Genomic DNA, 143,096 nt, shown 5'->3' with positions numbered 1-143,096 from the left:
TTTGGGAGGCAAAGGTGGGCAAATCACCTAAGGTCGGGAGTTCAAGACCAGCCTGGCCAACATGGTGAAACCCTGTCTCTACCAAAAATACAAAAATTAGTCGGGCATGATGGTTGGTGCCTGTAATCCCAGCTACTTCGGAGGCTGAGGCAGGAGAATCATTTTAACCCAAGAGGCAGACGCTGCAGTGAGCTAAGATTGGGCTACTGCACTAAAAAAAAAAAAAAAAAAAAAAGGATATGGCACCTCCCCCTTCTCTCTTCCTCCTGCCCTGGCCATGTAAGCCATGCCTCCTTCCCCTTCACCTTCTGCCATGATTGTAAGTTTCCTGAGGCCTCCCCAGCCATTCTTTCTGTACAGCCTGAAGAACTGTGAGCCAATTAAACCTCTTTTCTTATAAATGATCCAGTTTCAGGTGTTCCTTTATAGTCTGTGTGACAACAGACTAATACACCAATCATATAATAGGAATATGATCTCCTGTTATAATCTATATATTTCCTTCCTTCCTTCTTTTATTTCTTTTTTTTTTTTTTTTGGTTTGTTTGTTTGTTTGATACAGAGGCTCACTCTGTCACCTAGGCTGGAGTGCAGTGGTGCGACCTTGGCTCACTGCAACCTCCGCCTCCCAGATTCAAGCGATCCTCCTGCCTCAGCCTCCTGAGTAGCTGCGACTACAGGCATGCACCACCATGCCCGGCTAACTTTTGTATGTTTTGTAGAGATGGGGTTTCACCATGTTGGCCAGGCTGGTCTTGAACTCCTGGGCTCAAACGATCCTCCCACTTCAGCCTCCCAAAGTGCTGAGATTACATGAGCACCGTGTAATCTCAGCTGAGCTGAGATTATTTGAGCCACCAATCTACATGAGCTGAGATTATTTGAGCCACCATGCCTGGCCTACAATCTGTATTTTTAAAATGATGTTTGATCTTTTTTTATAATTAAACAAATCTATACACTTATAAATAGACATTTAAATAAATTACATTCAGAAGAGGAAGACTGCAATGAGATGTTTCCTGTACACCTACAATGGGACAGACTCGCCCAGGAGCAGAGCTTCCGGTGGAAATTCAATACATTCCACGAGCGGAGGTTCTCAACCCTGGCAGCACATTCCATTTACTTGGGTTTCAGAAAACCAATGTCCAGGCTGGGCGCGGTGGCTCACGCCTGTATTCCTAGCACTTTAGGAGGCCAAGGCAGGTGGATTGCCTGAGCTCAGGAGTTCAAGAACAGCTTGGGCAACACGGTGAAACCCCATCTCTACTAAAATACAAAAAATTAGCTGGGCATGGTGGCAGGCACCTGTAGTCTCAGCAACTTGGGAGGCTGAGGAAGGAGAATTGCTTCAACCCGGGAGGCGGAAGTTGCAGTGAGCTGAGATCACGCCACTGCACTCCAGCCTGGGTGACAGAGCGAGACTCCGTCAAAAAAAAAGAAAGAAAGGGAAGGAAGGAAGGAAGGAAGGAGGGAGGGAGGGACCGAAGGAAGGAAGGAAGGAAGGAAGGAAGGAAGGAAGGAAGGAAGGAAGGAAGGAAAGAAAGAAAGGAGGGAGGGAGGGAGGGAAGGTCCCTCCTCCACCCAGATTTGGGAAGAGAAGATCCCAGAGGATTTTGAGATCACACTTGAGAGATCCCAGAGGCTCCCTTTCGCCACCAGAGGGCACTTGTCTAGTCTCTTAAGCCCAAGATTAGCTTGGGAGACCAAAGACAAGGCTTCTGCAAGAAGGGAAACCAAAGGAATTTCAGGTCCTAGGGCCCAAGAGTCCATAAAATCAAAAGCAAGTTAGTTACCTCATAGATACAATGGGGGTACAGACACTGGATAAATACATCATTCCAAATGGGAGAAATTGGCTGAAATAAAGGGGCTACAGGCCCCACGCAAGTCTGAAATCCAACGGGGCCGTCAAATCTTAAAGCTCCAAAATAATCTCCTTTGATTCCATGACTCACATCCAGGTCACACTGATGCAAGAAGTGGGTTCCCATGGTCTTGGGCAGCTCTGCCCCTGTGGCTTTGCGGGTACAGCCTCCCTCCCAGCTGCTTTCACGGGCTGGCGTTGAGAGCCTGCAGCTTTTCCAGGTGCGTGGTGCATGGTGGATCCACCATTCTGGAGTCTGGAGGACGATGGCTCTCTTCTCATAGCTCCACTAGACAGTGCCCCAGTGGGAGCTCTGTGTGGGGGCTTCAACCCCACATTTCCCTTCTGCACTGCCCTAGTGAAGTCATCCCTGAGACCTGAGAATTCTGGACCCTGTGGCCACCACAGGAGCCCATGCATTGGCTTCCTTTTTTGTTTTTTGTTTTTTTGGTTTTTTTGACAGAGTTTTGCTCTGTCACCCGGGCTGGAGTGCAGTGGGGCAGTCTCGGCTCACTGCAACCTCCGCCTCTAGGGTTCAAGTGATTCTTGTGTCTCAGCCTCCCAAGTAACTGGGACTACAGGTAACCACCACCACCACCACCACCATGCCCAGCTTGTTTTTCGTTTTTGTTTTTTATTGTTTTTTTTTTTTTTGAGATGGAGTTTCACTCTGTTGCCCAGGCTGGAGTGCAATGGCGCAATCTCGGCTCACCGCAACCTGCACCTCCCAGGTTCAAGCGATTCTCCTGCCTCAGCCTCCCAGGTAGATGGGATTACAGGCAGGCACCACCACGCCTGGCTAATTTTGTATTTTTAGTAGACATGGGGTTTCTTCATGTTGGTCAGGCGGGTCACAAGCTCTTAACCTCAGGTGATCCGCCTGCCTCAGGCTCCCAAAGTGCTGGGATTACAGGCGTGAGCCAGCACACCTGGCCATTAATCCTTTTTTAATTAAGTTTTGCATACGATGTGAAGTAGGGATCCAACATCATTTCTTCGAATGTGGATATTCAGTTTCCCTAATACTGGCCTGTTGGTTTAACTGGTGGTTCCCCTCCTTATGTTGTAGTGTCTATGTGAACTCATTAGGTGGAAGTGCCTTTCTTAGAATTGGGATGGGAGGTGGAGATTGCAGTGAGCCGAGATCGTGCCATTGCACTCCAACCTAGGCAACAAGAGCAAAACTCTGTCTCAAAAAAAAAAAGGATTGATGACCCAGACATAAGAACTAAAAACATAAAGCTCTTTTTTTGTTCTTGGGTTTTTTTGTTTTGTTTTGTTTTTTCTTGAGACAGAGTTTCGCTCCGTCGCCCAGGCTGGAGTGCAATGGCGCCATCTTGGCTCACTGCAACCTCTGCCTCCCAGGTTCATGCGATTCTCATGCCTCGACCTCCCGAGCAGCTGGGATTACAGGTGCGCACAACCACATCCAGCTGTTTTTTTGTTTTTTTAGTAGAGATGGTGTTTCACCACGTTGCCCAGGCTGGTTTTGAACTCCTGACCACAGGTGATCCACCTGACTCGGCCTCCCACAGTACTGGGATTACAGGCGTGAGCCTCCACGCCCAGCCAAAAACATAAAGCTCTTAAAAGAAAGTATAGACATCGGCCAGGTGCAGTGGCTCACGCCTGTAATCCCAACACTTTGGGAGGCCGAGGCGTGTGGATCATTTGAAGTCAGGAGTTTGAGGCCAGCCTGACCAACATGATGAAACCCTATCTCTACTAAAAATACAAAAACTAGTTGCGTGTGGTGGTGTGCACCTGTAATCCCAGCTGCTCAGGAGGCTGAGGCAGGAGAATCGCTTCAACCCGGGAGGTGGAGGCTGCAGTGAGCCAAGATAGCGCCACTGCGCTCCAGCCTGGGCGACAGAGCGAGACGATGTCTGAAAAAAAAAAAAAAAAGAAAAGAAAAGAAAAAAGAATTCTTACAAGTCAACAACAAAAAGACAAACTATCTGATTTTAAAATGGTCAACAGTTGAAGAGACATTTCTCCAAGGAAAGTATACACATCTTCAACAAAGCACATGAAAATATGCTCAACATCAGTAGCCATTAGGGAAATGCAAATCTAAACCACAATGAGATACTGCTTCACACCCACTAGAATGGTAATAATTTTAAAAATGGAAAATAGCAAGTGTGGGTGAGGATATGGACACATTTAGAACCCTCGTGCATTGCTAGTGAGAATGTAAATGGTGCAGCTGCCGTGGAAAAGTTTGGCAGGTCCTCCAAAAGTTAAACATAGAGTTACCATATGACCTGGCAATTCCACTCCTAGGTACATACCCAAAAGATTGAAAATAGGTCTTCAAACAAAAACTTGTATATGAATGTTCATAGTAGCAGTATTAATGATAGTGGATAAAAGTGGAAACAATCTTTATGTCCATCAATGAATGAATGAATAAACAAACTGTGATATACCTGTACAATGGATCATTATTCTGACATAGAAATGAGCTACTGCCAGGCACGGTGGCTCACACCTGTAATCCCAGCACTTTGGGAGGCCGAGGCGGGCAGATCATCTGAGCTCAGGAGTTCAAGACCAGCCTGGCCAACATGGCGAAACCCTGTCTCTACTAAAAAATACAAAAATTAGCCGGGCATGGTGGCGTAAGCCTGTAGTCGCAGGAAGTAGCCAGACATGAAAGGTCACATATTGTGTGATTCCATTTGACACTTTCAAAATAGGCAAATCCATAGAGATAGAAAACACAGCCAGGCGCAGTGGCTCACGCCTGTAATCCCAGCACTTTGGGAGGCCGAGGCAGGTGGATCATGAGGTCAGGAGTTCAAGACCAGCCTGGCCAAGATGGTGGAGACCCCTCTCTACTAAAAATACAAAATATTAGCCAAGCACGGTGGCAGGTGCCTGTAATCCCAGCTACTCGGGAAGCTGAGGCTGGAGAATCACTTGAACCCGGAATGGGGGGCGGGGGGGGTGTTGCAGAGGTTGCAGCAAGCCTAGATGGTGCCACTTCACTCCAGCCTGGGTGACAGAGTGAGACTCTTTCTCAAAAACAACAACAACAAAAGAAAAACAGATTGGTGGTTGTCAGGGGCTTGGAAGAGGAGGGAATGGGGAGAATTCGCTTAATAAGAGTTTTCTTCTGAGATGAAGAAAATGTTTTGGAGAGATATTAGAAATATTAGGTATCTCTAGATAAAGAGATACCTCAGCCAGGTAAAATGACTCACATTTGTAACCCCGGTACATTGGAAGGCCGGGCAGACAAATCCCTTGAGCCCAGGAGATAGAGAGCAGCCTGGGTAACATAGTGAGACCCCATTCCTACAAGAAAGTTTATTTTATTTTATTTTATTTATTTATTTTATTTTTTGAGAGGGAGTTTTGCTTTTGTTGCACAAGCCTAGAGTGCAGCGGTGCAAACATGGCTCACTGCAACCTCTGCCTCCCGGGTTCAAGCAATTCTCCTGCCTCAGCCTCCCGAATAGCTGGGATTACAGGCGTGTGCCACCACACCTGGCTAATTTTTTTTGTATTTTTAGTGGAGATGGGGTTTCACCATGTTGGTCAGATTGGTCTCCAACTCCTGACCTCAGATGACCCACCTGCCTCGGCCTTCCAAAGTGCTGGGATTACAGGTGTGAGACACCAAACCGGTCCCTACAAGAAATTTTAAAACTTAGGCATAGAGGCAGGCACCTGTGAGCCCAGTCACCTGGGAGGCTGAGGCAGGAGGATTGCTTGAGCCCAGGAAGTGAATGTGGCAGTGAGCTAGGATGGCACCGCTGCACTCAAGCCTGGGCAACAGAGCCAGATCCTGTCTTGAAAAAAAGAGAGAGACAGAGATCTGTAGATAGAGGTGGTGGTTGCACAACATGATGACATGCTAAATGCCACTGAATTGAGACGGTTAATTTTATGTGATGTAAATTTAATTTTCACAAAAAAAGAAGGAAAAACATTTTACTATATAAAGAAAAAGAAAAAGATAGGGAGGCCCCAGGTAGGTAAGTACTTAGAAAGCTAGGTAGACAAGGCCAGGCGCAGTTCACCTGATGTCGGGAGATTGAAACCAGCCTGATCACATGGAGAAACCCCATCTCTACTAAAAATACAAAATTAGCCAGGTGTGGTGGCGCATGCCTGTCATCTCAATTACTGGGGAGGCTGAGGCAGGAGAATCACTTGAACTCAGGAGGCAGAGGTTGCAGTGAGCCGAGATCATGCCATTGCACTCCAGCCTGGGCAAGAAGAGCGAAACTCCGTCTCAAAAAAAAAAAAAAAAATCGAAAAAAAAAATAAAGCTAGGTAGACAAACGATGTGACCAATTGATTAGGCACAAATGTTACCCTCTTCCTATTATCCCCTTTCCAGAACTTCAACCCAACATAGAACCTGACACCTAAATTCAAAAAGTCTATGGCCAGGCAAGGTGGCTCACGCCTGTAATCCCAGCACTTTGGGAGGCGGAGGCAGGCAGATCACTTGAGGTCCAGAGTTCAAGACGAGCCTGGCCAAGATGGTGAAACCTCGTCTCTACTAAAAATACAAAAATTGACCGGGCATGGTGGCTCATGCCTGTAATCTCAGCACTTTCGGAGGCCGAGGCAGGCGTATCGCCTGAGGTCAGGAGTTCTCCACCAGCCTGGCCAACATGGTGAAACCTCGTCTCAACTAAAAATACAAAAAAATTAGCTGGGCGTGGTGGCAGGCACCTATAATCCCAGCTCCTCGGGGGGCCGAGACAGGAAAATCTCTTGAACTCAGGCGGAGGTTGCAGTGAGCCGAGATGGCGCCATCGCATTCCAGCCTGGGGGACAAGAGTGAGACGGATCTCAAAAAAAAAGAAAAATACAAAAATTAACCGGGCGTGGTGGCAGGTGCCTGTCACAGCTACTCAGGAGGCTGAGGCAGGAGGATCGCTTGAACCCGTGAGGCGGAGGTTGCAGTGAGCCGAGACTGCAGCATTGCACTCCAACCTGGGCAACAGAGTGAGACTCTGTCTCAAAAATAAATAAATAAATAAATAAATAAATAAACAAATAAAAATAATAATAAAGGAAAGAGAATTACAAACTAAAGGTCTGAAAATCAGAATTTAGCCCAGAAATGTATTTTTGTTTGGCTGGCAAAATGCTTTATTTTAAAAATTGAGTCACCATTTAAAACTCAACAAACATCAACTGCAGATTTCCAATATCTCTCGAAAATTGCTAAAATGGGTGGGGCTGGTGGCTCATGCCTGTAATCCCAGCACTTTGGGAGGCAGAGGCAGGAGGATCACTTGAGCTCAGGAGTTTGAGATCAGCCTGGGCAACATAGAAAGACCCCGTCAATTTTTTAAAAATTAATAAAAAGACAAATGAAAATTTCTGGCCAGGCACAGTGGCTCATGCCTCTAATCCCAGCACTTTGGGAGGTCGAGGAGGGTGGATCAGTTGAGGTCAGGAGTTCGAGACCAGCTTGGCCAACATGGTGAAACCCCGTCTCTACAAAAAAATTAGCTGGGCATGGGAGGCGGAGCTTGCAGTGAGCCGAGATCGCGCCACTGCACTCCAGCTTGGGCAACAGAGCAAGACTCCGTCTCAAAAAAAAAAAAGATTAGCCGGGCATGGTGGCAGGCCCCTATAATCTTAGCTACTCAGGAGGCTGAGGCAGGAGAATCGGTCGAAGCCTGGAGGAGGAGGATCTCGGCTCACTAGGCGGGATCGCACCACTGCACTGTCCAGCCTGGGGTGACAAAGCAAGACTCCACCTCAAAACAAAAAAAAAAAAAAAATTCTAAGATGTGGCAACACTGTGCCCACACCTCCCCTGGCAACAAGCAGCCAGAATTCAACAGGAGCCGCCTCTTTAGAAAGGGCATGCAACCCTAGTTCGCCGCAGTCTCCACCCCTCTCTACTGTTGCCCAGCGATGAGGCTGAAATTAGAATTTCAAATGGATTACCTTTACATTTGAACTGCTGTTTTTCTTTCGGCAAAGCAGTATTTCTCAGTATCCACTATTTCTCAGTATCAGAATTGAGAAAGAAAGGTGGAAGGCATTTTGGCATTTGAAGAGTAACCCTAAGTACTGTATTATGCAAAGAAAGATTACTCGAGGCTCCCGGGCATTTAGTTCCGGGAACATAACTTTTTGAACTTTAGATTCTTGCTGAAACCTGTCAGAAGCTGACAAGACAAGGAGGGAGGGGGCTGAGTGTAGGGGAAGGTGGAGAGAACAGGAGTTTCTGGAATTCAGTTTGCGGAGTCCTCGCTACAATCTCAGCTGTTAAGGAAAGAAAGTGAATTCCTTGAGGCTCTGGGAAATTGGAGATGGACAAACTGCCGTTTTCTTATGATTCCTGAATGGGGCTATGGTTTTTGACATACCCTAATTATAGGAGACAAGAGAAGGAATTTTTCAGCACTATGTGTTAAAAGGTAACTACAGTCATGTGCCACATAAGGACGTTTCAGTCAACGATAGACTGCAAATACAACGGTGGTCCTGTAAGGTTACAATATCAGGGCGGGTGCGGTGGCTCACGCCTGTAATCCCAGCACTTACGGAGGCCTAGTGGGGCAGATCACGAGTTCAGGAGATGGAGACCATCCTGGCTAACACAGTGAAACCCTGTCTCTACTAAAAATACAAAAAAATCAGCCGGGCGTGGTGGCGGGCGCCTGTAGTCCCAGCTACTCGGGAGGCTGAGGCAGGAGAATGGCATGAACCTGGGAGGCGGAGCTTGCAGTGAGCCGAGATAGCGCCACTGCACTCTAGCCTGTGCGACAGAGCAAGACTCTGTCTCAAAAAAAAAAAAAAAAAAAAAAAAAAAGAGATGCTAATACCAGGTTTTGGCCGGGCTCGGTGGCTCATGCCTGTAATTCCAGCACTTTTGGAGACTGAGGTGGGCAGATCACTTGAGGTCAGGAGTTTGAGACAAGCCTGGCCAACATGGTGAAATGCCGTGTCTATCAAAAATACAACAAATTAGCCAAGCACGGTGGTAGATGCCTGTAATCCCATCTACTTGGGAGGCTAAGGCAGAGGAATCGGTTGAACCCGGGAGGCGGAGGCTGCAGTCAGCCAAGAGTGCACCATTGTACTGCAGCCTGGGTGACAGAGTGAGACTCCATCTCAAAATAATAATAATAATAACAATAAATAAATAATAATAGCAGGTTTTTACTGTACCTTTTCTATGTTTCGATAATCAACTATTTCCCACTGCATTACAAATGCCTTTCAGCACAGTAACATGCAGTATAGGTTTGTAGCATTGGAGTAATAGGCTAGACCTATATCCTAGCTGTGTAGTAGGCTAGACCATCTAGGTTTGTGCAAGTGCACTCTGTGATGCTCCCCCGATGACAAAATTGCCTAAGGACTCCTTTCTCAGCACATGCCCCGTCGTTAAGCGACGCGTGACTGTATTTGACTAAATGCATTTTTTGCTCTTCCATAAGTAGTGTGTTACCACTCTTAAGAATGACTAGGCCAGTCGCAGTGGCTCATGCCTGTAATCCCAGCAATTTGGGAGGCTGAGGCAGGCGGATCATTTGAGGTCAGGAGTTCAAGACCAGCCTGGCCAACATAGAGAGACCCCCATCTCTACTAAAAAAAAATACAAAAATTAGCCACGTGTGGTGGTGTGTGCCTGTAATCCCAGCTATTCAGGAGGCTGAGGCAGGAGAATCGCTTGAACCTGGGAGACGGAGGCTGCAGTGAGCGGAGATTGTGCCACTGCACTACAGCCTGGGCGACGGAGCGAGACTCCACCTCAAAAAAAAAAAAGGAATTACTGGACTGTGGCTCACTCATGTAATCACAACACTTTGGGAGGCCAAGGCAGGCAGATCATTTGAGTCTAGGAGTTTGAGACCAGCCTGGGTGACATGGCGAAACCCCATCTCTACAAAAAATACAAAAAATTATCTGGGAATGGTGAGACATGCCTATATTCCCGCTACTCAGGAGGCTGAGGTGGGAAGATAGCTTGAGCCTGGGAGGTCGAGGCTTGCAGTGAGTTGTGATCACACCACCGCGCTCCAGCCTGGGCAACAGAGAGAGACCCCGTCTCAACAACAAAAAAAGAATTATTGGCCGGGCGCGGTGGCTCACGTCTGTAATCCCAGCACTTTGGGAGGCCAAGGTGGGTGGATCACGAGGTCAGGAGATCGAGACCATCCTGGTTAACATGGTGAAACCCCATCTCTACTAAAAATACAAAAAAAAAAAAAATTAGCCGGGCTTGGTGGTGGGCGCCTGTAGTCCCAGCTACTCTGGAGGCTGAGGCAGGAGAATGGCGTGAACCTGGGAGGTGGAGCTTGCAGTGAGCGGAGATCGTGCCACTGCACTCCAGCCTGGGTGACAGAGCGAGACTCCATCTCAAAAAAAAAAAAGAATTATTAAATGGAAAGGCATTTTTTTAAAGATATGACCAAAGAGTGAATAAGGAAGATGGGATTATTGTTGATGTACTTCTCTAGGTAATGCGTTCAGGGATTTTCCATCTGCTGAGTATTCTCTCTGTATCTCCTCTTCCTGTCTCTGAATTCAAACATTCATTGCCTCTGGGGAGACGTGTAGCAAGGGATCCTGTATCACACAGAAATAATCTTTTGAGCTTTTGTTTTCAAAAGTCTAAAGCACATTATATGCAATCATATCCAGGCTGTATCATTAAGTAAAGTATGATGCAGAACAGCTTGTTTCATTTGCTAAAGTTCATGTGGAGGATAAAAAGAAAACTGTGGAGCCCCTGGACCCAAAGGGCTTTTTGGAGAAATGTTTTTGTTGTTGCTGTTGCTGTTGTTGTTTTGGTTTGGTTTTGTTGAGACAGGGTCTCATTCTGTTGCCCAGGCTGGAGTGCAGTGGTGCCATCTCTGCTCACTGCAGCCTCCACCTCCCAGGTTCAAGCGATTCTCCTGCCTCAGCCTCCCAAGTAGCTGGGACTACAGATGCACACCACTACGCCCGGCTAATTTTGTATTTTTAGTAGAGATGGGGTTTCTCCATGTTGGTCAGGCTGGTCTCGAACTCCCAACCTCAGGTGATCCACCCGCCTTGGCCTCCCAAAGTGCTGGACCTACAGGTGTGAGCCACTGCACCTGGCCAACTGAGGTTTTTTTGCAAGTGTAATTATGAGGTCGGGTGTGGTGGCTCACGCCTGTAATCCCAGCTACTATATACTATAGACAGTATCTATATAATCCTTAATACACTTAGCATATAGTTGGCATATAGTAGTACACATTAAGGCTATGATTAATTATATGAGGTCAGTATTATAGACACTATTTTACAGTAAAGGAAAATACATCGTTCAGAAAACACAGTGAACTTTTTAAGGTCACCCTGCAAATAAGTGGCAAAGCAAAGATTTTAATTTAGGATTATTGGCCTACAAAGGCCACACAACCTGTGGTGTGCTAGTAAATGTTTAAAACCAGCCTTCCAGGTACAGTTTGGATAAATTTGGCTGATATTTAAATTTATATTAACAAGTGAGACGAAAGTGAAATGAAACAATGATAGTGTATATTGGAACTTTGCTTTTTCTTTTTTCTTTTTTTATTTTTTGAGACAGGGTCTTGATCTGTCACCAGGCTGGAGTGTAGTGGCATAATCTCAGCTCACTGCAGCCTCAACCTCCTGGGCTCAAGTGATTCTCCCACCTCAGTCTAAAGAGTAACTGGGACTACAGGCACACACCACCATGTCCAGCTAATTTTTGTATTCTTTTTTAGAGACAGGGTTTTGCCACGTTGTCTAGACTGGTCTTGAACTCCTGGGCTCAAGGGGTTCACCTGCCTTGGCCTCCCAAAGTGCTGGGATTACAGGTGTGAGCCACTGCATTCAGCGAACTTTGCTCATTTGTCAATGTGAGCAATATGTTTCTTGAATTGGATCTTGAATATTGCAAGATTTTTCTCCATTTGTTGTACTATTCACAATGGAATGGTTACAGATATGATACGCTTTGAGTTTGACCTGCCTTATTAACATTCTCTCAGGCCGGGTGCGGTGGCTCACTCCTGTTATCCCAGCACTTTGGGAGGCCGAGGCGTGTGGATCACCTGAGGTCAGGAGTTCAAGACCAGCCCGGTCAACATGGTGAAACCCCGTCTCTACTAAAAATTAGCCGGTATGGCAGCACATGCCTGTAATCCCAGCTATGTGGGAGGCTGAGGCAGGAGAATTGCTTGAACCCAGGAGGTGGTAGTTGCAGTGAGCTGAGATACTGGCATTGCACTCCAGCCTGGGCAGTAGAGTGAGGCTCCGTCTAAAAAAAAAAAAAAAAAAAACTATCACTTTCTCAAACCCGGACAATCAACTCAACAAATAAAGCCAGGGTTTGTAGTATCTGCTGATGGCTCTTTTGTAAATACTCCCACTATGGTTGATTTTTTTTTTTTTTTTTCATAAACAGGGTCTTACTCTGTCACTCAGGCTGGAATACAGTGGTCACTATATTGCCCAGACCTGCCTTGAACTCCTGGCCTCAAGCGATGGTCCAGCCTCGGCCCCCAAAGCACTGAGATTACAGATGTGAGTCGCCGTGCCTTATAGGCAGCCCTAGGTTAGTTATATCGACCTGGCAGTCTGATTCCTGTGCCCAGTTACTACTATATATAGACCACAAACTCAACTGTGCAAGCACATCACTTTCTTAGATTTCTAGAGTTCAAGTTCATTTCTTTCTTTCTTTCTCTTTCTTTTTTTTTTTTTTTTTGTGAGACAAAGTCTTGCTCTGTTGCCCAGGCTAGAGTGCAGTGGCACAACCTTGGCTTACTGCAACCTCCACCTCCTGGGTTCGAGCAATTCTCCTGCCTCAGCCTCCTGAGTAGCTGGGACTACAGGCGTGTGCCACCACGCCCAGCTAGTTTTTGTATTTTTAGTAGAGACGGGGTTTTGCCATGTTGGCCAGGATGGTCTTGAACTCCTAACCTCAGGTGATCCCCCTGCCTCAGCCTCCCAAATTGCTGGGATTAAAGGCGTAAGCCACTGCACCAGACTCAAGTTCATTTCTATTTGAGCCACCGTTGAGCTAGGCCAAACTCAAGCCCAAGCCCAAGTCCTTCCTGGTACTCCCACCCCTCTCCACACCTGAGCTACGGTCCTGGAGGGTGGCATGGTACCAAAGTGCCCCTCTGTCATTTATCAACACAGGTTGCCATGGAGACATCCACCATCTTGGTGCATGTGGTCTTTTAGGTTCTAGAATTCTCTGCTGATTCTATGTCCTACTCAGGGCTCCAGGAACCCTGGGTTCAGTCTTAGCTCTGCCATTTACAAGTCTCTTCACCTCTCTCTCTGAGTCTTTGCCTCCTCACCTGTAAAAGGGGGATGAAAGAAGCTGTGGTCAAATTAGCCAGGCATGGTGGTGCTTGCCTGTAATCCCAGCTACTTGGGAGGCTGAGGCAGGAGAATCACTTGTACCTGGGAGGCAGAGGTTGCAGGGGAGCCGAGATCACGCCACTGCACTCCAGCCTGGGTGACAGAGCAAAACTCTGTAAAAAAAAAAATAAAAACAACAACAAGTAATATTTGAGTAGTGTAGAGAGTGAGAAGTCTCCCTCCTTCACCTGTCTCTCTTCCCCAGTTTCTCAGCCCAGGTGCCAACATTGTTACTGGTTCCTTTTGTCCTTCCAGAAAGCATCTACATATATCCTAGCAACTAGTTCTATATATTCTCTCCCTTCCCACATGCACACTGTTTTTTAATTTTCTTAAGAAAAATTCCAAACATACGCCAAAATAGAGAGAATGGCACAATGATCCCACTTGTGGCCCCATCAGCCAGCTTCAACCACTGGCCACTCATCACCAGTCTTGTGTCACCTCTACCTCCACCCAATTCCTACTCCCACTAGATCAATTTGAAGCAAATTTCAGACATTCTTATTATTTCAAACATAAATATTTCAGAATAGACCCCGAACAGGGCACAGTGGCTCATGCCTGTAATCCCAGCATTTTGGGAGGCCGAGGTTGGCAGATCATGAGATTAAGAGATGGAGACCATCCTGGCCAACATGGTGAAACCCCGTCTCTACTAAAAATACAAAAATTTGCTGGGCTTGGTAGTGCCCGCCTGTAATCCCAGCTACTCGGAAGGCTGAGACAAGAGAAACGCTTGAACCCGGGAGGCGGAAGTTGCAGTGAGCGGAGATCACGCAACTGTATTCGAACCTGGAGACAGAGTGAGGCTCCATCTCAAAAAAAAAAACCAAAACAAACAAACAAAGAGGCAATGTTACCAGGGTGAGGTGGGAGGATCACTTAAGATCAGCCTGGTCAACATAGAGAGACCCTGTCCCTACAGAAACTAAACAAAACCATAGTTACAACATCATCATCACAGCTAGCAATTTTAACAGTATGTCTTGGTCTGTTTGTTCTGCTATAACAAAATACAACAGACTGGGTAATTTATAAATAAGAGAAATTTATTTTCTCATAGTTCTAGGGGCTGGGAAGTTCAAGATCAAGGTGCCAGCAAGTTTGGTGTCTGGTGATGACCCATTCCTTGTAGATGTCACTGACTAGGTGTCCTCACGTAGTGGAAGGGATGACAGGCTAAAAGAGCCCAACCTTGTTTCCTCCAGCCCTTTTATAAGGCACTAGTCCATTCACGAGGGCAGAGAAGGCCCCATCAGTTAATATTGCCACAGTAGGGATTAAGTTTAAGCACGAATTTTGGAGGGAACACACTAAAACCATAGTTCAGTAATTCCTCAATGTAATAAAATATCCAGACCAGGCGCAGTGGCTCACACCTGTAATCCCAACACTCGGGGAGGCCAAGACAGGTGGATCAACTGAGGTCAGGAGTTCAAGACCAGCCTGACCAACATGGCAAAACCCCATCTCTACTAAAAATACAAAAATTAGCCAGGCATGGTGGCACACACTTGTAATCCCAGCTACTCAGGAGGCCGAGGCAGGAGAATGCCTTGAACCCAGGAGGCGCAGGTTGCAGTGAGCTGAGATGGCACCACTGCACTCCAGCCTGGGCAACTGAGTGAGAATCTGTCTGAAATTAAATAAATAAATAAATAAATAAATAAATAAAGGCCAGGTGCAGTGGCTCATGCCTGTAATCCCAGCACTTTGGGAGGCCAAGGTAGGCAGATCACCAGATCAGGAGTTCCAGACCAGCCTGACCAATATGGTGAAATCTCGTCTCTACTAAAAATACAAAAATTAGCTGGGTGTGGTGGCAGATGCCTGTAGTCCCAGCTACTTAGGAGGCTGAGGCAGGAGAATTGCTTGAATCTGGGAGGTGGAGGTTGCAGGGAGCCGAGATCATGACACTGCACTCCAGCCTGGGCGAGAGAGTGCGACTCCATCTCACATAAATAAATAAATAAGTAAATAATCCAGTTTAGTGATCAAATCTCTGAGAATGTTTTACTGTTTATTTGGATTAAAATTCAAATAAGGGGCCAGGCACGGTGGCTCACGCCTGTAATCCCAGCCCTTTGGGAGACCGAGGTGGGCAGATCATGAGGTCAGGAGATGGAGACCATCCTAGCCAACACAGTGAAACCCCGTCTCTACTAAAAATACAAAAATTAGCTGGGTGTGGTGATGCACGCCTGTAATCCCAGCTACTCAGCAGGCTGAGGCAACAAGAATCGCTTGAACCTAGGAGGTGGAGGTTGCAGTGAGCTGAGATCATGCCACTGCACTGCAGCCTGGTGTCAGAGTGAGACTCCGTCTCAAAAAAAAAAAAAAAATCCAAGTAAGGTTCAAACATTACAATTGATCGATATTGCTAATCTCTTATTTATTTATTTATTTATTTTTTATTTATTTGAGATGGTGTCTTGCTCTGTCGCCAGGCTGGAGTGCAATGGCACAATCTTGGTTCACTGCAACCTCCGCCTCCTGGATTCAAGCGATTCTCCTGTCTCAGCCTCCCGAGTAGCTGGGACTACAGGCGGGCGCCACCATGCCTTGCTAATTTTTGTATTTTTAGTAGACATGGGGTTTCACCATGTTGGCCAGGATGGTCTTGATCTCCTGACCTTGTAATCCATCTGCCTCGGCCTCCCAAAGCTCTGGGATTACAGGCATGAGCCACCATGCCTGGCCCCTCTTTTTTATTTTTTAGAGACAGATTCTTACTGTGTCACCCCCGCTGGAGTGCAGTGGTGCAGTAATAGCTCACTGCAGCCTCAAACTCAAGAGCTCATGCAATCCTCCTGCCTCGGCCTCCTGAGTAGCTGGGGCCACAGGTGTGCATCATCATGCCTGGCTAATTTTTAAAAAAACGTTTTGTAGAGACGGGGTCTTACTGTGTTGCCCAGGCTGGTCTCAAACCCCTAGCTTCAAGCCATCCTCCCACTTCAGCCTCCCAAAGTGCTGGGATTATAGGTGTGACCCAATGTGCCCGGCCACCATGGCTGGTTTTAAGTTACCAACATGGGATGATGTAAGGTTGATGATGGGAAGAGATGTACAGTGGCACACCATGATACAGTGTCCCCATCATACAGATGAAACAGATATAAATAACTCAAACACACAGATAATGCTAAAATGTAATAGAATTAGAAAGTGATGAGTTTTGAGTACTTATTATCTTCACTTTTTTTTTTTTTTTTTCTTGAGATGGAGTCTCACTCTGTCATCCAGGCTGGAGTGCAGTGGCATGATCTCGGCTCACTGCAACCTCCACCTCCCAGGTTCAAGAGATTCTCCTGCCTCAGCCTCCCGAGTAGCTGAGATTACAGGTGCCTACCACCACACCCAGCTAATTTTTGCATTTTTAGTAGAGACGGGGTTTCACCATGTTGGCCAGGCTGGTCTCAAACTCCCAACCTCAGGTGATCCACCTGCCTTGGCCTCCTAAAGTGCTGGGATTACAAGCTTGAGCCACTACATCCAGCCTGGATATGCTGTATTTACCAACTAATAGGCATTTCTTTTATTTCCATTTTTTGGCTGTTGTAAACAATACAACGAAATTTTTGAAGACTTAACAATCAGTTCTCACAAGCTGGTATGGGCTGGCTCCAGCACACCACTGCACACGGCGGCTGTTTCTGAACCAAGAAAAAACAGGCAGATTCATGCTCAGAAGAAAATACCAAGAACAATTCCCTTTTTTTTTTCTTTTCTTCTGAGATGGAGTCTTGCTGTGTCCCCCAGACTGGAGTTCAGTGGCGCAATCTTGGATCACTGCAAACTCCACCTCCCGGGTTGTAGTGATTCTCCTGCCTCAGCCTCCCCAGTAGCTGGGACTACAAGCCTGCACCACCACGCCTAGCTAATTTTTGTATTTTTAGTAGAGACAGGGTTTTGCCATGTTGGCCAGGCTAATCTACAAACTCCTAACCTCAGGTGATCCACCCGCCTCAGCCTCCCTAGTAGCTGGGATTATAGGCATGAGTCACTGCACCCGGCCGCCAAGAATAATTCTCATAGGGCTAGAGAATCTCCCTAGCATTGAGTACCAAGCTGTTAAAACCTGGAGATTTGTCTTCCAGAGCCTCATTGTGAATGGGCGAAAAGAGGGATCTTGAAAGGCATCCACTAAAGGCACAGAAGGGCACACACAGCAGGGCAGGCACCGGCTAGGGAACCAGAGAGACCCAGCTCTGCCACGTTCTGGCTATGGGACTATGAGCAAGTCACTTCACCTTTCTGAGCCTCCACTTTCTCTTCTATAAAATGAGGCTGACTGGCCAGGTGTGGTGGCTCACACCTACAATCCCGGCATTTTGGGAGGCCAAAGCGGATGGATCACCTAAGGTCAAGAGTTCGAGACCGCCTAGCCACATGGCGAAGCCCCGTCTCTACTAAAAATACAGAAATTAGCTGGGCATGGTGGCGCATGCCTGTAATCCCAGCTACTCGGGAGGCTGAGGCAGGAGAATCACTTGAACCCAGGGGGTGGAGGTTGCAGTGAGCCCAGATCACACCACTTCACTCTAGCCTGGGTGAAAGAATGAGACTCTGTCTCAAAAAACAAAAAACCAGAAATGAGGCTGATTATACTGCCTACCTTAAAGGGTTGCTCTGAGCATTAAGTGGAATAACCATGCAGAAAGTGCTAGGCACTTGTCTGAATTAGAGGAAGCATTTGATAACTACTAACTCCTAATATGGTCCTATCCTGTCCCTCCACTGATCCAGGACAGAATGATGGGGAACAACAGTATCTCCCTTGATTGGTCCCTTTCTGTGTCATGGCGCATTGTGGTGCCATCCTGACCCCACAGTGTGGCCAAAATTGGGCAATGAGTAAACAAATGCCCCAGAGGTGGCTGTTGTGCTCACTGAAGTCTCATGTCCAGGATGCCTCCAGGCTGCCAACTATGGGGAAGGAAGTGGTGAGAACACAGGCCATTCAGCAGCTCATTCACTTTGCAGACTTGCCTGCCCCATGGATAAACATGGTTAATACAGACACACAATGGCGATTGTTATTTGAAACATCCAAGGCAGAGAGAGCAAAACAATAATGTCTCTGAAAACTTTGAGGGTTTCTGGAAAGAGCTCTGGATTTGCAGCCAAGATTCCCTGTGACAGAGCCTGGGTGACTTTGCTTTTTTTTTTTTTTTTTGAGACGGAGTTTCGCTCTGGTTGCCCAGGCAGGAATGCAATGGCATGATCTTGGCTCACCGCAACCACCACCTCCCAGGTTCAAGTGATTCTCCTGCCTCAACCTCCTGAGTAGCTGGGATTACAGGCATGCGCCACCATGCCTGGCTAATTTTGTATTTTTAGTAGTGACGGGGTTTCTCCATGTTGGTCAGGCTAGTCTCGAATTCCCGACCTCAGGTGATCCACCCACCTTGGCCTCCCAAAGTGCTGGGATTACAGGCGTGAGCCACTGCGCCCGGTATGAGATTTACTTCTAGCCAATACACTATGATATTGTTGTTGGATGCAATGGTTCACGCCTGTAATCCCAGCGCTTTGGGAAGCCAAGGCAAGAGGATCATTTGAGGCCAGGAGTTAGAGGTTACAGTGAGCTACTATTGCATCACTGCACTCTAGCCTGGGTGACAGAGTGAAACCCTGTCTCTAAAGAAAAAAAATAGAATATGACATTGCTAATATAATTAAGGTCAGAAACTGGGCTGGGCACAGTGGCTCACATCTGTAATCCTAGCACTTTGGGAAGCTGAGGCAAGTGAATCACTTGAACCCAGGAGTTTGAGACCAGCCTGGGCAATATAGCAAGACCCCAAGTCTACAGAAAATACAAAAATTAGCCACGTGTGGTGGTGCACACCTGTAGTCTCAGCTACTTGGGAGGCTGAGGTGGGAGGATCACTTGAGTCCAGAAGGCAGAGGCTGCAGTTAGCCAAGATCCCATCACTGCACTCCAGCCTGGGCAACAGAGTGAGACTCTCTGTTTTTTTCTTGTTTGTTTGTTTGTTTGTTTGTTTGTTTTTTTGGTTGTTTGTTTTTTTGAGACGGAGTTTCTTGTTGCCCAGGCTGGAGTGCAATGGCATGATCTCGGCTCACAACCTCTGCCTCCCGGGTTCAAGCGATTCTCCTGCCTCAGCCCCGCGAGTAGCTGGGATTACAGGCATGTGCCACCACGCCCGGCTAATTTTGTATTTTTAGTAGAGATGGGGTTTCTCCATGTTGGTCATGCTGGTCTCAAACCCTCGATCTCAGGTGAGTCTCCCACCTTTGCCTTGCAAAGTACTAGCATTACAGGCATGAGCCACCGCGCCCGGCCAAGTTATGATACTGGTTTGGCTGCTGTGACAAAGGTCAAACTAATAGGGGCTAAAATGAGATAAAGGTTTGTTTTTCTCTTAAGTCACCTCCATCCAGGACTGATAGGCCAGTTCTGCAGTGTCAGAGATTCAGGCTGATACATCCTAGTCCACAGTGGCTACTTCAGGCTGCGGTGGCTCACACCTGTAATCTCAGCACTTTGGGAGGCCAAGGCGGGCAGATCACTTGAGATCAGGAGTTCAGACCAGCCTGGCTAACATGGTGAAACTCCATCTCTACTAAAAATATAAAAAAATTAGCCTGGCGTGGTGGCGGGCACCTGTAATCCCAGATACTAGGGAGGCTGAGGCCTGAAAATCGCTTGAACCCAAGAGGTGGAGGTTGCAGTGAGCTGAGATCATGCCACTGCACTCCAGCCTGGATGACGGAGTAAGGCTCTGTCTCAAAAAAAATTTTTTAAAGGGCTACTTCAGCCGGGCGCAGTGGCTCTCACCTGTAATCCCAGCACTTTGGGAGGCTGAGGCAGGCAGATCACTTGAGGTCAGGAGTTTGAGACCAGCCTGGCCAACATGGTGAAACCCCGTTTCTACTAAAAATACAAAAATTAGCCGGGTGTGGTGGTGCACACCTATAATCCCAGCTACTCAGAAGACTGAGGCAGGAGAATTGCTTGAACCAGGGAGGCAGAGATTGCAGTGAGGCAAGATTGCGCCACTGCACTCTACTCTGGATGACAGAGACTTTGTCTCCAAAAAAAAAAAAAAAAAAGGGCTACTTCAGTACCCACCATCACACTAACAATCCAGCCAGCAGGAAGTAAAAATGGAGAGCATGCTTGTTTCTTTTAAGGCCACGACCTAGAAGTTGGACGTGTCACTTTGCTCACATTCTATGAGCCAGAGTTCAATCAAGTGGCAAACACGGTCTTCTCTGCGTGCTCAGGTAACACACAGGGACCTAGTACTGAAGAATGAAGAGGAGAATGGCTATCAGGGGAAAGTTAGAATTCACTGCCACAAGCTGAAGGAAGAAAATCTCAGGCAGAAGGAATTACATTGCATGCACACACAGGCTTTCAGAGCAAATGATACTTGAGCTGGGTATTAAAGATGTTTGGAGTGAGCTGGGTGGAGAGGGCAGCCTGGGTAGAAGCAAGGAGACCAGAAAGATGCCAGTGTCTGGAGACAAGAAGCCCAGTGTGCCTGGAGCACTGACAGCAACACAAATCTTGAGATGCAGCTGCCACCCTCCCTGTGTTATAGGTAAATAAAGCTGAGAGAGGTTCAGAAACTTGGCCAGGATCACAGGCTGGACTCTGTGAGGCTCAGGTGTAGTCAGGATTCAACTGATGAGGTCAAGAATCAAACCCATGCTTATAGGATGCCTACAGGCTTACGGTTTTTCTCTGCTCAGTAGGATTTTGGGTTTTGTTTTGTTCTCTGCATAAAATCACTGGTTCTCAGTCCTGGCTGCACATTATAAACACCTGAGAAGGTTTTTTTTGTTTTTTTAGTATCCAGGTTGGTCATAGTGGCTCATGCCTGTGATCCCAGTGCTTTGGAAGGCTGACTTGGGAGGACTGCTTGAGGCCAGGAGTTTGAGACCAGCCTGGGCAATATAGTGAGACCCCAGTCTCTTAAAAAAAAAAAAAAAAAAAAAAAAAACTAGCTAGGTATGGTGGCATGCACCTGTAGTCCCAGCTACTCAGGAGACGGACGCAAGAGGATTGCTTGAGCCCAGGAGTTCGAAGCGGCAGTGATCCATGATCTTGCCACTGCACTTCAGCCTGGGCAACAGAGTGAGACCATGTCTTAAAAAAAAAAAAAAAAAGTCAGTGGGGTGGGCCACACCCCCCAGACCCATTGAACCAGGCTTTCTGGACATGGGGCCCAGCCATCAGTATTTTTTTTTAAAGTTCCCCACCTAACACCAACATGCAGTCAGGTTTGAGATCCTCCTATATCCCAGATCATGTTCTGGTGACCCCAGATTCCTTATTCCTACTGTCCAGATGGATGTGATTTCGTCATACCTCTTAATGCGAGTACCAGAAGATTCTAGAAGTTGGGGGAGGAGGCTTGCAGAATCCAAAGCAGAACAGCCCGTGTTCGCTCTGCTCCAGCACGAGGCCTGGGTGATTTATTCCCACGTCTTGCTGTCCCATTTGCAAGAAAAGGAACTCAGAGTATCTCCCTCCGCTGGTTTGCTCACTACGACTCCCACCAGGTGAGAAACAGGAGCCGGACTTGGCATGGGGGCAGGCAGGCAGCTGCTGCCGCCGCCTCCTCCTCCCGGGAGCTCAGTCCCAAAGTGGTCCAGCCTGCTTCCCTCCCACCCCTGCAGGCGGCAGATGGAGCTCGCGTCCTCCGCACGCACCGTCGTCGCCCCCAGCCGGCCCTGTGCTGGCAGAGAGGGGAGAGGGGACGCCAATGGGAAGAACAGCTCCCCCACTGCTGGGTGCGCCCGGATTAATTCTGTAGCCTGGGAAACGCAAAGGGTCTCCAGGGCTCTCCTCGCTTGGAGTCACTTTTTCCCTTTAACATCCAAATCCGGGAGCTCCTGTCCCCATCTCAGGACTCCCACCTGAAACCGAAGGCCGAGGGGGCGGTGTGGCTCATGCCTGTGATGCCAGCACTTTGGGAAGCTGAAGTGGGAAGATCGCTTGAGGCCAGGAGTTGGAGACCAGCCTGGGCAACACAGCGAGACCCCTGTCTGTCCAAAAATAAATTAATTTTTTTTTAGACAGTTTCGCCCTTGTTGCCCAGGCTGGAATGCAATGGCATGATCTCGGCTCACCACAACCTCCGCCTCCCGGGTTGAAGTGATTCTCCTGCCTCAGCCTCCCGGGTAGCTGGGATTACAGGCATGCGCCACCACGCCCAGCTAATTTTTGTATTTTTAGTAAAGACGGGGTTTCTCCATGTTGGTCTGGCTGGTCTCGAACTCCCGACCTCAGGTGATCCTGCTGCCTCGGCCTCCCAAAGTGCTGGGATTCCAGGCATGAGCCACTGCGCCCACTTTCTGTGCACTGTAGGCTGTTTAGCAGCACCCCTACCCTCAGCCAGCCAGATGCCAGGAGCATCCTGCCACCCTCCCCCTATTTATGACACCAAAAATGTCTCCAGACACAGCCAAATGTCCACTGGGAGAGGGAAGAATCACTCCTCCTTTGCCCGTCATCCCTATTTGAGGACTTCTGACCTGAAGAAGGAGGCTCTTAGCTGTGAGTAATTATGGACCAGAGCGGCTGGGAAAACCAAGCTTGTGAATTCTGAATCTGGATTTCTTTCAAAGTAAGGCCCCCAAAGCGTGTTGTTTGCTGATCTAGAGAAACCCTGCACGAAACAAATTCTTACCTGTCCCTGAAGCTTTCTGGGGTTTTGTTTGTTTCTATTTTAATGTTGTGAGAATAAAATAGATGTTTGTATGAAAATTTAAATTGTTTGGTTGGGCGCAGTGGCTCATGCCTGTAATCCCAGCACTTTGGGAGGCCAAGGCGGGTGGATCACCTGAGGTCAGGAGTTCGAGACCTGGTGAAACCCCGTCTCTACTAAAAATACAAAAATTAGCTGGGCGTGGTCGTGGGTGCCTATAATCCCAGCTACTCTGGAGGCTGAGGCAGGAGAATCACTTAAACCCGGGAGGCGGAGGTTGCAGTGAGCCGAAATGGAGCCACTGCACTCCAGCCTGGGCAACAAGGCGAGACTGTGTCTCAAAAAAATAAATAAATAAATAATTTTTTAAAAAGTAAAGTGTTAACACATTCCCTAGTCCACAACAAGTGTCAAATGAAAAATAAAAATAGGCCGGGCATCGTGGCTCATGCCTGTAATCCCAACATTTTGGGAGGCTAAGACAGGAGGATCGACAGAGCTCAGGAGTTCAAGACCAGCCTGGACAACATAGTGAGACCCAGCCTCTACAGAAAAATTTAAAAATTAGCCAGGCATGGTGGCATACATCTGTAGTCCCAGCTACTTGGGAGCCTAAGGTGGGAGGATCGCTTGAGCCCAGGACGTTGAGGCTGCAGTGAGCCATGTTCATGCCACTTCACTCCAGCGTGAGTGACACAGCAAGATGTGTCTCAAAAACATAAAATAAAATAAAAATAATAAATAAGAAAGTGTCAGCCAGGTATGGTGGCTCATGCTTGCAATCCCAGCACTTTGGAAGGCTGAAGCGGGTGGACTGCTTGAGCTCGGGAGTTTGATACAAGAGTGGGCAACATAGTGAGGCCTTGTCTCAAATAATAACAGTAATAAAGTGGCCAGGAGCAGTGGCTCATGCCTGTAATCCCAGCACTTTGGGAGGCCGAGGCGGGCAGATCACCTGAGGTCAGGAGTTCAAGACCAGCCTGGCCAACATGGTGAAACCTCGTCTCTACTAAAAATAGCCAAGTGTGGTGGTGGGCACCTTTAATCCCAGCTATTTGGGAGGCTGAGGCAGGAAAATCGCTTGAACCTGGGAGGTAGAGGTTGCAGTGAGCCGAGATCACGCCACTGCACTCCAGCCCGGGCAACAGAGTGAGACTCCGTCTCAAAAAAATAAATATAATATAATAAAATAAAGTGTGATGCAAAAATGATGAGTTTTTTTGAAGTGAAACAAAACAGGCAGCATTTAGTTTCCCTTCTGAGCTGAGCACTGCATGGCACGATCATGGATCAGGATTTGGTTGTCACCTCTGCATCAAATTAGTGTCTTCGAAAGGTGCCCTAAACTGTCCCTTTGATCCAATAATTGCCTTCTGCTGTAGTGATGCCACTACACTTCAGCCTAAACTTTTAGTTTAGTTCTCTGCTGGAACTAAAAGCCACTCACTGTTAACTCCTTCAGTCTAAAGAAAAATGTCATTTTGTCAGAACTGAAGTTCAGGAGATGATGACTCCCTGAGACTTTAAGTGTTAACTTGGACATTGTTCTCCCAGATTTGGGCTGAGGATAACATCTGTATCCCCTTCTCAACTTAGTTCCTTTTATCTGACAGCAGACAGCGTACACTCTCATGTTTCCATTTTCACCTTGAATTCCTAGAAACAACTAAACTCAAGTACAATGACTATCAAATGCATTGACTGGCCGGGCACGGTCCCTCACACCTGCAATCCCAGCACTTCGGGAGGCCAAGGCAGGTGGATCATTTGAGGTCAGGAGTTCGAGACCAGCCTGGCCGACATGGTGAAACCCCATCTCCACTAAAAAGACACAAATTAGCCAGGTGTGGTGGTGCATGCCTATAAGCCCTGCTACTCGGGAGGCTGAGGCAGGAGAATCATTTGAACCTGGGAGGCGGAGGTTGCAGTGAGCCGAGATCACGCCACTGCCCTCCAGCCTAGGTGACAGAACAAGATTCCATCTCAAAAACTAAAACTGAAAACATTCAATGACTGTCTCTTTTTTTGGCAATTGTCCTGTCTTCCTTTTAAGTGGTTTGAGGTGACTCTTTTTTATTTATTTTAACTTGCTTGCTCTAGGTCATCGTATTTCAGGAAGAAATCTCTGTGGATCCCTTTGGGGATGTGAATAAGTAAGCATGTGAATTGTTGAAATTTAGGCTGAACCATATGAAATTGACTTTTTATGGATCAAAAATACATGAATACAGCTTGGGCAACACTTCAGTGAGACCCCGTCTCTACAAAAAGTAAAAAAAATAAAAATAAATAAAAATAAAGCTTGAACCCAGCTCTTCCATCGACTTGGCATGGTAGTGTGCACCTGTAGTCCCAGCTACTCGGGAGGCTAATGTGGAAGGATGGCTTGAGTCCAGGAGTTCAAGGCTGCAGTGAACTGTGATCATGCCACTGCACTCCAGCCTGGGTGACAAAGCAAGCCTCTGTCTCAAAAAAAAAAAAAAAAAAAAAAAAAAAGCTGAGTATCAGCCCGTCGCAGTGGTTCACACCTGTAATCCTAGCACTTTAGGAAGCCAAAGTGGAAGGATAACTTGAGCCCAGGAGTTGGAGACCAGCCTGGGCAACATAGCAAGGTCCCACATCTTTTTTTTTTTTTTTTTTTTTTTGAGACAGAGTTTCGCTCTTTTTGCCCAGGCTGGAGTGCAATGGCACAATCTCAGCTCACCGTAACCTCTGCCTCCCGGGTTCAAGCCATTCTCCTGCCTCGGCCTCCCAAGTAGCTGGGATTACAGTCGCCTGCCACCATGCCCGGCTAATTTTTTGTATTTTTAGTAGAGACGGGTTTCATCATGTTGGCCAGGATGGTCTCGATCTCTTGACCTTGTGATCTGCCCGCCGCGGCCTCCCAAAGTGCTGGGATTACAGGCGTCAGCCACCGCGCCTGGCCAAGTTCGTTCTCATATCTTAAAAAAATAATAAATAAATTAGCCTGGTGTGGTGGTGCTCCTGTAGTCCAGCTACTCGGGAGGCTGGGGTGGGAGAATGTAGCTCGGGAGTTAAGAGGTTGCAGTGAGCTATGATCGCACCACTGCACTCCAGCCTGGGCAACAAAGTGAGACCCTGTCTCAAAGGAAAAAAAAAACAGCGAGAGAGAAAACAAGATTCCTTTAAGAGCTAATAAGGCCGGACACATGTAATTGATTAAGATCACGGACCCCTGTGCTTATTCAGCGCCAGCATGCTTTAGAAAGAGACGTGTGAGGGAGTCATCCATTCTTCTGGGTTCTCTCTCCTGCTTGCCGGGTGGGGTGCAGTGTCCACCCGGACCCAGCTCCAGAATCTCCGCTGAGCTACTTCTTTCTCCCCCGTGGCCACTAGAGGGTGCGAGGACCGCAAGCAGTGGCTGAATCTGAGCCCAGCCGGGGTCAGGGCCCTGAGCTATGGCTGGTGATTTGGCGCTGGAAGGCCCTCCCTGCGCCCCTAGGGAAGGAACAACAGGCTCAGAAACCCAGGACTGCGGTGGACACCCCCACCTCTGAGCCAGCCGCACGTTCTGGAGTGCGTGGGTGCGATGGCACTCCCCAGGAGTCCCGTCCGTGGGAATGAGCACACTGCTGGGGGGCGGGGGCTTTGCTCCCCGTCAGTTCTGCATTTCTGAGCCTTGATCCCACTGGCCCGTTGAAACCCTCTCGACCCCTCTTCAGACAGTCTGGCTGTGTCTGAAAGTGCACAGGTACATTATGGGCTAGAATAACCCTGTAATGGATCGGGCCGTGCTTCCTGTACAAGTCTTGGTTTTCATTTACTGTAAGTAATCCTGCTCCCTTTTCCGATGGGGGAAAAGGGAAGGAGCATAGCTATGAGTTCGCTTAAGCCAGCACAGCGGTGGGCAAGGGAGCCAAAGCTGCGGCTGGGACCAACCAAGGCCTCTGAGAAATGATATCATGAACCCGGTGGGGAGGTGGCAGTGGGACATGCACAGAGCTTGGGGCTCCAGATGCAGACCTGGGTTCAAACTCAGCTCCTCCATCCACCAGCAGGCTTAGGATCTCCCCTCTCAGAGCCTCCGTTTCTTCGTCTTGACGGTACAGGCTCACACCTGTAAGCCAAGGGCTTTGGGAGGCCAAGGCAGGAGGATTGCTTGAAGCCAAGAGTTCAAGACCAGCCTGGGCAACATAGTGAGAACCACCCCCCCCGCCCCCACCCTTGTCTACAAAATATTTTAAAATTAGCCAGGTATGGTGGTGTGTGCCTGTCATCCCAGCTACTTAGGAGGCTGAGGGGGAGAACTGCTTGAGCCCAAGAGGTCCGTGGCTGAAGTGAGCTATGATCGCACCACTGCACTCTAGCCTGAGCGACAGAGCCAGATCCTGTCTCTAAAAAAAAGAAAAGAAAAAGTGGGGGTAATATGCAGGACAACGAGTGACTTGAATGAGACAGTAGTTCCCCAGCACCCACCATGGTAGCCCTCAACTCATGGCCACTAAAATAGGACAGTGGCTTGGTTACGATGGCTGCAAAATAAATTCAGCTCCAACATGTAGTGGTTTGAAACGACCATGTCATTACGTCTCTGGTTCTGTGGGCGCACTGGGCTCAGATGAACCATTCCATTGCTGATCTCACTGGGGGTCTCTCACGCTGTCACAGCCTGACAGGCTAGAGTCCTCTGGAGGCGCCACAGGATGCTGGGAAGGCTGCCTCCTCTCACTCCCGCGCTGCTGAGGGCACTGCCTCCACACGTGGCCTCCCCAACAGGGTTGCTGAGCTTCATACACTGCATTTTGGGATTCCCAAAAGTACAAAAATGGATCTGCCCCAGTCCTCTTAAATCTTGGGTCTGGAGCCCACACAGCACCACATCTGGCATCATGCATTGGTGAGTCGCAGGCAGCTTGGATTCAGTGTGGGAGGGGACAACTCCAAAGAGCCAGCACCAGAAATGTAGTTCCCAGGGGCCCATTGCTAGGGACTAGACACCGGAGATGACGTATCAGTGACCTAGGGTTGCTGTAACAGATTACCACCAACTTGCTGGCTTAAAATAACACACATTTATCATCTTACCGTTTGGGAGGTCAGAAGTTCAAAACGGATCTCACTGGGCTGAAATCAGGGTAGAAAGGCTGTATTTCCTTTCTGGAGGCTCTGGAAGATAATCCTTTTTTTTTTTTAAGACTGGGTCTAGCTCTGTCGCCCAGGTTGGCGTGCAGTAGTACAATCAAAGCTCACTGCAGCCTCGACATCTTGGGCTCAAGTAATCCTCCCACCTTGGCCTCCCACAGTGATGGGATTACAGGGGTGAGCCACCACGCCCAGCTGGAAAATCCTTTTTCTTGCCTTTTCCAGTTTTTTGTTTGTTTGTTTTTCTTTTTGAGACAGAGTCTTGCTCTGTCACCCGGGCCGGAGTGCAGTGGTGCGATCTCAACTCACTGCAACCTCCACCTCCCGATTCAAGTGATTCTCCTGCCTCAGCCTCCTGAGTAGCTGGGACTACAGGCATGTACCACCACACCCGGCTAATTTTTTTGTACTTTTAGTAGAGACGGGGTTTCACCATATTGGCCAGGCTGGTCTCAAACCCCTGACCTCGTGATCCACCCGCCTCAGCCTCCCAAAGTGTTGGGATTACAGGCGTGAGGCACTGTACCTGATCCTTTTTTCTTCTTTAAGCCTGCTGCCTCCTCTTGTAAGTACCCTTCTGATTACATTGGGCCCACCTGGATAAGCCATCGTATTCTCCCCATCTCAGATCAACTGATCAGCAACCTTAATTCCATCTACAAACTTAATTTCTCATTGCGGTGTAACATAACGTATTCACAGGTCCCAGGGATTAGGACGTGGACACCTTTCGGGTCATTATTCTGCCTACCTGCCACAGGTACAGAGAAAGGCATTTTATTGAACTTACAACATTTCCTCCTAAAACATTTTTAGAGATTAAATTTATCATGAACCATGTTTCAGGAAAAATGTTCCTTAAACTCTTCTTGTTTTTGTTTTTTTGAGACTGGGTTTCACTCTGTTGCCCAGGCTGGAGGGCATTGGTACAATCACAGCTCACTGCAGCCTCGATCTCCCAGGCTCAAGTGATCCTCCCACCTCATTCTTCCAAGTAGCTGGGACCATATGCACACGCCACCACACCCGGCTGATTTTTTGTTTTGTAGAGAAAAGGTCACAGTATGTTTTCTAGGTTGGTCTCGAAATTCTGGGCTCAAGAGATCCTCCTGCCTCAGCCTCCGAAAGTGCTGGGATTACAAACGTGAGCCACTGCAGCTGAATCAAACTCTTAAATAAATTCTCTTTTGCTTTTTTTTTTGAGAGAGTCTCACTCTGTCGCCCAGGCTGGAGTGCAGTGGTGCGATCTTGGCTCACTGCAACCTCTGCCTCCTGGGTTTAACCCATTCTCCTGCCTCAGCCTCCCAAGTAGCTGAGACTACAGGCATGAGCAACCACGCCCGGCTAATTTTTATATTTCAGTAGAGCTGGGGTTTCGCCATGTTGGCCAGGCAGGTCTCAAACTCCCAACCTCAGATGATCCACACACCTTGGCCTCCCAAAGTGCTGGGATTACAGGCTTGAGCCACTGTGCCCGGCCTCTTTGGCTTTTTTCATTCACAAACATTGCTTGAGTTAAAAGCCCCATGTAGGCAAAAGGAAACACCTAAAACATGGTCCCTGCCTTTGAGTTCGGTGTGGTTCCCCCAGCAGCCACTTTCCCCCCTTTTTGCTCACAAAATCTGTTTGTTGCAGATGAAAATAGGCCTTGGCTGAACGCGGTGGCTCATGCCTGTAATCCCAGAACTTTGGGAGGCCAAGGCAGACAGATCACTTAAAGCCAGGAGTTCGAGACTAGCCTGGGCAACATGGTGAAACTCTGTCTCTACTAAAAATACAAAAATTAGCTGGTATGGTAGCTTGCGCCTGTAACCCCAGCTACTTGGGAGGCTGAGGCAGGAGAATCGCTTGAAGCCAGGAGACGGAGGCTGCAGTGAGCCAAGATCACGCCACTGTACTCCAGACTGAGCAACAGAGTGAGACTCTGACTCAAAAAAAAAAAAAAGTTACTAGGTCTGAGGATTGTCAGCCCTATAATACTGACTACTTATTTGATGGCTCCTGCTGTGTGAGTTTCTTTGGGAAATCAACATATTTGCCAGCTTGAGTCAGGCTTGCTAATGAATTATACGAATTTAAAATCATGGCCGGGTGCAGTGGCTCATGCCTGTAATCCCAGCACTTTGGGAGGCTGAGGCAGGTGGATTGCTTGAGCCCAGGAGTTAAAGACCAGCCTAGCCAACATGGCAAAACTCCGTCTCTACTAAAAATACAAAAATTAGTTGGGCGTGGTGGCATATGCCTGTAATTCCAGTTACTTGGGAGGCTGAGCCACAGGAGGTGGAGGTTGCAGTGACCAGAGATGGCACCACTGCACTCCCGCCCAGGTGAGAGTAGGAAATTCTGTCTCAAAATAAATAAATACACCAGGTGCAGTGTTTCATGCCTGTTATCTCAGCACTTTGGGAGGCCGAGGCAGGTGGATGACCTGAGATCAGGAGTTCAAGACCAGCCTAGCCAACATAACAAAACCCCGTCTATACTAAAAATACAAAAATTAGCCGGGCGTGGTGGCACATGCCTGTAGTCCCAGCTACTTGGTAGGCTGAGGTGGGAGGATCGCTTGAGTCCAAGGGGCGGAGGTTGCAGTGAGCTGAGATCGTGCCACTGCACTCTGGCGTGGGAAATGAGTGAGATCCTGTCTCAAAAAAATAAACATAAAAATGAAAAATAATTAATTAAAATAAAATAAAACAATGCCAAGCTGGGCGTGCTCACTCCTGTAATTCCAGTGACTCTGGAAGTGGGAGGGGGAGGATCACAAGCCTGAGAGATCGAGGCTACAATGAGCTGTGATTACACCACTGTACTCCAGCCTGGACAACAGAGTGAGGCCCTGTCTCATAAACAAATAACATAACACAATAAAATAATGCCAAGTCTTCAGGAATAAATCCTAGAAATAAAGGGTATTCCACCCTGTCCCTGCTCCCTGGAGCTGTCATGACAAATGACAATGTGCTTAGCACTATGCCCAGGACCAAGATCTACATTAGACACAGTGCCTAGGTCCCTCAGTATTTTTAGGGGCCCAGGGAATTGTTTAAATTTCTTTTAATATTAGAAGTAAAAAAAAAAAAAAAGGCTGGGTGCAGTGGCTCACGCCTGTATTCCGAGCACTTTGAGAGGCCAAGCTGGGTGGATCACTTTAGCTCAGGAGCTCGAAACCTGCCTGGGCAACATGGTGAAACCCTAGCTCTAAAAAAAAAAAAAAAAAAAAAAAATTAGCCAGGTGTAGTGGCTTGTGCCTGTGGTCTCAGCTGCTTGGGAGGCTAAGGTAAGAGGATTGCTTGAGCCGAGGAGGCAGAGGTTGCAGTGAGCTGAGATGATGCCACTGCACTCCAGCCTGGGTAATAGACTAAGACTCTATCTCAAAAATAAATAAATAAGAACTGAAAAATGAATATAATCCAGTCTCCCTTATATTTCTCTTTGTACCAATACAGTCATGAATGACAATATTTTTTCATGAAGGAAGAGTCCATGGAAGTTATAGTGTGGCCCCAACAGTACCTGGCACAGAATAGACCTCAGTAGGTGTGAGTTGTTTGACTATCCTCATCCTTGTCGCTATTATTGGCAAGAATGAGGCACTCCTCCTTACACTATGGTCACCAGACCAGCCTAGCCAGCTGGGAGGGTAAATAGAACCAAAGTAATTATAAGGCTGGGTGCGGTAGCTCACACCTGTAGTTCCAGCTACTCTGGAGGCTGAGACAAGAACTTTGCTTGAGCCCAGGAGTTACAGGCTGCAGTGAGCTATGATTGCTATGGTTGCAACACTGCACTCCAGCCTGGGACACAGAGCAAGACCCTATCTCTTAAAAAAAAAAAAAAGGCTGGGCGACCTGGCTCACACCTGTAATCCTAGCACTTTGGGAGGATCACCTGAGATCAGGACTTCGAGACCAGCCTGGCCAACATGGTGAAACCTCGTCTCTACTACAAATACAAAAATTAGCCGGGCGTGGTGGCCGGTGCCACTAATCCCAGCTACTCAGGAGGCTGAGGTGAGAGAATCGCTTAAACCTGGCAGGCAGAGGTTGTGGTGAGCTGAGATCGAGCCACTGCGTTCCACCCTGGGTGATAGAGTGAGACTCCGTCTCAACAACAACAACTAAAAATTAGCACAAAGTAAGCTGGGTGTGGTGGCTCATACCTGTCATCCCAGCAGTTTGGGAGGCTGCGGTGGGAGGATCACTTGAGTCCAGGAGTTCAACACCAGCCTGGGTAACATGGCAAGACCCTGTCTCTACAAAAAATTTAAAGATTAGCCGGGAGTCGGCCGGGTGCGGTGGCTCACGCCTGTAATCCCAGCACTTTGGGAGGCCGAGGCGGGCGGATCACGAGGTCAGGAGACAGAGACCACGGTGAAACCCTGTCTTTATTAAAAATACAAAAAAATTAGCGGGGCGTGGTGGTGGGCGCCTGTAGTCCCAGCTACTCGGGAGGCTGAGGCATGGGAATGGCGTGAACCCAGGAGGCGGAGCTTGCAGTGACCTGAGATCGCGCCACTGCACTCCAGCCTGGGAGGCAGAGCGAGACTCCGTCTCAAAAAAATTAAAAAAAAGATTAGCCAGGAGTGGTGGCACACCCATGTGGTCCCAGCTCCTTGGGAGGCTGAGGCAGGAGAATCACTTAAGCCTGGCAGGTCAAGGCTGCTGCGAGCTATATTCAAGCCATTGCACTCCAGACTGGGTGACACAGTGAGACTCTTTCTCAAAAAAAAAAAGAAAAGAAAACACCATGTAATAATAATATGGATTCACAGTGGTAAGTGCTCATTGCACACTCAGCTCTGTGCTGAAGACATCATTGTCCCTACAAGGTGCATATTATCATCCCCATTCCACAGATGAGGTAATGGAAGCCAGAACAGTGAAGTGACTTGCCTAGGATCACACACCTACCAAGAAGGGGAGGCATGACTTGAATCCAGGTCCCTGGGATGCCACAGCCACATCCTGTATGTGCTAAGAGAGCTGATGCTAATCAGAAGGTCTTGCATGACAGTCTAGAAAATTTGGACTCACTCACACAGAAGCCAGTGCTGGCAGGTTTTTGGAAAGGAGCTAAGTGGTGCTTTGGGAGACGGATTTGGCAGTGGTGCTTAGAGTCTCAGTGGGTTGTCATAATTCCAGGGAATATTCCAAGAGGTGTCTAAGATTGGTAAAGGCAGGCTGGGCACAGTGGCTCGCGCCTGTAATCCTAGCACTTTGGGAGGCCGAGGCGGGCAGATCACAAGATCAGGAGGTCGAGGCCAGCCTGGCCAGCATGGTGAAACCCCATCTCTACTAAAAATACAAAAAAATTAGCTGGGCCTGGTGGTGCGTGCCTGTAATCCCAGCTACTCAGGAGGCTAAGGCAGGAGAATCACTTCAACCCAGGAGGCAGAGGTTGCAGTGAGCCGAGATCGTGCCACTGCACTCCAGCCTGGGCAATAGAGCGAGACTCTGTCTCAAAAAAAAAAAAAAAAGATTGGTAAAGGGGCGGGTGCAGTGGCTCACACCTATAATCCCAGCACTTGGGAGGCTGAATCGGGTGGATCACTTGAGCCCAGGAGTTCGACACAATGTAGAAAGACCTCATCTCTACCAAAAATTTTTGTTAAATAAAATTAGCCAGGTATGGTGACACTTGTCTGTGGTCCCAGGTACTTAGGAAGCTGAGGTGGAATGATCATTTGAGCCTGGGAGGTCGAGGCTGCAGTGAGCCATGATCCTACCACTGCACTCCAGCCTGGGTGACAGAGCGAGGCTCTGTTTCAAAAAAAAAAAGCAAGAAGAAACAGGTGGAAATAATTTTAGTGACATATTTTATTTAACCCAGTATGTGCAAAATATTATCATCTCAACTTAAAAAGTATTAACTAGGCCCAGCAAGGGATTGGGGTGCTTTAACTAACATTTTGGAAGCTCCTTCTGGCCAGGCTCGGTGGCTCATCCCTGTAATCCCAGTGCTTTGAGAGGCCAAGGCGGGTGGATCACCTGAGGTCAGGAGTTTGACACCAGACTGGCCAACATGTCAAAACCCCATCTCTACTCAAAATGCAAAAAAACAAAAACAAAAACAAAAAAATTAGCTGGGCTTGGTGGCTCACACCTGTAGTCCCAGCCACTCGAGAGGCTGAGGCAGGAGAATCACTTGAACCAAGAGGCAGAGGTTGCAGTGAACTGAGATCTTGCCAATGCAGTCCAGCCTGGGTGACACAGGGAGACTCCATCTCCAAAACAAAAAAGCTCCTTCCTTTCTTCCCCTAGTAAGTTTAATGCTGGAGTTCACCATTGTGTGTGATTAGTCAGACTTTCTAGGTTGAAATCTCTGCTCTGTTTCATACTGCTGTGTGACCTTAGACAAATTCCTTAATCTCTCTGTGCCTCAGGAGGCACACCTGTCTATCTATAAGGAGGAATGATAATAATATAACTTACCTTGGGGGTTGTTGCAAGGAGTACATGTTAAGCACTTAGACAAGCAGTGAGCATGTGGTTAGCATCCTTTTTGTACACTTGGAAAGGTTTCCCGCTCCTAAATTAATGATATGCAAGAGGCTGGGCACAGTGGTTCAGGCCGGTAATCCCAGCACTTTGGGAGGCTGAGATGGGCGAATCACCTGAGATCAGGAGTTTGAGACCAGCCTGGCCACATGGTAAAACCCCGTCTCTACTAAAAATACAAAAATTAGCTGGGCATGGTGGCGCACGCCTGTAATCTCAGCTACTCAGGAGGCTGAGGCACAAGAATCGCTTGAACCTGGGTGGTGGAGGTTGCAGTGAGCCGAGATCACTCCACTGCACTCCAGCCTGGGTGACAGAGTGAAACTGTGTCTCAAAATAAATCAACAAATAAAAAGGCCAGGAACAGTGTCTCACACCTGTAATCCCAACACTTTGACAGGCCAAAGTGGTGAGATAGTTCGAACCCAAGAATTCAAGACCAGTTTGGGCAACATAGTGAGACCTCATCTCTGAAAAAAATTTTTAAAGAATTGTCTGGACACAGAGGCTCAAGCCTGTAATCCCAGCACTTTGGGAGGCTAAAGCAGGTGGATCACTTGAGTCCGAAAGTTTGAGACCAGCCATAGCCAACTCCCCACCACCACCCCCAGCCCATCTCTACAAAACAATACAAAAATTAGTCAGGCGTGGTGGTGCACACTTTTAGTCCCAGCTACCAGCTAGTAGGGGGGCTGAGTTGGAAGCATTGCTCGAGCTCAGCAGTTCAAGGCTACAGTGAGCCATGATTGTGCCACTGCACTATAGCTTGGGAAAACAGTCCCAGACCCCTGTCTCAAAAAAAAAAAAAAGCCAGGCATGGTGGCTCACACCTGTAATCTCAGCACTTTGAGAGGCCGAGGCAGGCACATCACTTGAGATCAGGAGTTTGAGACCATCCTGGCCAACATGGTGAAACCCTGTCTCTACTAAAAATACAAAAATTAGCTGGGCGTGGTGGCCCATGCCTGTAATCCCAGCTACTGGGGAGGCTGAGGCAGGAGAATTGCTTGAACCCGGGAGGCAGAGGTTCCAATGAGCCAAGATTGAGCCACTGCTCTTCAGCCTACACTACAGAGTGAGACTCCATCTCAAAATAAATAAATAAATAAATAAATAAGGCCAGGCGCAGGGGCTCACATCTGTAATCCCAGCACGTTGCGAGGCTGAGGCAGGCAGATAACCTGAGATCAGGAGTTTGAAACCAGCATGGCCAACATGGCAAAACCGCGTCTCTACTAAATATACAAAAATTAACCTAGCATGGTGGCAGGTGCCTGTAATCCCAGCTACTCAGGAGGCTGAGGCAGGAGAATCGCTTGAACCTGGGAGGTGGAGGTTGCAGTGAGCCAAGATCATGCCACTGCATTCCAGCCTGGGTGACAGCAAGATTCCATCTCAAAAAAAAAAAAAAAAAAAAAAATAGCCATGGTGGCACACACCTGTAGTCCCAGCTATTCAGGAGGCTGAGACTGGGGGATTACTTGAGCCCAAGAGGTCAAGGCTGCAAGACTCTGTTTCAAAAAAAGAAAAAAAAAAAGTAACTATTTTAAAGAATGAATGCAGGTTAGGCCGGGCGTGGTAGCTCACGCCTGTAATCCCAGCACTTTGGCAGGCCGAGGCAGGCAGATCACGAGGTAAGGAGATCGAGACCATCCTGGCTAACACGGTGAAACCCTGTCTCTACTAAAAGTACAAAAATTAGCTGGATGTGGTGGCGGGCGCCTGTAGTCCCAGCTACTCGGCAGGCTGAGGCAGGAGAATGGCGTGAACCCGGGAGGCGGAGTCTGCAGTGAGCCGAGATAGCGCCACTGCACTCCAGCCTGGGGACAGAGCAAGACTCTGTCTCAAAAAAAAAAAAATAATAATAATAATAATTTAAAAAAAGAATGAATGCAGGTTAATCACTTAAAACATTGCCTGAATGGCTGGGCAAGGTGGTTCACACCTGTAATACCAGCATGGCCGAGGCAGGTGGATCACCTGAGGGCAGGAGTGACCAGCCTGCCCAACATGGCGAAATCCTGTCTCTACTAAAAATACAAAAAATTAGATGGGCGTGGTGGCAGGCGCCTGTAATCCCAGCTACCCAGGAGGCTGAGGCAGGAGAATCGCTTGAACCTGGGAGGTGGAAGTTTCAGTGAGCCAAGATCACACCATTGCACTCCAGCCTGGGTGACAAGAGCAAAACTCAGTCTCAAAAACAAACAAAAAACCAAAAAAAAAAAAAAAGAAAAACAACAGTGCCTGATACATGATAGATATTCAACAATTATTACCTCCCATTATTCTTGTTGTTGTTATGAGTTGTCTTGCAGAAATGGGGGTGATGGGACATGGATGCTTCAAGCTAATCCTCATACTGGTGTGATTAAGGGCATTAGCCTGGAAGTCAGACAGACCCAGCTGTGCCATTTACTAGCTGAGTGACTCATTTATATTACATAACTTCTTTGAGTTCAGTTTTCTCAAATGTGAAATGAGAGTAATATCTACATATATCCACCAGATGTTTTTGGCTGTAAGGAACAGAAATTGGTTAGAACCATAAGAGAATATATTATCCCACATAGCAAAAATCCCAGAAGGCCATTTCTGGCCTTCAGAAATGGCTGATCCAGTATCCAGTGCCCGGTGAGGTGGCTCACGCCTGCAGTCCCACCTACTCGGGAGGCTGTGGTAGGAGAATCGCTTGAACCCGGGAGGCGGTGGTTGCAGTGAGCTGAGATCGCGCTACTGCACTCCAACCTAGGGGACAAGAGCCAAACTCCGTCTTAAAAAAAAAAAAAAAAAAAAAAGGCCGGGCGTGGTGGCTCACGCTTGTAATCCCAGCACTTTCGGAGGCTGAGGCGGGCGGATCACGAAGTTAGGAGTTTGAGACCAGCCTGGCCAACACAGTGAAACCCCGTCTCTACTAAAAATACAAAAATTAGCTAGGCGTGGTGGCAGGCGCCTATAGTCCCAGCTACTCGGGAGGCTGAGGCAGGAGAATCGCTTGAACCCGGGAGGCGGAGGCTGCAGTGAGGCGAGATCGTGCCACTGCACTCCAGCTAGGTGACACAGGTAGACTCCATCTAAAAAAAAAAAGAAAAAAGAAAAGGCTGTTCAAGAAGCTGAACCTGGTCACCAAGGACCCAGAAACTTTCCATCTCTATATCTAAGGTTCACCTTCAGGTTAAGGTTCATTTCGTTTTCGCTTTTGTTTTTGCTTTTGTTTAGAAACACGGTCTGGCTATGTCACCCAGGCTGGAGCATAGTGGCACTATGATAACTCACTGCATCCTCAAACTCCTGGGTTCATAAACCCTCAGCCCAGCCTCAAAGTTGTGGGGTATTTTTGTTTTTGTTTTTGTTTTTCGTGTTTGCTAGATGGCTTCTGGTGGTAATTCAGGCCACATGCCTTGTTGTTCATATCCAGTGAGCAATACACAGTCCTTCCCCATCGTGAAATAAAATTCCTTCCTTTCAATATAATTGGTCGAATGTAAGTCTCATACCCACCCATAGACTGAGAACCCATTCACATGGTGGGATGTCTGAAGCTGATTGGCTTAGGTCTGTCTACTTGAACCAATCACAGGCAGGGAAATGGGATAACCATGTTCAGACCAATCAGAGCCCATCCCTGGAGCTGGGAGTGGGGCTGGCCCCCCTCAGGCACATGGGCTACATGCAGGCGTTTGGTCTTAAGAAAATGCAGAGTGGATGCAGAGTCGCAATCCACAGTGTCCCTTACGCTGCCTCTCGGGGTTCTCAACAAGATTAAATAAGAAAATGTCTTTAAAGCACTTAGCACCGTACCTCACACCTATTATTAAGCTTTTCTGTGTTGTTAGTGGGAGCTGAATTGAGTGCACGGAGCTGCTAAATTGGTTACTAAAAGAGAGAACAGAGAGTACCGGTGAGATTAATTTTTTTTGATACAGTTAACACAGAAACAGTATAAATATTCTTAACCATTTGCCAGCTATCAGGAGCCTTGTAGACAGAGGCTAATGCAGTCAGGACACAATGCTTTAGCTTAATCTGACATAATGTTCAGAAGAAAGTAATAACTGAAAACAAATGAAGTGACTGATTCTGGGGTGCAAACAGAGGTGCCTTCACTGGAGAGTCATGAAGCTTGAGCTTTGGGATCCTAAATTGTCCCTTCCTAAATCCTAGAAGGGATCCTAGCAATTTTTGTTGTTTTTTGTTGTTTTGTTTTGTTTTGTTTTGAGATGGAGTCTCGCTCTGTCGCCCAGGCTGGAGTGCAATGGCTTGACCTCGACTCACTGCAACCTCCATCTCCCAGGTTCAAGCGATTCCTGTGCCTCAGCCTCCAGAGTAGCTGGGACTACAGGCGTGCACCACCACACCTAGCTAATTTTTGTATTTTTAGTAGAGACCAGGTTTCACCATGTTCACCATGGCTGGTCTCAAACTCCTGACCTCGAGTGATCCCCTCGCCTCAGCCTCTCGAAGTGCTGGGATTACAGGCTTGAGCCGCTGTGCCTGGCCAATCCTAGAGAAAATTCTGATTGGTCCAGCCTGAGTCACATGCCTGTCTATTGAGCCAATCCAGTGGCCAGGGGGAGGAGTCAGTCTGACCAGCCTTAGGCATACGGAGAGATGAGAAGAGACAGGACCACCTGAAGTTCTCCCAGAGAAACGTAGAGAAAAGGAGATGAAAATGCACACTATGGCCGGGAGCGGTGACTCACGCCTGTAATCCCCGCACTTTGGGAGGCTGAGGCAGGCGGATCACTTGAGGACAGGAGTTTGAGACCAGCCTGGCCAACATAGTGAAACCCCATCTCTACTAAAAATACAAAATAATCAGCCAGGCATGGTGGCGAGTGCCTGTAGTCCCAGCTACTCGGGAGGCTGAGGCATAAGAATTGCTTGAACCTAGGAGGCCGACGTTGCAGTGAGCCAAGATAGCGCCACTGCACTCCAGCCTGGTTGACCGAGCAAGATTCTGTCTCAAAAAAAGAAAGAAAGAAAGAAAATGCACATTCAACTACACAGTCCCTTAAGCCAAAGGACCGCAGCCACCTCTTCCAAGCACGTCGTGTTATCACTGAGGGTACTGTGACCTAGCAGGCGACATTTAGATTTACACAAGGTTGCCAGGTGCGGTGGCTCACGCCTGTAATCCCAGCACTTTGGGAGGCCGAGGCGGGCGGATCACGAGGTCAGGAGATCGAGACCATCCTGGCTAACACGGTGAAACCCCATCTCTACTAAAAATACAAAAAATTAGCCAGGCATGGTGGCGGGTGCCTGTAGTCCCAGCTACTTAGGAGGCTGAGGCAGGAGAATGGTGTGAACCCAGGAGGCGGAGCTTGCAGTGAGCCAAGATCGTGCCACTGCACTCCAGCCTGGGGACAGAGCGAGACTCCGTCTCAAAAAAAAAAAAAAAAAAAAGATGTACACAAGGTTATGCTATGTTTGCAGAGTAGATCAATCCATATTATGAAATCATGGATCTGGCCGGGCTGGGTGGCTCGCACCTGTAATCCCAGCACTTTGGGAGGCTGACTGGCCAACATGGCAAAACCCTGTCTCTACTAAAAAATACAAAAATTAGCTGGGTAGGGTGGCGGGTGCCTGTAATCCCAGCTACTCAGGAGGCTGAGGCAGGAGAATCGCTTGAACCTGGGAAAGGGAGGTTGCAGTGAACCAAGACAGTGCCACTGCACTCCAGCCTGGGCGACAGAGTGAGGCCCTGTCTCAAACAAACAAACAAATCATGGATCTGATATAAAATAATCCTACTCCTGGTGTTTTACAGAGCAGGGAGAAATCACCACATTCACCGTGAAAATGACATGGACTCACTGTCCTGGGCCTTGTGACCCAGAAAAATGGAAAAGACCTGTAGTCAAACTGTCTAGCAGGACGCTTTTAGGGTTCATGGAAAGGATTTCTTTTAATATACCCATGGAGCATTCTCCTTGTGGAAGCTACTCTCACTGATGCCAGAGCTGCTTCCTAGAATAGCTACAGTTCAGGGGGGTGGAAGTGGGTATATTCTCATCCATCAACCACAAAGAGTCAAACATCATTTGTCATCACTACCTCCAGGGACACCCAGCATCACCACCACCAACTCTTCCTTGGTAAAATGGGTATAATCCCAATCTCACCTCTCCGGGGTGTTTGGCAAGTCTCTCCCTGTCAACACAGGAGAATGATAACTGTAACCAAATGCTTCCTCTGTTGTTAGGCATCTGCTGAGCCAGGAATGCAGCTATCTTAAGCAAAAGGGAGGGTTTGCTATAAGGATCAGTATCCTTATAGCATCTTGCAAAACCTAAAGGCCCCAGGAGGGCCCAGAAATGGAAGCCATCAGAAACACTGGCCAGGGTTCGGGCACAGTGGCTCACGTCTATAATCCCGGCACTTTCGGAGGCCGAGATGGGTGGATCACCTGAGCTCAGGAGTTCGAGGTCAGCCTGGGCAACATGTTGAAACCCTGTCTCTACTAAAAATACAAAAATTAGCTGGTCGTGGTGGCACATGCCTGTGGTCCCAACTACTTGGGAGGCTGAGGCAGAAGGATCACTTGAGCCTGGGAGGTGGAAATTGCAGTGAGCAGAGATCACGCCACTGCACTCCAGCCTCAGCAACAGGGTGAGATCCCGTCTCAAAAACAGAAAGAAAGAAAGGCCAGGCGCGGTGGCTCATGCCTGTAATCTCAGCACTTTGGGAGGCCAAGGCAGGCAGATCACTTGAGGTCAGGAGTTCGAGACCAGCCTGATCAGCATGGAGAAACCCTGTCTCTACTAAAAATACAAAATTAGCCAGATGTGGTAGCACATGCCTGTAATCACAGCTACTCAGAAGGCTGAGGCAGGAGAATCGCTTGAACCTGGGAGGCGATGGTTGCGGTGAGCTGAGATTGCACCATTGCACTCCAGCCCGGACAACAAGGGCAAAACTCCATCTCAAAAAAAAAAAAAAAAAAAAAAAAAGAAAAGAAAAAGAAAAAAGAAACGCTGGCCAGGGTGAGTGTGGTGGCTGTGGCCTGTAATCCAAAACTCTGGGAGGCTGAGGCAGGCGGATCTCTTAAGGTCAGGAGTTTGAGACCAGCCTGGTCAACATGGTGAAACCCTGTCTCTACTAAAAACACAAAAATTAGCTGGGCTCGATGGTACTCACCTGTAATCCCAGCTGCTCAGGAGGCTGAGGCAGATGAATCTCTTGAACCCAGGAGGCAGAGGTTGCAGTGAGCCAAGATCCCGCCACTGCATTCCAGCCTGGGCAACAGAGCCAGACTCCATCTCAAAAAATATATATATAAATAAAAAATAAAGTCAGCTTGGATCAGGTGCAGTGGCTCACACCTCTTATCTCAGCACTTTGGGAGGCCAAGGCAGGAAGATCACATGAGGCCAGAAGTTTGAGACCAGCCTGGCCAACATGGTGAAACCACATCTTTGCTAAAAAGACAAAAATTAGCTGGGTGTGCTGGTTGGTGCCTGTAATCCCAGCTACTCTGGAGGCTGACGCAGCAGAATCGCTTGAACCCAGGAGGCGGAGGTTGCAGTAAGCCAAGATTGCACCACTGCACTCCAGCCTGGGTGACAGAACAAGACCTTGTCTTTAAAAAGAAAATAAAAATCAAAAATAGCTGATTAGCAATCTTAATTTCTGCTTGACGTGAGGTAACATATGCACAGGTTCTGGGAATTAGGGTGTGGACATATTTGGGGAGCCATGATTCTGCCCATCACAGCAGCCCTCTGAGGAAATGAGTAACCGGAGCAGCCGCACATCAGGTCTCATTTTGCATCTTACATAGAATCCGGCTCTGCTGGCCGCTGCGAGCCAGGGGCTACCCTGGGACGCAGAGTGCATGTGGTTGTCACAAACTGCAAGAGACAAAAATAAGCACGGTCTCTCAGAGGCATCCCTGACCTCTGCAGTGGAGACAGGGACCACCAGGTACCAAACCTGCTATCTGCTTTATCTTCCCACTGTGTTGATTTGCATAGGGATAGGGGAATAATCATCAATGTTTATAGCAATAAAATAAGAAGCAATGTTTATAGCATAAGTGGTGCCCTGCTTAAAATAAGCCTATTGTTTTGGGGGGGGTGATTTTTTTTTTTATTGTTGTTGTTGTTTTGTTTTTTTGAGATGGAGTTTTGCTCTTGTTGCCCAGGCTGGAGTGCAGTGGCAAGATCTTGGCTCACCGCAAGCTCCGCCTCCCGGGTTCACGCCATTCTCCTGCCTCAGCCTCCCAAGTAGCTGGGACTACAGGTGCGCGCCACCATGCCTGGTTAATTTTTGTATTTTTAGTAGAAATGTGGTTTCATCATGTTGGCCAGGATGGTCTCCATCTTTTGACTTCGTGATCCACCCACCTCAGCCTCCCAAAGTGCTGGGATTACAGGCGTGAGCCACCACGCCTGGCTGTTTTTCTCTTTTTCCTTTTTTTTTTTTTTTTCAGACAGAGTCTTGCTCTGTCACTCAGCCTGGAGTGCAGTGGTGCCATCGTGGCTCACTGCAAACTCCACCTCCTGGGCTCAGGGATCCTCCCTCCTAAGCCTCCTGTAGCTGGAACTATAGGTATGCCCCACCATGCCTGGTTGGACTTCCTGTTCTTTGTGCTCATGGGAACCTGCCATATGCTTATGGTGTCTAGTCGATGAAGGCAGCAAAGCCTGGAGGTTAAACACTCAGCCTTGAGTTCAAATCCCAGCTCTCCCACTTACCAGCTGGGATTGGCTGTTTCCTCTGAGAAATGGAGATGATTATTATAAAAATACTGTCTCCTGGGAGTGTTGTGAGGGTAAAAATGCAACTGCGATGCAAATGTCATGCAAATTTGCCTAGTAGGTCCTAAATAAATATTTGCTCTTGCTTTTACTATGATCTCAATAGGAGTGATTAGAAATTAAGAGCTCAGACATTTTCCAGACCCAGGCGATTCTATCAGCTGTTACAAAGGTGTGTGAAGAGAGAAAAGATATTCACGCCCAGTTTAGCCATCCCCATGTAAAATTAAAATACCTTTCTAAAAGCTGGACATGGCTGGAACCCAGGAGTTCAAGTCCAGTCTGGGCAATGTAGGGAGACCCTGTCTCTAGAAAAAATAAATTATGGGGCCGGGCGCGGTGGCTAACGCCTGTAATCCCAGCACTTTGGGAGGCCGAGGCAGGCGGATCACGAGGTCAGGAGATCAAGACTATCCTGGCTAACAGGTGAAACCCCGTCTCTACTAAAAACACACAAAAAAATTGGCCGGGCGCGGTGGCAGGCACCTGTAGTCCCAGCTACTCGGGAGGCTGAGGCAGGAGAATGGCGTGAACCCGGGAGGCGGAGCTTGCAGTGAGCTGAGATCGCGCCACTGCACTCCAGCCTGGGTGACAGAGTGAGACTCCATCTCAAAAAATAAATAAATTAATTAATTAATTAATAAAATACCATACAGGCTGGGCGTGGTGGCTCACGCCTGTAATCCCAGCAGTTTGGGAGGCTGAGGCAGGTGGATCACTTGAGGTCAGGAATTTGAGACCAGCCTGGCCAACATAGTGAAACCCTGTCTCTACTAAAAATACAAAAATTAGCCAAGCATGGTGGTGTGTGCCTGTAGTCCCAGCTACTTGGGAGGCTGAGGCAGGAGAATCGCTTGAACCCCAGAGGAGAAGGTTGCAGTGAGCCGAGATCACACCACTGCACCCCTGCCTGGGCAACAGAGTGAGACTCCGTCCAAAAATAATAATAATAATAATAAAATACCATATTGCATTCCTAGGGTTTCTCAAAGGGTAGTCCAAGAATCACCTTTATTTTTCATCTTTATTTTTTTTGAGAGTGGGTCTCACTTTGTCGTCCAGGCTGGAGTGCAGCGTCGTGATCTTGGCTCACAGCAGCCTCGACCTCCTGGGCTCCAGTGATCCTCGTTCCTCAGCTCCCCAGGTAGCCAGGACTACAAGCATGTGCCACCACACCCCGTTAATTTTTGTAGTTTTTTTGTGAGCTCAGGCGATCTGCCTGTCTTGGCCTCCCTTGGCCTCCCAATGCTGGGATTACAGGCGGAAGCCACTGTGCCCAGCCCATAAGAACCACCCTTCTGAGGCTGGGAGGGGAGCTGGTGAATACCGCAGAGGTAGGAGGACCGAGGAATCTGCATTTTTAAAACTCCCCAGGGATTCTTGGATTCTTATTCTTACTAAATATAAAAATAATTCTCTCTTTGTAAAGAATCTCAGCAGGAAAACGGAAATGACTGTCTATGTTTGGGTTTTGTTTGTTTTTGAGACAGAGTCTTGCTCTGTCCCCCAGGCCGGAGCGCAGTGGCACAATCATGGCTCACTGCAGTCCCGACCTCCCGGGCTCAAGTGATCCTCTCGCCTCAGCACCCCAAGTAGCTGAGGCTATCAGTGTGTGCTACCACGCTGAGATATATAGATAGACAGACAGACAGACAGACAGACAGATAGATTTTAATTTTAGTAGAGACGAGGTCTCACTATGTTGCCTAGGCTGGTCTGGAATTCTTTTTTTTTTTTTTTTTTTTGAGACGGAGTTTTCCTCTTGTCACCCAAGCTGGAGTGCAATGGCGTGATCTCGGCTCATTGCAACCTCCACCTCCCAGATTCAAGTGATTCTCCTGCCTTAGCCTCCTAAATAGCTGGGATTACAGGCATGCATCTCCATGCCCAGCAAATTTTTGTATTTTTTTTAGTAGACACGGGGTTTCACCATGTTGGTGAAGCTGGTCTCAAACTCCTGACATCAGGTGATCTGTCCGCTTTGACCTCCCAAAGTGCTGGGATTACAGGGATGAGCCACCGCGTCCGGCCTGGTCTGGAACTCCTGAGCTCAAGTGATCCTTCCACCTCAGCCTCCCAAAGTACTGGGATTACAGGTGTGAGCCACTGTGCCCACCAGGTCTCTGCTTGGGATGTCCTGAGCATCTGGGTGTGGCAGCCAGAGGGATGGAGCCTCTTCCTTTCCACTGTCCGGCGGTTCTTTTCCCTCTGACGGCAGACGGACTGAGAGGAAGCTGAGTGCTGGGCCTGAATCAGCTCCCATCCTGCCCATGTCAGGACTGAAAGAGTGTTTTGTGGTTTCCGTGAGGGCAGCAGAGCCAGTCACAGGTCACAGCTGGTCACAACTCCTGGGGAAAAAGCCACTCGGAAGCTCATGACCTGCTTCCCGCCCAACAAGCGACAGCCAGGCTAGAAGAGGCCATACATCAAAAAGAAGGGGCCGAGGGGCCAGGAGGATGCCTTCTGGGAATCCGCCCTGTTTCACTGCAAGCAGCAGGTTTGTGCCACCTACAGGTGGCACCCGGGTTGAGTAAACCACCCCCTGCCCCCAGCCCCCAGTTATTCCTTGGGAAACTTTAATTTCTAACCCTGTCCTGCTTCTGGGAAAACACCAACTGCTCTGGTTTTGTCTGAGGTTGGCACTGCATGGAGGTTAAGAGTGTGGACTTTGGGCTGGGCGCGGTGGCACATGCCTGTAATCCCAGCACTTTGGAAGGCCGAGGTGGGAGAATTGCTTGAGCCCAGGAGTTCAAGACCAGCCTGGGGCAACATAGTGAGACCTTGTATCCAAAAAAAAAAAAAAAAAAGGCAGGGGGACTCTGGCTTGAGCCCAGGACTTTAATACTAGTCTGGGCAACAATGTGAGACCTCGTCTCAACAAAACAATAAAATGAAAATTAGGCAGGCATGGCTGTGCACGCCTGTAGCCCCAGCTTCTCAGGAGACTGAGGTGGGAGCATCACTTGAGCCCAGGAGGGTCAAGGCTGCAGTGAGCTATGATTGCACCACTGCACTCCAGCCTGGACAAAAGAGCGAGACTGTCTCCAAGAAAAAAAAAAAAAAAAGGAATGTGGACTCTGGAGCCAGGCTGAATCCCCAGCTCTGCTGTGTAATATTAGGCAGGTTACTGAACCCCTCTGTTATCCTAGTTACTTCATCTGTAAAATGGGGATCACATAACCTGTACCTCATTGAATTGGGATGAGGACTGAATGAATTTACAATTGTCCAGGAGCCCAGAGCACTCGCTGCTTGCTTGGGCAAGTGTGAAATAAGTGTTTATTGGCATCATTGTCACACTACTAATAATAATTAGCACTGTTTTTGGCCGGGTGCGGTGGTTCACGCCTGTAATCCCAGCACTTTGGGAGGTCAAGGCGGGTGGATCATGAGGTCAGGAGATCGAGACCATCCTGGCAAACACGGTGAAACCCGGCCTCTATTAAAAATACAAAAAAATTAGCCGGTGCAGTGGTGGGCGCCTGTAGTCCCAGCTACTCGGGAGGCTGAGGCAGGAGAATGGCGTGAACCCGGGAGGTGGAGCTTGCAGTGAGCCGAGATTGTGCCACTGCACTCCAGCCTGGGAGACAGAGAGACTCTGTCTCAAAAATAATAATAATAATAATAATAACAATTAGCACTGTTTTCAAAGCGTTTCTCCCATCCCTAAGCCTGGGCTGAAAACTTTAGGCCTATAATGTCACCGAATTGCACACCTGAAAATGGTGAAAATGAAGCTGGGCACGGGCCTGTGGTCCCAGCTACCCAGGAGGCTGAGGTAGAAGGACTGCTTGAGCCCAGGAGTTCAAGGTTGCAGTAAGCCATGATCCCACCACTGCAGTTCAGCATGGGTGACACAACGAGATCCTGTCTCTAAAAAACAAAGAAAAGAAAATGGTGAAAATGGTAAATTTTTTGTTATATATATTTTAACACAATTTTAAAAATTCAATAGGCAATCAGGCACGGTGGCTCACACCTGTAATCCCAGCACTTTGGGAGGCCAAGAGGGGCGGATCACTAGAGGTCAGGACTTCAAGACCAGCCTGGCCAACATGGTGAAACCCTGTCTCTACTAAAAATACAAAAATTAGCTGGGTATGGTGGTGCATGCCTGTAATCCCAGATATTCAGGAGGCTGAGGCAGGAGAATTGCTTGAACCCCGGGAGGTGGAAGTTGCAGTAAGGTGAGATCGAGCCATTGCACTCCAGCGTGTATGACAAGAGCAAAACTCTCTCTCTCAAAAAAACAAAAAAAAAACAAAAAAAAACCCCAATAAAGCAGGAGCTACTGTGATCACTCCATGTTACAAATGACAAACAGTGAAGTTCAAAGAGACCACATGCCTCACCCAGGCTGGGCCCTGGGAGTGGCTAAGCCTGGACTTTATCCCAGTGTGCCTAACCCTGTCGTGAATGCAGAGACCTTTGTGCATTTATCCTTTTGTTCTCTCATTGAACAAACCTTGACTGGGCACAGTGGCTGAAGCCTGTAATCCCAGCACTTTGGGAAGCCAAGGCAGGCAGATTGCGTGAGTCCAGGAGTTTGAGACCAGCCTGAGCAACATGGCAAAACCCCGTCTCGACCAAAAAATACAAAAGTTAGTCGGGCATGCTGGTGCATGCCTGTAGTCCCAGCTAGTTGGGAGGCTCAGGTGGGAGGACTGCTTGAGCCTGGGAGGTCAAGGCTGCAGTGAGCTGTGGTTGCACCACTGCTCTCCAGCCTGGGCAACAGAGCAAGACCCTGTCTCAGAAACATAAAACAAAAAAACCAAGTTGCCTCCCTACTAAGTGGCAGGCCCTGTATGAGATACTGAGGGTTCTGCAGACGACAAGAGAGTCGATTATTAAACACTTGCCCAAATAAATGTGTATTGACAACAGGAACAAGTACTGAGGAGGAAGGTGCCCAAGGGAGATGCTGATGAGGGGTTGAACTAGTCGGGGAGTGCATGAAGGGAAGTAGGAAGCAAAGAATTTTCTGGGCAGAGGGAGCCATTTTTGCAAAGGCCCTGTGGCCTATGTGGCTGGTGAGGGGGTGCTAGGAGAGGTGGAAGTAGCCGAGGATGCAGAGAAGTGCAGAGGCCAGACCACCCCCTGGAAAGCTTCACCTCTGTCCCAAGAGTAATGGGGACCCTTGAGGGTTAGAAGCCAGGCTGGGTGTGGTGGCTCACGCCTGTAATCCCAGCCAAAGCCAGCAGATCACTTGAGGTCAGGAATTCAAGACCAGCCTGGCCAACATGGTGAAACCCCATCACTACTGAAAATACAAAAAATTAGCTGGGTGTGGTGGTGGGTGACTGTAATCCCAGCTACTGGGGAAGATGAGGCAGGAGAATCGCTTGAACCCAGAGGGTGGAGGTTGCAGTGAGCCGAGATCGCACCACTGCACTCCAGCCTAGGGGACAGAGCAAGACTCTGTCTCAATAAAAAAAAAAAAAAGAAAGAAAGAAAAGAAGAAGGAGGAAGAAGAACAAAGAACCCAGGGAGCCAGAGAATAACACAATCTAATTCACCACCCCCAGGAAAGATCAACCGCCTCTCCCTGGCCCCAGGCTTGGCATCCCATCAGCAGCAATGAGAAGTCCCAGCAGTCAGCCACTCCTGATGAGACTCCTTCTGCCACACCCTCCCCACACCCCTCCCTGCCTGGATACCACCCTGACCTCCCGAAGCCAGGGTTCTCCTGGTTCCTCGCTCTCCTCCTGCTTTCTCCCCGACCCCAGTCCACTGAGACTCCTGTGACCCTGTATATTTCACGTCTCACCTAGTCTTTCTCCCTGAACTGGAATAAAACCTCTTTAGGGTCAAAGACATCTCGCTCCACAGTGCCCACAATACCCAGGACAGGGCCTGGCATCTCATAGGCACTCAATAAAAAGGCACTGAACTGTTCAGTGGAGTCCTAACAGCCCCTGCAAATGGGAAGGGAGCAAGAGTAGCCATGGGAGGTAGAATAGGTATCAACCACAGGAGACAGAGTCTCACTACGTTGCCTGAATTTTTGTTCATTTCTTTGCAGCCCTGTGTCCAAGCACCATTGCCCCCTGCACAACCATCCCAGACAGAAATGGGATGCAGGGGAGGCAATGGTGCTTGGACACAGGGCTGCAAAGAAACCAGGAGGTGGAGGTTGCAGCGAGCCAAGATCCCACCACTGAAATCCAGCCTGGGTAACAAAACTCTGTCTCAAAAAAAAAAAAAAAAAAAAAAAGGCCGAGTGCAGTGGCTCACGCCTGTAATCCCAGCAGTTTGGGAGGCTGAGGTGTGCGAATCACGAGGTCGGGAGATCGAGACCATCCTGGCTAACACAGTGAAACCCCGTCTCTACTAAAAATACAAAAAATTGGCAGGGCGCGGTGGCTCACGCCTGTAATCCCAGCACTTTGGGAGGCCAAGGCAGGTGGATCACGAGGTCAGGAGATCGAGACCATCCTGGCTAACATGGTGAAACCCCGTCTCTACTAAAAATACAAAAAATTAGCTGGGCGTGGTGGTGGGCACCTGTAGTCCCAGCTACTTGGGAGGCTGAGGCAGGAGAATGGCATGAACCCGGGAGGCAGAGCTTGCAGTGAGCCGAGATCGCACCACTGCACTCCAGCCTGGGCAACAGAGCGAGACTCCGTCTCAAAAACAAAACAAAAACAAACAAACAAAAAAACAAAAAATTAGCCGGGCATGGTGGCGGCTGCCTGTAGTCCCAGCTACTCAGGAGGCTGAGGCAGGAGAATGGCGTGAACCCAGGAGGCGGAGCTTGCAGTGAGCCGAGACCGCACCACTGCACTCCAGCCTGGGCGACAGAGCGAGACTCCCTCTCAAAAAAAAAAAAAAAATGACTGGGCGCGGTGGCTCACATCTGTAATCCCAGCACTTTGGGAGGCTGAGGCGGGAGGATCACCTGAGGTCAGGAGTTCGAGACCAGCCTGGCCAACATGGAGAAACCCCATGTCTACTAGAAATACAAAATTAGCTGGGCATGATGTCGCATGCATGTAATCCCAGCTACTTGGGAAGCTGAGGCAGGAGAATCGCTTGAACCCGGGAAGTGGAGGTTGTGGTGAGCCGAGATTGTGCCATTGCACTCCAGTAGCCTGAGCAACAAGAGCAAAACTCTGTCTCAAAAAAGTAAATAAATAAAATAGGACATGGTCCAGAAATGGTCGGGAGCACCCCTAGAAGGACTTCTAAAGGTCATCTCATCATGGGAGATGAACCAGTGTTTCCTTCTCAGAGGAAAGATGGCTTAAGATCAACCTGGGTGTTGGGGCATTGGAGCCAAAGGAGATGAGAAGCTAAATCTAATATCCACTCAGGAGCCCAGGGTCTTTTTTTATTTAATTATTTTTTTAGAGATGGGGGTCTCATTGTGTGGCCCAGGCTGGTCCCAAATTCCTGAGCTCAAGCCAAACTCCTGGGCTCAAGCAATCCTTCCACCTCAGCCTCCCAAAGTGCTGGAATTCCAAGGTCTTCTGAAAACCCAAGTCTGATCAAGTCGACCCAGGGAGAGCCCATCCCAGTCTTCTCACTACTCCAGAAACAGCCAGTCACGTCCCTGCAAGTGGGACACCTGATGCCTTGGAACTTCTGCCTGTGTGGTTCTTCCCCACCATCTTTGTCTAGCCTCAAGGCTCGATTTATTTTGTATTATTATTATTATTATTATTATTATTATTATTATTTGAGATGGAGTCTCACTCTGTTGCCCAGACTGGAGTGCAGTAGTGCAATCTCAGCTCACTGCAACCTCTGCTTCCCGGGTTCAAGCGATTCTCCCACCTCAGCCTCCCAAAAAGCTGGGATTACAGGCACCCGCCACCATGCCCGGCTAATTTTTGTATTTTAAGTAGAGACGAGGTTTCACCATGCTGCCCAGGCTGGTCTCGAACTCCTGACCTCGTGATCCGCCCACCTCGGCCTCCCAAAGTGCTGGGATTACAGGCGTGAGCCACCGCGCCTGGCCTATTGTTTTGAGCATTCTGTATGGAGGTGAATGGACCCACTCCTCAGTCCCAGGCACAGCATCAGAATGAGGGCAGACGTCCTAGAAACAGGGCTTGCTGCCCGCACACTCAGGATAATAATGGCGCACACCTGGGGGCCTCTGTTTCATTTCATTGCCTCATTCCATCTTCAGAGTAACTCCAGGGGGGACCATCAGTACCTCCATTGTTACGAATTCAAACACTGAGACAGACCCAGAGGGGGGCCTCAGCCCGAGAAGCAGCGGTGCTGGCTGTCAGCGAAGCCCAGGGCTGTCTGACTCTTGGTCCCGGTCACCTCCTACAAGGTTGTCTTAGGCCCCGTCCTGGGAAGAGTGCTCTCCATCACTCTCTCCTCCCTCTGCCTCCTGCCGCTCACAGATGTGTTCATTTCTTGTCTCACTTTCCCACCAGAACGTAAGGTGAAAGGGACACTCAAAGATGAATTATCCCCTGCTGGTGGCATCACGGACACAGCTGAAAGTCATTTGATTTAGGGAGAAATGAGTATAACAGACTTGAATGAACCCTTTAAAATCATGCCACTTTTTTTTTTTTTTTTTTTTGAGACAGTCTCGCCCTGTCACTAAGGCTGGAGTGCAATGGCACGATCTCAGCTTATTACAACCTCCACCTCCCAGGTTCAAGCGATTTGCCTGCCTCAGTCTCCCAAGTAACTGGGATTACAGGCATGCATCACCATGCCCAGCTAATTTTTGTATTTTTAGTAGAGACAGGGTTTCACCACGTTGGCCAGGCTGGTCTCAAACACCTGACCTCAAGTGATCCACTGGCTTTGGCCTCCCAAATTGCTGGGATTACAGGTGTGAGCCACCGCGCCCGGCCAAACCATACCATTTCCGGCAGCTCTCATAGTTGCTGAGGTGGTTGCTATACTTGTTTTGTTCACACCTGTGTTCCCACTGCCTAGTACAATGCCAGGCACATAGTACGTGCTCAGTAAATGCCTGTTGAGAGATTGAATTAATGAATGGAACGATTTCAGTCTTTTCTTTTACTGCTAAATTATATCCATATTGTCCTCATCCCCTTCCCTCCTTCCTTCCTTTCTTCCTGCTGTTCACAGCTTTTGACCCCCTACCAGATGTCATGCACGTTTATAGAGGCTGCTGTAAAAAGCTAAAAGTGACATGAAGTGCATGATAGTTGGTTCAATGGGTATTTTAAAACTCCCCCCTTTTTTTATTTTTATTTATTTATTCATTTATTATTTATTTATTTTTTTATTTTTTTATTGATCATTCTTGGGTGTTTCTCGCAGAGGGGGATTTGGCAGGGTCATAGGACAATAGTGGAGGGAAGGTCAGCAGATAAACAAGTGAACAAAGGTCTCTGGTTTTCCTAGGCAGAGGACCCTGCGGCCTTCCGCAGTGTTTGTGTCCCTGGGTACTTGAGATTAGGGAGTGGTGATAACTCTTAACCAGCATGATGCCTTCAAGCATCTGTTTAACAAAGCACATCTTGCACCACCCTTAATCCATTTAACCCTGAGTGGACACAGCACATGTTTCAGAGAGCACAGGATTGGGGGTAAGGTCACCGATCAACAGGATCACAAGGCAGAAGAACTTTTCTTAGTACAGAACAAAATGGAGTCTCCTATGTCCACTTCTTTCTACACAGACACAGCAACAATCTGATTTCTCTATCTTTTCCCCACATTTTCCCCTTTTCTATTCCACAAAACCGCCATCGTCATCATGGCCCGTTCTCAATGAGCTGTTGGGTACACCTCCCAGACAGGGTGGCGGCCGGGCAGAGGGGCTCCTCACTTCCCAGAAGGGGCGGCCAGGCAGAGGCGCCCCCCACCTCCCGGACGGGGCGGCTGCCGGGCGGAGGGGCTCCTCACTTCTCAGACGGGGCGGCCGGGCAGAGACGCTCCTCACCTCCCAGACGCGGTCGCGGCTGGGCAGAGGCGCTCCTCACATCCCAGACGGGGCGGCGGGTCAGAGGCGCTCCCCACATCTCAGATGATGGGCGGCCGGGCAGAGACGCTGCTCACTTCCTAGACGGGATGGCAGCCGGGAAGAGGCGCTCCTCACTTCCCAGACTGGGCAGCCGGGCAGAGGGGGTCCTCACATCCCAGACGATGGGCGGCCAGGCAGAGACGCTCCTCACTTCCCAGACGGGGTGGCGGCCGGGCAGAGGTTGCAATCTCGGCACTTTGGGAGGCTAAGGCAGGCGGCTGGGAGGTGGAGGTTGTAGCGAGCAGAGATCATGCCACTGCACTCTAGCCTGGGCAACATTGAGCACTGAGTGAACGAGACTCCGTCTGCAATCCCGGCACCTCGGGAGGCCGAGGCTGGCAGATCACTGGCGGTTAGGAGCTGGAGACCAGCCCGGCCAACACAGCGAAACCCCGTCTCCACCAAAAAAACACGAAAACCAGTCAGGCGTGGCGGCGTGTGCCTGCAATTGCAGGCACTCGGCAGGCTGAGGCAGGAGAATCAGGCAGGGAGGTTGCAGTGAGCCGAGATGGCAGCAGTACAGTCCAGCTTCGGCTTGGCATCAGAGGGAGACCGTGGAAAGGGGAGAGGGAGGGGGAGGGGAAGGGGGAGGGGGAGGATTTATTCATTTTGAAATGAAGTCTCATTCTGTTGCCCAGGCTGGAGTGCAGTGGCACAATCTCGGCTCCCTGCAACCTCCAGCTCACGGGTTCAAGTGATTCTCCTGTCTCAGCCTCCCAAGTAGCTGGGATTACAGGTGTGTACCACCACGCCTTGCTAATTTTTGTATTTTTAGTTGAGACGGAGTTTCACCATGTTGGCCAGGCTTGTCTTGAACTCTTGATCTCATGTGATCTGCCTGCCTTGGCTTCCCAAAGTGCTGGGATTACAGGTGTAAGCCACCATGCCCAGCCTAAAATTCCCTTTAATATAATGTGAAGGCTGGGCATGCTGGCCTGTAATCCCAGCACTTTGGGAGGCTGAAGCAGGCAGATCACCTGAGGTCGGGAGTTCGAGACCAGTCTGAACAATATGGAGAAACCCCATCTCTAAAAAAACACAAAATTAGCCAGACGTGCTGGCGCATGCCTATAATCACAGCTACTCGGGAGGCTGAGGCAGGAGAATCACTTATACCTGGGAGGCGGAGGTTGCGGTGAGCTGAGGTTGCGCCATTGCACTCCAGCCTGGGCAACAAGAGTGAAACTCCATTTCAAAAAAAAAATATATAGATATATACACATATACACACACACACACACATATGTATATACATATATATACATATATACACATATATATAATGTGAAAAGCACTATTTTATTTTTTCATCACTTGTTTTCTGTAGCTTTATTGAGGTATACTTATTTATTTTTTGTGGGTTTTTGTTTTTTGGAGACAGGGTCTTGCTCTTTCTCGCAGGCGGGAGTGTAGTGACACCATCACGGCTCGGTTCAGCCTTAACCTCCTGGGCTCAAGGGATCCTCCTGCCTCAGTTTCCCAAAGTGCTGGGATTATAGGCATGAGCCCACACTTGGCCTACTCTGCCATTTGATAATGGACTTCAGCATCCTCGAATTGTGGAATCAGTGGAACCAGTCTCCTGCAGATGCAAGGGTGGACTTTGTGCCTTTTATTTTTTTGAAAGGGAGTCCCGCTCTGTCGCCAGGCTGGAGTGCAGTGGCACGATCTCGGCTCACTGCAACCTCCACCTCCCAGGCTCAAGTGATTCTCCTGCCTCAGCCTCCCAAGTAGCTGGGATTACAGGCATGTGCCACCACGCCCGGCTAATTTTTGTATTTTTAGTAGAGACCGGGTTTTACCATCTTGACCAGGATGGTCTTGATCTCTTAACCTCATGATCCGCCTGCCTCCGCCTCCCAAAGTGTTGGGATTACAGACATGAGCCACCATGCCCTGACAACTCTGTGCATTTTAACAAGCTTGGACATATGCATATACCCACGATACCATCACTATAATGAAGGTAATAGACACATCCATGATTCCCAAAATATTTGCTGGGTCCCCTTGCTGTCTTTTGTTTTTTATGGTTTTTGTGGCAAGAACACTTAATTAATATGAGATCTGCAGTCTTCACAAGATTTCCAGTGTACAACACTGTATTGTGTATTAACTGTAGACACAATGGTATCCAGCAGATCTCTAGAACTTATTCTTTGTATTCTAAAAACAAAACTAGAGGCCGGGTTGGTGGGGGCAGGGGGGTGGTGGCTCACGCCTGTAATCCCAGCACTTTGGGACACCAACGTGGGTGGATTACCCGAGGTCAGTAGTTGGAGACCAGCCTGGCCAATATGGCGAAACCCCGTCTCTACTAAAAATACAAAAATTAGCCAGGCATAGTAGTGGCACGCACCTGTAGTCCCAGCTACTTGGGAGGTTGAGGCAGAAGAATCACTTGAACCCAGGAGGCGGAGGTTGCAGTGAGCTGACCTTGTGCCACTGCACTCCAGCCTGGGTGACACACTGAGACTCTGTCTCCAAATAATAATAATAATAATAATAATAATGTTACCAGATTATTTCATATTAATAAACTCATGAGCGGGAGTAATGTATCAACTAAGCAACTTGGGAACTACTTCTAAAGATGTAGTATAAATAAATAAGCAACAACAATATATAATATGGCCTGCAATTGTGCTATGTTAAATTATGTTTCTGTTAACCACGCAGAGACCCTGTTTTGTAATGTAAACAATGAGATAACGTGGTGAAGATGATAAGGATACTATCCAAAGTGGACCTGTCTGCATAGCCTCCCAAGGCACCTGGCAGAAGCAAACACTGGGACCCGTGAAGGGCTACATCTTCTGGAAAACAATGCATACAATGAAATGCATAGCATTTACATGGCAGATGCTTATTTGGACCATTGCTAAATTTATCTATGTATGTATGTATTATTCATCGAATTGTCCTAGCAGATATTTGGAGAGTGACAGTGTTTTGTTATTTTTACTTTATTTTTATTTTATTTATTTATTTATTTATTTGAGATGGAGTCTGGCTCTGTTGCCTAGGCTGGAGTGCAATGGCACAATCTTGGCTCACTGCAACCTTTGCCTCCTGGGTTCAAGTGATGCTCCTGCCTCTGGCTCCTGAGTAGCTGGGATTATAGGTGCCCATCACCGTGCCTGGCTAATTTTTGTATTTTTAGTAGAGACGGGGTTTCACAATGTTGGCCAGGCTGGTCCCAAACTCTTGATCTCAGGTGATCCACCCGCCTCAGCCTCCCAAAGTGCTGGGATTACAGGCGTGAGTCACCACTCCCAGCCTTATTTTATGTTTGAGACAGGTTCTTGCTCTGCCGCCCAGGTTGGAGTGCAGTGGTGTGATCACGGCCCATTGCAGCGTCAACCTCCTGGGCTCAAGTGATCCTCGCACCTCAACCTCCCAAGTAGCTGAAACTACAGGTATGTACCACCATCCCCAGCTAATTTTTTTCTTTTTTTTTTTTTTTTCCTTTTTTTTGTAGAGATGAGGTTTCACTATGTTGTCCAGGCTGGTCTTGAACTTCTGGGCTCAAGCAATACTCCTGCCTCTCAGCCCAAAGTGCTAAGATTGCAGGCATGAGACATCATGCCTGGCTTTATTTTTATTTTTTCGTTAATTTTTGTAGAAAGGCGGTCTTGCTATGTTGCCCAAGCTAGTCTTGACCTCCTTTGCTCAAGTGATTCTCCCACCTCAGCTTCCCAACGTGCTGGGATTATAGGCTTGAGCCACCACACCAGGTCCTGTTTTTATTTATTTATTTATTTATTTATTTATTTATTGTTTTGAGACGGAGTCTCATTCTTGTGGCCCAGGCTGGAGTGCAGTGGTGCAGTATCGGCTTACTGCAACCTCTGCCTCCCAGGTTCAAGCGATTCTCCCTGAGTGGCTGGGACTACAGGCATGTGCCACCATGCCCAACTAATTTTCATATTTTTAGGAGAGAGGGGGGTTTCACCATGTTGGCCAGGCTGGTCTCAAACTCCTGACCTCAAGTGATCCTCCCGCCTCGGCCTCCCAAAGTGCTGGGATTACAGGCATGAGCAACTGCACCGGGCCTGTTTTTATATTTTTTATTGAGACAAGTCTCACTCTGTCACCCAGCCTAGAGTGTGGTGGTGTGATCACAGCTCACTGCAGCTTAGACTTCCTGGGCTCAAGTGATCTTCCCACCCCAGCCTCCCAAGTGAAGGAGAGAATGAAAGTCTTTACATGAGACATTTTTGTAGTGTACTTAGAAAAAGGTGCAGGCACTGGTCCTGGTGGTTCACACTTGTAATCCCAGCACTTTGGAAGGCCAAGGCAGGAAGATCTCTTGAGGCTAGGAGTTCAAGGCCAGCCTGAGCAACATGGCCACCCCATCTCTACAAAAAACTTAAAAACAAAAAGCATAGTGGCACACACCTATAGTCGCACCTACTCAGGAGGCTGAGGTGGGAGGATCGCTTGAGCCCAGGAGGTCGAGGCTGCAGTGAGCTATGATTGCACCACTGCACTCAGCCTAGGAGACAGAGAAAGACAATAAAGAAACAAATGAAAAGAAAATGAAGGAAGAAATGGAGGGAGGAACGAAGAAAAAGAAAGAAAGAGAGAAGAAAGAAAGAAGTGCAGTAGTTTCTCATAGAAATTTCTGGGGCTGTGCATTGCCAAGACAATCCTAAGCCAAAAGAACAAAGGTGGAGGCATCATGCTACCTGACTTGAAACTACACTACAAGGCTACAGTAACCAAAACAGCATGGTACTGGTACCAAAACAGAGATATAGACCAATGGAATGGAATAGAGCCCTCGGAAATAATACCACACATCTACAACCATCTGCTCTTTGACAAACCTGACAGAAGCAAGAAATGGGGAAAGGATTCCCTAGTTAATAAATGGTGCTGGGAAAACTGGCTAGCCATATGTAGAAAGCTGAAACTGGATCTCTTCCTTATACCTTATACAAAAATCAATTCAAGATGGATTAAAGACTTAAATGTTAGACCTAAAACCATAAAAACTCTAGAAGAAAACCTAGGCAATACCACTCAGGCCATAGGCATGGGCAAGGACTTCATGACTTAAACACCAAAAGCAATGGCAACAAAAGCCAAAATTGACAAATGGGATCTAATTAAACTAAAGAGCTTTTGCACAGCAAAACAAACTACTATTGGAGTGAACAGGCAACCTACAGAATGGGAGAAAATTTTTACAATCTACCTATCTGACAAAGGGCTAATATCCAGAATCTACAAAGAACTTAAACAAATTTACAAGAAAAAGTCAAACAACCCCATCAAAAGTGGGCGAAGGATATGAACAGACACTTCTCAAAAGAAGACATTTATGCAGCCAAAAGACACATGAAAAAATGCTCATCATCACTGGCCATCAGAGAAATGCAAATCAAAACCACAATGAGATACCATCTCACCCAGTTAGAATGGCAATCATTAAAAGTCAGGAAACAACAGGTGCTGGAGAGGATGTGGAGAAATAGGAATGCTTTTACACTGTTGGTGGGACTGTAAACTAGTTCAACCATTGTGGAAGACAGTGTGGTGATTCCTCAAGGATCTAGAACTAGAAATGCCGTTTGACCCAGCTATCCCATTACTGGGCATATAGCCAAAGGATTATAAATCATGCTGCTATAAAGACACACGCACACATATGTTTATTGAAGCACTATTCACAATAGCAAAGACTTGGAACCAACCCAAATGTCAATCAATGATAGACTGGATTCAGAAATGTGGCACATATAGACCATGGGATACTATGCAGCCATAAAAAAGGATGAGTTCATGTCCTTTATAGGGACATGGATGAAGCTGGAAACCATCATTCTGGGCAAACTATTGCAAGGACAGAAAACCAAACACCGCGTGTTGTCACTCATAGGTGGGAACTGAACAATGAGAACACATGGATACAGGGTGGGGAACATCACACACCAGGGCCTGCTGGGGGGTGGGGGGAGGGATAGCATTAGGAGATATACCTAATGTAAATGACGAGTTAACGGGTGCAGTACACCAACATGGCACATGTATACATATGTAACAAACCTGCACCTTGTGCACATGTACCCTAGAACTTAAAGTAAAATTTAAAAAAAAAGAAAAAAAGAAATGTCCGGGGCTGGGCGTGGTGGCTCACGCCTGTAATCCCAGCACTTTGGAAAGCAGAGGCAGGCGGCTCACTTGAGGTCAGGAGTTTGAGACCAGCCTGGCCAACCTGGTGAAACCCCATCTCTACTAAAGATACAAAAAAAATTAGCCAGGTGTGGTGGTATGCGCCTGTAATCCCTGGTACTTGGGAGGCTGAGGCAGAAGAATCATTTTAACCCAGAAGGCAGAGGTTTCAGTGAGCTGAGATCGCACCACCACACTCCAGCCTGGGTGACAGAGTGAGACTCTGTCTCAAAAAAAAAAAAAAAAAAAAAAAAAAAAAAAAAATTAAAATAGAAGAAAAAGGAAAGAAAATAAAAACAAAGGTGGAGGCTTCAAAATTACTTTAGCCTGTTCTTTTGTTCTGGGACCGCCTTAAGTAAACCTTTAAGCTATGCAAATGAGGTAAGGAGTCCAGATCCAGCCTTCAGTGAGCCGGGTGGGGAAGGGTGGGTAGGTGGGAGTTGAATTATAAGAAGCTGGAGGCGGAGAAGGTAGGGATCACATCACTTTCTCTTATTTCCTATTTTCCTCTGAATGGGCTCAGAAAGCTCAGGAAGGCCCCAGAGAGCTTGCTTTCTGGAGATTCCCCATGCCGCCGTTAAGACCAATTCGGAAATCGAGGCGTGAGCCAAGCTTCAAGCGTAGCCAGAGGCGCAAATCTCAGCCCCTCCCCAAGGCCCTGAGGTGCCTTCCCCAGGAAGACCCAAGTACCAGCCACCAGTCCCTGTGGCTACTGGCTGAGTTCAGCTGCAGTGATCACAGCACAAAACAAGGTATGTTTTTTAAAATTATATTTTCCAACTTGATTGCTGGCTATAAGAAAACTTCATGGACATAGATAATGCCGTTGGTCACCTTAGAGAAAATGTACTGTGCTTTCGATAGCTTGTGTTTCCTCTGGAGGGTTTTAGGCATGCAAGCATGACATTTCCAAATCCGTGTTTGGCCTCTTCTGTTTCAGTTGAGCTTTTTTTCTCTTCTTGCCTTTCCTGGTGTTCCTTGGAAATGGATTGGATTGATAAAAACGGAGTTGGTTGTTGTTTTTTTTTTATTTGTTTATTTGTTTGATTTTTGAGATAGGATCTCACTCTGTCACCCAGGCTGGAGTGCAGTGGTGCCATCTTGGCTCATGCAACCTCAGCCTCCCGGGCTCAAGCAATCCTCCTACCTCAGCCTCCCGAGTAGCTAGGACTATAGGCGCGCACCACCATGCCCAGCTAATTTTGTTTATTTTTTGCAGAGATGAGGTTTCACTGTGTTGCCTAGCAGAGTCCCCCTCATCTTGGCATCCTACAGTGCTAGGATTATAGGCATAAGCCACAGTACCTGTCTAGGAGTTGGTCTTTTCAGCAACAAGTGGAAGGATGAATTTGGGACACAGGCTAGAGGCAGGGTGGAGAGCAAAGGGTGAGATGTGATCTAGCGCAGCAAGAGTAATGGCTAAAGGACTCCTGCATAGAACAGAGGTTCCGAGATTGGAACAAATGCCAAAATCAAGTAGGATCATAATTACCCTTAAATCCCTTAAATCACCTTTGTAATCTCTTCCAAACTAGAACAGATCACCTCATTGAGTGCTGCTGAATTGACTATTTAGCAATATCATTACATCTCCCCAACAAAGGTCTGCTGGCATTATCAATGTGAGCCACTGCGCCCGGCCCACACTGAACATTTTCAATACTCAATGTACAATTCAATGGTTTTCAGTGCATTCACAAAAGTGTGCAACCATCACCACCATCTAATCCCAGAACATTTTTTCTTTTTTTTTTTTTTTCTGAGACAGGGTTTCTTTCACTCCAGTTGCCCAGGCTGGAATGCAGTGGCACAACTTCAGATCACTGCAGCCTTGACCTCCTGGGCCCAAGTGATTCTCCCAGCTGAGCCTCCTGAGTAGCTGGGATTACAGGCGTGTGCCACCACACCAAGCTAACTATTTGTATTTTTAGTAGAGATGGGGATTTCACCATGTTGCCCAAGCTGGTCTTGAACTCCTGGGCTCAAGTGATCTTCGCACCTCAGCCTCCCACCATGCTGGGATTACAGGCGTAAGCCATGACACCCAGTGTCCTCAGAACACTTTCATCATGCCGAAAAGAAACACCATACCGGTGGTGGACATGGTGGCTCGTGCCTGTAATCCCAGCACTTTGGGAGGCCAAAGGAGGGTGGATCACTTGAGGTCAGGAGTTCGAGACCAGCCTGGCCAACATGGTGAAATCCCGTCTCTACTAAAAACACAAAAATGGGCTGGACATGGTGGTTTGCACCTGTAGTCCCAGCTACTAGGGATGCTCAGGTGGGAGGATCACTTGAACCCAGGAGAGGGAGGTTGCAGTGAGCCGAGATCCTGATAACTGCACTTGAACCTGGGCAACAAATTGAGACTCTGTCTCAAAAACAAACACCGTACCCATTAGCAGTCACTCCCCTTTTCCCCCCCTCTTTTCAGCTCCTGGCAAAAGCTAATCTACTTTCTGTTTATAATTTGCGTAACCTGAATATTTCTTATAAGTGGAAGCATATGTGACCTTTTGTGTCTGGCTTTTTCTCTTAGCATAATGTTTTCAAGATTCATCCAAGTTGTAGTATGAATCTAGTTTATTTCATTTTATGGCTGAATAGTATTTTATTTTATGGAAGATATATTTTATTTATTATTACTTTTAGAGGTCGTGTCTGTGCTATGCTGCCCAGGCAGGTCTTGAACTCCTGGCATTGAGCAATCCACCTCAGCCTCTGGAGTAGCTGGGATTACAGGCAGCTGAGCATAGTGCTCAGCTGTTAGATCACATTTTATTCATCCATTCATTCTTTGATGGACATTTGGGTTGTTTCCACCTTTTGGTGACTGAATAACACTGCTATGTATGTGTACATGTATTTGTTTGAGTCCCTGTTTTCAGTTCTCTTGGGTATATGCCTAGGAGTGGAATTCCTGGGTCCTATGGTAACTCTTTAGCTTTTGGAGGAACTGCCTTTCACTTTGTAAAAGTTAATGTCGGGCGCAGTGGCTCATGCCTGTAATCCCAGCACTTCGGGAGGATCACGAGATCAGGAGTTCAAGACCAGTCTGGCCAAGATGGTGAAACCCCATCTCTACTAAAAATACAAAAATTAGCCGGGTGTGGTGGTAGGCACCTGGAATCCCAGCTACTCAGGAGGGTGAGGCAGAGAATTGTTTGAACCTGGGATGCAGAGGTTGCAGTGAGCTGAGATCTGAATTCCTGCCACTGCACTCCAAACTGGGCAACAGAGCGAGACTCCATCTCAAAAAAAAGTGGCTGGTACAGAGTGGATAAGGGAAAACAATGGCTATTTGTATACATTCAGTGGCAGAATATTAAGTTAGGGTTTTCTTTGGATGTGGGTTTTGAAAAACTGATAAGCCTGGGTAAAGACATGATAGGACTCATTAGGAACTCCAGCGGGGAGTTGAAACCTCTTAAAAATAAAAACTAAAAATAACAGCTTTTTTTTTTTTTGAGACAGAGTCTCTGTTGCCCAGGCTGGAGTTCAGTGGTACAATTTTGGCTCACTGCCACCTCCACATTGTAGGTTCAAGCAATTCTCCTACCTCAGCCTCCTGAGCAGGAGCTGGGACTACAGGCTCCTGCCAGCACACCCGGCTAATTTTTGTATTTTTAGTAGTGACAGGGTTTCACACCATTGGCCAAGCTGGTCTTGAACTCCTGACCTCAGGTATCCACCCGCCTCAGCCTCCCAAAGTGTTGGGATTACAGGTGTGAGCCCCCACCGTGCCAGGCCAATAACAGTTTTATTGAAATATAATTCACCTACTGCAAAATTTATCTGTATTAAATGTACAATGCAATGGTTTTTACTATGTTCAGAGAGTTGTACAACCATCACCACAGTCAATTTTAAGACATTGCAATTTCTCCCCCCAAATCCTATACCCATCCGCAGCCACTCCCCATTGCCCACCTCCTGTGAACCGCAGGCAGTTGCTAGTCTGTTTTCTGCCTCTATGGATTTGCTTTTCATGGGCGTTTCATATCAATTAATCGTGTAATAGTTCTCCTTTTGTATCTACTTTCTTTCACTTAGCATGGTATTTTCAAGGTTCATCAATGTTGTAGCATGAATCAGTACTTCATTCTTATTTATGGCTGAATAATATTCCATTGTGCTGATAGATCACTGTTGTTGACCCACTCTCTTGTTGATGAATACTGGGGTTGTGTTCAGAGTTGACATCTTGGTGTTGCTTCTTACTGGACCAGTTTTGGGGCCATTAGCCTTTTGCTGCCTTAGTGTCCTGTTCTGTAAAATGGGAGTAATAATAGCACCTCTCATAGGCAGGGCTGGCGCTAGCTTTTACAGTGCCCTTGTGCAAGCTAATGGTGCCCCTCTGGGCAGACACCTGCCTCATCCCATGGCCAGGTAAGTAGGTGTGAAGCCTTTGGTGCCAAAAGCAATGTTGGTTGGGGGTAGTTCCTGGGCTAAACTGAGTCCCACCCCTCTTTAAAATATGTAGTTTTATGCCGGGCACAGTGGCTCACGCCTGTAATCCCAGCACTTTGGGAGGCCAAGGCCGGCGGATCAGGAGGTCAGGATGCGACCATCCTGGCTAATGCAGTGAAACCCTGTCTCCACTAAAAATACAAAAAATTAGGGGCCAGGCATGGTGGCTCACGCCTGTAATCCCAACACTTTGGGAGGCTGAGGTGGGCGGATCACGAGGTCAGGAGATCGAGACCATCCTGGCTAACACAGTGAAACCCCGTCTCTACTAAAAAAAAAAAATGCAAAAAATTAGCCAGGCATGCTGGCGGGCGCCTGTAGTCCCAGCTACTCGGGAGACTGAGGCAGGAGAAAGGCGTGAACCCGGAAGGCAGAGCTTGCAGTGAGCCGAGATCGCGCCAATGTACTCCAGCCTGGACGACAAAGTGAGACTCCGACTCGAAAAAAAAAAAAATTAGCCGGGTGTGGTGGCATGCGCCTGTAGTCCCAGCTACTCGGGGAGGCAGGAGAATCGCTTGAACTCAGGAGGTGGAGGTTGCAGTGAGCCAGGATCGCACCACCACTCTCCAGCCGGGGTGACAGAGCAAGAGACTCCGTCTCAAAAAAAAAAAAAAAAATGTAGTTTTAAGGCCGGGCATGGTGGCTCGTGCCTGTAGTCCCAGCACTTTGGGAGGCCGAGGCAGGAGGATCACCTAAGGTCAGGAGTTTGAGACCAGCCTGGCCAACATACAATGAAACCCCGTCTCTACTAAAAAAATAAAAAAATTAGCTGGATGTGGTGGTGCACACCGGTAGTTCTAACTACTTGGGAAGCCGAGACAGGAAAATCACTTGAACCCAGGAGACGGAGGTTGCAGTGGGCCGAGATTTGGCCACTGCACTCCAGCCTGGGTGACAGAGCAAGACTCTATCTCTAAAAAAAAGAAAAAAAAAAGTAGTTTTAAATTTTAGCTTTACAGTTTCCATTTAAAATGCCATTTTCTAGCCAGGAGTGGTATAATCACAGCCTATAATCCCAGCATTTTGGGAGGCTGAGGTAGGAAGAGCACTTAAGGCCAGGAGTTCAAGACCAGCCTGGGCAACAGCAACATAGCAAGATCTTGTTAGTAACAATTTGACTAATTTTCCTAAAAATAAAAAATAAGAAAAGAAAAAGATGACACTGATGCTGGCTGTCCATGTTCTCACTGACTCTCATTGCAACTTAGTCTAAATGTGAGCCAACCCAGTCACTCTACCAAAGCACCTTTGTCGAACTGTTTTCTTAAAAATTTTGGACGGATGTGGTGGCTCACGCCTGTAATCCCAGCACTTTGGGAGGCCAAGGTGGGCGGATCACCTGAGGTTGGGAGTTCGAGACCAGCCTGACCAACATGGAGAAACCCCATCTCTACTAAAAATACAAAATTAGCTGGGCGTGGTGGGGCATGCCTGTAATCCCAGCTACTCCAGAGGCTGAGGCAGGAGAATCGCTTGAACCCGGGGAGGCGGAGGTTGCGGTGAGCCAAGATCGTGCCGTTGTACTCCAGCCTGGGCAACAAGAGTGAAACTCCATCTCAAAAAAAAAAAAAAAAAATGAACACGACTCCAACCACTATACACACACCTGGCCAACTGGGAGCAGTCATTTTGGCATAAAGCTTTCATTTGCATTTGGCTGTCTCTCTTCCAAAACCAATCCCAGAAGAATGCTGGTCACATGACTTCGTTTTATTTAGCCACTCTGTGGCGTCACTTTTGCTATTCATTTAGCCTGAGGCAACAGGGTCCCTATCTCATAATAGGCACTCATCCCAAAAACAGATTTGAGTGAAAGGATGGTGGATTGCGGGGGTCAGGAATTGGAGGCTGGGGTCTCATTCTGTTCTTTTTTTTTTTTTTTTTTTGAGAAGGAGTCTCACTCTGTTGCCCAGGCTAGAGTGCAGTGGCATGATCTTGCCTCACTGCAACCTCTATCTCCCGGGTTCAAGCCATTCTCTTGCCTCAGCCTCCTAAGTAGCTGGGATTACAGGTGCCTGCCACCATACTTGGCTAATGTTTTTGTATTTTCAGTAGAGGCGGGGTTTCACTATGTTGGCCAAGCTGGTCTCCAACTCCTGACCTCAGGTGATCTGCCCGCCTCAGTCTCCCAAAATGCTGGGATTACAGGCATGAGCCACTGTGCCCAGCCTCATTCTGTTCTTAGAACAATGATCTCACAACCTCTGATTTTTTTTTCTTTTTTCTTTTCTTTTTTTTTTTTTTTTTTGAGGTGAAGTCTCTCTCCGTCGCCCAGGCTGAAATGCAGTGGCACAGTCTCAGCTCACTGCAGCCCCCACCTCGCAGGTTCAAGCGATTCTCCTGCCTCAGCCACCCAGGTAGCTGGGACTAAAGGCGTGCACCACCATGCCTGGTTTTTTTGTTTGTGTGTTTGTTTGTTTGTTTTTGAGACAGGGTCTCACTTTGTTACCCTGGCTGGAGTGCAGTAGTGCGATCTTGGCTCACTGCAACTTCCATTTCTGGTTCAAGCAATCCTTCCATCTCAGCCTCCTGAGTAGCTGGGACCACAGGCGCAAGCCACCACACCCATCTAATTTTCTTTTTTTGTTTTTTCTCCCCCGAGAAGGAGTTTTGCTCTTGTCGCCCAGGCTGGAGAGCAGTGGCGCCATTTCGGCTCACTGCAATCTCCGCCTCCTGGGTTCAAGCGATTCTCCTGCCTCAGCCTCCCAAGTAGCTGGAATTACAGGTGCGCGCCACCACACCCAGCTGATTTTTGTATTTTTAGTAGAGACGGGGTTTCACCATGTTGGCCAGGATGGTCTTGACCTCCTGACCTCAGGTGACCCACCCACATTGGCCTCCCAATGTGCTGGGATTACAGGCGTGAGCCACTGTGCCTGGCCACACTCGGCCAATTTTCATGTATTTTTTGGTAGAGACAGGTTTTCACCATGTTACCCAGGCTGTTGTCAAACTCCTGAGCTCAAGCAATCTGCCCACCTCGGGCTCCCAAAGTGCTAGGATTACAGGCGTGAGCGAATGCACTGGCCAACCTGTGGATTTTGAAGCGTTTGATATTTTATGGTTTCAGGTAGAGACTGTTTTCTCATTTCCCTGATAAGAATCCAGAATTAGAAAAGGTTGGGCCGGGCGTGGTGGCTCACGCCTGTAATCCTAGCACTTTGGGAAGCCGATGTGGGTGGTTCACCAGAGGTCAGGAGTTTGAGATCAGCCTGACCAACATGGTGAAACCCCGTTTCTACCAAAAAGGCAAATATTAGCCAGGTGTGGTGGTGTGCACCTGTAATCCCAGCTACTCAGGAGGCTGAGGCAAGAGAGTCGCTTGAACCCAGGAGGCAGAGGTTGCAGTTAGCCGAGATCGTGCCACTGCACTCCAGCCTGGGCTGGACTCCACCTCAAAAAAAGAAAAAAAAAAAAAAGAAAAGAAAAGAAAAGAAAAAAGAGAAAAGAAAAGGTTAAGTAAGCTTCCCAAATTCAAGTTTACAGAACCCTGTATGGAGCTGGGTTCCACCCGGTTTCTGAATCCTAAAGCCCCTTACTCTCCCACACTGCTTGACCTTGGCTAAGTCCCTTAACTTCCCTAACCCAAATCCTCATCAGTAACCTTGTGGTATGGGATTAGGTCATCTTTCTAGGTATGGATTATTTAGGAATTTAGTTATCCCGGTGGGGCGGGGGGTGGGGGCAGATGAAGGCGTGGAGAGGGGAAAGCTGTTAATCCCATTTCTTCTGTGACACTTCTATTACATAATTTTACACCCTGACCAACATAGCTTCCAGGTAGATAAATATTTTGGTTCTCAAGAAGAAAAACCAACCCTCTGTTTATGCCAAGTCATAGCATGGCCCTGGGAGCAGCAAAATATGTTTTGATCCAAGTAATGATAGGGTGGCCCCTCCCTGCCCTTTACTGGCTCGAGCTAATGACAAGTCAGTTTCTCCAGTGGTTCCTGTCTCCCCGGTTTTTCATCTTCTCCTTAGTCCCCGGTTTCTGAACCACGGTAGGGGTCATGATTTTTTTTTTGTAATTGGCAGTGATCAAAAATGGTGCCCTCAGTCATCTTCCCCTTCAGAGCCCTTCATGTCCTTTGGAGGCATCTTGGCATTCACCCTCTGAGGAAGCAGGCATTACTCAGCGGATTCACTTCTGCAGAGTCCTTCCATACACACCCCTTCTGTGTGCAAATGGACTTTATAGCCAATGCAGGCACAATTCTACCAGGGGAGGAAGAAAACAGGCCAGCCGAGCCTGCTGGAATAATCCAGTGGGGGCCTTTTTAGTGGGCCTCCAAGGGCACTGGCCTTGCTTTTCTCATAGCTGTGATGCCCTAGAAATGAACTCTCCCTCCACCATCCACTCCTCAGTGAAAGATGTGGACCAGCCAGGAAGAAGCAAAGAAGTGCTGTTTTATTGACTCCAGATGAGAGGCCTTCCAAGCAAGCAGGCACTGTCATTCCCAGCCTGTATCCCAGAGGCTCTGAGCTCCTAGCAGGCAGTAAACAGTTGCAGGGGTGAAAGCATTCATTCGGCAAATCGGCAAATCGGCAAATCTTCACTGAGCATCTACTGTAAGCTTGGTGCTGTACTGAGGATAGAGCTGTAGACAAGACAATTTCTTCCTCAAGGTGCTTCTAGAAAGAGAGATAGATATTGTGGGGTTTTTTTTGTTTTTTTGTTTTTTTTTTTTTTGACACAGAGTCTCGTTCTATAGCCCAGGCTGGAGTGCAGTGGTGCAACCTTGGCTCACTGCAACCTCCACCTCCCAGGTTCAAGCGATTCTCATGCCTTAGCCTCCTGAGTAGCTGGGATTACAGGCGCGCGCTACCACGCCCGGCTAATTTTTGTATTTCTAGTAGAGACGTGGTTTCACCATGTTGGTCATGCTAGTCTCGAACTCCTGACCTCATGATCCGCCCGCCTCAGCCTCCCAAAGTGCTGGGATTACAGGCGTGAGCCACCGTGCCTGGCCAGATTGGTTTTGAACTCAGTGATGAGGATAAGGTTGGCCAATGTGAACTGACAGCCACATACATAACTTTCTGCCACCTCTTCCTCTGCCAGAAAGGCACTTTCTTCCCTCCTGCAAGCTTCCAGAATACTAGAGAGAAGGACTCTTTTGCATCTGAGCGCTGTTGATTAGCATTTGTGAGAATCTGTGTGAATAACAATACCTCTTCTTCAGATTCTGGGGGTGACCCAAGGGATTCCTTTGAAGTGACTGGGCTCTCCCCTGCTCACCTCTGTGGTCTGGCAGGAAATATACTGGTCAAAAACCTTCAAGTGTATGAAATGCTGGTGAGGGGGATCCAGTCACGCTTGAATCATATGTTCATTCAACCAGTTGACTAATGATTGATTAATTGATTGGCTGATTGAGATCAGGTTTCCCTATGTTGCCCAGGCTGGTCTCCAACTCCTGGGCTCAAGTGATTGATCCTCCCGCCTCAACCTCCCAAAGTGCTGGCATAAGGGGTGTAAGCCACTGTGCCTGGCCCATTCAACCAATATTTATATATGTATTTATTTATTTTAGATGGAATGTCACTCTATTGCCCAGGCTGGAGTGCAGGGGTGTGATTAGCTGACTACAGCCTCCACCTCCTGGGTTCAAGCAATTCTCCTGCCTCAGCCTCCTGAGTAGCTAGCATTACAAGCGTATGCCACCATGCCCAGCTAAGTTTTTTGTACGTATTTTCAGTAGACATGAGGTTTCGCCATGTTGGCCAGGCTAGTCTCGAATTCCTGACCTCAGGTGATCCGCCCACCTCGGCCTCCCAACGTGCTGAGATTACAGGCGTGAGCCACCGTGCCTGGCCCAACCAATTTTTTTTTTTTTTTTTTTTGAGATGGAGTTTCACTCGTTGCCTAGGCTAGAGTGCAATGGCGCGATGTCAGCTCACCACACCCTCCACCTCCCGGGTTCAAGTGATTCTCCTGCCTCGGCCTCCTGAGTAGCTGGGATTACAGGCATGCGCCACTACGCCCGGCTAATTTTGTACTTTTAGTAGAGACCGGATTTCTCCATGTTGGTCAGGCTGGTCTCAAACTCCCGACCTCAAGTGATCCGCCCGCCTTGGCCTCCCAAAGTGCTGGGATTACAGGTGTGAGCCACCGCGCCCGACCTGGCCCAACGAATTTTTATTGAGCACTTGCTGTGTATCCCAGGCATTTGTGATACAACAGTGAGCAAAACATTCTTTCGGGGGGAAGGGAGATGAACAGTACATAAATGGGAGAAAAATGCAGGGAAAGCGGGTATAGGGAGATGGAGAGAAGACAGGTACCACAATCTTCTGGCCTTGTTAGGGTGAAATTCTATTCTCCCCTGAGATGTGTAGAAATGTATATCGGTTTGCTCCACTTTTATTGACCCACACTGCCTTGATTAACTGGAAAAGTTGAGACCCTAATCATCAGTCTGTCAATGACTGAATGAGACAGGACAAGAGATATATTCACCGAATGTCTCCTGGAATAGGGAGGCCCCGGGTGAATGATCCCAGACTGGGTTGATAGGAAGGAAGTAAATTAATGCCAAATGTGAAGGGTAGTGGGCTTGTTTTATTTTTATATTATTATTTTATTATCACTATTAGTTGAGACAGGGTCTCATTCTGTTGCCCAGGCTGGAGTGCAGTGGCGCCATCTTTGATCTCTGCAGCCTCAGTCAACCTCCCAAGCGAACCTCCAGCCTCAGCCTCCCAAGTAGCTGTCACTACAGGCACGAGGCACCACACCCGGCTAATTAAAAATACATATCAAAAATATAAAAACAAAACCCAAAAAATTTGTAGAGAGGGTGGTCTCTTACTCTTGGCCTCAAGTGATTCTCCCACCTCGGCCTCCCAAAGTGCTGGGATCACAGGCGTGAGCAGCTGCGCCCCGCCTGGGGTTGCTCTTGAGGAGCCAAACTTTGCCAGATTAGGCTGACAGTGAGAAAATAAATTCTTCCACGGTAGATACTGGGTGAAAAAGTGCACGTCAGCGGGCGAGGGTAAGTAACGACAATAACAGGAACTTCTAGGCGCTGACCCCAAGCTCCCTTCCGGGCCCTATCCCGAGCAGTCCCCGGGCAACCTCCAGCGCTCGCCCCAGCGCGCTAGGCTGGGACCTGAACCCCGGCTGCCGGGTGGCTTCTGGGCCCCTCCTCATTGCCGCTCCTGGGTCTTTCGGGGTGTCCGGCTCCCCAGGATAGGAAGGATTCCGGATCACTCCCGCAGGGCTAAGTCACCGGGCGGCCTGCCTCGGCCCCCAGGGCCCGGGGGCAGGGAGCGCCGAGGGTCCGCCGCGGGGCTGCGGGGCAGGCGGTGCCGGGGCGCGGCGCTGCGGGGCAGGCGGGCCTCGGCGGCGGCGGCAGGCGGGTCGCTCCCTGCTCCGCCTCCCGTGCTCCGCCCTGCGCTCCCGCTCCGCCCTCCGGCTCGGCGCCCGCCCGCTTGCTCTCCTCGCTCGCTCGCTCGCTCCGCGGCCCCCCATGCGGATGTGACATTTCACGCCGCCGCCATTTTGAGAGCGAGCCGAGCCGAGCTGCCGGGCGCCGCGTCCGCTGCCGGAGCCCCGACGACGACGCCGAGGAGGCGGAGGCCGCGGCTCTCGGAACGCGGCCGGCCCGTCGCCCGCCCGCTCCGCCGCTCCCGCCGGCCCCAGGGCCCGCAGGCCCGCCGCGGCCGGCCAGGCCTCCCGTCCGCCGCGCCCGGCCTGAGGCGGGGCTGACTCCGCGGCCCCCGACCGGCCGCCCTCCGCCCCCGGCCGGCCCGCGGCCCCGCAGCCCCGGCCCCGGCGGCGGGAGGCGGGCCCCGCGGCGGCGGCGGCGGCGGCCGCAGCGAGCGACGAGGCCGCCCGGCCCGGCCCGCCGGCCGCCCGCCCGCCTCGGCGCCGAGATTGGGCGAATCGCGAGCAAGTACGTGCGCGTCTCCCTGCCGCCGCCGCCGCCCGCCGCGGGCCGCCCCGGGGCCGCCGTCGCCGACGACGCGCGGGAGGAGGAGGAGGAGGCCGCCCCGCCGCCGCCGCCGCCGCCGCCGCCCCGGCTCGCCGCCGCCCGCCCGCCGGGCTCGCAGCCCCGGCCCCCGGCCGCAGGCGAGGCCCAGGCCGCGGCCGACATGAACCACCAGCAGCAGCAGCAGCAGCAGAAAGCGGGCGAGCAGCAGTTGAGCGAGCCCGAGGACATGGAGATGGAAGGTGAGGCCCGAGGGCCGGCCGCGGCGGGGCCGGGGGGCGCCTTTCATTGTGGCCGGGGGAGCCGCGGGAGCCACGCGAGGGGCTCGCCATCTTTAACCAGGCCCCGGGCGGCCGCCGGGCCTCGGCCTGGCCTCCCGGCCCCGGCCCGGCGAGGCTGCAAAGTCATGCCGGGTCCGCGGGCGAGGGGCGGCCGCCGGGACCCCGGCCCCGTGCATTGTCCCGACCTCGCGTCCGCCGGGCCTCCCCGGCACAAAGCGCCCGGAGTTGTAAATTCGAGCGCTCAGGCAGCGGAGGGACGGAGGTGTTTTCTCACCCAGGTTGGGAGGCGGACTCCGGGGACCGTCCCCGTTCTGGGGCGTCCGGTTGGATCTGGTGTGGCTGGGGAATTCCTGATCTCCCCGGGCGCGGGTCTCGCCCGCACCTGCTCCGGTGCGCTCCCCCGGAGGGCGCGCCGTGGCTCGGAAGCGCTCTTCCAAATCACTTTCTAACAGCACTGCCTAGCGTCGGGCTTACGTTCGAAAACACCTGCAAGGAACGCAGATGTTGTCAGGTTTTGGACTGGCCCAGAGTTCTGACCCGGGCGCTGTTGGTTTCCGAATCCACCTGTTTTTCGGGGAGTTCGTACCTGGCAGTGTGTGGTGCAGCCAGCATCCGGCCAGGTGTGCGCTTGCAACCGTGCGAAAGCCCCGCCGCACATGGCTGCCTGCATCAGAATCAAACCTGACTCGAAAGGTAACTCGGTTTTCTGCCGATGTGGCAGTAATTTTCCAAGGCACTGTAGTTTGAGGTATAGAGTCTTGGTTATAAAGGTTGGATGTAAAGACACTGTAAAGAGAAGGGTGTTGGATTTACGGAGTTGGTCATTGGAAGGCACTTTTTCTCACGACCCATTTCACTGAAACAAAGCAAAGTCCAAATGGTCTTTAAAAAGTTTTCTTACCTACGTGAGGAGTTCAGGCTGTCGGGAGTCAAATGGAGGCCACCTGAATGGAAAGGGCGTGGAATGCTTTAGTTTTGCTTTTAGCAAGGGATCTTGGGTTGCCTCAATGAATGAAGCTCCAGGGGAGCTCAGGAAAAGCAGTATTTGTCCTGTGCGGTGGTTCCAAGTGTGGGGCGCTGCACATCGGTTGGTGGGAACACTTAAGCGTGACTGGTGTTCACCTCTGAATAGAATAACTTACTTCCAGTAATTGGATAGTCACTGAAAAAATGTCTGGCCAGATTGCAAATGGCATAGTGGCTGGGATTCTGCAGTGGGCACTCCCCAGTGGTATTTATCAATGGCAGTAATGGGGAACAGAAGAGCGGAGTCCACGCCAAGGACTGGGTTATCTGTTTCACTTGGCCCCAGCAAAGCAGCAACTAAGAGCGCCTGGTATGTGTGATTAAACCAAATAGCTGAAAAGAAGTACTTTACTGAGGGAATTTTGTGTATTCCTTTTGTGCTGTATTTTGCAGCCCATCTAAAACATAAAAGAGGGTTGCTTTTCAGTTTCCTTTTCAGATGGTACCCGGTCAAGACAAATATCCAATAACACGAGCATATGGATTTCCCGTGACATTGTCCTACCGCTTTCCAGGTGTTTTTGGACACTAGTGAGAATTAATAAACAGACATTACTGCAGAGCATGTGTGTTACAGACCTGTATCTTTGGGAAAATGACCAGGTCCACAAATTTCAAGGTCTTTGCTCCGCACCCCCCTTTTTTTTTGACACGGAGTTTTGCTGTTGTTGCCCAGGCTGAGTGCAGTGGCGCGATCTCGGCTCACTACAACCTCCGTCTCCCGGGTTCAAGCGATTTTCCTGCCTCAGCCTCCCAAGTAGCTGGGATTACAGCCATGTGCAACCACGCCTGGCTACTTTTGTATTTTTGTTAGAGACGGGGTTTCTCCATGTTGGTCAGGCTGATGTCGAACTCCCGACCTCAGGTGATCTGCCCGCCTCGTCCTCCCAAACTGCTGAGATTACAGGTGTGAGCCACCGCGCCTGGCCGGTGTTTGCTTTTAAAAGACTAGAGGGTGTTGAATTTTTAGAAATTCATCAGTCTCCATGCACGTTTTCAAGGCTACTTTCTTTTCTCATAAAATGAAGCTTTATTTTCATATTACAGTTTGTATTGGAAAGGTAACCCCTAGGACAGTTAATCTGTAAATTTAGCAGAATCTCAAATTGGATGGCAGAGGTTTTAGTTACTAATGCTGATTCCTTAAACTTAAGAAACTCATTTCTTCTGACTGGGCCTCTGTTTCAATTTCATTATCCAGAAGGTCCCTTGTCTTGTAGTGAGCACATGAGGCTGTGGACAAATAATAGTGCCCTGTGAGTACCCACTGGTGTGTGGTTTAAAAAGCTACTTGTGTCTTAGGCCATCTATTTCAGCCTTCCCAATCCTGAAATGTGGTGCTAGCCTTACGATTGGAATGTGACTTAGGACCGAAAGAGTGAGAGAACACTTCTGTTAAAAAGCCAGAAGGGTAGAATTTAGTGGACTCTGGTTGGCTTCATGGACCAGGCTGTGAGTGGGGTCCTGGTCAGAGCTAGAGACTTGGCACCTGTTTAGTGTCTGCCTCGGTTCCTAACGAACTAGCAGCTGGAAACTGTCAGGGTCTGAACAGCTTGAGGAAGGGAAGGCTTTGTAAACCTGGAGCATCCTGCCTGTACCTCCTGGGCAGAGTGGTTTCGAAGGAGCCTGGGAGACTGTTTCGTTTGGTTGTTTTTTCTCTATCAATAGGTTAGTGTGAGTTTGCTCTCCGGCCTCACATTCTTGGGGTTGCATTTGCTTTTGAGTGAACTCTGCACAGCCCTTGTATATTCACTGGAAAACAGCAGTGCTCTGGAATAGTTATTTTTGAAATGCCCTGAGCAGTTAGGAAAGTGATGAAGGGTGAAGTGCGGAGAGGGAAGAGGTGAGGGGCCTGATGCAGTTTGCTGGGGTTGCAACCACACACTCCCTGTAAGGCCTGAAGCAGCCAGTTGCATGTTTCTAGTTGGAAGGCAGATAGAAACATGTGGAGGTGGTGGCATGATAAGGTCTGGCTGGGAATAAGGTTGCTTGGCAGTGTATTATTTATTCGCTAACTTTGGTGGCCATGGAGGTCTAGGGGCTGAAGGAGTGACTTGCATGGGTCTCTGCCCTCTGAATACTCAGATGGTCGGTGTAGACGCTATTGAATCAACAGGAAGTTATCAGGAGGCCTTGCTTCTGCATACAAACTGTTTTTTTCCCTGGTGTGGTTCTTCTGCCCAAGTGAGCAGTCTCTGTTTCAGTGTCGGCTCTGAGACGAATGGGATAGATGTTAGACTTTTGTATGACACTTAGACTGCTGCTATTAGGAGCAAATTAATGGGTCAGCTGCAGCTTCTGATCTAGGCTTCTGTGTTTTTTGTTACGGGGGTGGTGGTGGGTTTCTTCCAAACTTGTGCAGTTACTTTTCTGCTGAAGCATGTTTGGGAGTAGAATGTGAGTTCTCTTGAACACACCCAGCCAGATAAACTTGTGCTGTTGTGATTATAACTAATAGAAGATTCTTTCAAATAGCACTGTAACAAGACAAAAGTCAAATAATTCGAGAGTGTTGATTTTCCTTACATTGGCTTATGTTGCTAAGATAATTCTTTGCAAAGTTACAAAATGAACATCAGCTCAGAGAACCCAGTAGAGAGAAATTAGGCCAAACCTAGCATCTCACTCTGATGTGAGCATGTCAGGTTTTAATGATTCAAAGCGATTCCCCAGGCTCCAGCTCTCCTGATTCTTTCAGGCTGCTGATATCCTCATTATTAATTTTTTCTCTGTAATGAAATGATCGATACTAGCAAATATAGGAAGAAGGTATCCCTTTTTTTTGAATTAGTGTTTTGGAAAAGGAGAAAGAGGTCATTAAGTTAAAATTCATGGTGTAACAGACTGTGGTGACTAAGGCAGTCTAGATTTAGAGCCATGCCTGGGTTTGAATCTGGGTTTTGCCATTTAATTGCTGTGGGACCTAATGCACATTGCTTAAGCTCTTGGTTCCTCAGTTTCTCCATCCCTTAAAGGAGGTCATTCATGCCCGTCAAGGTTGTTGTGAGACTGGAATCGCCAGGCACATCTAAAGTGCCTGGCATGGAATTTGGAGCATAGGAGATGTTCAGCACATGGTGTTGCCTTGGTGGTAGGGCTTTTGCAGCCAAGAAAATGTGACACTATGTTAGAAGTAAAGTGGGGCACACACCACAGGTGGGGCCATCGAAGATGGGTGCTATGCAGAAAGGGCCCACAGTAACCATATCCGATGTGGATTAGGAAGAAGCCATCCGGCTTCTGCCTAAGCAATGCTATTCTTGAAATCTTGGGCTTGATGTGCTTGAATAGGGATTTTAATATTAAAAGTGTAATATTTTGAGAATGATTCACTGTATGATAAAAGTCAAGTGGATTTGGTGCCATGCGCCACTGATGCTGTAGTCAGCCTGGTGGCCTTCTGATGATTCTTGCATGAGTGCTAGAGCTCCCTACAATGAGTGTGGGGAAGTGGAGCACTAGATAGTGGCAGGAAACCAGGTCCCTGAGTGTCCAGACGTTGGGAGTCGGCTTTGAACTCTGCTGTCTCTATCCCACATCCTGTTGCCAGGCCCGTTTGGCTGTCTCAGACATTCCCTGAAAGCAGGCCCTTGCTGCCTCATGCTGGAACTGTGGTGGTAGCCTCCCTCTTGGTCCTGCTTCCAGCCTGCCTGACCCCACACTTTATGAAAGCTGCTGCCCACAGGACTTCTGTCCGTCACTGCCTTGCTGAAAAGGACTCGGTGTCCTGCCTTCTACAGGAAGTCGCACAGCCGCAGCCTTAGGATGGCCCCAGCCTCCTTGGTGCTGCCGGTTCCCAGCACACATGCACTTGTGTGGGCACAAACAGGACAGATACCCCAGGAAAGTGGTTCAGAATCCCTCCCGGGGCCACCTTTCCCCTAAGCCTTTCTAGTCGCCTCTCCCTGTTGGCTTGCATAAGACCCATGCACTTTTTGCCGCACCTGCTACTGTGCCGGTGGGATGGGCACTGGGGTGCCTCTTCTGCACCGTTGGCTTGTTTGCTCTGAAGGTGACCATCTCAGTTTCCTTTTTTGTTAAATTTATTTGTGGGAGATGCTCATTCAGGAAACACTTTTTTCAGTGTACTCTGAGAATAAACAGTAATGCAGGAGATGGCTGGCTGGCAAGTGGCTCTGAGAAAGAGACGCTGAAGCCATAAAGCGGTATTGCTTTGATAGGTGCTCATTCAGTTTTATTGCTTTTAACGTTAATGTAATGGTGTTTTTTTGATCCTTTTGGAAGTAAAAGCCCGTTTTTCAGACAAAGACATTGATAGACTTTCATAAATAACTGAAAATTTCTTTTCGGTATTTTGTAAAGTCTATTTTTGTTATCGTTTTTGTGTTTTTAAATTTTTTTGTTTTTTTTTTAATTTAAGAGACAGGGTCTTGCTCTGTTGCTCTGGCTGTAGTGCAGTGGGCGATCATAGCTCACTGCAGCCTTAAACTTCCGGGCTCAGGTGATCCTCCCACCTCAGCCTTCCAAGTAGCTGGGACCACAGGGTCAGGGTGACCACATTTGGCTAATTTTTTTTTTTTTAATTTTAAGTTTTGTAGAGATGGGGTCTTGCTATGTTCAGGCTGGTGTGGAATTCCTGGTCTCAAGCAATCCTCCTGCCTGAACCTCTCAAAGCACTGGGATTATAGGTGTGAGCTACCTCACCCAGCCCGTTTATGGTTTTTTGCATGAGTAACAAATAGCGTGGATATCCTGCTTGATTTCCAAGGCAAAGAAATTTTATCCTGGAGAACAAGAGTTGTAACAACATATTTCTTGCCATGTACCATGACAGAGTTAGATGTTAAATGTCACCTACTTTAGAAATTACTTGTTCTGAACTAATTTGGACTTAAGAAAGTTGGAGGAAGCAGGGTTTTAAGTGTCATGCGTAGGCAAGAAAGTCAGTTATGCCATTTTTCTAGTAAGTTAACACATGCCTCAGCTAATGAGAAGTCAGATGTGTTGAAATTTTTGAAGAGAAGCAGGTCTACTTCTGAGGGTAGGTAATTTTAACTTTTTATTTGGAAGTTGGAAACAGTAATTAGTACGTTTCTTGTATGGGGAAATACACCAACCTGAGCCAGAGCAGGGATGCTTCCAGAATTCAGTGATGACACTCCTGAGACAGAGGCTGGCAAGAACCCAGCATAGGATGGGCAGAGGGGCGTCTGGGAGACGGCACCCTGAGAGATAGCGTCGACTTGTCTGTGTTGTGCTGCCCAGAGGGGCTGGGCATGGCTGAGGCTGCGCTGAGAGTCCTCGTGGATAATGGGGCACTGCCTGCGGGGGGCTGGGCTCTTACTATCCTGTGCCTGTGGCTGTGTAAAGCAAATTCAGTGTTTTTTGTTGTTGTTGTTGGTTTTTTTTTTTTTAATACGAAGTCTTAATTCGTTACCCAGGCTGGAGTGCAGTGGGACGATCTCGGCTCACTGCAACCTCTGACCCCTGGGTTTAAGCCATACTCCTGCCTCAGCCTCCCGAGTAGCTGGACTACAGGCACACGCTACCATGCCCGGCTAATTTTTATATTTTAGTAGAGATGGCGTTTCACCATGTTGCCCAGGATAGTCTTGACCTCCTGAGCTCAGGCAGTCTGCCTGCCTCCGTCTCCCAAAGTGTTGGGATTACAGGTGTGGGCCACTGCGCCTGGCCCAAATTCAGTTCTTAGCATGCCCCTTGAGGGGTGGAGACACTGTTGTGAGGTCACAGCTGTTCATAGTTGCAGAAATGCCCGTGTGTCCTTGGAGAGAGCCCATGTTATCTGCCAGGAGCTTTAACTTCATGAATGTTTGAAACCTGGGAGCGAGCGTTGTGACCCATTCTCAAGGTGGTGATCATTCTCTTTGGGTCATTGAGAATCTAAAAACTATTTAGAAGGAAGGAGGCTCCCTTGTGAAACCAGGACAGGTCATGTGATTTTCCTGCCTGCCATAGAAGATTAAAAAATCCAGGCCCCTCTGTTTTGATTACATGCCAGTAACTAAGGTTTCCTGACATCCCGATATTGGGAGGACAGTGTCCTGTGTTATGTACTAACCTCCAGCTCTTGCAATAAGTTGTTAAACTGGCATCTGGTTTGGAAAGTGTGCTGTGTGAGTTTGGTAGGGTGACTTGTATTGCGGAACATGGTCACATCATCCCAGGGTGGGGCTGCAAGTGTCTGGGTGGTAATCTAACTTCTGGCTGTCTCTCTTGCCACCCCATTCACAGTACTTCAGAAAAAGTTGAGAGGTGTGTTTCCAAGGGACACCATGTGGCATTGCTCTGAATGTGTAGGCTGAGCAAACCTTTCTACTCCACAGCCTCTTAAAAAAGCTGTAAGCCATTGACCTCAAGTTGCAAGCACATTTCATCAATAAGACTTTGGGGAATAAATTATATTTCATGACTCTTAATTGACCCTGTGCAATGTTTTTTTTTTTTTTTGAGACGGAATCGTGCTCTGTTGCCAGGCTGGAGTGCAGTGGTGTGATCTCGGCTCACTGCAACCTCCTCCTCCCAGGTTCAAGCGATTCCCCTGCCTCAGCCTCCCAAGTAGCCGGGACTACAGGGGCGCGCCGCCACGCCCGGCTAATTTTTTGTATTTTAGTAGAGACAGGGTTTCCCCATGTTGGCCAGGCCTGACCTCATGATCTGCCCGCCTCGGCCTCCCAAAGTGCTGGGATTACAGGTGTGAGCCACTGCGCCTGGCCATGCAATTGCTATTTTAAAACAAGCTTGTGAGCCTGGGCATGGTGGCTTATGCCTGTAATCCCAGCACTTTGGGAGGCCGAGGTTGGGAGGATCACTTGAACCTTGGAGGTCGAGGCCACAGTGAGCCAAGATTGCATCACTGCACTCTAGCCTGGGGTGAGACACTGGCCCCAATACTGTCCATCATGTAGAAATGAAATGCAAACAGATTAATAAGAAGTAAAAAAACCAGCCATACGGAAAGAGAAACCCAAGTTTATTAAATACAACAAATGTAAAATTACATTTCAGCGGTTATTCTTAGAACAAGCATACGTGGGAAGAAATAAAAGAATTGCAGAAACTGCAGATTCATAGAAAGTGGGTATAGGTGATTAATAGAGTGACTGGTCCACACACCACTGTCATTCATCTCGTGGTAGCTGAGCAGAATGTTGTGTGAAACAGCAATTGCTGTTACTGTTTTTTTATTTTATTTTTATTTTTTGAGATGGAGTCTCGCTCTGTTGTCAGGGTGGAGTGCAGTGGCACGATCTTGGCTCACTGCAACCTCTGCCTCCTGGGTTCACACCATTCTCCCGCCTCAGCCTCCTGAGTAGCTGGGACTACAGGTGCCCCTCACACCGCACCAGCTAATTTTTTTGTATCTTTAGTAGAGGCGGGGTTTCACCATGGATGGTCTCGATCTCCTGACCTCGTGATCCACCCACCTCAGCCCCCCAAAGTGCTGGGATTACAGGTGTGAGCCCACCTTGCCCGGCCTGCAATTGCTGTTATTAAACTACGAAAACCTCAAATGAATACATACCTTCGTATTTAGTTAGTAAAGTTTTTGGCAAGTCTTCATCTCTGTAGAAAGCTTCCAGAATACATCCTATAAACTTAAGGCTAAATTGTCTTCCATTGCAAAAAATAGATTGTGGATTTGACTTTTTGAGTTACGGTTAACAGGGTAATCGTAAAATCTCACAAGCTGTATTGTGGTCCCATTGCCCATGACCCGAATGCAGTCACGCCTCATATGATGAGTTTGAGAACACGCGAGCTACCTCATGCTCTGTTTAGAGAGATGAGCGAGCCCACTGAACACGTTTGGATGTTGCAGCAGAGTCAGATTTCTTAAAAAGGTATCTAAGGCTCAATCTCCATTTCCTTTAGGTTCCCAGGGGCACCTGTTCAAAGCCTCTGCTTCCAGTGGCACTGCATGGGGCACGTGTCTTCTCCCCAGCCCCCGTTTCTTACTGTCTTGGTTTCCCCTTGGATCGTACCTCAGACTTTACTTAGTGGCAGCAGGAGTGTCCTTGGTGTCCTGTAGTGTCCACAGAGGCTGGTGTAGGCTTTCATTCATCAAACATCTGACTGGCAGGAACAGGTCTGGCTGCTGGGTTATGGTCCCAGCTCTGCCCTGGATGGGACTGCCTCAGAAAGTGAAGGAGCCCTGAACACGTGTGCAGGGGAGGGCTTCGGCAAAGCAGTTGTGGCATAGGAGAGACAGGACTGGCTTACCGCGGGGAGGGGGAGCCTCAGGTGAGGCCTCACAGAGAAGGCGACACAGCTGAGTGTGAAAAGAGGCGGTGAGGCCAGGCATAGTGGCTCACACCTGTAATCCCAGCATTTCGGGAGGCCAAGGCGACGGATTACGAGGTCAGGGGTTCAAGACCAGCCTGACCAACGTGGTGAAACCCCATCTCTACTAAAAATACAAAAAATAGCCTGGCATGGTGACACGCCACTGTAATCCCAGCTACTTGGGAGGCCGAGGCAGGAGAATCGCTTGAACCCAGGAAGCGGAGGTTACAGTGAGCCGAGATTGCGCCAATGCACTCCAGCCTGGGCGACAACAAGAATGAGACTCCGTCTTAAAAAAAAAAAAAGCGAGTGTGGTCACAGGCGGGAGGGGTGGAATAGCAGGATGAGTTTGGGAACTGCCAGACTCTGTGACTAGAGGTTTAGGGTCTGTGGTTTGCAGAATGATGCTCCCATCCCCGGAAAGTTGTCCATGTCCTAATCGCTGAAACCTGCAAATGTTACGTTACGTGGCAAAGGGATTTTGCAGACCTTATTGAATTCAGGATCCCTAGTGAGGAGGTGGGCCTGCATGCCCCAGGTGGGCCTAGTGTACTCATAGTCATCAGTGCCAGAGTGAGGGGACCTGAGAAGACAGGTGCAAGGGGGAGCCCAGGAATGGGGTGGCTCTAGGACCTGGAAGCGGCAGGGAAACATTTCCCCCTAGAACCTCCAGAAGGAATGCGGCCCTGCTGGCACCTTGGTTTTAGCCCAGTGAAACCCATTTCAGACTTCTGACCTTCAGAGCTGTGAAAGAACAAGGTGTGTCAACTTACCTGGGTCACCCAGAGCAAGTGGCAGAGCTGGGATTGGAACACATGTGGTCCGGCTTCACCATAGCCAGTAAGTGCTATTGGTCATAAAGTAGTGGTTACTGAATTTTAATTAATTAATAATTAAATTTTAATTATTATTTTTTTGGAGACAGGCTCTCCCTCGTGCCCAGGCTGGAATTCAGTGGCGCAATCACCATTAACTATAGCCTCAAACTCCTGGGGCTCAGGAGTCCTCCCACCTCAGCCTCCCTAGTGACTGGGACTACAGGCAAACCACCCCCGGCCATTTTTTTTTTCTTTTTTGTATAGACGGGGGTCTACTTTTTTATTTAAACACCCTCCTGCTTTCATCCATTTTCCTACCTCACCACCCCAAAAGTCGTGAACTGCAGTTGGGCTTCCCAGTCTGAAGGTTGTGGTGTGGTTCCCCACATGCTTTGAATATAGAAAGTAGCCCACTGCCTGAATAGTCCAGGGCCACTGATACACTGCAGGTGGCATTTGGTGGCATAAAAAGAGATGAAGCAAAATAACGCACGTTGGTAGATTGCTTCCTTTGTGAATCAGGTGTTCAGTAACAAGTTTTAATGAGATCCTGAGCTGAATGAATCATTCCTAAAGCAAACCATGCTGGGCTGTATGTATCTGAGTGTATGGAGAGATTTAAATGTGAAAAGGCCTGAGTCTTGTCTGCGAGGGCTCAGGGTGCAGGTGCACAGCGTCTCAGCATGTACCCAGGTCTCTAGATGTACAGAGTTAGATATTACAGCATTTTAGACCTAAGTATAGCCTCATGCGCTCAGGTCCTCAGTCATCCTCATGCCCACAAGCCCTCTGCATTTACAGATGAGCAAATAGGATATCCAGGGGCTCTCTCCAAGCCTGCAGAGCTCATCACATGAATCCGGCTGGCTCAGGGCCAGGTGGGTGAGCCCCCTGCTCCCCGGGCTGTGTTCTCTGTGGAGCCTTGGCCAGTTGGGGTGGTGTCCTTCCTGTTGCCTAAATCACCTAGTTTCTTTAAGATGACAGCTTTCACAAGGTGGAAGGAAAACTGGGTCAGGGCTACCAGAGGCTCAGGATTCCTTATCTGAGCAGAGGTTGAAGGAAATTAGGTGACTTAAGAGGCCAGTCTCCTTGCTTCATTAACTTGTAGCTGGCTGTGTGGTATTTATTGTTTTTGTGGCATATTTTGAATATTTTCCACGTGGGCCTCTTTCCCTGACAGATTTTAAAGATTAAATATATATATGATGTACGTCTTCATAGGCAACTTTGGAAACAATATTTAGTTTGTAAAGTGACTGTAGCAGTCAAACAGTGGCAAGCCTACAGTTTTAAATACAGAAATCCTTACTTGGTTTGACTTTAAGTCTTGCCTGTTAAGTCACTGATCGAAGAAAGTAGAAATAAACATGGCTTTTTTATCTTAGTTTTCTGCGTGTCGCTGCTGCTCACACAATGCACAAGAGCTGTGAATTCTTGGGACGTTGCATCAGATCAGTTTTTTCAGTCCCTGCACAGATATTAGCTTGAATGGTTACTTAACTGGTCACCAGTTGTACATGAGGTTCTCTTGGGAAAAATAAGACAGGAGGCCCAAGTTCTGGCCCCATTGAACTTGGTCAGGAGTGACTGTGTGCGCAGAAACAAGTGACAAAATAGTGCCCGCTCAGATCACTGTCGTGCGCTGGTCAGTGCCTGGGGAAGACATGCATGTAAGCCAGGTGACCCTTGGGTCCCTCGCCAGTGGGATGTGGCCCTGCGGGTGACTGGTTGAGCTTCAGGATGCAGGGCAGCCAGGCACATACAGCTTCTGAATCTTGGACAATTAGCAGTGCCATGTTCGTGGCAGACAGGGCTGGGTTGGTAACTGAGACTGTTGTCTCTGTCAGCGCCCAGTCCTGTGGGAAATGTGCTGCTGAAAGCTCTGTCCCAGCCCAAGTGATCAAAGTCTTCAGTGTTCTCAAGTTGGGGTTAATTGCCTTGGGGTAAGGGGTCTGGAGAGGAAGAATTAGCACCACACATCTGCATTTACTCTTAATGATCAGTATTTCCTTTGGAAATCAGAAGCTGTTATTTAAAATATAATTCTTTTTTGATGAAATTAAAGGGCTTTTATTTTTCTTAAAATACTGTTTTAATCTTGAGTGTTTATCAGAGAGCACTGGGTCCCATCTTTTTTTTTAGAGCAGAAAATGTCTGTTGTGTCTTCTACTCTGCAAGTCTAGAAACCAAGGCTCTGAGTGATAAAATTATTTCTAGACCTTCGCTGTCCACTGTGGCAGCCACTAGCCACATGTGGTTGATTAAATTAAATACATAAATATTTGGTCTTTTGGTCTCCATGGCCATATTTCATGTGCTCAATAAGTACATGTGGCTATTTAAATAAAATTAAATTGAATAAGATTAATAATATCAATTCCTCTGTCACAACAGGCATGTTTCAAGCGCTCAGTTGCCACATGTAGCTCCTGGCTTCTGTGGTTGGTGGGACAGCACTGCTGTTTAGACAGAGCCTGTGAATGGGGGTTTTCCTTTGCTATTCTAGGGGATAGCAACCGTTAGACCTCCTTGACCAGTATGATTTAGAATATGGAAAGCCAAGCATTTTCATGTAATAACTTCTTAGAAGGAGCTTCCCCAAGCTCAGCTTAGGGCATACTTGCTGGTAATCACTGCTTCAGGCCCCGGGGGCTTGGAGGGGAAGCAGAGATGAAGTGATAAGGTGTCTCTGCCTAAGGAAAGCCAGCATGGGTTCAGATAGGTCATATGAGCAAATAATGAGGGCAGAAGGTGATGAATGCCCAGAGGTGAGCAGATAGGGGCCTGGAAATTGAAGAACAAGATTGCACTCTGAGAGAAGGAAGGCATGGGGAAGAGGTGGTGTTGTTGTGGGCCTTAAAGTAGGGTTAGGACTTGAGCTCGGGGAATTGGAGGTAAGGATGGCAGCGGCAAGGCTTCTGGGCGGATGAAAATAGAAGCACCGGCTGTCCTGGGTATGTCCATTGTATTGGAATTGCCGTGTTGTGTTGTGTTACTTTGCTTTTCTTCTCCACTAGACTTTGAGGTTGTAAAGTTCAGGGACTGTGCCCCAGGCATTTTCAATGCCTCGAACAGTGGTTTCTCCCTACATAGTACCCAATAATCAATTGCATTGAATTTTTATGTCTCAGTTTCAATCCCAGTGGAACATGCCACGATGTTAAATGCCAGTTAACCTTAATTTTACCTGGTTTGGTAACAGTTGTAAAGGATTAGATTTGCATCTGTGCTTTTTGATAAAATTCGCTAACAGTCATGATTTTTAAAATAACTTCATTGAGAGATAATTCACATACCACAATTCACCCATTTAAAGTGGGTTCAGTGGTTTTTAGTATTCACAATTGTGTGACTATCAGCATTCAATTCGAGCACATTTTCATCACCACAAAAGGAAATCCTGTACCCATTAGCAGTCACCACTAATCTATGGATTTGCCTATTCTAGACATTTCATAGACTGTGTAAGCTTTTTTTTCCCCCATTTGGGAGACAAGATCTTGTCACCCAGGCTGGAGTGCCGTGGTTTGATCATAGCTCACTGCAGCCTTAAGCTCCTGGGCCAAAGCCATCCTCTCCCATCAGCCTCCCGAGTAGCTGGAACTGCAGGCACACGCCACCACGCCTGGCTAAGTTTTGTATTTTTTTTCTAGAGACGGGGTTTCGCTGTGTTGTCCTTGCTTGTTTTTGGCTGCTTTTACTTAGCTTAATATCCTCAAGGTTCATCTACATCGTAGCCAGTAGTCGTTCCCTTTTCTTGCAGACTAATATTCCATCGTGTGGAACTTCACCATGATTTAGCAAAGAGATGTGCAGGTTCTTAGGATTGTGTCATCTGTAATAGGCTTTAGTCAGTATTTTTAAAGGGATTTGAACTTTTTTTGCGGTTAGGAATATGCTTCACTTACTAAGTTGAGTTAACTGGGGGCCAGGTGTGGCAGCTGATACCTGTAATCCCAGCACTTTGGGAGGCCGAGGCCGGTGGATAGCTTGAGCCCAGGGGTTTGAGATCAGCCTGGGCAACATGGTGAAAACTCGTCTCTACAAAAAAAATGCCAAAAATTAGTCAGCCATGGTGGCGTGTGCTTGTAGTTCCAGCTACTCTGGAGGCTGAAGTGGGAGGATTGCTTGAACCCAGGAAGTTGAGGCTGCAGTGAGCTGAGATGGTGCCACTCATTCTCCAGCCTGGGCTGGTGGGAGGGAGGAATCAAGGTCAGTTGAGGGTTCCATCAGGGGAGCTGAACTGTGGGAAAGGGATGCAGGGATTTATTAGTGGGATTTTACCGGCCACAGTGGTGGCAGCTCTATTAGCATCTGGGTCTGGTGCTAGAGCTGATTGACGTCTGCAGGGCATGCAGTCTTCGAGAGGTGGTGGGTGGGAGTGGGGAGCCAGGCAGTGCTGTGCTCCAAAGTGCCTGTCACCATGTCCAAGCCTCCAGGGCAGTAATGGAGCCTAAAGACCCTGGAGACAGAGAAATCCCCAGGCATAATGGCATGTGGCAGCTGCTTTACTCCCACCTTCCGAATTGCACACTGAGGGTCTCAAAAGTGGGAGCTGTGCAGGGAGGGGCATGGCATGCCCACCTAGCTGAGGCAGCGTGGCACAAACCCATCAGGCAGTCCCACATCTGGAATAGCTAAGCTTTTGATGGCAGGATCCTGTCGAAGTCCTAAAAGACTTCACCCCTTAAAGAGCTTTTGGTGGGTGGGTTATAGCTACTGTTATTTACCATATAGAAATTAAGGCCAACCTTAAATGTTTATTGATTGAAAAACAATAAGCGCACACCTGTAATCCCAGCATTTTGGGAGGCTGAAGCGGGTGGATCACTTGAGGCCGGAAGTTGGAGACGAGCCTGGGCAACATGGTGAAACCCAGTCTTTTCTAAAAATACAAAAATTAGCTGGATGTGGTGGTGCATGTCTGTAGTCCAGCTAATCAGGAGGCTGATGTGGGTTAGTCGCTTGAACCTGGGAGGTGGAGGTTGCAGTGAGCCGAGATGGCACCACTGTACTTCAGCCTGGGTGATAGAGTGAGACCCTGTGTGTGTGTGTGTTGGGGGGGGAGTGCTGTGGAAAAACAATAAACCAGCACATGGTGATGTTGTATAAAAAATAATTATTTTCCAAAAGTGTGTTGAGAGGAATGGCATTGCTTTACATTTTTGTAAATTTCTTTATTGTCTGTTGTAATAGAAGACTTCTTACCTGCTTGTGCGTTCAGTCAGCTGCAGTGTAATTTTAATTAAAATATGAAAAAAACCCAATCTTACAGAGATATACTGAAAAAAACAGGAGGAATGCTTTAGTAGCCTTTTTGAATGATTGACTATTCTCTGATACTACAGCAAAGCAAAACAAGTGGTAACTTAATGAAGGTTAATTCACCCCGCCCTGTTACCTTAAGTTCCTCATGCACTTTCAGTGGATTTTTTCCAGTTGCATTTATTGGCCGTTTGGAAAATATGGATTCATCAAGTTTTACAGGTCTGCTAAATGTTGATACATTTTATTATACAGTTATATTAAAAAGTTGAGTTTATATGCCCAGACATTGGCGTTGTTGAAAACAACGTTGTTGGAAACGCCTGCTGCTGTTTGCTCTGTAGGTGGAGCCTTCTGCGTGCTGGCAGATGGTTGAGTGGTTGAGCGTGAGTGGCTGTGTGGAGGCCGCCTTTGCATCTGCTGGTGTGTGGGGCTGGGGTACAGGCCAGTGACCAGATTATTGGAGGTGTGCATTTGCCATGCCTGTATGCTCTTCAGAGTGTCAGTTCAGCTGTTCTGACTTTTTAGTTGAGTTTTGTCCAGCTGTTGAGTTTTGTGAACTGTTTATATATTTGAGATTTGAGTCTTTGTTAGAAACGCGATTTGCAGATATTTTCTGCTGGTCTGTAGCTCGTGTGTATTCTCTTAACAGCTTCTTTCTGGAGCATAAGTCTTTCTGGAGCACAGTTGATCAACAGTTTTTTTCTTTTTAGAGATGCGGTTTCATCATATTGGCCAGGCTGGTCTTGGACTCCTGGCCACAAGTAATCCTCTTGCCTCAGCCTCTCAAAGTGCTGGGATTACCGGCGTAAGCCACTGCCGCCTGCTGTTTTTTTTGTTGTTGTGTTTTGTTTTTTTGAACCTTGCTTTTGGTATTATGTCCAAATATTTGCCCTACCCATCATGACAGTCCTGTGTTTTCTTACAGTCTTAGGGTTTTACATTTCATTGTGAGCTACCTTTTGTATAAGGTGTGAGGTTTAGGTTGAGAGTCTTGTGGGGGAGGGGCTATAGAGTCCATTTGTTCCATGACTTTTGTTAGAGACTGTCTTTGTCCGTTGAATTGCTTTTGTACCTTTGTCAAAAATCAAATGGGATCTGTTTCTGGACTCTTCCATTCTCCCCTGTCTGTTCCTTTGCCAGCAGTGCTGTCTTGATTATGGAAGCTTCATAATCGGGTAATGTGATTTCTCAATCAGTGCTGTTGTTTTAATTTTTACTTTTTTTTTGGAAGTGAGGTCTTGCTATGTTGCCCAGGCTGGTTTCTGACTCCTGGCCTCAAGCAGTCTTCTTGCCTTGGCTTCCTAAAGTGCTGGGATTATAGGGTATGAGCCACCACACCCAGTGGATCTGTGTTATTCAAAATTGTTTTACCTACTCAATCTTTTATTGTTCCATATAAATATTAGAATCAGCTTGTCCATAGCTATTTAAAATCCTGCTTTTTAATTGGACTGTGTTTAAATGTATGGATTAATTTGGGGAGAACATCTTTACTGTGCTGTCTCCCACTCCATGGGCACGGTATGTCCCCAGTCTCAGTGATTTTACCTCTTATGAATGGCTAGCATTCACAGTACATCACTAGTGCACAGAAATGTTCAAGGTGTCTGTTGGTTTATAGGTCGAACTGTTCCCCAAGCCCCCACTACCCCGTGAACAAATAAAACAAGATTTCCTTTGCTACTCTCTGGACAACTAGTCTTCCCAGGAACTTTTTGTTTGTTTGTTTGAGACAGCATCTTGCTGTGTTGCCCAAGCTGGAGTACAGTGGCATGGTCTTGGCTCACTGCAACCCCCACCTCCCAGGTACAAACGCTTCTTGTGCCTCAGCCTCCCGAGTAGCTGGGATTACAGGTGTGCACCACCACACCTGGCTATTTTTTTTTTTTTGAAGATGGAATTTCGCTCTTGTTGCCCAGGCTGGAGTGCAATGACAGGATCTCGGCTCACTACAACCTCCACCTCCTGAGTAGCTGAGATTACAGGCGCCCGCCACCACACCCAGCTAATTTCTGTATTTTTATTTAGTACAGATGGGGTTTCATCATCTTGGTCAGGCTGGTCTTGAACTCCTGACCTCAGGTCTTCCACCTGCCTTGGCCTCCCAAAGTGCTGGGATTACAGGCGTGAGCCACTGCGCCCGGTCCACCCGGCTAATTTTTGTATTTTTAGTAGAGGCGAGGTTTCGCCATATTGGCCAGGCTGATCTCGAACTCCTGACCTCATTCGATCTGCCCCCAACCTCAGCCTCCCAAGTGCTGGGATCACAGGCATGAGCCACCGTGTCCAGCCGCCAGGAACTTTTCAAAATACCTTTGACGCTAGTTTTTCAAAAGATCTGACAGCCCTTGAATTGCAGGTGTTCCATGAGAGTCTGAGTAGGTCCCCTCTAAAGGGGATTAAAACCTGAATGGTGGTCTGTGTCTCCGGTGGCCTAGAGTAGACTGGCAGCCTGTGACATGGTGCAAAAGAGAAAAAAATAGTTTTCTTTCTGTGCTAGGTTGTTCCCTTTTGTGGTTGTATTCAGATAAAGGAACCTGTTTGAAGTTGGTTATGTTTGACTATTTTTAAAGGACTTAAATTAGCACAACCAAGAGTTTGTATAAAAATCTCCTTTCTACCTCTGACCTCATCCCCAGTCCCCAGACTGGCTTGTCTTTTCAAATAATTTTTAGGGAAAAACAGACATTTAAGAGAGGAAGCTGCTAGTTAGTTGCCAAGGTGTAAATGGACCTTCCAGGCCACAAATAGCCCAGGCAATTCCTTTGTTCTGGCCTCCTCCTGACTCCAGGCGGGCAGCTGTTGCACCCCCTCCCTCAGCTGCCAAGTGGGTGTCAAGCCTCAGCCAGTATTTTGGCTGTGCTTTTTTTTTGCACCTCTGTTGCTCTGCGTATTTTTGCTTTTGTTTTAAGAGTAATGCATATTCCCGGAAACATTCAAACATGCAAGCAAAAAGGCAAGAAGGAGAGTTTCTGTTCCTCAGAGGGAACTACCATTATATACTTGATGTATTATGGATATTGTCCCAGTTCATCCTTTTTTGTTTGTTTTTAATTTTAGAGACTGGGGTCTCCCTATGTTTGCCCAGGCTGGTCTTGAACTCCTGTATACTGCCTCCCCCGCACCTTATAGTTTTGCTTTAAAACCCAATTATTGTAGAATAAGCAATAAAATAAATTTAATAGAGAAATGAAATTTTAAAAACCAAAATGTTTTCCTGTAAAAAATTAAACTTATGTTTAAAGTTATGCATCAGTGCAGGAAGCACTGTTTGTGTTTATCCCCCAGCATGAATGCTCATTTTCTTGGAGAATGGATTTTTGTGGTAACATTTCAAAATGAGTGAAAGGACATTCAACATTTTGGTTTTAATACGTATTGCCTTTGGGAAGGACAGTTGACTCTAGAAAAGTGTGTTCCCGCCAGCCATTCGACTCTACCCATATGCTAGACCTTCAGTACTGGTGGGCATCTCCATTGCTTTTCACCATTAATCCAGCAGAGGAAGAGTGGTATCCCATGTTAACGAGGGAAGTGGAGCCTGTTGGTTAGTCGTTTGTGTTTCTCATGGCATTGGGGCCCTGCATTCTCGGTGTTGATCCTTTGGCTCTTGTGTGTCACAGATCTCCATCCAGGTAGGGGCATCCCTTGCCCTAACTGCATCTGTGCAGCTCGGTTCCGGCCGTGCGTGCTGCAACTTCTACTTGCATTGTGCTGCACAGTTGAGCAGATAATCCTGTTTCTTTTGCGGAGCAAACCATACATGTAGAAGCAGTACAGGCGTAATTATAAGCTCTTTACTTGTGCTGTATTTTAAACCCCTCTCAGTGCACAACACAGCATTAAAACCAATCATCAGTGTTTGGACAGGCACTTTTGGTAGTTAGGATGATCTCTAGGGAACAGATGATTTTTACATAATGAAGCTAAACTGAAAGCTCCAAACAAATAGTTTTATTTAAGGATCACATATTATATGTGGCCTTCTTTGGGGCTTGGTTTTCATATAGCTAATTTACATCAGGATTATTTCAGCATATAGAGCAAAGCGTCAAAGTGGGTCCACTTTGAACACTCAGGCTCCACTGCCTTAAAGCCAGGTGGTCGGCTGACCTCAGGGCCCGCAGTGCCTGAAAAGGCACAGAACTGAAGGCAACCTAGCTTAGTAGGACAGGACTGTCCCCTGGAAATGGCTTTCCAGCCAGCCTAATGAGGGTGCATATGGCCAAATAACTGGAGGGTATAAAATCACAAAGTGGACGTGGTGGCTCATGTCTGTAACCCCAACACTTTTGGAGGCCGAGCTGGGAGATTGCTTGAGGCCAGGAGTTCGAGACCAGCCTGGACAACGTAGTGAGACCCAATCTCTACAAAAAATACAGAAACTAGCTGAGTGTGGTGGTGTGTGCCTGTAGTCCCAGCTACTCAAGAGCTTGAGGTGGGAGGATTGCTTGAGCCTGGGAGGTCATGGCTGCAGTGAGCCATGGTGGCACCACTGCACTCCAGCCTGCCCAACAGAGCGAGACCCTGTCTCAAAAATAAATAAGCCGTAAGCCAAATATTGTTAATAAGACCAGAAGGATTCAGAGTTACTTAGGAGGGCCCCCGTTTTAGAGTACACAGGGATCTACTTTGACAGGCTGGGGTGAGGTGCAGGTGGTCAGACCCTCACAGTCCTGCAGAACAGCAAAGGAGCTTGTCAGGAGACCCCTAGCATGTGATAAGGGTGGGACAGACCCCACTGCTGTGATATTTGGCAAGGGCTGGTACCAGGATTCCCATGCTGGGGCTGTCTCAGGTCCGACAGACTCTCCACTGGGCATCCCAGTCACCCCGAGTGTCCCAGTACCTCCCAAGGACATGGATGGCTTCCTGTTCATTGGGTGGAGCACCTGCTGGAAGGGAACATTTTAGAGTGAAGTTAAGAATGTTTATCATGGCCTTCAAGGCCCTCCATAGCTTTGGCCCTGCCCACCTTCCCCTTCCCACTGCCCTGTTCCTGTTCCTGTTTGCTCTACCTGGACTGCACTTTTCCATCTCTGGCCGGCAGGCTTCTTGCACTCTGTGCTTGCCAGTTGTCTCCTCCTTCATGACTAAGGGACATGAACCAGCCCTGTGGCTGTCACTATGTGCCGTTTGCCCTCTATTGCAATGATCACCAAGGGACTTGCCTCCCACTTCCTAGTGAGCACCAGGAGACCAGGGGGCGTGTCCACCCAGTTCCCTACCGAACCCTGGGGCCAGCCATGCTCGGAGCACATACAAGTTACTGGACATGTCGGTTGACCTGCGAGAAGTGGGTGGGCTCTGCTGAAATGCGGCTGGAGATACGTGCCTTTACCCCTCAGGTCCTTCCTGCCTGGAAAAGTAACGTATTAGGCTACAGAATAAAATGTTTTCTTTGTTAAAAATTTGTTAACCGCAGACTGCAGGATATGTAGGGTATGTCCACCCTTTAGGGGATGCATGAAATCCTAGCTAATGGTAGCAGCTTAGAAAGGTGCTTTCAGGGTTATTTTTGAGCATAGTTAATTTTTCCACTTAGGTTCATGTTCTGGAATTGGCTCCTTCCAAGAGGTTTCAGGTATCCAGTCAGGCACAGAGGGCGTGAGGGCTGGGAAGTATTTGGTGGTGGGGCGGGGGGTCCTCATGGGCATGGGGCATGGACCCCATGTGAATTGGGCAGCAGCTCCTTGGCAAACATGGGCAGTGTGGCCTGGCCAGCACCTACCACTTTCCAATCAGTGGCTGGAAGGTGAACCTTGAGTCCCTGAGTGCTGGACGAGAAGAAGGGTCCTGGAGTGGGAGGAGAGAGAATTCTTTCCTGCTATTCCTGACTTTATTGTATCCTATTATGACCTTCACCCCCACTTGATTACCTCCAGGTTCTGGAGACTGTATGTATTCCAGGTTCTGGACACTGTATATAAGCGATTCTCCTGCCTCAGCCTCCCAAGTAGCTTGGATTACAGGTGTGCGCCACCATGTCCGGCTAATATTCCAGGGCCCTACCTGAAGCCAGCTTGAGCTTCACCTAGGAGAGGCCTCGCAGAGGGGATTGATCTCACTCCACAGCCTCTGATCTTTCCCACTCCCTGGAAATGTCCAGAAGATGGCGGTCAGGAGCTTCTTAGGGAGTGCGGTAACTCCGTCTTTTTTGACTGCCACCATCGTCCCTGTTTCTGTGGATGCCTCGGGAGCTTACAGGCTCCCACCTCTCCCGTCCTGATGCAGGGGCCATTGCTGTAACTGCCCCACCTCCCGCCCTGGGTTACCTGGTCCCAAGGTAACCCCTGCCCTCCCACTCTGATCAACAGCCTTGATGGTGGCGCTCAGCTTCTTGGACATTCCTAGTACACCTTCTGCCTCTCGTTGTGTTCAAGAAGCCGAAGAGTTCTCCTGAGCACTGTGCTGGAGGCTGGTCCTGTGCTGGAGCTCACCAGAGCATTTGGCGGTGTTCTGGTTCTTGGATAACAGTGTTGACATTTGCCATTGGACAAAGCATGGTTAGCTACTTGCAGAGGCCAGATGTGTATATGACCTGGCTGTAGGATGCCTAGACAGGTGACCTGGCTATAGGATGCGTAGACAGGTGACCTGGCTATAGGATGCGTAGATAGGCAGCAGGATGGGGAGCCACAGGACAGAGCTGTTTGTGAGAGCATCATTTGGAGTCACAAAAATAAAGGAAAAACCTGGATGGAAACAGCCTTTTTTTTTGGAGACAGAGTCTTGCTGTGTCACCCAGGCTGGAGTTCAGTGGCATGATCTCAGCTCACTGCAACCTTCGCCTCCCTGGTTCAAGCAATTCTTGTGCCTCAGCCTCCCAAGTAGCTTGGATTACAGGCATGTGCCACCATGCTCGGCTAATTTTTGTATTTTTAGTAGAGTCGGGGTTTCACCGTGTTAGCCAGGATGGTTTCAACCTCCTGACCTCATGATCTGCCCTCCTTGGCCTCCCAAAGTGCTGTGATTACAGGCGTGAGCCACCGCGCTCGGCCAGAAACAGTCTTCTTTAGGAGAGTGGTTGATAAATCATGACAATGTTTTGGAGTTATTAAACTTACCCACGTAATGTGAATAGTATATGTGTTTTCCTTCATGAGAAAAAGTGCATGAGCAATGTACATGATATGTACATATGAACATTACATTGAGAATGCCTGGAGGCGAAACATTCATGGTTTCCTTCATGTTAGCACTCAGGGAAGGCCAGTTGATTTCTCCTTATTCATGTCTGCATTGTTGCGAGCTAACATTTGCTTGCTTGTGTTTACTTCTTTCAGAACTCAAAAGTAGAAATAAATAGAAACCAGGACCAGTCCAATATTTTCATAGCAGCTTTATTTGTGAATTTCCTCTATCTGGAAAGGACCCAGATGTCAGCAAGTGAATGGTCAAATGGCAGTCCATCCCTGCCATGATATCCTAGAATACCGGAGAAAGGAACAACTCATTCCACACTGTGTCCATTTATATAGCATTGGTGAAATGACAAGATCCCAGAGATGCAGAACATATGAGGGTTGCCGGGGATGATGGGGGAGCACGCATGCCGGGGTGGGTGGTCATAACAGGGCCACTGGAGGGATCCTTGTGGTGTTGGAACTGTTCAGGATCTTAACTGGTGGTAGTGGACACACAAATCTACACACAAAATAAAATTGCAGAGAACTAAATACACGTAAGTACATGTAAATGTGGAGAAATCTTCATTGGGTTGGTGGGTTACATCAGGACCCTGGCTGTTGATACTGTAGGCAGGGTAGTTTTGCAAAGTGGTGCTGTAAGGGGAAACTAGGAAAAGGGTACGGGATCTCTCCCTGTCCCTTGGTATTAATGGTGGATTGGTTCCAGGACCCCTCTCAGGGTGTCAAAATCCACAGATGCTCAAGTCTTCCTCATACGAAACAGTGTAGTATTTGCATATAATCTTCACACATCTTCCTGTATAGTTTAAATTATCTCTAGGTGGCTTATAATATCTAATACAGTGTAAATGCTATGTAAATAGTTGGTAGACTATTGTTTTGGGAATAATGACACGGAAAAAAATCTGTACATGTTTAGTACAGACTCCCCCGTCCCCCCAATTTTTTTTTTTTTTTTTTGAGACGGAGTCTTGCTGTGTCGCCCAAGCTGGAGTGCAGTGGTGCGATCTCCGCTCACTGCAACTCTGCTTCCCAGGTTCATGCCATTCTCCTGCCTCAGCCTCCGGAGTAGCTGGGACTACAGGTGCCTGCCGCCGTGCCCAGCTAAGTTTTTGTATTTTTAGTAGAGATGGGGTTTCACCATGTTAGCCAGGATGGTCTCGATCTCCTGACCTTGTGATCCACCTGCCTCGGCCTCCTACAGTGCTGGGATTACAAGTGTAAGCCACCGTGCCCGGCCCCCTGAGTGTTTTTGTTGTGCAGTTTGTTGAATCCACAGATGTGGAAGACTGACTGTATTATTTCTTTCTTTTTTTTTTTTTTGACTGTATTATTTCTTAAGACTGTGTGTGAATCTACAGTTATCTCAAAGTTTAATCAAGAAAAGTTTAATCAAGTCAGTATAGTATAGTGTAGTAGCAGTCCTACAGGAATCCAGGTTATTTTGGGAATATCCATATTTAAAAGCATATGTAGTCAAAGAACTTCAGCCTTCTCGGAGTGTCGTGCCTGTTTGCTCAGGACTTTTCCATTCTTCCTGCCTAGGGCCTCTTGTGGCAGTGCCTTTGCCAGTCCAGCTGTGACTCTGGTCTGGTGACATAGGGAGGATATTCTGCCCTACCTTACCCTGGGGCCAGTGACGATTACCTGAGAATTGTACAAGGCCTGGCACATAATAGGGGCTCATTGGAGTTACTGATTCATGAAATACTTAAGCAGATGGTAGTTCCTTCTCACGTGGTCAGTATTTTCTCTCCCCCTCTTGCTCCCACATAGATGCAAGCTCCCCAGACTGGCTACAGGTCTCCTGAGCAATTCTCTTGTCCAGTTGTCTCCTGGCTTCTGTGTGGGAAGTGTTTTGTGTTTCAGCTCCCAAACTGCTTTTTTGTCTGCCTTGAATTGCTTGAGAATTTACGCCATGCTCTATGTAGGTGCATAATGCTGACATTTTTCCCTTTCTGTTTTTTTGTAGCCTATTTAGAGACAGGGTCTTGCTTTGTTGCCCAGGCTGGAATGGCAGTGGTGCAGCCCCTGCTCACTGCAGCCTTTACCTCCCACCTCAGCCTCCCAAGTGGCTGGGATTACAGGTGTGCACCACCACACCCAACTTATTATTTTTTGAGACAGAGTTTTACTCTGTCACCCAGGCTGGAGTGCAATGGCGTGATCTCAGTTCACTGCAACCTCCGCCTCCCAGGTTCAAGTGATTCTCCTGCCTCAGCCTCCTGAGTAGCTGGGATTACAGGCATGCGCCACCACGTCTGGCTAATTTTTGTATTTTTAGTAGAGATGGGGTTTTGCCATGTTGGCCAGGCTAGTCTCAAACTTCTGGCCTCAGGTGATCCGCCCGCCTCAGCCTCCCAAAGTGTTGGGATTACAGGCGTGAGCCACCCTGCCTGGCCCAGATTGCTTATCTTATACACGTCGTTTCCTGTTAATCCTTTTTTTAAAAAAGACAGTCTCACTGTGTTGCCCAGGCTAAAGGGATCTTCCTGCCTCAGGGTCCTAAGTGCCTGGGATTACTGATGTGTGGTAAGGTGCCCTGAAATTTTTCACTTACATCAATTATTCCTCCTGCTTGTTAGGCTGAGAGGGCATTCTACTTTGCCTTTTTAAAATTAGCTTTTAATTTTGGAGTAATTCTAGATGTACAGAAAAGTTGCAAAATTATGACAGAGCGCCTGTGTGCCCCCCACCGACTTTCTTGGGTTGTTAACAATTTATATCACCAGTGTTTGATACAGTGTTTTAAACCAGAGTTTGTCACAGCCAAGGAACTGGCATTGGTGTGTTGTTAACCAAAGTCAGATTCTTTCAGAGTTTCACCAGTTTTTCCATTAATATCCTCTTCTGTTCCTGGACTGCCTTATCTAAGTTGAGGTTGCTTGAATGTTTCTGGTCCTAAAGACAAGGCTTCTGTGGGATGCTTTAAAAAATAAAAAAGAATGCTGAGGTAGAGCTCCTAGAGATTCTATGCAGTCACTCTGATGTGGGTGAGAGAACCTCCCCCATCCCCCAGCAGACGCCACTGCAGAGCCATGCAGAGATGGCTGGGAACCACAGGCTTGGGCTCGAAGGTGAGTCAGGTTTTCAGGTTGAGCTCCTTATGCTGGTGATGGATGGAGATAACCAATACTGACATGTCTCAGCCAGACTTCTGAAGTATATTTGGGGCTATGCATCTAGACATTGTATCAGTAAAATTTATATAAAGATCACTGCTTTCTAGTTTACCTCTGTAGCCTCTATTTTAAGTCATATATTTAAATGGATCAGTGTGGGGAGAGGAGATGAGGGGTCAAGAGAGGACCATGCAGAAGCCAGAGGGAGTTCAAGGTGAACTGATGGGGGCGGGGTGAGATGGGCTGTAGGGCGCCATGTGAGCCACCCAGAGACCAGATGTTGGCCCATGCGTATCTGCCGTAATAACAGCTGTAGTTTCAATCACTAGGTTGTTACTAGTGGAAGGATCTGGGGGGCTGAGTGGAGACACCTGTGACTCAGAGGCTGAGCTGGGTCTTCATGGACAAGGCACCACCTGGTGGCGGCAGGACATGGACTCTTAGTTTCAACACACCAGGGTTGTATTGTGTTCGCAACCCCCGCCCCCTGCCAGCTTTTTGGGGGAGGATTGATAAATCTTCGTGAAGTGGCAGAAAATATGAAAGCCAGCCAATTGGAATCTTGCTTATTCTGATCTGTTATCTCAGGGGTTAGATTCGCGTGCTGAAGTGGTCTACGTAACTTCCATAGCGATTGGGAGGTGTTCTCTGGTGGGGTAGCAGTTCTGTGTTATGACATCACAAATGGAATTCACGGGGAGGAAAGCTGGGTATAGCCGTTAAGTGCCCAGTAGAGCAGGTGGGAATATAGGCCCTGGAACTAGCCAGGGAGCCTACTTGGTGTTTCAAAAACATATTTTCTGCCTTTTCATATACATATTGCGTTAACAGGCCTAGCAATCACCAATAATGGAGACTGTCTTCTATTTCTGGGTGGGATATGCGTATTATGGGATGGTAATTGCTTTATTTCCTATAGACGTTTTTCATCCAGGGCTTGTCTATTTGACATTGCACATTGTCACTTGTGTTTGCCAAACATGTCCCCAGTCTTATTTGAGATAATTTTGTGTCAAAAATAGTGCCATATCCCGGGCATGGTGGCCCACGCCTGTAATCCCAGCACTTTGGGAGGCCGAGGTGCGCAGATCACCTGAGGTCAGGAGTTCGAGACCAGCCTGGCCAACGTGGTGAAACCCCATCTCTACAAAAATACAGACAAATTAGCTGGGCATGATGGCAGTTGCCTGTAATCCCAGCTACTCAGGAGGCTGAGGTGGGAGAATCACTTGAACCCAGGAGGCTCGAACTCAGGAGGTTGCAGTGAGCCGAGGTCACACTATTGCACTCCAGCCTGGGAGACAGAACGAGACTCTGTCTCAAAAAAAAAAAAAAAAAAAAAAAAAAAAAATTAGTGCCTTAGCTCAAGTGTTTGGCCAAATCAGTCCCCATGTCTTAAAAACTTCCGAAAAGGTGGCATATAAAACTTGGTATTACATCACTCTTACATGGCAGTAAATGTATGTGCATGCCAATCTTGTACATCTGTCTTGAACAATAAAAGAAGGCAACCTTATCGTTTAGGCTATTTCTTGAAGTCTAGTACAGATTTCTTGTGTGTGTGGCTATTCTGTGCTTTCATCATTTACTTCTGGACCAGGGATTTACCATGTCTTAATTAAAATTTTAATCCTCTTGCGGAACTAACTCATTTATGAGGAGCTTTTAAAAATGGGATCTCCTGCCCCTGGGAGCTGGGCTGGAATCACCTTGGTGGCTGCTTGGACACCCATAGGGCTGTTGGTGGCCGGGACCCACCCCTTATGTACTTGGTGGCCAACCAGTGGCCTTTTGCCATTTCACAGCCACTGGCCTTGATCACTTTCTCTGCACCTGTCAGGTGGAAAATTGCAGATTGGCCACACCAACTCAGATGTGTTAATTTGGATGTAAAAGCTGGGGTCTTGCTCAGATTCTGCTGCAACCGCAGACCTCTGTCTGCTTTGCGTTTTTAAGGCCAACTGCAGAGAAGCCCTAACTTCACACTAGAACCATTTCAGAAAATAATAGGCTTTCTTTAGTCATCACACTGCAATTAATCCCACTGCTGAAAAATGGGGGGTAGAGCTTACGCATTTCCCCCACCCCATCCTGTAAGATGTTATGCGCTCTTGAATTGATCTTGGTTTTTATTATTGCTGTAACTTTTGGAGACAATGCAGTCTCTCTCAAGTCACCCAAAGAAGCCCTTCTTTGAGCTCTAATCTGAATTCACTTGTGTCTCAGTCTGATTTCACTGGACCTCATGAAACCATAACCTGTACCTCAGAATTACAGAGCAGTTGTAGAGTTCGATTATTTTCCACACTTTAGACTGCTTACACTTACATGTGATCCTGATTTTAGACATGAAGTTTTATGTACAGAAAATGAGCCCTCATTTTTGCATCCATGCATTAAAACCATGTTTTAAAGCTATTGTCATAGGATAAGTTTGAACCAAGGAAGTTAAAAGTACTGGGTGTACCTCTAGCAAATTACTTTTAAGATTTATAGGCCAGGCGTGGTGTTTCACGCCTGTAATCTCAGCACTTTTGGGAGGCCAAGACTGGCAGATCACTTGAGGTCGGGAGTTTGAGACCAGTCTGACCAACATGATGAAACCCTGTCTCTACTAAAAATACAAAATTAGCCAAGCGTGGTGGTACACACCTGTAATCCCAGCCACTTGGGAAATGGAGGCAGGAGAATCGCTGGCACCCCGGAGGCAGAGGTTGCAGTGAGCCGAGATCTCGCCACTGAACTCCAGCCTGGGCAACAAGAGCGAAACTCTATAAAAAAAAAAAAAATTCCATTGGAATGTGCCATAATTTATTTAATAGGCCTTCATAGGTTTTTTTTTCCTATTCAGTTAGTACATAAATATATTCTTAAGTTTAAATATACATGTTACTTCTTAAAAATTTTTCATCTTTAAATGTCGCAGATAAGGCACTATCCTGCTTTGTCCATCCCCAGCCCCGTTCCCTTCTTGCCTCCTCCACTTTCTAGGGCCAGTCACTGTCCTTGGTTTACAATTTATGAATCTCATAAAACTTTTTAAAGATTTGATGTAGTTGTAGGAAAATGAATGTGGATGAAAGACATTTCAGAGTACCTGATTTTTCTTTTCTTTCTCTTTTTTAAATTTAGCATGTATATTTGATTTAGAGCATTTGAGCTAGTTAACCAGCAAAAAGACATTTTTCCTTCTCTTCATCCTGTGTCTTGAGTGTACATCTGAGTTCTTTTCCTGAACCCCCTTCCACAATATTTCTGTCAAGACATGATGGTCTAGGGACTAGTTTAGAAGTATGTGTATATGTTTTCAGAAATAAGCTTTAAAAATAATAATAAATTGAGACGAGGTCTCACTATGTTTCCCTGGCTGGTCTCAAACTCCTGGGCTCAAGCAGTTCTCACATCTCTGCCTCCCAAAGTGCTAGGATTATAGGCAATGAGCCACGGGTCGGACCAGAAATAACTTTTAATGCATCATTAATTAAGTGTATTAAGAGAGTGTCAAGACTGAAATTGATCTTTAATGTCTTAATCTTAAACGTCTGAGTGGTAATACCTGTTTCTTGGTATTTTGAATGTTTTGAGATGCTTGGGTGGTGGGGAGCACCATTTTATTCAGGAATTATTGGAGAGGTTTATGATGTAATCTAAGCGTTGGGGTTTTGGAGAGTTGCTGGAGGGGGAAGTGAGCATGGCACTGTCCGTGGTGCTGAATCAGATTGGTTGCTGGTTCGGATGGCAGAAAGGCTCTGAAATTGTGAAGGCCACACACACAACTACCTGGCTGTTAAAAAGCACATCTCCTGTAGGCAGTTGAGATTCTTAATTTCTGTTGGTGTCCAATGCACCAGGGAAAGCCGACTGTGTAGGCAACCGTTGGGCCAGCATTAGTTGCAGTGAGCTATTCTAATATGGGGAAAAACAAATTGATTTAAATGGGACGTGTGAACCTAGGTAAAACCTAAAAGTCCTGCTGTGATTATTCTGCTTGTAGAATAACCACCTGTGTGAGTGTGAGAAATTTATGCTTTAAACTTAATGAAAAGTGATTGGAATGTTGTAATTTACACCTTATTTGCCAGTGGTAACTTAAAATGTTTTGAATCCGAACTTGAGTTATATGTGTTTTTCAGCCCAAGCATTTAGCACGCATTTAGAGTGATAAAACAATTTTATCCTTTCCTAAACACTTTCCAGGATCTTTACATAATTATACAGGAATTGTCCACTGACACCTTGAGGATGATGATTTGATGTTTTAAGACACTGGCATGGGTGGGCGATCCCAGCACTTTGGGAGGCCAAGGCAGGTGGATCACTTGAGGCCAGGAGTTCGAGACCAGTTGACCGACATGGTGAAACCACATCTCTACTAAAAATACAAAATTAGCTGGGCGTGGTGACACATGCTTGTAATCCCAGCTACTCAGGAGGCTGAGGCAGGAGAATAGTTTGAACTGGAAAGGCAGAGGTAGCAGTGAGCTGAGATTCCGCCACTGCACTCCAGGCTGGGGGACAGAGCGAGACTCTGTCTCAGAAAAAAAAAAAAAAAAGATACTGGCATGTGTTCATGATGAAAACGTTTAAAATATTTGTTTTAATGTATACCATTTGCGTATGTTCAGTAATCTTCACAACAAAATTGCCTGTAGAATTGTTTTAATTACTAGGAAACCTATAGTAAAATAATAACTTTGCATGATTAGATAAAGGTTCTTTACGCTGATTAGCTATTGTAAAGTAAGAACTACCTAAGGATTTTTTTTTTTTTTTTTATTTGAGTCTCACCCTGTCGGCCAGGCTGGAGTGCAGTGGTATGATCTTGGCTCACTGTAGCCTCCGCCTCCTGAGTTCAAGTGATTTTCATTCCTCAGCCTGCCGAATAGGTGGGATTGCGGGCATGCGCCACCACACCCAGCTAACTTTTGCATTTCTAGTAGAGACGGGGTTTCACCATGTTGGCCAGCCTAGTCTCGAACTCCTGGCCTCAGGTGATCTGTCCGCCTTGGCCTCTCAAAATGCTAGGATTACAGGCATGAGCCACCATGTCTGGCCTACATAAGAGATTTTACATAAAAAGTTTTGTGCAGAATATCATTGCAAATAAAGCAAATTATAGTGTGGTATAGCATGTTTTCAAATTCCATTTAGTGTTTTGAAACAGTGAAAGTTTGTATGTAGTAAACATTAGTATAAATATTTTTTGGATTAGAATGAATCTTTATTGTGGTACAATTGGAATTTATTAATGATTAGACAACATCAAAAGTATAAGTTTATATTTTGCTTATTCTATTAAAGCCATGAATGTAAAACCCGTGGAATTTCTTTTTCTTCTTTAAAGCGGGAGATACAGATGACCCACCAAGAATTACTCAGAACCCTGTGATCAATGGGAATGTGGCCCTGAGTGATGGACACAACAACGCGGAGGAGGACATGGAGGATGGTAAGTGCCTGTGGTTCGCCTCCTCGCAGCGGGCGGAAACTTGTCAGAAAACAGGTTCAGATCCATGCTTTTTCCTTGGGTACTTCTGAGCATAGCTAGTTTTCAGGAGGCTGTAACTGAGGAAAATCCTGTTTGGGTTTTGAGTTTCAAGATTGCCTACACCATTTCCAGGTAAGTAGAGTCTCCCTAGCCTAGGCAAGGAGGTGTAATGTAGGTTTAAATTTAATAGGTGGGTATTTACTCCTGCCTGCAGGTCTCCAGCCACTGCTAGTATTGGGAACAACAAGCATGTCTTACTCTCCTTCCTGTTTGTTTGCAGCAAGATACGTGCAGACATTGGAACTTGGCTTTCCATTGCATTCTCATTGCAGGGTGTATATCAGTTGATGATAGCTATGAATCCCTCCCCGCTCCTGTTAGGGATGAAATCAGATTCAAGCTTTGGCCTTCATTCTCCCTCACTGAGTTTTGGTCTATAGCTTCTCTGTGAGAAAGCATACTCATATGTATGTGCATGGACATTTTTTGTGTAGGAAATCAGTTTTTTTCTTCCGAGACCATTCCTTCTTTAAATTTATCAAATTAGTGACCTCAGTATTTGCACAGTCACACTTGTGAGTAGGGAGCAGCCAGTAATTGCAGTATGCAGCCCCTGGAGTCTTGAGTGTAATATGAAACCATGTTCTGTCAAAAAGCATGTCCATCAATCCTCATGAGGGTTGTGTCCTTCCCAGGGGAGTAACGGGGCAGTTGAAAGAAACCATCAGTCACGGGCTGCACCACCAGAAGGACTGCTGTTCAGACCTCCTGCCAAAAGTTCAGCCTCCATGAGAAACTGCAGCCGTAGTTGAGAGTTCTCTCACAGTGCGGTTTACCCCTGGCAGCTGGCTGAGGCAATATCTGAGGAAGGTAAAGAGGCGTGGTCTAAACCCGCTGCTTTGTTACCTGTGGAGTGCGCTTTCCACCGTAGACGAGGGCAATGGTGTGGGTGTGGTCTCGCTGGTTGTTGGGCTTTTGGAGGTTTTACTTTAGACATCAGAGATGCCGAAAGCGGTTGAGTGAGTGCATTTGGGAAGGCATGGCCAGCTCTGAGGCGCTAGGTGTGCGTTTGGGATCAATTCTAGCCACTTGTGTAGCAGTGACAGGCCCTGCCCTATTGGAGCATTCCGGGTCTGGTTCCCACAGAGCAATCTGTTCCAACATTTCCCTACTGTTTTTTTCTTTTTTCTTTAGGGGGGAGGTCTTGGGAGGAGACATAGATATAGGGCGGAGCTTCTCAGCTTCTCATGGCAACTTGGATAATTCTTGGTTGTGGGAGGCTGTCCTGTGCAATCCAGGATGCCCATGGCCGCTGCCCTCCACTTGCAGTCATGACATGTCTCTAGACATTGCCAGGTGTCTCCTGGGGAGAATGACTTATGAGGGGTTAATATGGGTAAAAGTCCCCTTCCTTTTGAGGTACATTTCACTAAATTAGTAGACAGTGGTGCCACGCCATAGGACCCGAAAGTGGAAATGCCCTTCTTGTGACCTCCTTGATGGAAAAAGCGTATAATCCGAGAAGGTTGAGTAATCTTCCGTAGCACCTTTCCTTGGTTTGGAACTGTGGTTGCCGTTGAAAGACCCAGCATGTAATATCTTTCTGATGGCAAAGTGCGTGGGAAGGAGGTGGTCCTGACTGTAGGAGAAGAACTTGTAGCTGAGGGCAGCGTTTTCCACCTGCAGTACAAATTGCGCAACCCTCTTCTTCAGGGGATAAGTGTGTTGTGAAAAATGCACAGGATTCTAGGAAGCTGGATATGTGCTGGGCTAAACAAGCTTTATTTACTGTCATATCAGAAGCAGCATAAATTGCTTCTCCAAAATAAGTTTTTGTTAATGATTCCCTAAGACTCTGGACTTCAGAGCTTCCCTTTTTTTGAGTGTCCTGTGTCCTTGAGTGTTGAGTGTCCATTTCAGACTAGGGCACACAATCTGGGAAGCACCTCATTAGAAGTTTGGTCTGTAGCCAAACTATCAGCGACTTGACTGATTTGCACAGAAGACTTCTTAGTAAGGGACATTTCTTGTGTAAGATGCTAAATAGCTAATGAGACAAAGAGATGGGAGACATGTATAGTTGAGGGAGAGAACTTATTTAAAAATCCTGTTAACATAGAATTTCGGGCAAGTATCAGAATTATCTTTTACTGTATCTACTCATTTCATGAGATGACCAAGGACGTACCGCCATGTGTGGCTAATTGTTTGTAGTGATGGGATGTCACTATGTTGCCCAGGCTGGTCTCGAACTTCTGGGCTCAAGCAGTTCTTGTGCCTTGGCCTCCCAATGTGTTGGGATTATAGGCATGACCCATTGCACTTGGCCCAAGGAAGTTTTATTTTATTTTATTTTATTTTGAGATAGGTTCTTGTTGTGTCGCCCAGGCTAGAGTACAGTGGCAAGATCTCAGCTCACTGCAACCTCCACCTCCTGGGTTTTTGTGATTCTCCTGCCTCAGCCCCCTGAGTAGCTGGGATTACAGGCAAATGCCACCACGCCTGGCTAATTTTTGTATTTTTAGTAGAGACGAGGTTTCACCATGTTGGCCAGGCTGGTCTTGAACTCCTGACCTCAGGTGATCCGCCTGCCTTGGCTTCCCAAAGTACTGGGACTACAAGTGTGAGCCACCAAGGAAGTTTTAGAGCAAATACGGCCTCTGAAGATCTAGATGGATCTAGATTTAGAATGTTGTTCTCCATGAAACTAATTTGTGGGGATTGACTAGGACTTGCAAGAACTTGTATTAGAATGAAGAGCAGAAGTTTGCTAAAATCACTGCAACAGCACCATTTGGAGAAATTTCATAGCAACCTTTCTGATTCAGAAATCTGAAGTATTGTGTTTTTCTTTAACTTTCTTTTTTTTTTCTTTTTCTTTTTTTCTTTTTGGCCAGGTTGGAGTGCAGTGGTGCAATCTCGGTTCACCGCACCCTCTGCCTCCCGGGTTCAAGCGATTCTCCTGCCTCAGCCTCCCAGGCAGCTGGGACTGCAGGCGCTTGCCACCACACCTGGCTAATTTTTTGTATTTTTAGTAGAAACGGGGTTTCACTATGTTGGCCAGGCTGCTGGTCTCGCACTCCTGACCTCATGATCTGCCTCGCCCACCTCGGCCTCCCAGAGTGCTGGGATTACAGGTGTGAGCCACTGCGCCTGGCCTACCTTTCTTTTTGCAACTGAAGCCCAGGCTGGTCTATTGGCCTTTGCCCTGGGAGGATAAAATTGGTGTAACAAAGTGCACAGTGGGAACTTCGTGCTGTAGGTAATTGTCCCTGCCCCTGGTACAAGAGTCTCCAGGGGCCAGATTGGAAGGTAGTGAGTTATCAAGGAATCTGGTTAAGGATTTGTGGTGACACCAGTTTGTAGAAGTTTGTTGCTCTGTCATTTACAGTAAAAAGAAGCATGCGGTAATGAAATGGTGGTCTGCTAATGTTAGTGGCATCCAGGCAGATTGGAGTCTTTGTGCATGAAGCGCTAATTTTGCAGTGAATGTGGGTGTCCTTGCTAATCCCTAGCATACTTGGAAGTTGCAAAAAATAGTACATAGGATCCAGTGTACTGTTAACTATTTTCTTGGGGAAAGATCTCCATCACTGAGTCTCATGTAATTCCTCGTAGGAGGACAATCTGGCTGGCCGTATTTGTGAAAGCTGATTTCCAAGTCCACTTCTCCTTTTTATTGGCCCTCATATCTTGACTTTTTTTGGAGACCAGAGTTTTTTGGTCTTGTTGCCCAGGCTGGAGTGCAGTGGCATGATCTCAGCTCAGTGCAACCTCCACCTCCCAGGTTCAAGCGATTCTCCTGCCTTGACCTCCCAAGTAGCTGGGATTACAGGCGTGCACCACCACACCCAGCTAATTTTTTTATTTTTAGTAGAGACAGGGTTTCACCATGTTGGGCAGGCTGGTCTCAAACTCCTGACCTCAGGTGATCCGCCCACCTCTGCCTCCCAAAGTGCTGGGATTACAGGCACGAACCACCGCGCCCGGCTGACCTTTTGTTTTTTAGTAAAATTTTCTTTTTTTTTTTTGAGACGGAGTCTCGCTCTGTCGCCCAGGCTAGAGTGCAGTGGCGCGATCTCAGCTCACTGCAAGCTCCGCCTTCCGGGTTCACGCCATTCTCCTGCCTCAGCCTCCCTAGTAGCTGGGACTACAGGCACCAGCCTCTGCACCCGGCTAATTTTTTGTAGTTTTGGTAGAGATGGAGTTTCACCGTGTTAGCCAGGATGGTCTCGATCTCCTGACCTCGTGATCCGCCCGCCTCTGCCTCCCAAAGTGCTGGGATTACAGGAGTGAGCCACCGCACCTGGCCTAGTAAAAGTTTTCAATTATTCTGTTAGTATGAAGAGTTTTCAGGAAGTGAGGTGAAAGTTTAATACACCCGAAGTGTCATCTAAACTTTGTGCTTGCAGATTTGATAAGTCTGTTCTAAGAAATGTGCCTTGAGTGTGAGGCTGAAATCGAGTGTGCAGTGCACTAATTGTGAACTAACCACTGTGTGTCAGGGCAGTGCCACACTCGAGGGCACAGAGACGGATGCGCGGTGGCCTCTGCGGGGCTGGGCAGCAGGTGGACCAAGTGCAAACTTCAATTCTGAGTCTCACCATTGTTTGGGTCTTTTTAATGTTTAAGGAATACCTTGGAAAATTTAATGTATAGGGTGAAAGTTCCAAAAGCACTTACAATATGTATTGATTTTGTATACATAAAATCAAACCCTATAAAGAGCTGAATTATATAAAATAGATGGGTTGGAAAAGAGGCATAACCTTGTTTCTTTCAGCTTTTTAGGTCCTGCAGTGATTTTCCATTTGGTTGCTTCTGTGCAGTTCTGTATACATGGGCTTCATAAAGCGGGCAAGCTAGTAGTCTCATTTTGTTGAGGCCTGCATTTTGTGTGTGTTATGGTAACTTCCAGGAGTGGAATTTTAAAAACCAGAGTCAGGGTCACTGCGCATAGTGTCTTGACAAATCTTGGATATTAAAATCCTCTATTGTCACTTTGTAAAACAGCCTCGGCGAACCTCCATTTCCTCACCTAAAATGTGGGAATTGACATCTGTCTCTTGTCTACCTTGCAGAACTTAACTCCTGATCAGCTGTGAATTGCATGATCCTAAAAGCACATGGCAAAACTTATTCCACCACGCCATTCTAGACGTTATTATCTTAAACAAGTTTCTTGCCTTTTAGTAGACTTCTATCCTCAAAAGGATTAGGGGAATACCACTTGAAGAGGCTCAAATAAATAATTGTTTTGGACAAGATGCGCCTCTTTCAGCTGCTCTTCCTTCCAAAGTTCCTGTGCTGTAAGCAACTCAGCAGGGTTATGTGGAATAAAATAATTTGGGATGAAGAGTGTCTCAAAGAAGGTAGAAGTGCTTACCATCACACATGCTTTTGATATTTCAATACTACCCTCCCAGGAGGACTGATGGACATGTTTTCTTAAGACCAAACTCAGTCACAAACTTCAAGCAAATTCTGTTCCCTGAGAAGTGGCTGATGCTGAGAACTCAGTTGTTAGTGAACTTTGGAGTCTGAAGGGTTGTTGGATGACATGGTGACTGCCTTCGGGGCCTGAAGATGAAGGATGGGAGGATGTTCTTAGGCACTCTTTACCCAAGCCTACAAGTCTCGTTTTGTGCCTTAGGAGCCCGGTGGTCAGGGATGTCAAAATAGCACCTGATTCTAAGCCGGGAACAGCCTTCCAGGCACTGCCTGTAGAGCTTGGCCCTTGGTGTGGCCCTGGGACTCCTGCCAGTCATTGAGCTGTGTGCAGACTAAGATAGGTACAGAAAGTGAAAGGAAGTGTTTAGAAGCTTGTGTAGCATGTTGACTTTGCTGTGGCAATTTCATGATGCTTTATAAAAGTATTGGTCAATAACAGATTGGTGTGGGTGCGGGAGGACTGTGCCTTCGCAGGAGTCGTTTGGGAAGCAGTAAGATGCTGCAGGGTTTGTCAAAGGTGATTGACCGATGGCCACATGCAAATGAATAGTCACTGTCATCAGTGAAAGATTGAATTTTAAATGGAGACCTTCAGTTGGACCTCTGCTAAGAGGCACTGTGTTGTCAGAAACTTAAATATCTTAAATCAGCCTTTGGTCTTGTTATCATTTAACAATTTATACTACTCATGTGGGAAAAAATACCAGTTCTTAAAAAAAAAAACAATTATTCCCCCTAGGGTGTCCAGGCTAGTATTTTTGCAAAAATCGTGAACCAATGAGGTTACCATTTATTATTAGGCTACTGTTGTAGCCATTGTCTTGCCTCTGAGCAGTGCTGAGCTTCCAGGGGAATGGCTGTTGCCCTGGCTCTCAAGTCCTGCCTGTGTGTTCCGTGCTCTGTAAAGTCAGCCCAAGTCCCATGTCGTGGTCTTTACCCCCAGAAGTCCTGTCCTTGAACAGATATGAGCCATGTCGTTCCTTCTCTCCAAGGTCTCTCCACTCACTTGGTGCCTGGGGTCCTTGGGAATTGAGCTTTAGTAAAGTAGACATTGTTCTCATGTGGAACTCAGTCTGACAGGGATGGCAAGTGTATGGTTAGCACTCTGAGTTTTGGACTTCATAAAGAAGAATTAATCCATTCAGAAACTGTATGTTATCTCAGTCTTAGGGTTTTAATAAATTGGAAGCAATTTTTTCAAACTGTTAGATTTTAGCAGTTAAATCAGGATGTATAGAACAGTTTACTCCATGTCGATTAATGCTAGTGCTTTTGGTCAATGCACAGGCTCTGTGACTGATGATGTGTTTTTTTTGCAGACACCAGTTGGCGCTCCGAGGCAACCTTTCAGTTCACTGTGGAGCGCTTCAGCAGACTGAGTGAGTCGGTCCTTAGCCCTCCGTGTTTTGTGCGAAATCTGCCATGGAAGATTATGGTGATGCCACGCTTTTATCCAGACAGACCACACCAAAAAAGCGTAGGATTCTTTCTCCAGTGCAATGCTGAATCTGATTCCACGTAAGACAGTTTAAATGATGCAACTACAAACCCCCACATCGTTGTATTTCATTACTGGAAGCCAAATTTGATTAGCCTAGTGCAATTTTATCTTAAGTTATTTGCTGCCTCTACATAGCCTTTTGATTTTAAATTAGATTAAATACGTGTTTCTCTTTAAAACCCACTGGTATATGTATAATATCCAAGCTAGAAAAGTATATTTTTATCTTGTAAGTAAAAAAAACTAAAAATAGTTTGTTAGAATCTACCAGCCCATGGAATCAGGGCCGGCCTGGATTAGCTGACCATTGAGCCACCAGGCTTAATTCTTACTCTGTCAGTAACTGTCTGAGCAGAAAATGGCAGCTGTCAGAGCCAGACATCCTTTCCATTGTGTGATAGCTAATTTGTACGGGTTGTTCAGAAAGTACAAGTAAAACATACTTTGTGAAGGATTTATACAACATGGCCCTCTGACTTGAGGAACACTTAAACATTCATATATATTATGAAATGTCCAAAAACTGAGAAATCTTGATGGTCCTTCTATTTAGATGAATTAGAAAATTAATTCACCCTTTATCAAAAACCCAGTTGATTCTGGGAGTACGGACCACTTTGTCAACCTGTCTGCAGTTGGAACCAGGGGAAGCTGCTGACTTGGACTGCACCTGTCCTAGTCTCCCTGCCACGCCACAGAGTGGCCCTTTGGAACCCTCAGTAACATGTTCCCCAGAGTGAACTGACTCTGGCTGTTCTGTCAGATCCCCCAGGGAATAAAATTTACAGACTCTCACTCTGTCGCCAGGCTGGAGTGCAGTGGCCTGATCTTGGCTCACCACAACCTCCACCTCCCAGGTTCAAGCGATTCTCCTGCCTCAGCGTCTCAAGTAGCTGGGACTATAGGCGTGTGCCACCACACCCAGCTAATTTTGTATTTTTCATAGAGACGGGGTTTCACCATGTTGGCCAGGCTGGTCTCGAACTCCTGACCTCAGGTGATCTGCCTGTCTCGGCCTGCCAAAGTGCTGGGATTACAGGCGGGAGCCAGCACACCTGGCCGTACTTTCATTTTCTTTAATGTTTAAGGTAATTTTATGATGCGGCCAGGGCCTGTGGATGGTTAAAGTTGTCCTCTTCTGTTCACATTATGATGTGATCTGATGAGTATTTGGGCTAGGTTTGTTTTAGTCTAATGGACAACTTTAGCCTGAAGAGCACTTTGGAAAAGTAGTGAATGGTCCATACCCAGTGTCAGCGTCCCGAGCAAGCAGAAAGTGCTGTGGGAACAGCACTGTCCTACCCTTGTCCTGAAGAGTCAAACCATTTCAGGGCTCAGTTGCAGCATTGATTGATAAGGCCCCACTTTAATCGCAAACCTTAACTTTCTTTGGCTTAAGTGCTGTATGTATGGTTTTTGAACCTGGATCTAGAGGCCCTTTTGTGGTCCACCCCACACTTGACTGCAGGTACAGTAGTTCTCTTGTGGTTGTAATTTTGTGCCTCATCAGTGAATTCGTCGATGCCGGGGCAGGACAGCAAGCTCTAAGGCCACAGAGCTCCCCGGTGCTGGTTTTTCCCCAGCATATGCTGGAGGGCATCCTAGGAGAGCTCGAGAGGCATGGCACTGAAGGGCTGCAGGGGCAGGAGCGACGCTGAGAGGTGACCCCTATATCAGCAGTAGAAGCAGAGGTCAAAATTGTATAGATACAATTAAAGAAAATTTGTTTCAACTTCTAAGGAATTAAAAAATGAAACCATGAGTGAAATTACTACAGAATACACTGGGGGAGCCCCAAACACCCATTTCTCTATTAAAGGTAAAAATGCCTCCATCCTGCCTTTAACCCCAACCCGAAAGGAGAGAGCAATGAAAACATAAATGGGAATTTTGGTGTGCTATGTTTACTGTCTTTAAAAATGTATAACATCTGGTAAATAATGTCAACTAAGGCTCAGATTATTCTTTTAAACAGGTCATGGTCTTGCCATGCACAAGCAGTGCTGAAGATAATAAATTACAGAGATGATGAAAAGTCGTTCAGTCGTCGTATTAGTCATTTGTTCTTCCATAAAGAAAATGATTGGGGATTTTCCAATTTTATGGCCTGGAGTGTAAGTAACAGTGTATTTAGTCTGAACAATTGGTGCATTACTGCTTGTTGTTCCCTTAACTTTTTGATTTTTCAAGTCCTTTATTCATTTTAGAGTCAGATTTTTACTTTCTAAATTGGACAAGTGTCTTTGAAAACATGTTTTCTCCAGTTTCGTATCTTACGTTTTTAGCAGCTTTCTGGATTCACGTCTCACTTTTTAGTCAGACATTAAAAGGGAGTTCCCAGTGGGCTAAATTTCCTTTAAAAGACATAATGCTGTTTGAGGTCCTTTCATGATTCAGGCATAGTATTGAGTGGTTCCATGTGACTCCAGTAACTTCATTCAGTTCACTTTGGCTGCTTTTTGCAGAGGTGGTAACCAGTGGAACAGTCTTAGGAATGTTACTTCTTATTACGCTAAGTCACTTATCATTGCATTCTCCAGCCCCTCCCCTGCTTAGAGGGGCACAGATTTCTCCTGTCCATGCTGTGGCACTGAGCCCCTGGGTACCTCTGGGATGCCTCTGAAGTGCCAAGCATTTGCTATATTTGTTGTGAGACCACTGTTAAAAGAAAATTGAAACAGTCTAAAGTTAGCAACGAAGTTGGGATGTATTTTAAAAAAAAGTATTTTCATCTCTATTAAGTACAGGGCACTAATGTAATTTGTCTCTTGGCAATAAAGTGTGTGTTCTTATTCAAGCTGGATATTCTTATTTATGTTTTATAGGAAGTGACCGATCCTGAGAAAGGATTTATAGATGATGACAAAGTTACCTTTGAAGTCTTTGTACAGGCGGATGCTCCCCATGGAGTTGCGTAAGTTTTTCTTTAATCGGGCGCTGTTAAAAATGTCTTTTGTGCTGCAGTGAAAGAAGCTTTAGCGTGCATGTAATAGAGATGCACATATTTAATCAGTAAGCCTCCTCTCTGCGCTTGCCCTGTGGCACACAGAGTCACACCTGCTTGACACTCGTTTAACAGATTGATTGAGCAGTTTCTATGTTAGACCCTTGGAACATAATTGTATAATTATGGCCAACTAGACAGCTGTGGTTTTCTGTTCCTAAAGAATGTACACTCAGCTTTCATAGAGGAGCTAAGACCAGTACATAAATACCCAGGGCAGAGATGCTCTGTTGTTACTTTGAGGGCAGGGAGGAAGTCCTCTCCGAGTGTGAGGAAGTGGGGATTGGGGGAAGAGGTGAGCATCACCGACAACTAACATGGTGAGCGAGGAGTAAAGAGGGGTGACAAGGCCGTTAGGTGTACTTGAGTGTTTCCAAGGCTGGGAGCTAACCCCTGGAGTGGCAAGGTGCTGGTGAATGGTACTGCGCAGTAGGTGTCTCCCCCAGCACTGGTCCCGCTTGGTGACGGTCGTGTGTTCAGGTCGTGGCATTGTGTACAGAGGGAGATGGGCGTGGAGGTGGGAGGATTGCTTTGCTTTCTGGCACCGTTCTCTGTGGCTTCCTTTTACTACTTGGGGTGGGGGTGGGAAGGTACGAGACACAGTTACTTCTGAGAATCTTATCTTGCTCCCAAACAACCACCAAAATCACAAAATGAAAAAAGCTCTGGGAGTTTAGAAGTCTGAGGTGAAACTTGGCGAATACACACTCCTGTTTCTTCTTGTGTGTGTGTCTACAGAAAAGATGAGTTTCAGCTTTTTCCATGTTGTGCTGACCTTGCGTGTGATAAGTGTAATTATGTAACCAAACTCTACTGTGAGGCATGTTGGGTATGAGCATGCAGGTCTCCGTTAAGTGTCTGTTGGTGCTGGGCTTGATCAGTGACAGGAGTGCCACTGTCAGCAGGCAGGTGCTTCGAGGGCTGTGCGAATGTGGGGGTTGCATTTGCACCAGTTCACACACTGGGGCAAGCAGAAGGGAATCGATGACCATCGAAGGATGCTGTGTGATAAGTGTTCCTGGCCTCGGTTTCCTTAAGGCTGACCTTGAGTCAGATTGCTTCACACACACTGCAGGAGCAATGGGGTATCTGCAAGATCCCCTCAACCTTGAACTGATCTTTCAGGTGGGATTCAAAGAAGCACACAGGCTACGTCGGCTTAAAGAATCAGGGAGCGACTTGTTACATGAACAGCCTGCTACAGACGTTATTTTTCACGAATCAGCTACGAAAGGTAAATGGATAGTGTTCCTCTCCTGCAGCCTTCCGCCCACCCTTTCCTCTCAGGTATATCAGAGCAAAGTCCTCTCAACAGACATGCCGTCTCCCTCCCCTGGCCCTGTCTCCTTAGATGGCTGCTAGTTCATGCTGCGTTTTCATTCCCCAGTGCTGGGACACCTACTTTGTAACCTGCCTCAGTGATTCAGAGTTACCACCGCCAACCTTTTTCTTTATTGAGATGGAGTCTTGCTCTGTCGCCCAGGCTGGAGTGCAATGGTGTGACCTTGGCTCACTGCAGCCTCTGTCTCCTGGGTTCAAGTGATTCTCTGGCCTCAGCCTCCTGAGTAGCTGGGATTAGAGGCACCCACCACCACGGCCAGCTAATTTTTATATTTTAGTAGAGGCGGGGTTTCACCATGTTGTCCAGGCTGGTCTCGAACTCCTGACCCCAAGCTATCCACCTGCCTCAGCTTCCGAAGGGGCTCAGATTATAGGCGTGAGCCACCATGCCCAGCCATGACCTAATTTTACGGACTTAAAATTGTGTTAGAAATCACCTTGTGAAGGTATTTAGAAAAACAATCATATAATCCATTAACAGCAACATTTGCAAAGTTTTATATAAAAACTGAGTTGAAAAGTCAATGCAACTTACTTTTATTGAAAATTTTAACAAAAAGAATAGACATACATTAAATCTAATATAGATGAGTCAGTTCTATTTTGAGAGTTACTTGTGATTATTATGAAGCAGTACAGGAGATCGGCACTCCTGGTTGTGGGGTGGGCAGGGAGCTGGCTGGCTTGTCAGCCTTCAAAGCATGTTTGCACAGCCACCCAGACAAGTTGTCGTGATATATCCCAGGGACAGCTCAGTATGGGTAATTCTAGTCACATTTAAGTTTTTAATCAAATCTTTGGTTCACAAGTAATGGTAAGTTAAGAAATGGTGCTCCATGGCTGGGCGCAGTGGCTCATGCCTGTAATTCCAGCACTTTGGGAGGCCGAGGCGGGCGGATCATGAGGTCAGCAGATCGAGACCATCCTGGCTAACATGGTGAAACCCCATCTCTAGTAAAAATACAAAAAAATTATCTGGGCATGGCGGCGTGCACCTGTAGTCCCAGCTACTGGGGAGGCCGAGGCAGGAGAATGGCGTGGACCTGGGAGGCGGAGATTGCAGTGAGCCAAGATCACCCCACTGCATTCCAGCCTGGGTGACAGAGCAAGACTCCGTCTCAAAACAAAACAAAACAAAACAAAAAAAGAAATGGTGCTCCAATAAGTAGGAAATAAAAGTAGTTCTCTGGGGGGTGATTTTGTTTTTTGTTTACTTCTTTCTGTATTATCTTTTTATCAAGAACATATGGGTGAGGCTTGGCGCGGTGGCTCTCGCCTATAATCCCAGCACTTTGGGAGGCCAAGGTGGGCAGATCCCCTGAGGTCAGGAGTTTCAGTCCAGTCTGGCCAAAATGGCGAAACCCCGTCTTTCCTGAAAATTCAGAAATTAGCCTGGCATGGTGGTGCGTGCCTGTAATTCCAGCTACTCGGGAGGCTGAGGCAGGAGAATTGCTTGAACCCAGGCGGCGGAGGTTGTAGTGAGCTGAGATCGCGCCACTGCACTTCAGCCTGGGCAACAGAGTGAGACTTCGTGTCACGTGGGTGGTGATTTTCAAAATTAATTTTTGCATTCTTATGTTTTCCAGTATCCCTAAAGACGTTCATGATTTTGTAAACTTTCTCACCAATTTGGGGATCGTTAAAAGCCCTAACAACAACCTTAACCATTGTGTTATTAGAAATGATTTTTTTAAACATGAAGATTAAATTCTTACTGTTCTTTAAATTCCCCTGCATCTTCTCAGAGTAAAAATTCTTGTTTCTTAATTAATTCTTTCAGGCTGTGTACATGATGCCAACCGAGGGGGATGATTCGTCTAAAAGCGTCCCTTTAGCATTACAAAGAGTGTTCTATGAATTACAGCACAGTGATAAACCTGTAGGAACAAAAAAGTTAACAAAGTCATTTGGGTATGTATTAGACATCTGCCTTTGCCATTCTGCTTCCTCTTTTTTTTTTTTTTTTAGGACAAGTGAGTAGAGAATAGAAAAGTTAGTAGAGCATACTGTAGGCACTTAATTTAGGGAGGCTTGAGCATTTAATCGTGTCAGTGCTTTTATCATTGTATTTTGTTTTATCTCTTTGGAAATAGACAATTTGTTGTAGAATTTTGCTTGAGAAAGAATTCACCGCTTAAGGTTTTTACTTTTCAGCACAAGAACCTGTACTGCTTTCAGATTTATTACATTTTCTTGGAAACACCACTTCCCTAGCAGTAAATCTATCTTTGAATTATGACTCCCAAAAATAATCTTCACAGAAAAGGAATTTGAGAATAATAGCTGATTATCCAGTTTAGGTTTTCAATCTAAGGTACTTTTAATTTGCTCATTTGAAAGTTGAGCGTTTAAATGGAGTTGTTTGTTTTATCTTTGAAAGGTGGGAAACTTTAGATAGCTTCATGCAACATGATGTTCAGGAGCTTTGTCGAGTGGTAAGTTTCAAGCAATACTTGTATATTTCTTACAATGAATATTTTGAAGCATGGTCAGAAGTTATTACCAAGTAAAACCTCAGACCCAGTTCAGAAAATGCCCATCTTTGTTTAGGATCAGACTTAGGCTACAAAAAGGCAGCACCTGTCTAGTTTTAAAGGCTGGTAAGAATTACTTGAATAGGGATTTGAAAGTGAAGTGAGGAAGCTTGAATTTTAATACTAGCAGGCAGTAGGCTTTTAATTTGTTAAATTGGTATATATACATGAGTTATTAATCCAGAAACCAAAGACTGGCTTTGTTGGCTGTCCCGTTGGTCCTTAGTCACTGTAGAGTGGTGACTTCTGTTCTTACTCCAGTGTCCAGACCCCTCCTGTGCAGCGAGGTTCTCATTGAGCAGACCTCAGCATGCGGTGATTACTCTCCCCGCGCCATCACTAATCACTAGCAAATCCTCATTCTTCGAGTTGTGATTAAAGACACAGAAGCACACACACACAACATGAAATGGCTGTTCAAGGTGATTGGCTGGGCAAGGTGTGTTTTCTTTTTTGCAGCACTAGCTGGATTGAATCCAGTTCATTAAATATCCATGGACAAACCAGTCAATCCTGTTGACAGGCTCAACCTCATTAATCTCTTGGTGTGGACCATTACGAGTTAAGTTTAGTGAACAATTTTACATGCTTTTCCACAGAGGTAAAAAATATAAAAATGCTTCTAAAGGCACTACAGATTACTAATTTATTCCAAAGGCTGTATAAAAGGTTAACCTCAACTGTTGCATGTAGAGATGTTTGTAAAAATCCAACCAAGAAAGAAGATTTTGTATGTTTTTGATAATTGCATGCCAGAGGTCATATTTTTATAGTCTACAACTTCTTTGAACATTGATATTTCTAGTCAATTATAAAATTACTGTATATATTACTAAGTACAAAAGGTTTTTTTAAAGCCAAAACATTCTTTTTCAGTTGCTCGATAATGTGGAAAATAAGATGAAAGGCACCTGTGTAGAGGGCACCATACCCAAATTATTCCGCGGCAAAATGGTGGTATGTGGCTACCAGTTCTAAAAGATGATTTTTAAAGGTTTTAGAATGTGAATTTTTTGACTATTACTAGTTAAACCACTTTTACTTTCCTTACTTGCAGTCCTATATCCAGTGTAAAGAAGTAGACTATCGGTCTGATAGAAGAGAAGATTATTATGATATCCAGCTAAGTATCAAAGGAAAGAAAAATAGTAAGTGTTGTGTGTATCTAATGGCATGATCTTTTGATGATTTCTATTGTGTTTTAATGTTTCATTTACACAAGTGATTTTTTTTAAATAGTCTAAACACAGAGAATGGCTCAGATCTTCAGCAAACAGCTCACTGGGTGAACACAGGCTTGTCACCTCCACCCAGCTCTAGTGTTGGCCAGCACTCCCACAGCCCTTCCCAGCCACCACCTCCCTCTCCTCACAGGAAACCACCACGTGGACTTCTAACACCCTGGGTTAACTTTGCATGTTTTAGGTGTCTGTTTAAATAGAACCTTGTAGTAGGATGTATTTGTTTGTTTATTTTGCTGTTGTTTTTTGAGATAGGGTCTTCATGTGCTCTACAGGCTGGGGTGCAACCATAGCTCACTGCAGCCTCCAACTCCAGGACTCAGGCGATCCTCCTGCTTCAGCTTCCCCAGTGGCTGGGAACACAGGCGTGTGCCACCACACCCAGCTAATTTTTTTTTTTTTTGGTTAAGAGATGGGGTCTTACTTTGTTGCTCAGGCTGGTCTTGAACTCCTGGGTTTAAGCAACCTTCCTGCCTTGGGCTCCCAAAGCACTGGAATTAGACATGAGCTGCCATGTCCAGCCTGTGTCTGATTCCTTTTGCTCAGCACATTCATGAGATACATCCACGCTGGGAGTAGTCATAGTTTGATCATTTTTGTTGCTTTATAATATTCCATTTTGAGAATATACCACAAAAATTTTGAAATCTTTCTTCTTTTGACTGATATTTGGGTTGGTCTCCATTTGAGGTGGTTAGGCATAAGGCAGATCGACCATTCTTAATGCCTGTTTGCATTTGGAGGAAGAGGGAGGATTACTGGCCTGTAGGGTGTGCATATGTTCAGCTTGATGGATAAAGTTAGCAAGATTCCCAAAGTGGTTTATCAATTTCACAGTCATCAGCAAGGTGTCAGAGTTGCAGTTGCTCCACACCCACACTGGAGCTGTCAGTTGCCAGACTTTGAAAGATTTTGGTGGGAGTATAGTGCTATCTGCATTTTAGTTTGTATTTCCTTGAAGATCAGTGAGGTTGTTCTTACCTTTTCAAATGCTTATTGGCAATTTGGATGTCTTCCTTTATAAAATATTTGTTTAAATACTTTAACAATTTTAGTATTGGCTGCTTCTTTTCTTTTTCCTTAACTGAGTTATAGTCATTCTTTTAAAGAAATATTTAAAATAAGGGGGAGGATGGGTGTGGTCGCTCATGCCTGTAATTTCAGCACTTTGGGAGGCTGAGTCGGGAGGATTGCTTGAACCCAGGAGTTTGAGGCCAGCCTGGACAACATAGTGAGACTCCATCTCTACAAAAAATACAAAAATTAGCTGGGCGTGGTGGCATGCACCTGTAGTCCCAGCTACTTGAGGCTGAGGTGGGAGGATAGCTTGAGCCCTGGAGTTCAAGTCTGCAGCGAGCCATGATTGTGCCACTGCACTCCAGCCTGGGCAACAGAGCAAGTACCTCTCTCAAGAAAGTAAAATAAAAAGAGTGAGGAGGGGAAGTGCTTTATGTTGACCCGCATATTTACAGCTTGCAATGCTCCTCCGTTTTTAATTTGGATATGGATTCTCGTTAGGAATCATTTAGTGCAGGTCGGCTGAGATGAGTTTTTTCACCTTGCATGCCTAGAAAGATTTTATTTCATCTGCAGTTGTGAAAGACATTTTAACTCGGTGTAGACTTCTAGGTTGGCAGGTTCCTTCCTTCGGTCTGTTAGACGTTCCACCGTCTTCTTGCTCGCCTCATTTCTGAGAAGTGGGCTGTAGTGTCCTTACTCTTTCTGTTCATCTGTTTCTCTACCCCAAGCCCGCATATGCTTCGCTTCGCTTCACTTCTCTTCTCTACTGTCTTCCCTCTTCTCTCCTCTTTTTGAGAGGGAGTCTCGCTCTTGCCTAGGCTGGAGTGCAGTGGTGCGATCTCGGCTCACTGCAACCTCCACCTCCTGGGCTCAAGTGATTCTCCTGCCTCAGGCTCACAAGTAGCTGGGATTAGAGGCATGCACCACCATGCCCAGCTAATTTTTGTATTTTCAGTAGAGATGGGGTTTCACCATGTTGGCCAGGCTGGTCTCGAGTTCCTGACCTCAAGTGATCTGCCCACCTTGGCCTCCCAAGATTTTGGGATTACAGGTGTGAGCCACCGTGCCCGGCCCGCCATGTGCTTTTAAGGTTTTTTCCTTCTCACTGGTTTTCAGTTGTTTGATTCTGGCTGCCTGAGGTTACCCCCAGCCTCCAGATGTCCTAGTCTCCTTTCTCTGGGTTTTGTGCTGCGGTTTCTGTTGCTCTGTCTTGATCTTCACTAATTGCCTGCAGTGTCTAGTTCTCTGTGAATCCCATCCATGGTGTTTCATTTTCAAACTTTAAAACAATTTTTTTATTTTTAGAAGTTTGACTTGGATTTTTTAAAAATGAAAATCTTTATCTCTTCTTTTTTTTCCTATGTATTTATCAATTAATTATAATTATTTGGAGACCAGGTCTTGCTGTGTTAGGCCAGGCTAGTCTCGGAGGTCCTGTGCTCAAGCAGTCTGCCCGCCTTGGCCTCCCGAAGTGCTGGGACCGTGCCCAGCCCTGTGTCTCTTCTTAGTATGCTTTTGCTTTCTTCTCCTTTGGACTTAAGTATAGTTGATAATGCTCTTGTCTACTAATTCTGTCATCTCTGAGATTTCTGCATCTGTTTCTACTGAAGGATTGTTGTCTTCATCATGGGTGGTGGTTTCAGCTTCTTTGCATGCTTGGTAATGTTTATTTTCTTTTTTCTTTCTTTCTTTTTTTTTTTTTGACATGGAGTCTCACTCTGTCGCCCCGGCTGGAGTGCAGTCGTGCAGCCTCAGCTCACTACAACCTTTGTCTCCTGGGTTCAAGCAATTCTCCTTTCAGCCTCCTGAGTAGCTGGGATTACAGGTGCCCACCACCACACCCAGCTAATTTTTGCATTTTTAGTAGAGATGGGGTTTCACCATGTTGGCCAGGGTGGTCTCGAACTCCTGACCTCAGGCGATCCACGTGCCTCGGCCTCCCAAAGTGCTGGGATTACAGGCGTGAGCCACTGAGCCACTGCACTGGTTCACATGCTTGGTAACTTTATTGAACAGCAGGCATGGTGGTTTTTATCTTGCTGGGTGTTAGATATTCCTAACCTTTGCTCTTATGCACAGATAAGTGACTTGTAAGTCATTTGCTTCCTTTGAGGCTTGTTTTTAAGCCTTGCTAGGTGGGAGAACAGGTTTTACTTGAGGGATAACCTGTCCCCACATCCTTTCAGTTGTTAGCTGAGTCTCCCAGGTGTTCAGCGGTTTTTCCACGGTGGCTGGTGGGAACACAGACTTCCCAGCCTGTCATGAGCTCTGAAGGTTGTTCCCCCCATCCTCATCCTCTTGCTGGTTCTTTTCCTTGCCCCAGGTAATTTCCTCGAGTTCACTGATCAGTTCTCACTGACAGCTTCGGAAGAAACTGCACATCCCCAGATCTCGCTTTCTGGGCAGCATTCTGCTTTAGGCTGCTCTGCCCAGCAGGTTCCCGCTCCCTTGAGCTCCTCTCATTCTCACTTCTTGGCTCTGTCTGGGTTTGCCTTCTCTGGGCTGCAGCCTGTAAACTTTCAGCAGAGCTGGGCCCATCACGGGGCTCTCATTTGTCCCTTCAGGGATCCCTGTCCTGTACCGCATGTGTTTGGAGCGTGACAGCGCTGTTTTCAGTGTTGTGCAGTTGCGTTTTTCCTTCATGACCGGAGCAGGACGAGCTCTCCATACACTCTGGATATACAATTCTGTGTTGGATTGAGAGCTTGTCCCTCAGCATGTGGCTCGTCCTTTCACTCTTAATGTTACCATTCTTAATTTTAGGGAAATAGTGTGTCCTTGTTTGCTTTTTATGTCCTAAAAAATTGTTACCTTTTACTATTTTGCCTTTTCCATTTATCTGCAATCCACCTGGAACAGGTGGGGGTGGGGAGATGTCAGGACCAACTTCCACCCCACCCCGTGTTGACCTCTGAGGAAATCAAGGTTTTCCTTGTCGTTCTGCCACATCAGCCAGCCATTCACATTTGTGCATCTCTGCTTTTGAGACCAAGGGGTTGTCCACACTGCCCAATTCCAAGCTGTCTTCATAATCATAGCTTTACAGTATGTGCTTTGTTCGAATAACAGTAAAACCTTAACTGTTACCTCCATATTGTCATTTTAATGTCCTTAAGAAAGATACCAATGACCTTTGGCCAATGAGCAAAGGTGCTAACAGCACATTTACCTACAGTCTTGGCTACAGGGGGAGAGTTACTGTTAGTGTTGTTTACCTTCTCTGCTAATCCTAAATATGCTGATTTAAATAACTTATACCTGGGTTGGCTATATTATAAATGAAGCTTTAGCACTTGACTTTTCTCTCTCTCTCTTTAAAGTATTTGAATCATTTGTGGATTATGTGGCAGTAGAACAGCTCGATGGGGACAATAAATACGACGCTGGGGAACATGGCTTACAGGTAAATTGAGTGTTTTGTGCTCGTGTCCTGTTGTAGCTTTCTTCTTTATTTTCAATTCTTTTAATTGCTAAATAAAAAATTGCTTGTGCCTTTTCCTGTGTTTCTGGTATTTAGAGTATACAAGGATTCTGTTTCTTGGATAATCGAATGGGGAGGGAGAGGGGGATGTTGGGAGATGGGAGTGCAGCTGGTTTATCCTGTAGAAGCACATCCAGCAGTCCGGAGGGTCTTGTGGGGTTTTAGGCATCTTGTCCTTTCCCCGTTCCTCACCTTACTGGTGTCACTGCTCCAGTTTTCCCTCAGTTTCTCCTGGTCACAAGTGGGATTTCTTAGTAAGTTGGACTGTGTTTAGGTTGTGTTGCTTTATTTTTAAATGTATTTTTAATGAATTTAGTTTCCTGAGGATCACAACTTTAGAATGAGTAGTGTGTTCTCTAGGGTTGTGTCCCCCAGGTTTCTGGGCATCTGACAGAGCAGTGAGCATGGTGGGCAACCAGGTGGCCAGCCCCTGCTTGGATGAAGGGAAATGGGCTGTTCCTGGCTGCTGGTCTGGCTGGTCTGTTGGATCTGCAGTGTCCTCATGGATCCAGTGATCCAGGGTCTGTTTTGTAATCTTATAACCTTGACTCATTGACTCAACTAATTTATAATTAAAAATGTCAGTCTGGCCTGTGCTTACAAAGCCTGCCAATGTATAGTTCATGGTGCCTGTGTACCCATTTTGTAGTCAGCTGTCAGCTCCAAATGTACTCTTCTGCTAGGTCAGTCCAGTTGAACTGAGGGACTGAGGTATAGATCAGAAAGTTGCTTTTTTTTTTTTTGAGACGGAGACTCGCTCTGTTCCCCAGGCTAGAGTGCAGTGGCGCGATCTCGACTCACTGCAACCTCTGCCTCCCAGGTTCAAGTGATTCTTCTACCTCAGCCTCCCAAGTAGCTGGGACTACAGGCGCCCGCCACTATGCCCAACTAATTTTTGTATTTTTAGTAGAGATGGGGTTTCACCATATTGGCCAGGCTGGTCTCGAACCCCTGACCTTGTGATCCGCCTGCCTCGGCCTCCCAAAGTGCTGGGATTACAGGCGTGAGCCACTCGCTCATCCAGAAAGTTGCTTTTTAATGAGAACTTTGGCAGCTTGGTGTGATGAAGAAATATTCTGGTCTGTTCACGAGAATTATTGTTCTCTATTCTGGATGTTTTAGGGTCTGGTTGAGCAATATGTATTTGAGTCAAAGGCTCAGTGGACAGTAGTGGAGACAGAATCCTTTTATCTTTCAGACTGTATTAAAAACAGGCCCTTCCCCACTGTGGAGTGGGGTTCTGAGGTCTGTTTTTGTCTTTCCTGAGATAGCTCTGTCTTCTTAAATGAGCTCGTGTACACCAAAGAACCTTGGCGTATGGGTGTGCCTTGTCATGGTCCCCAGTTCCTCCAGGTCTCTCGCTGGCTGCTGGGCAGGTGGATTTCCAGCCAGAAGGAAGGTCTGCATTGGAAATAGAGCTGTGAGTCAGACATGCAGTGAGGGCCCCTGACCGCCTGGCCGTGGTCGAGATAGGCAAAGCCTGATTTTACTGAGGAACAAAGAGCTGGCCAAGATGGAGCAGTGATAGAGCAGGGCAAGAGCTTAGAGTCCGGTGTCCCCATAGAAGGCTTGTTGAGAAGCTGGGGTGTCCTGTCCCACAGAGTCCGGCAGTCAGCTGGGGAAGGGCCTTGCTGACACTGAATCAGAACATTTTCTTAGAAGTGGGATTGAACCATAAGCCCTAAGGGCGTGCCCTGTGATATATGGGTTCTTATGCAAACATCAAAGAGCCCAAGGAAAGGAAGCTTATAATCCTGCCGACCCATCACTGTGTTCATTGCTGCTTGTTCTGTTTGGGCATTTCATAAGCATACCTAATCTTGGGTAATTGTAACCAGAGTTTTCTGATTTTCCATTTAATGATTTTTCTGTGGGTCTCCATAATTTGCACAGTGTTTAATGACTGTATAACACAGCAGCAAATGACTGTCTAAATTTTCTTAACCATTTCTTCCCTGATTGCTGGGCATCGAGTTAGAATATAATCCAAGGTAAGAGAATCTCTCACAGTTAGTGCTGGTGCAGCATTATTTTAATAAACAAAGAGACCCATAAACAGACCTAAAGAAAACATTTCAAAGATGCCCTAAATGGACACCTAAACTTCCCTGCCTTTGTCTCCAGAGTCCCCAGACATGTTCCAATCTTGCTGAACCGCTGTTGCTTTCATTGCTTCCAGGAGTAAGTAGAGGCTAACTACATTTGCATTTGTTTTTCAATGTTTAGGAAGCAGAGAAAGGTGTGAAATTCCTAACATTGCCACCAGTGTTACATCTACAACTGATGAGATTTATGTATGACCCTCAGACGGACCAAAATATCAAGATCAATGATAGGTAATCTATAGTGGGATATAAAGTTAAGATTTCATCATCATGCTGGTCTAGGGGGTTAGTCTCAGTGCTTTCCTCAGTCTTTATATTTTCAGTCCCACGTCTGATTTATTTAGATTTTCCTTCTACCTCTGTGTCCCAAGAGCCGCAGTGTTAAAGGAATGATTTTATGTCAAGTTTCAGAGGTCAACCTCTGCCGAGTCCATTTCCCCTCTCAGGATGCTTTGCCCAGTCCCAGCCCTGCTCTCAGCTATGGCTGATTTAAGTCCACAAGGATGGGGCTGTTTCTGCTTCACAGCTCTTGCATTCACAGGATTTCTAATAAATTTAATTTTGACCGATTATAAATGTTATTTCAGAGGGGACTTTTAGTGTATTCGTTTAAATAGGATTTTCCAATATTTTGTTGTCTCTCAGTTGGCGTCAACTTTTAGAATGTGCTAGAGTTTTCAAGAATGCTAAAGTAGTTGTTTGTATGCCAGTTACAAGTAGTTATTTTATTTTTATTTACTTTGTTTTATTATGTTTTTGAGACACAGTCTTGCTGTGTCGCCCAGGCTGGAGTGCAGTGGCATGATCATGGCTCACTGCAGCCTTGAACTGCCGGGCTCAAGCTATTCTCCTGCCTCAGCCTTCCAAGTACCTGGCTAATTTTTGTATTTTTAGTAGAGACAGGGTTTCACTATGCTGGCCAGGCTGGTCTCAAGTGATCTGCCGGCCTCAGCCTCCCAAAGTGCTGGGATTACTGGCGTGAACCACCACACCCGGCCACAAGTAGTTTTCTAGGTTGTTAAACTACTAGATGCAGGAGTGACAATGTGCACTACCTTATCTGATTTAGAATACAGTATTTTTATCCTGATTAGTTTGAGCACCAGCTTTGTATGGAATATAGGTTGGTCATTCAGCCTTCAGGTTTAAGGGAGAGTGTAATCAAATCACTTTACTTGCCACCAGCTGAGCCTTTGGTCACCCATTCACAGTCTTTACCGTGGTCAGAAACTGTCTCAGCCAGAAATCACAAACTGGCAGCCTTCAGACCAATTCCAACCTGTTGGTATGTTTCTTTGGATCCTCACTTTGTTTTTATTTTTGTTGGAGCCAGTGGCAAACATTTTTTAAATTGTGAGATTTCACATAAATGTTCAGATTTGGGCATCGTTTAGGAATCAGAAGGTTTGGCAACTTGAGGCCACCATTCCTGAAGGCCGCAGGGGCTGTGAGCTGAGTGGTGGCTGCTTCGCAGGCCGGGTGCATGCTGTGCTTGAGACCAGCCCCCACCCGTCTAACTTGCCTTCCTGCCTCTGTTAATTTTGCAACACTGATGGTGAAAGTTGGTGAAGTAAATCAAAATTTGTAGAGCCAGTTAAAACTAAGTCAATTTCAGGATGTCTGTAGAATATTAAAACTAAGTCAATATTCAGAGTGGGAAATATTTTTACATGTCTTTCTGAATTTGATTTTTCATGTTTCTCAGTTTGCAGATATCCTTAGTAGTCTTAACCTCTCGACCTTCTGAATCATTTCTTGATATATTTGGAATTCCCCCACCCTAAATTATTCATAGTGTATATTTATGTTGACTAGGAATAGTTATTTCTATTAAGTACGGATTACGTTATGTACTTCATAGGCCTTCCCAAGGCAATTCATGCTTATCCTATTAAAGATGAGCCAGTACATTAAATGGCCTTACTTACTGTAAAGTGTGATATTTTTTGTGTAAATTAATACTGAATTTCTTTTAAAATGTTTTCTAATAGGTTTGAATTCCCCGAGCAGTTACCACTTGATGAATTTTTGCAAAAAACAGATCCTAAGGACCCTGCAAATTATATTCTTCATGCAGTCCTGGTTCATAGTGGAGATAATCATGGTGGACATTATGTGGTTTATCTAAACCCCAAAGGGGATGGCAAAGTAAGTGGTGGGACCCAGGGCTGAATGCAAGCTCATCAGAAAGTTAACACTGAAGCTCTGCTTCAGCCTGTTCTGGTTCCTACTCGGAACCTTGTCAGGGACCCCTAACTGATCTGTGTCTTCTCTGGCTGCTAAATGCTGTTTTCCTATCCATTTAATTGCTGAGATTTGAAGGTAAATAGTAAATTAGCATTTGTGCTTCTCTTTGTTAGTAATCAATGTTGGGCCCTACAGAATCCCTTATATGTCATATGAGACACTTATATTTTCTTCTGAATGCTCGTGGGATAATTACCCATGCCATGGGCCCAGTCGGGGAGGCTGGCTGGTCGCATGTCCCTCTGCGTGCCCCCTGGTCCTACCTTGTTTCCTCTCATGGGGATCTCATGCAGTCTTCACCACCACTCTTTTGTAGAGGGCGCCATACTCATTTGGCAGATGAGGGTCTTGGAATCTACCCCCAAGACCACAGGGCCAGCACCCAGCTCCTGCCAAGGGGATTTGGTGGAGGGACCCGACAGCACGAGAGAACAGTGAAGAGTGCCTGTAACAGCAGCGTTCGTCACTGTTTAATATGGCTGCATCCACAACGCAGATGGGAAGATAACTGTTAGGAACATGCTATGTTGACTTCAGTCTGGCCCTTAACTTGCTTCCATAAAATGCCATGGGATAGGATAAAACAGCTCATTTAATTTTATAACTAAAGGATAAAACTTGAACTCTCGTTTGGTGTGCTCAGTATGGCCTTTTTAATTCTGTAAAGAGTTGGTAGTGTCAGTAGATTGAATGTAAGTGGAAAATGGGCTATTTGAGTAGATTATAAAAATTGCCATTGGGTGAATGGTAGCAGTGCCCACAGAATGTTGAATGGGGACTGCGAAGGTCCTGGTGAATTGTATGAGCGGATGCCTGAGGCGCTGCCTGCCTAGCACACCGTGAGATTGTGTGCCTGTATAAGTACACACATGGCTATTTTTTCAACTAGGGGCATACCTAGAAGTTCACACATTTTAGAACAACGCTGCCTTCTAGTGTTGGGTACTTGTCACAGTGCTTGATCGCTGCTGATGTGTGTTGTTTTCCTTGCAGTGGTGTAAATTTGATGACGACGTGGTGTCAAGGTGTACTAAAGAGGAAGCAATTGAGCACAATTATGGGGGTCACGATGACGACCTGTCTGTTCGACACTGCACTAATGCTTACATGTTAGTCTATATCAGGGAATCAAAACTGAGTGAGTAGTGTTCACTTTTGTTCTGTTCTTTACTGTGGTGGACTTGGACATTTGTACCATGAATCCCCAATATCCTTTTCTGTCCAAACACATTTTATGCTTATTCCACTGTATTCACAGCAGCCCAGAAATGAGCAGGGTTGGGCTTGCACGTTTCGATGCAGACTCATGGTACCAAGTAATTTCATGTTAATAGATTATTTTATTTGATTTTATTTTATTTTTTTGAGACGGAGTCTTGCTCTTGCCCAGGCTGGAGTGCAGTGGCGCGATCTCGGCTCACTGCAAGCTCCACCTCCTGGGTTCTCGCCACTCTCCTGCCTCAGCCTCCCAAGTAGCTGGGACTACAGGCGTCTGCCACCACGCCTGGCTAATTTTTTTGTATTTTATTTTATTTTATTTTTTAGTAGTAGAGATGGGGTTTCACCACGTTAGCCAAGATGGTTTTGATTTCCTGACATCGTGATTGGCCCGCCTCAGCCTCTCAAAGTGCTGGGATTACAGGCGTAAGCCACCACGCCGGCCTAATAGATTATTTTATTAATGATGACCTAGAATCGGGAGCTTCTAAGAGGGGAAAGTCCATCTGCAGGGGTCAAAGAGGATGCCTTTGTCCTGCAGGTGAAGTTTTACAGGCGGTCACCGACCATGATATTCCTCAGCAGTTGGTGGAGCGATTACAAGAAGAGAAAAGGATCGAGGCTCAGAAGCGGAAGGAGCGGCAGGAAGCCCATCTCTATATGCAAGTGCAGGTCAGCCCCCGCCCTTCTGGGACTCCCGGGTCACCATGCAGCCAGGCACCCATCTCTATACACAAGTGCAGGTCAGCCCCCACCCCTCTGGGACTCCCAGGTCACCATACAGCAGGGCTTCCATCTCTGTACGCAAGTGCAGGTCAGTCCCCACTCCTCTGGGACCCTTGGGTCACTGCACAGCAGGGCAGCTGCCCAGAGAGAAGCTGCTCCACGTGCTCTCCTGAGCTTGGTCACAGTCCCAGAGTAGTTCCTGATACACAAACCGGGACTGTTGTGCCTTGGGCTGCCCTGGGCAGCTGCCTGAGTATTTGTAACACCTGGCCCTGTTGGTGGCAGGCAGAGCCCGTTCAGGAGTAAAGACTTGGTTGTCAGAAGTCAGGCCACCAGACAGAGTAGTGATTAAGTGCACGTCAGGTTGCTTCAAAAAGTACTGAGGGGGTTGGAGAAAGGGAGGAGGTCATCTCACTGTTGGCTGTCTAGCTAGGTCCAATTTATAGGTGAGTTAATTTTGTATTTTTAGTAGAGACAGGGTTTCTCCATGTTGGTCAGGCTGGTCTCGGAACTCCTGACCTCAGGTGATCCTCCCGCCTCGGCCTCCCAAAGTGCCGAGATTACAGGCATGAGCCACCGGGCCCTGCCCGCAGCCTCCTTTTCTAAATAAATACCTGATTTAGGTTTTGGTCATTTTATGTGGTTTTTCTTCATTGGTCTTCTGAAGAAGTTTCTTTGGAACAAAAAATGAGTTTTCAGCATTTCAGTGTTTAAATGTGTTCAGTGTGGACTCATTTTTTGTCAGTTGTCAAGTCTTTTCTGTGTTTTCATACATATTTTCAGATAGTCGCAGAGGACCAGTTTTGTGGCCACCAAGGAAATGACATGTACGATGAAGAAAAAGTGAAATACACTGTGTTCAAAGTATTGAAGAACTCCTCGCTTGCTGAGTTTGTTCAGAGCCTCTCTCAGACCATGGTACGTACCGGTCCCGTGGACATACCCACCGTGGCTCCCAACGTCCACCTTCCTTCCGTGTCGCTAGAAAATACTGATTGCCTTTGGGGGTAGGTGCTGTGTCCAGCCACTGCCTAACAGTGAGGAGTGTGACCCAGGAACATTTCCTGCCTGAGAAAGTGCAAGAAAACCATTGAGCCCCTGACTCCTGCACAGGGGAACCCACAGGATTTTGCAGACATGTTTTCACCCCTTTTCGTCATCTGCCACTCCACTCCCTGCACCCCCACCCCCTCTTTATTTTTGTAAATGGGCATTCGATCCTGAAGGATAAGTCACAGTTGTCCAAATCAACCGGGGAAGAATTAGAATTCTTTTTCTTAGAATCACCGTCTCTTTTCTTTTTTTTTTGAGACAGAGTTTCACTCTTGTTGCCCAGTGGCGCGATCTTGGCTCACTGCAACCTTTGCCTTTTGGTTTCATGCAATTCTCCTGCCTCAGCCTCCCAAGTAGCTGGGATTACAGGCACCCGCCACCAGGCCCAGCTGATTTTTGTATTTTTAGTAGAGACGAGAGTTCACCATGTTGACCAGGCTGGTCTTGAACTCCCGACCTCGTGATCCACCCGCCTCGGCCTCCGAAAGTGCTGGGATTACAGGCGAGAGCCACAGCACCTGGCCTACGATCACAGTCTTAACATTGACTATATATGTATACGTATGTATATGTATATACATATGTGTGTGTAATATAGAGGACTAAAATATGAGCGTGTTTTTGTTTTAATCTACTCTTAATATTTTTTTGCAGGGATTTCCACAAGATCAAATTCGATTGTGGCCCATGCAAGCAAGGAGTAATGGAACAAAACGACCAGCAATGTTAGATAATGAAGCCGACGGCAATAAAACAGTAAATATTGTTAATAGCGTATCTGGTTTGGAACCGTGCAGAAGGCGTTAGTCCTCTGCACTTAGTGCAGCTTGTTTCCCTTTTGGTCCACTTAACTAGAATTGGACGTTTTCTTCAATACTTGACTAGTTTTTCGCTCTGTCACCTAAGCCATTAGACTCTTCTAAAATCAGCGTCTCTTTTGGAAATAGATGATTGAGCTCAGTGATAATGAAAACCCTTGGACAATATTCCTGGAAACAGTTGATCCCGAGCTGGCTGCTAGTGGAGCGACCTTACCCAAGTTTGATAAAGATCGTAAGTGCCCACGAGACGCCTGCCTGCACTTAGAGCAGTAGCGTTGGATTCCTGGATTGTTGTTCTAAACACACAGGGTTAAGCCTTCTTCCCTTGCAGAAAGATCTGTTGATCAATTCCACAAAAGCTCACTAGACTTCCTGATGAAGTCAAATAAGACTGACTTGGCTGCGAGTTTCCTGTGAGGCCCGGAGACAGTAGCAGCCACGTGGGGCCGTCCTGTCCTGTCTTCAGTCTCAGCTGCTGTGCTGTGCTAATCACGTTGGTCAGATCCTAAAGAGCAGGGTTGCAAACGTTGTCTGTCAGGGACCAGATAGGCAATATCTCAGGCGTTTCAGGCCTTTCTGTCTGTACTAAGGCGGCCACAAAGAATATATAAATGAACGGGCTGGCTGTCTTCCAGTACAACTTTATCGACAAAACAGGTGGATCGGAATTTGCTGACCCTTGCTATAAAATGACAGACTTTTATTGCCGTGAGTGGTCACTTCTGGCAAAGACACAAGACCATGCGCAATCTTCCCGTGGCAACGCTCTTCCAGCCAGTCAGTCCAGGTCTCAGAACTAGGAATTCTAAGTTTGCTGCACTCAGTACCGTCTTGACTGTCTAAATGTAGTGGGTTTCCATGGGTCTGATGTTTGGAAACTCAGCGGTAATAGCCTCAGCTTCGTGAATAAGCCACATCTGAAGTAACTTTTAGGTACCTTAAGCTGTCATTTCACTTGTCATTGAGCTATTCAGCTTACTGTTTTTTTTTGTTTTTTTTTGTTTGTTTGTTTGTTTTTTAAGCATTGTGCTGAGTGTTTGGATCTTAACAAAACTTGTTTATTAACCTTGTAGATGATGTAATGTTATTTTTGAAGATGTATGATCCCAAAACGCGGAGCTTGAATTACTGTGGGCATATCTACACACCAATATCCTGTAAAATACGTAAGTCCTTCGTGCACTTGCCTTCTGAGTAGATTTTGCTCAGTACATTACAGCTACACATTTAAAATATCTTCTTTCTCCTAGGTGACTTGCTCCCAGTTATGTGTGACAGAGCAGGATTTATTCAAGATACTAGCCTTATCCTCTATGAGGTTTGGATGGTTTATTTTTCCATAATTAGTATATTCTTAGTAGTTTGTGGAGGGTTTTGTTTGTTCTTTTTACCCCGAATTTGTTACAGTATTAGGTCTACCGGCTAACTCAGGGCCTCAGATGATCTTGAGAATGACATATTTAGATTTGTGAATTTTTTTTTTTTAACCTGTTTTAGAATCAAATCTGATTGTTACATATTTGTGGATTTATTCATTTAGCTTTTCCTGTTAACATTTTAACTTAAAAGGTGGATAGAATTGGGTGTAGAGAAAATACTTAAGTACATGGAAGACTATCTGGCCATATTAAACGTTAGACAAACTTTGCAGTGTAACAATTTTATATCTTTCACTGTAGGAAGTTAAACCGAATTTAACAGAGAGAATTCAGGACTATGACGTGTCTCTTGATAAAGCCCTTGATGAACTAATGGATGGTGACATCATAGTATTTCAGAAGTATGTACTTTGTGAAGGATTGTATCACTTTGTACTAATTTCAGGATTTTTTTAAGTTGTAGAACCAAGAAACATGTGTACCTAGATCGTGAGCCACGTTTTTGTTTTTGTTTTTTTAATGTAACTCTGTTGAGAGGCTTTCTCTGGGTTTTGAAATTAGGTGTGGTGAACATTTTCATCTCAAAGCTCTTCTCAATTCCTTAAAAATTCCTTAAAATGTCTCAAGTGCACGTGGCCACTATTAGCAGAGTGGGAACAATTGCTTCCTTCCCCTAAGATTTATGAAATCGAAACTCCTTAGAATGTACCTACTTGGGTAATTCATTTCATTCTGTCTTCATGTAAACCAGCCAGTCTTTGGTCTTAGACACTCAGTGTCTGAAAGCGGCTCGATGGCACACGAAAGCCCAGATTTGCTAACTCACGGTCAGAGACTGGGCTCTACCACCTGTCAGGTCTGTGGGCAAGACACTGCGTCTGGGTCTGCTCCTGTAGAGGACAGCAGGTGCTGTTACCTAAGGGGGTTTTGTTTTGTAGTGGGATGAGAATGTAAAGCCACTACATTGCGCCTGGCTCAGTGCATCCCCATGCATACTTGCCTCGCTTACAGAGGGAGCTCAGGCAGATGCCTGGCCCCTTCAAAGGGGAACCTGAATTTATCTTACAAGAGAGCCTGTTGGTGTCACTGTTGTGTAAAAGATGATGCCATTTTTACCAGCTACCCCCTGCCATGGACTTTGATTCAGACTGCAAACTTTCTCCCTCCACCAGGGATGACCCTGAAAATGATAACAGTGAATTACCCACCGCAAAGGAATATTTCCGAGATCTCTACCACCGCGTTGATGTCATTTTCTGTGATAAAACAATCCCTAATGATCCTGGATTTGTGGTTACGTTATCAAATAGAATGAATTATTTTCAGGTATTTAATAAACGCTCCTTTCCTCTTCAGATCCCACTCCAGAAAGACAAATTTCTTTCTTAAAATGCTTGTTGAAGAAGCTATCTCATGGCTTTGGTTCAGAAGGGGCTGTGCCCGAGGAAATCTCCCACTGATGGATTCAGGCTCTCTGCCATGGGAGCTAGAATAATCGCCATCAGAAAAGAACCTGTAGACCTCACCATTAAAAGTGAAAACCCTTTTCAAAGTTATCTTCATCAGATATGCTACTCCCATGGTGATTCATTAGGGAATAATATAGTTTATTCCTGTTTAATAAATTTCTAGGGAATTTAGATTCAGGCTGCTCATAGCACATTTTAAGTAATTAAGCATGAAGTTTATGACCAAGTTTCAATTTTTCCCCAAAATGTGAACCTTCCTTTCTGTGTCTCAGGTTGCAAAGACAGTTGCACAGAGGCTCAACACAGATCCAATGTTGCTGCAGTTTTTCAAGTCTCAAGGGTAAGTCACGTGTGCGGACACTTGCTTGGTCTTGACTGCATGCTTTCCACAGTTCATTGAAACATCTTGGAACTAATTTTAATAATTAGCTCGCCATTTCACCTGACATGCCATTTCTTGCTTAGTTTCAGAATTGTCACCACTCACATCTTGACCACATTACTCTGAGATGTTAAAATAATTGACAGCCTCATCCAAAGCCAGACTGACTTTACATACATCCTCAGTGCATCTCCCATGTGTCCAGCTGGTCAGTCCTGCCAGGCTGCTGTGTGTTTTTTCACTATTGCAGAGAGCATTCAAGTGTGACAGCGAGTGGGACTTAGTTCTCGGGAAACAGGAGTATTAAGTTAAACCCCATGCTAGGTCCAAATTTCAAGACCAGGTGTAAGGCCAGCGGTTTGCTTTTATGCTCACTCACAGATATTTGTTTTTAGGCAAATAAACAAGTCATTTATTTATATGCTGTTTTCTTGTGTAGTTATAGGGATGGCCCAGGTAATCCTCTTAGACATAATTATGAAGGTACTTTAAGAGATCTTCTACAGTTCTTCAAGCCTAGACAACCTAAGAAACTTTACTATCAGCAGGTATGAGTCCAAATTAATGTAACTATGGGTCATAAAGAGAAGGCTTGGGGTTTTGGTGACGGTATCTGATGTGAATCTTTCTTTTCTTAATAGCTTAAGATGAAAATCACAGACTTTGAGAACAGGCGAAGTTTTAAATGTATATGGTTAAACAGCCAATTTAGGGAAGAGGTAAGTTTTTTTAATACTATGAATTTTAATTTTTATTGGAACTTGCTTATTGTTTCTACCTGTCCCCAGACATTTAAAACTAAGACACCACAGAAAAACACTCTAAACAACAGCACATGATGGGGGCTGGGGGAGCCCTGGGCCAGTCTTTCCTGCCTCCTGGCAAGACCTCCTGAGGCCTCTGGGGTGCATGACATGTTGAGCTAAGGAACCATTCAGCAGCCAGCCCTTCCCTTCTGGGTCCCACTGTGATGCTTGCGCATTGCCACTCGGCTGAGGAGGAGGATCCTTCTCCAGCTCTTCCTGCCGCGGCCTGATCTCAGGGAGCCCAGCAGGCCTGTGAACGGAGCAGTCCTTGACTCTGCGCTTACTCCCCAAGCTGCTAGTGTAGACAGCTCCAGTGTCACCTGCTTGCTCCAAACAGAAGACACATCCAGCCACATTTTAGGTGGTTCTTTTTTGAGACAGGGTCTCGCTCTGTCACCCAGGCTGGAGTGCAATGGCACCATCACAGCCCACGACAGCGTAGACCTCCTGGGCTCAGGTGATCCTCCCACCTCAGCCCCCCAAGTAGCTAGGATTACAGGTGTATGTCACCACGCCCAGCTCATTTTTATATATATATATTTTTTTGTAGAGACAGGGTCTCACTATATTGCCCAGACTGGTCTTGAACTCCTGGGCTCAAGCATCCTTCTGCCTCGGCCTCCCAGAGTGTTGGCATTACAGGCATTAGGTGGTTCTTCAGAAAAGTCTGCGTGCCTATTTGGATGCCAGATCTCTCACCCTTTCTAGCTCTACAAGTATAGAGGGAAAATTCAAGACATAAATAGCCTCACCTTTGTAGAATTGAGCTCCCTGAAGGCCCACAATCTGCCTCTGGTCTTGTATCTGGACCAGCATTCCTTTCTCATTGTGCTAAGAGTTGGGAAGGCCCTTGGTGACCCTTCGGGACCATTTCCTGAGAAGGTGTTCTGTGAATGACAGGCTTTTTGCATCAAGGCCACTTTTGTTAACCTCCCGTCAGTATTTGGTTGGTCCTAGATTAGGGCCAGTGTTCTCACTGTGAGTGAATTCACAGATGAGGGAGTTGGGGTGGGAATGAGAGCAAGAACATGGGGGCCAGCTGGGGACAGTTGAGAACAATGATGCAACTTTCTTCTCTCTTCCTTTGTGGTAGCAGACCTTTTATGCTTTCTTGAAAGCACTTATTTTATCTTTTCATTACTTAGGAAATAACACTATATCCAGACAAGCATGGGTGTGTCCGGGACCTGTTAGAAGAATGTAAAAAGGCCGTGGAGCTTGGGGAGAAAGCATCAGGGAAACTTAGGCAAGTATTTCTTGAGCCCAATTGTGGACGTTTAGTTAGGGGTGGCAGTTAACGCTGACCTCTGCAGTTGCATTGGTGGAAATCACCCAGCCGGTTTCCATGCGCATCATTCCCAGACTCAGTGGGGTGTGCCTCCATTGCAAAGACAGTTGCACAGAAGCTCAACACAGACCCAGTGTTGCTCCAGTTTTTCAAGTCTCAGGGGTAACCCTCAAGCCGCTGTGGTGCAGAGGGTTATGCGTGTTTCACAATTAAGCCACGTTTTTCCTCCTTCCCCTTGTATCTTCTGATAACATTAGCTGTAGTAAAAAGGCGCAGTTCCCATAGAAAAGCCAAACAGAGGAAGGATATGATTCCATTTGAATGATGAACTGAAACTGGAAAGGGTGACTCCCGATTTTGTATTTGACAGATTGAGTCACTTCTGTTCCATCTAGCCAACATTTGGGCTGTAGAAAGAAGCCCCTGAATTGATTGTTTATTTCAGAGAGATGGGCATGATTCTCACTACTTTGCCCTGTAGTCGCTGTTGGAGCCATTTGGTTCCCAAACTTTCTTTAGTTTTAATAAAACAATTATTAAACAGTGAGACCCTAATCTATTACCTAATAAGAGTAAGTGAGGAAAACGCCTCTATCAGCTGAATGTGAATTCCTTGTGGGAAAGGTTTACACAACTTTCGGAGGCCCAGTCTGTACATCTCTGTGCCCAGATGTGGCCACTTCCACTTTGTCCAGCAGAGTCCTTTAATCTTATGCTTCAAGGGGACCCCTCTCCGTGCCTTGCCCCCAGTCTCTGTTTCTGATATTTCAGATCCTCTTTAAAAAAAAAAAAAAAAAAAAAAGGCTGGGCATGGTGGCTCACACCTATAATCCCAGCACTTCGGGAGGCCGAGGCGGGCGGATCACGAGGTCAGGAGTTCGAGACCATCCTGGCTAACCAACATGGTGAAACCCCGTCTCTACTAAAAATGCAAAAATCAGCCCAGTGTGGTGGCATGCACCTGTAGTCCCAACTACTCGGGAGGCTGAGGTGGGAGAATTGCTTGAACCCGGGAGGCGGAGGTTGCAGTGAGCTGAGACCATGCTGTTGCACTCCAGCCTGGGCGACAGATTGAGACTGTCTCAAAAAAAAAAAAAAAAACATATCGTGGTAACTTTATTTCTTTCTAGAAAACCATTTTATTTTTATGTGAATATATATACTTCATTTTGCCCTATTTTTTTTTTCCTCTCTGTTCAGGCTGCTAGAAATTGTAAGCTACAAAATCATTGGTGTTCATCAAGAAGATGAACTATTAGAATGTTTATCTCCTGCAACGAGCCGGACGTTTCGAATAGAGGTATCTGTCCCCGACACTGTTGGCACCAGAGAGAATTCGTGAGCCCCATCTGCTGCATATTTAAATATCACAGCAAGTTGTACAAGTAGCTTGATGTGTGTTTTTATACCAGTAATCGAGGTATATGATTCCATGAGTGGACCTACAGTGTTTTTGCACAGAAATTAGTCTTCGGTTTGGGTTACCAACCCAATCCAGACAGAAACTGTGGATCACTTGAATTTAGAGCTGTTGACATTTCCACAGGAACTGGGATAATACAGTATTTGGCCTCTTAAAATTCAGTTTTTTGGGGGAGGGGGAAGAAACTTGGATATCTTCTGGCTGAGACTCCCATGAGTGCCCATCACTCTGGCTGGATCCAGGTGTGGCATTTTTTAGCAAAAATAGGCTTTACCCTCCGGGTTAGAGTAGTGTGAGAATTGAGATGTGGACACTTTGACCACGTCACTTGCACTTACAGAACTGTGTCTGTTGTCCGTGTCCCCAGGAAATCCCTTTGGACCAGGTGGACATAGACAAAGAGAATGAGATGCTTGTCACAGTGGCGCATTTCCACAAAGAGGTCTTCGGAACGTTCGGAATCCCGTTTTTGCTGAGGATACACCAGGTATGCCGTTGTGGTTGGCCGAGTGGCTCACGTCAAAACCTGGAGCCTTTGAGTGGCCGCTGTTGCCGAATCTGCGCTCCTGCTGGGGTTAGGCGTTGGTTCTGGCGGATGCCACGTGACGTGGCCTGGGGGTGCTGGGAGTGACTGTGTGAGCACGTGTCCTTTGCCATTCCAGGGCGAGCATTTTCGAGAAGTGATGAAGCGAATCCAGAGCCTGCTGGACATCCAGGAGAAGGAGTTTGAGAAGGTGTGCAGCTGGGGCCTCCTGGGGGCTTGGCGGGCCACAGGCTCAAGCCTTGCCTAGCATAGCGGCCTAGGCTTTTTTGCCAGAGATGTGAGTTTTGCTGATATACAGAAATAACGGAGGAGTTTTAATTTTTTTTCTTTTAGTTTAAATTTGCAATTGTAATGATGGGCCGACACCAGTACATAAATGAAGACGAGTATGAAGTAAATTTGAAAGACTTTGAGCCACAGCCCGGTAAGGGTTCTCGCCCCCGGGGGCTGGTGTGGGTTTCAGACTAAGAAACAAGTGGTCTGGGGCTGGGAGGGGCAGCCCCAGGGTCAAGTGCCAGCTCCTCTCTCTCCACTGGGCGACCTGTGGAACCAGGAGCAATAGGATTCCATAACCTACGAGTTCTTAACAGATCCTTACATCCTTTGTAACCTGTGAGATCTTCAAGGAGAGAAGCTTGGACGTGTGTGCAGGGTGATTGAGACTCATGGTTGTGAGGGCAGTGGCTCTGAGGCGCAGTCAGGGTGTGGGCCTCCTTAGCTCTAGGTGGGCGTGTAGCTCAGGTCCTGGCTTCTCTGCGAACTTACCCCTTGGGGAGCCACAGGGATGCATGCCTCACTGGCCGCCACCCCGCTGAGGGGTTCCAGGGCTGCTCTGTGGCCTCACTTGCTTTTCTTCATCCCCACCAGGTAATATGTCTCATCCTCGGCCTTGGCTAGGGCTCGACCACTTCAACAAAGCCCCAAAGAGGAGTCGCTACACTTACCTTGAAAAGGCCATTAAAATCCATAACTGATTTCCAAGCTGGTGTGGTCAAGGCGAGGACGGTGTGTGGGTGGCCCCTTAACAGCCTAGAACTTTGGTGCACGTGCCCTCTAGCCGAAGTCTTCAGCAAGAGGATTCGCTGCTGGTGTTAATTTTATTTTATTGAGGCTGTTCAGTTTGGCTTCTCTGTATCTATTGACTGCCCTTTTTGAGCAAAATGAAGGTGTTTTTATAAAGCTTGGATGCCAATGAGAGTTATTTTATGGTAACCACAGTGCAAGGCAACTGTCAGCGCAATGGGGGAGAAGAGGTTAGTGGATCGGGGGTCCCTGGCTCAAGGTCTGTGGGCACGAGTGGCTCGGCTGCCTTCCTGGGGTCCCGTGCACCAGCCCTGCAGCTAGAAAGTCTTGTGTTTAGGCTCGTCTGACCTATTTCCTTCAGTTATACTTTCAATGACCTTTTGTGCATCTGTAAAGGCAAAACAGAGAAACTCACAACCTAATAAATAGCGCTCTTCCCTTCATTGTGTGCATTGTCGGCCCTTCCTCGGGTTCTCCTCCTCCAGCTACCTGGGGGCTTTTTAATAAACTCGTCTCACCTTGTCAGCCACTACTGTCTGCAGCCCCTTTGCAAAGTGGATGCACTGAATACAGTCCGGACAGACATTGTGGGGGTCTTTTTATTAAATCAAGAACATTGTTAAATTCAATTAAGGTTTACTCTGCTGCCTTGGCAGACTTACGATCTCAACAGTTCATACGAGCAGGTGAAAGAATTATAAATAGAATTTCGTTAAAGTGGAACAGACAACAAGAAAGCCTTTTAGCAAGAGGGCATGCTCACTAGTGGTTAGTAAGCTGTCGACTTTGTAAAAAAGTTAAAAATGAAAAAAAAAGGAAAAATGAAATTGTATATTTAATGAATGAACATGTACAATTTGCCACTGGGAGGAGGTTCCTTTTTGTTGGGTGAGTCTGCAAGTGAATTTCACTGATGTTGATATTCATTGTGTGTAGTTTTATTTCGGTCCCAGCCCCGTTTCCTTTTATTTTGGAGCTAATGCCAGCTGCGTGTCTAGTTTTGAGTGCAGTAAAATAGAATCAGCAAATCACTCTTATTTTTCATCCTTTTCCGGTATTTTTTGGGTTGTTTCTGTGGGAGCAGTGTACACCAACTCTTCCTGTATATTGCCTTTTTGCTGGAAAATGTTGTATGTTGAATAAAATTTTCTATAAAAATTATAATTCAGTGAGTTACGTGGAAGTGGAGGAAGATTTCTACTCTCCCTGGAAACAGGCCTGGGAAACCTTGGCATTTGTAACAAGGTTTCACTGAGATGTACTTTTCCTTCTAATTCCGTTTTGCGGGGGCAGGGTCTCCTGTTTCTTTTTTTTTTTTTTTTTTTTTTTAGCCTCTCAAGTAGTCACATTTACTCTTAAGAAATAAAAGGTTTTCCAGGAGAGAACTGTGTACAAATAAGATGACTGGAGATGTGACCTGATGTGTCACGAGGCCCTTCGGGGCGGCAGGCGCTGTCGTGGGTGTGGTCCTCGCACCGTCCCATCGGCCTTGCCTTCCAGCTCCGTGGCACGGTTTCCTGGTCTCTGGGCCAGTGTGTACCTTGGAGTGACTTCCTTTCTCAACTTCCACTGCAGTGTGTGTGCCTTCTGCTCTGAGAGCTGCCTTGTGACCCGTGTGATAGAAAGCAGGGAGTGAGGGTCCCCGGGGACCTGGCCCTTCCCTCCTTCCTCCCCCAGAAAGAGGAGTTAGAGCAGGGGTGCGAGAGCCGTTCGCTGTGGGTTTGTCTTTGAACGAACATTAAGGTGTCTTGTTTTTGTTCTGGGCTGGGGGTTGGCTGTAGTCTTAGGTAACTGAAAGTTCCTACTCTCCCTTAAGGTATTAAATGACTCTTTTTCCAAAGAACGTGTTGTAATGTTTCCGTCGTGTGCCGCGTTCCCTTTTCCACTCACTCGCAGTTACAGTGTCAGGAGTTTGAGTTTGTTAAACTGGTTTTGGGGAGACAAGCTGAAATTTTAAAGAAAGAAAAATGAACTCCCCTTCCCCGGCCTCACTGTAACCCCTGGGACTATTGTGTCCTCTCCCTCTGTGGGGTGTGGATGCCATCTGTTGACAGCATTCGGAGTCTTCACAGCGGGGAGCCCTGAAAACCACTGCGTGACAGCAAGGGCCTGCGGTCACAGTGGCCCTTCCCGCGCCCTCACACAAGAGCAACGAGCTGAAGCAGTCTTGTTTCAAAATGAGAAGAGCAGCCAGGCGCGGTGGCTCGTGCTGTGAGCAAAGCCCAAGGGAGACACTATGGGACCTGGCAGAGTCCCCTGCAACGTAGGTGCCGTGACAAGGCGAGAAGCCATGTCTAGACACCATCGCTTCCTGATGGAGGCCCTGACCCAGCTTCTCTTTCACCAGACGGCAAGGACATTTGGCGTCATACATAACATCACTCATTTGCTGTGAGGCAAATGTTTATGGTGCCAGGGATGGAAATTGTGAGTAGTTTAAAGTCTTAACTCTGAAACCACCTTCACAGTTAAAGCAAATGCGATAAAACCTATAGCACCTGGGCCGGATGCGGTGGCTCACACCTGTAATCCCAGCACTTTGGGAGGCTTGAGATCGGTGGATCACTTGAGGTCAGGAGTTCAAGACCAGCTTGGCCAGCATGGTGAAACCTTGTCTCTACTGAAAACGCAAAAATTAGCCGGGCATGGTGGCAGACACCTGCAGTCCCAGCTGCTCGGGAGGCTGAGGCCAGAGAATCACTTGAACCCAGGAGGCAGAGGTTGCAGTGAGCCGAGATCGTGCCACTGCACTCCAGCCTGGGTGACAGCGTGAGGGAGACTCCGTCTCAAAGCCATAGCACCTGAAGGTTCCTTGAATTACTAAGGTGAGGTGTGTAAGTAAGACATCTCTCTTGTGGTTTGGGCTTATGCTAGGGTCAGAGTTGGTAAACTTTCTGTAAAAGGCCAGAGTAGGTATTGTGTGATGGTCTCTGTTGGGACCCTCAGCTCTGCCAACATAGCATGAACGCAGCCACAGACAACAATTGAGTGGCGAGGCTGTCCCCACAAAGCTTCGTTTTTAAAAACCCCTTTTGTAGGTTTACCAACCCTGGATTGCAGGGAAATTATCTGTCATCATGGCTTGCTATAAGGGCCTCTTGGGCCAAGAGAGCTTCAGATTAGATAGCCAAGTCACTACCTCCTAGTGGTGCAGGTAGGTCCCCTGGGGAGGAGGGGAGTCAAGATAACAACCAGACCTTGCCAACCCCATTGGACTACATCCCTAAGGCTTTTGTGTGAGGGAGTAATGGGTAGTGTTTCCGGCCAGCCTTGCTACCACCCTGTTCTCACCCAGTCGTGTTCACCAGAACTTTGTCGCAGTGGAGCTTCTGGCCACCTGTGGCTATAAAGCACTTGAAATGTGGCTTAAGTGGCAGAGGGGGTTGAATTTTAATTTTATTCTAATTTGCACATGTGGCTGATGTCTTCCTTACTGGGTATGCAGTTCTAACAAAACATTCCCCACCTCGAGAGTTACAGTGACTAACTCGAGGGCATTTGAGTGCTGCGTGAAGCACAGGCATTGGAGTGGGCGTTCTTTATGGCCTACTCCCTAAAGCCTTCGGGACATTGGTTTTCTGCGTGAGAACAGTTAAGGACAGACTCCCCCATCCCTGCGTCTTGGCTTTGGGGGAGATGGTGCCTGTGCATCTTCTGCTGACTTACCTTTCGCAGCCTTTAACTGAGTGAGGCCTGGGAGCTGGAGGCCATGAATGGTCTGTGAGCAAAACTGCAGGTTCCAAAGGGAGGCCCCCTCCCATCAGCTCCAAGGGGTCACTGACCC

At 47.1% G+C, this 143,096-nt stretch overlaps 1 protein-coding gene across 2 annotated transcripts; it reads left to right on the top strand.

Moving 5' to 3' along the window:
• The first annotated feature begins 71,375 nt into the window (after window positions 1-71,375).
• USP7 (ubiquitin specific peptidase 7) lies at window positions 71,376-140,476 on the top strand. Of its 2 annotated transcripts, none has more exons than XM_034939756.4 (31): window positions 71,376-72,078; window positions 103,112-103,216; window positions 110,026-110,224; window positions 112,183-112,321; window positions 113,033-113,121; window positions 114,337-114,445; window positions 116,333-116,463; window positions 116,933-116,987; window positions 117,963-118,043; window positions 118,144-118,234; window positions 122,668-122,750; window positions 125,055-125,164; window positions 126,925-127,081; window positions 128,174-128,318; window positions 128,940-129,070; window positions 129,908-130,042; window positions 130,832-130,933; window positions 131,125-131,230; window positions 132,072-132,164; window positions 132,249-132,316; window positions 132,678-132,778; window positions 133,550-133,703; window positions 134,119-134,186; window positions 134,668-134,776; window positions 134,870-134,947; window positions 136,180-136,280; window positions 137,523-137,622; window positions 138,113-138,232; window positions 138,408-138,479; window positions 138,623-138,713; window positions 139,157-140,476. In XM_034939756.4, exons 1-31 carry the CDS (start codon window positions 72,000-72,002, stop codon window positions 139,261-139,263), a joined length of 3,309 nt encoding a protein of 1,102 aa, XP_034795647.1. In that variant the 5' UTR covers window positions 71,376-71,999; the 3' UTR covers window positions 139,264-140,476. The 2 variants fall into 2 exon arrangements, with proteins under 2 accessions (XP_034795647.1, XP_054955308.1); XM_055099333.2 differs by lacking the exon at window positions 71,376-72,078 and adding an exon at window positions 97,606-97,722.
• Window positions 140,477-143,096: the final 2,620 nt, after the last annotated feature.

Source organism: Pan paniscus, chromosome 18, assembly GCF_029289425.2.
Source record: "Pan paniscus chromosome 18, NHGRI_mPanPan1-v2.0_pri, whole genome shotgun sequence".
In the NCBI taxonomy this organism is placed as follows: domain Eukaryota; kingdom Metazoa; phylum Chordata; class Mammalia; order Primates; family Hominidae; genus Pan; species Pan paniscus.
Note: the sequence above shows the minus strand (reverse complement) of the source record. Positions and strands in the feature narration are given on the sequence as shown.

Excerpts from the sequence above, each read along its gene's own strand:
- USP7 (XM_034939756.4), top strand. The coding sequence starts at position 72,000 with ATGAACCACCAGCAGCAGCAGCAGCAGCAGAAAGCGGGCGAGCAGCAG. Across the intron at positions 122,751-125,054 it reads CTGGGGAACATGGCTTACAG|GAAGCAGAGAAAGGTGTGAA; the intron begins GTAAATTGAGTG and ends TTCAATGTTTAG. Across the intron at positions 130,934-131,124 it reads AAGCCGACGGCAATAAAACA|ATGATTGAGCTCAGTGATAA; the intron begins GTAAATATTGTT and ends TTTTGGAAATAG.